We start from the raw sequence: 144,179 nt of genomic DNA, 5'->3' as shown, positions 1-144,179 counted from the left end.
CACGGGCTACTGCGCGTTTCCAGAACCTGACTACTACCGACGCGATAGTACGCTACAGATACACAGAGGTAGCCACAACACAGGCTCTCAACCAGACCATGCTGGACGCTCGCAGAATTCCTTCTACTCACAACACAAATGCGTGGATGCCGTTCAGAAGACAGATTGTTCGAGTTAATAGTTCTTGGCGTTTGAGCTCCTTTGCGCTATCTTCTGCGCGTTCTGCCGGCGCAAGCAACACACTCCAGTATTAGCACTTGCTCGTCGCGTTTTCTACAAGCGTGAGTACCGAAAGAAGGCTTATTGTTGGTGGGAGGGGGGGGGCATAAAACTTGTCACAAACTTATCAGTAAGATTCAGTACATGCCAAACTAACTTTGTCACCACGGCCGAGCTGCTTTTCGCTGCGTCATGACAGGCGCGGCGAGCGTACCTCATAAGTATAAAAAAGTACCGATAATATTTTTCAACAATGTTGGCCGTCAGAGAAAGTGCCACGACCTTGCCTTGTCAGTGCATTAAAGCACGAAACCTAGCTGCACACCACGGCCGTGTTGCCAGTCGCGCCCACTGCTCTTGAAAATTACCCCAAAAAGTAACCAAATTAGTTACAATAATGTTAGCGGTCAGAGAAAGCGCCAAAACTTGTCGCAGTCACAGTCAGTAAGTGCGAAACTGCGTCACAGCACCCTGTGCGAGTAGCGTGCCCAAAAACTACCGAAATAAGTTAAAGTAGTGTTGGGGCTGCTACAAAGTGTTGCAAACATCCCCCAATACGATTCATTAATTCAAATTACCTGCGCCACGACGGCCGCGCTGTTTTTCGTTAACTGAGTCACAAGTCTAGCCTAGGTGCCGTGCCGTATGCATGAGATGTGTCTCAGACTGTCGAACAAAATTTCTCACCTTGCCGTAGTCCAATGGTGCAGCGGTGCCATGTCAAAGTTCAAAAGGAACGCAAGAATTGGCCGCGAGCCTACCAAACCAGGCTAAATCTAAAAATAGACAAACAGGCAGAGGGGTGACCGAACAGGCCAACGCTCAGATGCACGCGGCCAGTCTCTCTCGCTTCGGCAGTATGTCTGACGAATGACGCATGTACCTTGCTCGTCATTCGCCTGTCGCTAGGCAACGGAAGTAAGCCACAAAGTTTAATTTATTTGTACGCATATATGTTTACTTTTGCCAGGAAAGAAATACAAAATAAAACAATTTCTGTTAATCTCATTTCACATTCTTTTTTATCGATGCTCGCGGCAGCAAACGGTTGGCGTTAATACTGTAGCGTGACGTACTTCGTGTTGCCACTTTTCGTCGAGTGTCCCATCTTGTTATATGTCTTTCTCAATGGCAATACCATAGAGAAAGTAATTTCAACAAGAGTGGGCACTCCCATAGAGCCCAGCGGCCGAATTGACTGTAGCGCGCCAAGCGGATGGTATTAACATGTTCCGGTTTCGGTTTTCGGCGCGCGCGTTTCGAACGCCAGTTGGTACACGCCACGCCGGTTCTGCTGATAGGCGGGGCATTTTGTTTCCGCTTCTATGCTGAACCACGCGCCGCCTTGGCGCAGAATCGTTTTTATTATTTAGCAAAAATTATTGCGAACGATTTTTACAAGCCTCCACCGAATCTGTGTCACGTGCAATTTCATAAAACAATAACGCAAGACGTTTTCTGAAACAATGAAATCTTTATTGTGCTCTATATGAATGCTCGATCCGGGCTTCTTGTGCATTCGTCCAAAGTTGTGGAACCAGGTAAGCAGCAGTCGTTGCCGTACAAAGCTCCACCGGATGCCATCAGCTGAAAAAGAATGATAAGCTAGTATCATTTTGGTATATTACCTAACAGGAATATTGCGTGTAGAGACGAAACGTGCGTAAGTGGTGAATCAGCTGCATTACAGATAAATTCAGTTTTACATACATTTCGTAGCAAATAGACTCCTACCAAACAATGTCATAAAATCTGAAGACAATATCCGATTTTCAAGCATCCCTCCCTTCCCGAGTGCTTAAGAGCACAAATACATCGGTGACTGCGCGTTTCCAAAACAACTTGGCCTCAGTCGACGCGATGGTACGCCAAGTACATAGAGGTGGCTACAACACAGGCTCCCAGCCAGACCATGTTACACGCTCGCAGAATGCCTTCTAGCCACACTCAAGACAGATTCGTGGGTGCAAAGCCTGTTTTCAGTCGCTTAGAGACAAATGTCAAGTTCTTGAGCTCCTCTGCGTTATCTTTTACGCGTTCTGCCGGTCCAAGCAACACACTCCCGTGTTATCACTCTCGGCGATCGCTCGTCGCGTTTTCGACATGCGTGAGTACGGAAATAAGGTATATGTTGCAGGGACATAAGAGCGTCACAAACATGTCCCACTCAAATTCAGTACACCCAAACTTAACTCACCACAGCCGGCTTGCTTTTATGCTAACAGCTTCACAGCCCTAGGCCCGGAGAGCCTGCCTCAATAGTATCCCAAAAAGTTATGAAATTAATTACAATAATTTTTCCGGTGAGAGAATGCGTCACGAACTTCTCCTAGTAAGTTTCAGTACACGCGAAATTAACTGTGGCACACAGCTGAGCTGCTTTTCGCTAAGTGCGCCCCTACGCCGAGCGCGGCCATTGTGCTTAAAAAGTACCCTAAAAAGTAGAAAAAATTTGTTACAATAATGTCTTGGGTCAGAGAAAGCGCCAAAACTTGTCCCGGTAAGGTTCAGTGCATGCGAAACTGCGTCACACGGCCGAGGTGCTTTGCATCAAAAAGCCAGCTGCGGCGAGCGTGCCCAAACACTAGCGAAATAAGTTATAATAATGCTTGCGCTCATAGAAAGCGTCGCAAACATCTCCCAGTACGAGTAATTAATTTAACTAGGCCTGGACGCGGAACTATTTTTTGATAACTGCGTCACTATATAGGTTCCGTTTTGTGCAGTAGGCCTAAATGTGCTTGAAATACGTCACAGGCTTTCAAACGAAATTCGTCACCCTGCTGTAGTCCGGTAGTGCAACGGTGCCGTGTCAAAATGCAGACGAAACGCAAGAAAACGCTCGGAGCCCGACAAACGGGCTACATCCAAAAGAGACGGGTCACCGACCAGGCGAGCTTCACATGCACAGCCGGCCTCGCTTGCTTCGGTGGCATGTCTGCCGAATGACGCTTAATACGGTGCGTCCGGTGCAAGGTAAATATACCTGGTAGCGAAACTTGCATAGGAGCTCACACGTTCAAAACATGGCGGTTCATCAGCGGTTCATGGGGCTTAGCGCCATATGTATGTGGAGGGAACACTTCCGGCAGAAGAAAAAATATTGTGACGCCATATCCGTTAAAAGCAGAAGTGACGTAATTTTGGTTTCGAAGGCGCGAAATTTGTTTTGTTGGCTTGCCGTCACAGCTATATATTCAAATGCCCCGCCATTTGATTTGATGGGCGTTTCGAGCTCCCAGCGCGGAAAGCAATGCAGGAAAAGACCAGCCGTACGGATGTCGAAATCGCACCGCTGCACAGAACATACTTTCTTTGGACGCCGACGAGAGGTTTAGGCGTAGTGTGCTGCAGCGGTGTAGCCAGAAATTTGTTTGGGGGGGGGGGGGGCTCACGTTGCAGCTTGGCCTCCTCCTTAAGAGGAAGCTTTATCTCGGATGCTCCTATCCAAATACATGTAGAAGGTGAATTAGTTTTTCTCGGCAACCACTGCACAAAATTTGATGAGGTTTGTTGCATTTGAAAGAAAAACTTAAATTCTACTGTCTTCTGGTTTGGAATTTTTCATTTAGAATGCTCCTTTTGTATTAAAAATTGGCCCAAATCTGAAATTTTCAGAAACCGAAACTATCACGTTTAAAACTCCGTAACTCAACAATGAAAAATAATATCACAATTCTGTGAATCGCATCTAATAGTACATCTACAGCGGACGAAATTGATATGTTACAAATGGATCTCAAAGAATTTTGCATTATTGAAATACTGCTTTTGCAGAACCCTTATGCACCACCTAACTAATTCATGTAAGTTACAAATTGACATAAGGGATTTGTCCGCTTTGACACTTACAATAGATGCCGTTTGAAGAACCGCGATATCTGTTTTTGATGAAGAGCTTTTAGTTTGTAAACGTCGTCCTTCTAGTTCTCTCGCACTTTCAAATTTTTCAAAATATTTTAAACAAAATTCAGGCCTTAAATCGAACTTCCGCTTCCAACACATACATGAAGTTAAGTTTCTCAATTTCAACAAATTCCATTAAAAGTGATCCAGGGGTTATCCCAGAAAAGCGTTTCTGCGTTTACATTTATTTCAATAGGCCGCGTCGGAGTTGGGCCCGAGCTAAAGCTTCGTCTTAAACAATTTGTCGAGAGATCAAATACATGAATAATAACTGCATTGCCATTGCCAAAGATGCTGCAAACGAATTCTTGAACGCTACGCACTGTGCAAACAAGTATTATATGTATTTTTATTTAAAAAATATATTCGTATGTGCCAGAAATTGTGCTCAAAATAACTGATATCAATGCTTCCATGTTTTTGTCTATTTAATCAGTAAACAAAGTATCACACGATCCTTAGAACTATATAAGTTCGAAGCCAGCAAAGCAGTGCATGCCACTGATATTAAAAATGTAAAGGCATAAATGAACAAGTTGAGGACAAATATGTTAATTGAACTGTCATTCAACAACGTTGTTTACATTTTTGTACATATGCAACGGCCAGTGAAAAATCTCAATGACGCTGTCATTTATTCCAATGCATTACGCACGGACAGCTGTCAACGGTCGTGTATCGCTATATAAAGCCGTTCTGCAAAATATACGAAGGCGAGTCAAATGAAAGTGAGCCAAAGCAAATATATGACAAATGGGGTACTTAATTTAAAAGCAGTCTCCATTAGCATTTAGACATTTATCCCATTGACTAACGAGTCGGGTGATTCCCGCCTCATAAAGCTCCTTAGGTTGCTGCTTCAACAAATCTGCAACTGATGCTTTCACGTGATCGTCCGACACGAATTTGTTTCCCTTAAGCTGTTTTTTTTTTCATTTGCCCCAAAAGGTGGAAGTCGCAAGGCGACAGGTCTTAGCTGTACGGCGGATGTTGCAACGTTTCCCACTTGAACTTTGCCAGTTTTGTATTAACCACATCAGCGACGTGGGGGCGGGCATTGTGAAAAAATTGAAAATTAAATTATGGGGTTTTACGTGTCAAAACCACTTTCTGATTATGAGGCACACCGTAGTGGAGGACTCCGGAAAATTCGACCGCCTGGGTTGTTTAACTTGCACCGAAATCTAAGTAAACGGGTGTTTTCGCATTTCGCCCCCATCGAAATGCGGCCGCCGTGGCCGGGATTGGATTCCGCGACCTCTTGCTCAGCAGCCCAACACCATAGCCAGGTCGTGGAACGAGATGGCCCCATTCGTCAATTTTCCACGTCGTTTGTTCTTGATTGCGACACGCAGCCGCTCTGGCGTTTCACAATATCGGAAACGATTGATAGTCTCTCCGGCTTTAGAAAATTCTATCAGTAATGGCCCCTAATGATCGAAAAAAAGTAGTATACAACGCCTTTCCGGCGAAAATGACGCCCTTTGCTTTCTTTGGGGGCGGTGAATTCGAATGTTTCCACTGTAAGCTTTGCCGTCGTGTTTCAGGCTCGAAGTAGTGGCACCATGGTTCGTCCCCGATCACAATTGCAGACAAGAAGTCGTCACCCTCATTGTGATACCGGATCAGATGAGTCAAGGCAGCGCAGAACCTTCTTCTGGCGGTGGTTCAAAATCTTGGGCATCCATTGCGCACACAAGAGCCGATGACCGAGATGTTCACGAATTATCGTGTGAACCGAACCGCGACTGATGTTCACACGCTCTGCCAGTTCATCGATGCTTATCCTTCGTTCTTGTCTGATCAGCTCATCAACTTTTGCACTTGTATTGGGGGTGATTGCACGATAGCTTTGGTCCAGTCTTCGATCGTCTTTGCAACTTTCACGTCCTTTTTCAACCGTTTGCTCCAATGCTTCACAGTGGCCAATGAAATACAATGTTCAACGTACACGGCAGCCATACGGCGAATAATTTCCTTTTGGGAAACACCTTCAGCTGTCAAAACATTCACGGCATCCCGCTGCTTAACTTCTGAAGTGTCCATTACGTCACGCAACCATGTTCAATACAGTGTATGAGAGCATTAAAGAACATTTGCCCTCACATCTGCGTGTCACTTTTGTAAATGATAGATGCTTGTGTGCTACGCGCATGCCTCGCAGATAATGAACCGAGCCATTGCGCAGGGTGGGTAGGCTCACTTTCATTTAACTCGCCCCCGTTCATTAGAAATGCAAAGATACAATAGAATATACAAATGCTTGATGAAGGGCAAAAAGTGTCACTGGAAAGAAAGTTCACTTCACGTATACACAAAACCTCGCAACAAGTTATTTAAATATACGTATAAGTATCCAATAAATCTACGTATCTAAGAAAAAGTCACTGCATATAATGCGACAAACAAGGCAAATAAACATGTAGCGCAATCAGAGATGCACAGAATCCCAGATCCCGCACCCATTCCAATCCACTCCATCCACGCTTTTCTCCTTTGCGCTCGCAAGACTGAGCCACCATCGTCGGCTCACCCATTCCACCCCCCCCCCCCTACTCTTTCACTCGCACATGCAGCATGCGGCGCGCGGTCACGACGTTATTGCCCTGAGACTTCATACGAAACATGAGGGCGACGGCGACAGCAGGAATGCGCCTGGAGTCTTCATATAATTGCTATCACAATAATATAATAATAGTATCCGGCAACTGAAGCGTACCGTGGCCGATTACTTTCCGATAAAGAAGTAACAAAGTGTCACCATGCGACAATTCGCTGAGCATGGTATTTTTTTTTTGCTTTTGTGGGGCGGGGGCACCGAAATGAAAAAGAAAGCAAAGGACAGTATGTTGGCCACAATCCAATGCCTACATTGGGCACCGAATGTGGCTACTGAATGAATATCGAAGAAAATGTGAGATGCTTGGTCCACCGAGAACCATACGCATAGTGCTCGGTATTTCACACCGGCGAGACAAGACTTTCCGAAGAGGTTGCGCTCAAGCGAACACGGTGTAATCCGTCAAGTCTTCACAGTGATGGCGGTGAGCGACCATTGTTTCTTTTTCTCGTCTCCTAGCCAGAAGGCGTCCGAAACTCTGCCAGGCGAAAAATCACTCGGCCGGAGAAAATCACACGCGCACTGAAGTACGGCGCGCGGTGGTTTCGGGGCAACACAAGAAAGACGCATGCGCTCTGGCTGGCTCTGGCAGCCCGGGGGTATGGTAGCGAGAATAAAAAAAAATTTAAGAGGCTCAATGTGTCCTCACGAATAAAAGTCAAAGTAGAAAAATAAATAAGAACGTAGTTACCCTGGCTGGCTTTAGTGTCTTGACATGAATGCTTTGGCATAGGTTAAAAAAAAACATTGATATATTTTATGCGATATGACGGCACAAATGAACCACCACAACGCTTTGTCTCATCGTATCTCGCTGCGTCTTTTGTCAACTTGTTTGATAGTGTGTTGATTTGGCTTGTCTCGTTGTATGTTCCGATCTAAGACTTTAGAAAATTCAATGCACATTTGGCGTAAAACGTTTATAACAACATTAAGCCCACAAAGTTCCAGAGCTGAAAATCTAAAGCACGGCTTTGGAAATATTAATGCCCTTTCGCAGCAAATGTTTATTAAAACTTTATACCCATACAGTCTAAGAATTGAAATCCAAGCGCTCCCAATTCCGCGGCCTCAGCGAGATGCCACGACGAGCCCGCCCGCCACGCCTTTGGAACTTTGTGCTTGGATGGAGCTCCTTGCGTTACGATATGTGACTCCAGATGCATGGGCGTCGCCGCGAAATCCAGCCCGATTTTGCATTGTTCGCGCTAAGATGTTTTTTTTTCTTTTTTTTTTGGAGCGTGAGAAGGGCAGTATAGACAAAATCGAGCATGATTTCCGGCGCCGGGGGTTGTTTTGTCCGGCGGCGCATGGATAGCAGGAAAAAATTTCGGGAAGGGGCTGAAGCCCCATAAGCCCCCCCTGGCTAAGCCCCTGGTGTGCTGATCATATCGTCGGATGCCAAGACCGTCGGCCAGTCGCACGAAAACAACTACACAATTATCTAACTGACTACTTTTGACTGAATAAGTTAAGAAGCGATGAGGCTACCCGCGTCACAAAATTCAGACAAACTTCGACAAGCAAAAAAGCACAACTTGTGAGGGGGGCGTTTTTCAACAGGTGAACTTTACGAGCGCGCCTTTCTGCACATTTCAAGAGGTGCATTGCGTTGCGAATGATAGCAGTGTCAACGCCGCCTGTAACGATGGGCGCTGAAAAGAAATATATGTTTGTTGCTAATAAATTTAAATAAACTTGTATTTCCTTAACTCGTCACAAACAATAAAATTGACCAGGAATTTTATTTTCGTTAAATGAATCTGTGTCTCGCTTGAATAAAAAAAAAACACTTTTTTCTTTTTCAATGTTTGTTCCCTCCAAACAAAGTCGCGCTTCAAACGCTGCTCCCATAACCACCTTTGCTGATGTCGGTTATAATTTGTACTGAACCACTTTCGCCCGAAGCTTCGCGACCTGTTTGGATCGACCTTGTCTGGTGTGCCGCTAGCTTGTTGCTAGCCTACGCAAGAAAAGCAAGCCGACAAGTATAAGTTCATTTCAACGCAAAACATTTTAGCTTTAGCGGGAAAGAACAAAAATAAATAAAATATTGTCTAAGTTCATTTCACATTCTTTTTTTCCGATGCTCGCGTCAACTAACGGACGGCGTTGACAGTAGGCATGACGTGTTTCCTGTTGCCAGTTTTTGGCCACTGTCCCCTCTTGTTGAATTTCTTTCTCTGGCAATACTTTCAAGCACCGCCGCGCCGGATCGCACAAGCCGGAGAGGAGGAAAAGCTCGCCGCGCACGCTTTCCTTCTCTACCAATCAAAAGGTCTATATACACGCTCTGAACCATCCCCCGATGCGGTGTGCGCGACAGCAGCCCACAGCAGCAGCAGCAGCAGCAGCAGTGGGAAAGACGAAGGAAGAGGTAAAAAAGCTTCGGTTTAAAAAACAACGTGAAATCAACTTACACACGTTTTTTTTTTCTTTATTCTTTCCCGCTAAAACTAAAGGGGCTTTGCATATAGATGACCTTATACTTTGCGACTCATTTTTCTTGCGCTACCTAGCAAAAAAGCTAACAGGCCACCGAAGCCAGCGAGGCCGGTTTCGCATGTGAAGTTCGCCTGCTCGGCGACCCGTCACTTTTGTATGTAGCGTGTTTGCTGGGCTCCCAGAGTATTCATGCGTTCCGTCTGCACTTCGGCACGGCACCACTGCGCTGTTGGACTACGGCAAGTGGCGAAACCTTTTCGAGAGTCTGCGACGCATTTCAAGCAATTTTCGCTTTTACGGCAGGGAACCGACACTTGCGACGCAGTTAGCGAAAAATAGCTCGGCCGTCCTGGCGTACTTGGTTTTACTTAATGAACCGTGCTAGGAAATGTTTGCGACGCTTCTTATGATTGATTGATGATTGATGTTTAATGGCGCAAGGGAATCTAAGGCCAAAGAGCGCCAGGACATGTGTTATGGTTTAGCAAAATTGTGAGAATAGGACTATGATTTAAAATAAAGGCTGTATAAAGGCCCACACGTAAGATATATCTTTAAATACTAGTGGATGGTTCATATAGGATGGTTCGCTAACCCTGGCATCATACAACATGTGGACGTGCTCAGCAAGGTGCGCTGTAGTGACCATAGGATGGTAAGAACTCGAATTAGCCTAGACCTGAGGAGGGATCGGAAGAAACTGGTATATAAGAAGCCGATCAATGAGTTAGCGGTAAGAGGGAAAATAGAGGAATTCCAGATCAAGCTACAGAACAGGTTTCGGCTTTAACTCAGGAAGAGGACCTTAGTGTTGAAGCAATGAACGACAATCTTGTTGGCATAATTAAGGAGTGTGCAATAGAAGTCAGTGGTAAATCCGTTAGACAGGAAACCAGTAAGCTATCGCAGGAGACGAAAGATCTGATCAAGAAATGCCAATGTATGAAAGCCTCTAACCCTACAGCTAGAATAGAACTCGCAGAACTTTCTAAGCTAATCAACAAGCGTAAGACTGCGGACATCAGGAACTATTATATGGATAGAATTGAACAGGCTCTCAGGAACGGAGGAAGCCTAAAACAGTGAAGAAGAAACTAGGAATAGGCAAGAATCAGATGTGTGCGTTAAGAGACAAAGCCGGCAATATCGTTGCTAATATGGATGCGATAGTTCAAGTGGCTGAGGCGTTCTATAGAGATTTATACAGTACCAGTGGCACCCACGACGATAGTGGAAGAGAGAATAGCCTAGAGGAATTCGAAATCCCACAGGTTACGCCAGAAGAAGTAAAGAAAGCCTTAGGAGCTATGCAAAGGGGGAAGGCAGCCGGGGAGGATCAGGTAACAGCAGATTTGTTGAAGGATGGTGGTCAGATTGTTCTAGAGAAACTGGCCACCCTGTATAAGCAATGCCTCCTAACCTCGAGCGTACCGGAATCTTGGAAGAACGCTAACATAATCCTAATCCATAAGAAAGGGGACGCCAAAGACTTGAAAAATTATAGACCGATCAGCTTACTGTCCGTTGCCTACAAAGTATTTACTAAGGTAATCGCAAATAGAATCAGGAACACCTTAGACTTCCGTCAACCAAAGGACCAGGCAGGATTCCCTAAAGGCTACTCAACAATAGAACATATTCACACTATGAATCAGGTGATAGAAAAATGTGCGGAATATAACCAACGCTTATATATAGCTTTCATTGATTACGAGAAAGCGTTTGATTCAGTCGAAACCTCAGCAGTCATGGAGGCATTGCGGAATCAGGGTGTAGACGAGCCGAATGTAAATATACTGAAAGATATCTATAGCGGCTCCACAGCCACCGTAGTCCTCCATAAAGAAAGCAACAAAATCCCAATAAAGAAAGGTGTCAGGCAGGGAGATACGATCTCTCCAATGCTCTTCACTGCGTGTTTACAGGAGGTATTCAGAGACCTGGATTGGGCAGAATTGGGGAGAAGAGTTAATGGAGAATACCTTAGTAACTTGCGATTCGCTGATGATATTGCCTTGCTTAGTAACTCAGGGGACCAACTGCAATGCATGCTCACTGACCTGGAGAGGCAAAGCCGAAGAGTGGGTCTAAAAATTAGTCTGCAGAAAACTAAAGTAATGTTTAACAGTCTCGGAAGAGAACAGCAGTTTACAATAGGTAGTGAGGCACTGGAAGTGGTAAGGGAATACATCTACTTGGGACAGGTAGTGACTGCGGATCCGGTTCATGAGGCTGAAATAATCAGAAGAATAAGAATGGGCTGGGGTGCGTTTTGCAGGCATTCCCAGATCATGACCAGCAGGTTGCCATTATCCCTCAAGAGAACAGCTTATAACAGCTGTGTCTTACCAGTACTCACGTACGGGGCAGAAACCTGGAGGCTTACGAAAAGGGTTCTACTTAAATTGAGGACGACGCAACGAGCTATGGAAAGAAGAATGATAGGTGTAACGTTAAGGGATAAGAAAAGAACAGATTAGGTGAGGGAACAAACGCGAGTTAATGATGTCTTAGTTGAAATCAAGAAAAAGAAATGGGGGGCATGGGCAGGACACGTAATGAGGAGGGAAGACAACCGATGGTCATTAAGAGTTACGGAATGGATCCCAAGGGAAGGGAAGCGTAGCAGAGGGCGGCAGAAAGTTAGGAGGGCGGGTGAGATTAAGAAGTTTGCAGGGACAACATGGCCACAATTAGTACATGACCGGGGTAGTTGGAGAAGTATGGGAGAGGCCTTTGCCCTGCAGTGGGCATAACCAGGCTGATGATGATGATGATGACTAGTGGATGGATTCTAAGGTAATTACTAAGATAAATATAGGGCTTTAAATGCATTTGCTACAGTCACACATGTTAAATTATTCTGGATTGTCCAAGTCCCTTGGCGTACAATTCTTGCTTACACAAGTAGCGCAAGAGCTCAGACATACTTTTGTGCATCAGACTGTGCTTCACCTGTGAGGCGCAGTCTGAAGGTCGGGATGGTATGAGATGATGTCGAGAAAGTTAACTTGCGCAAGATAATTAAGCACCCTTTTATAGTTAAAAAGTGCATCCTCTGATAAGAACATCGAGGGATGGGGTGGTATATGGTGTGAATAGAGTTTTCCAAAATGAGTCAATCGGTGTCGATGAAGTTCAGGACATTGAATGAGGACATGTAGGACGGTTAGGTTCTCACCGCAGCGTGTGCACGTCGGTGGGTCAGTTGCTGTCAAGAGGTATTTGTGTGCGCCATAAGTGTGTCCTATTCTGAGTCGTGCCAGGGTGACTTCGGTGTGTCTATTAAGCTGCAGTGGAAAGGATTTGGTTAACTGCGGTTTGAGCAGGTGCAGCTTATTTTTAACTTCCTTGTCCCATTCAGTTTGCCAATTAATACGGAGCGCCTTTCGTACCACAGGTTTCATATCCACACCAGGTACCCAACTTACATCAATTGTACCCCCATGAGCCGCTTCTCCAGCATTTTTGTCCGCCATTTCATTGCCTGCGATCCCAGAGGGGCCTGGCACCCAGCATACAACAAGAGCAAGGTTTTGTTTATGCGCTACGTGAATCTGTTTAAGGAGCTGGTTAATTAAAGGGTTTCGGCTTGCTTTGCCACAGGACAGGGGTGTGACAACGCTGAAGGAATCTGTGTATATTATAGACTTTTCTATCTTGTGCTGAACTATATACTCAATAGTGATCAGGACACCATACGCTTCCGCTGTAACGATACTGCTATGTTTATGTAAGGTTTTAGAGTTGGAGAAAATTGGGCCGTGGGCTGCACATGATACCGAATTTGCAGACTTTGAAACATCAGTGAAAAATGCAATAGATCTGTACTTGTCTTCAACAGCCATGAAATATTGCTGGATGAGGGCACTTGGACAACTCTTTTTCTTAAGCTCTCTAAAGGACAAGTCACAAGTGACAGGACATTGCTCCCAAAGTGGGATGGGTTCAGCATAGTCACTTTCCTGCAGATCTGTGAAAATAATTGCAAGTTTTTCGGCAACAGATTTTACACCCGCCAGACAAAGGCCAGGTATTGGGCTGACGCTGCTTTGACCGTGCGGCGCTCGTAGCAGTGCAGGAAGGCCTGCCCTTGGTGACACGGTGACTCCGCACCGCTCCCGCAAGAACTGCGCCAGGAGGAGGTCCAACCTTTCCCTAACGCTCCGAACGTTCCGCACCATTTGGGTGAAGTCGCAGAGTCTTTCTGTAACCTTCATACACATCGCGGCATCGTCGAAGGGGTTAAGCGACAATACTTCCTCTAATATAACAACCTCGTCACTCGACATGAATCGCCTGCGCGAACGGGCGATGGGCGGGGCAGGCAGTTTGTAGTTCTGTAGTTCTGTTATTTGTTGGCTTGTCTTGACTCGGCTTATTCGTCCGTCAATGTAGACGCGGTAATCTGGCGATTTGGTCGGAGCGGACGGTACCGGGTGGATCCAGCGAAGGCATGCACATGCGCAGTTAGCACCCGGTAAATGGCGCGGCTTTCCGGACAAGCTAAAGTTGCCCGCACTATTGCGCGCTCGACCTAAGCGGCCACGGTGTGCGCCGCTCCCGAGATAGAGCTGCACTATGGCAGGCCGGCCTAAATAAACCGTGGTTACGGCGGTTAACTCTCCGCGCCGCATCCTACAAATTGGTGACCCGGACATGATGAGTCCAGCCATGTCGCCATCTCCCACAAATTGCCGACCCATACGACCGAACCCAGCCTTCCCAGATATTGGTCACACCGGACGACCGAACCCATTTATGCCAGCGTTAGGGCACCCACTCTATGAAGGCGAGTGAGCTGGCCTCACGCAGTCAGGCAGAGGTCCCGCTGTTGTAGGTTGGCCAGGAATTATACATCGACATGCCAGACATCTGGTTCATCGAGCTGGGCCGCCACTTCGTTCTGAACTTCCAAGCTCCGGCTGCGTTCCACCCTCTGGCTGCCAGGCCCGGGCCCCGACATCTTCAATGTCTTGCAGACAGCCGTCCTTGGCCGCTACGTTACTTCGAGCACTCAGTCACAACAGCCCTCGCCATTTGAACCGTTGTGTCATACCGCGTTTTGTCGGCGCCCATCGTTTGCACTCATCCTTGCCGATCGTCAGAACCCGCCGGCGCCAGCATCAAACCAGTACTCGGTTCCTGAGCCTCCTCCCCAGCTCGAAGGTAGCTGTGCGACGACTGTTAGGAGTTTACTGTGCCAAACGCGAACGCTTTCAGCTAATCTATGACCCGTAACTCTGCTTCCGTGGACGTTATCGCATGCTGTCCGCTTTCTGTGTGCTACCACACATTTATCAAACAATTGTTATACGAATAAATGTTGCGAGATCGGCTAGTTGCTCCTACTTGCAAAGGACGCCGACATAGATCCTGCTGGCAACGACCCGGAGAATACAGCACAACTGGGAGGTAATTAATTTGCTAGCATGTAGATATTTCCCTTGCTAGGTAAAACGTAGCCACGCCATCTCTGTCGCTAGCGTGAATACCGTAATCATGAGGTAGCTAATAACTGAGAAGTACCGGTCGCTTCATATTTTGTGAACAACAGCGATAGCTTTCTTTATATTTAATATTCAATCGGCGGTTCAGCCTTTCCTTTCGTAAAGCTCGTATTTGTCATTTCTAAAAAGAAATCCTTAAGTTGCACGGAATCCTACGCGGAATGTTTTCATAATGGCGGGTTATCAGCACGATGGCGTAGACTACCGGTTTGTCACAGATGTCACTACTTACATTAATTATCAAACCGCAAAGAACAGAACGCCAAGCAAGAATACAGGCATCAAATCGACGGGGTTCAAACCTAATAAATATGTTCTTAGTGCTTTGGCGAAATCTTTCTTGCTTTATTTTGGATGCTATGTTCTTCCATGTCTTGCTCCAAGAAATTCAAGTAGTCTTTTGCCATATAATTGCCAGCGCAAGTCCTTCTGGTAGAACATGATGATGACAGAAATATCGATACAGGGAAAGGAAGATTGCGCTTCATAACAGCTGTTTTATGCTCGCGCATAAACTCGCAAGGCAATATATTTAGTTTAGTGGAACATAAGATAATAGACAGTTTTAGTGTAGCGTACGCTAAAAATAGCGGGTCGTCACTGCGCATGCGCTGAACGCTAAAGGAAGTAGCGGGTATAGCGGGCGTACGCAACGCAAGCGAGTTAGCGTTCTCGGTTTTGCGGGGTTAGCGGAGTGGTCTCGTGAAGTCTCGCCAAGGTGAGAGCGTGCATTTCAAGATGGCGCCTCACAGTGCAAGCAACGTTTTGATTATGAGCGCAGCGGCCAAAGGCAATCCTCGCGTGCGCTTTTCGTCTACTGACGACATCGAGCTGCTGCGCGAGGTAAGGGAGGCCTGTCCTTTCGGGGATCAGAGCGGATGGGCCCTGTTCGCAGCTGTTTTGAATGCAGCAACCGGCAAAACATTCACAGCACGCAACGTCCGCGAACGTGCGGAACTGTTGCTTTGGCGCAACTCGTCGAACGACCGAAAAAGCCTCCGCACGTGAGTTGATTCGTTCATTAGATGAAGTATACTAATATGAATCTTAAACTGCAAGTGTAAAAATGTCGTTCATCACCTTACAGATCCGGCACAGAGGAAGAATACAGTGAGAAGGAGTAGCTTCTGGATGAGATCATTGAAAAAAGTGTCAGTTTCCTCATGTTTTTACTCAACGCAACCGTGAAAATACAGTAAACTCTCGGTAACTGGAACCTCAAGGGTCCAGAGAAGTATGTTCCGATAAAAAGGGATTCCATTTACTAAAAGAGGTGTGCAGAAGTGCAGCACTATGTCATACACACTCTTAATAATGTTAGACATTATAAGAATAAAGAAATGAATGTAGCAGCTAGCTTGTCCCATGGTTTAAGCCCAGCAAGAGACTTCTGGATTGTCCAGGGTTCACTCATTTTCATTTAAAGGAGATATCGGCGACGTATCAAAGCAAAAACATGGCTCTTACTGCTTGAGTCGTTAGCTGAATTAGCGTGAAGTCACGCTGTTGAAGTGTAAATTATCGAACAGTGCGCTGTAAGGTGGCCGAATTTTCAGTTCTTACTCTGGCCATCTATGGGGCGTGTGGCTGTATCACCAAGCTGTCTGGAATGCACATGCTATGCACTATCTATTATATTTTTGTTTGTTTGAGTCTTAAGGATGGCCCTCTATGTAGAAGATAGGTGTCACAAAATAAAAACCAAATTATGGCTTTTCCTGACAAATTTACTTTAAACCTTGCTTCTGTTCCGTTAACTGAAAGTTGCACAAATGTTGGTTCCAATTTACGCGTGTTCTCGCATTGTCCAAATAAAAACTAACCAATATAAAGGCTGCTGCTCTGTGTAAGCGGCAATTGCGTTTAAGCGATTTCCATTTCACGAGATTCCACTGTAATTGTATACTTTATTATTATTCAGATATTATGATTACACATTATAAAATATAGTCACAACAGCATATGAAGTTCTTGACTGTCAGAAAAGACAGATGTGCTAATAATTATAGATGTAACGGTATTTTAATATACCTCAGTCATTTTCTGCTATCCTGTATGCATGGAGGCTGATCTTCTGCGCTACATAATTTAGGCTTTGAAACATTTATTTCAACTGCCTTGATGGACCCAACTTTGGACTATGTCTAAGGCTTTCTATCTTTCTGCTCGGTAACCTAATGCTTGTGTGTAGCCTAGCACAATCACGATAACTCACACAAAAGAATCATTACACATTTAAATCATGTGATAAAGTGTTTTCTTGATTGTGCTAGAATGATGGCATAGTTGTTGCAAGCTTAACTCTTTGTGACTACTTTTGTTTGCAGGAATGAGGAAGCAAGAACCAAGAGATGATGATTTCCTTGAAAAGCGTATGAAACATGAAATGGAAATGAAAGACAAAGACTTTGTGCTCGAGACGAAGCGCATCGCCCTGGAAGAAAGCCGCGTATCGTGGGAGAAGGAAGGGGCACTGCTAGATGCCCGTTTAAAAGAAGCTGAGCTGGAGCAGAGGAAGGAGCAATTGCTACAGTTCAATCTAATGCAAGAAGAGATGAGGAAGGAGTGAGCAGAAGAACGCCGCCTTAATGCAGCACAACAGCAAGCTGTACTTGGCATACTTGAAAATATTGTGACAAAGTTAAATAACATAGGCTAAACATAGCAAAGCATCTACTATCGCGCTCAGTACGATGCGAGTTACAATGCAAAAGCTTATAAGAAGCCAACCAACAAAAACACCAAGGACAACACAGGGGAAATTGTAAATTTCCCGTGTTGTCCTTGGTGTCTTTGTTTGTTGGCTTCTTATGATACGATTAATAGAAATTGCGCCCCTGCGTTAACCCACTTCGTTCAACGCAAAAGCCTTGTAGCTTATACTGAACTGTAATTTCTGGTAATAAAAATGTTTTGATTTTTCTAACACCGCACCACTGTCCGTGTTTTGGGCACATTTGCTGGCTAGGTTTGAAAGCAGCACACACGCATAGACATGTGGAAATGTGAATGGTGCTCCGAATGCCGAAACTGTCATTGCACTTTGACATATTTTATTTCCATATTGCACATAGTACACCTTCGGGCATATCTAAAGAAGAGATCGGGGTAGAGGTACAACAATCATTCTCATCATGTGTAGACAAACATTAGCTGCAGTTGTAACAATGCACCAGGCACACATAACAAATACATGTATGTACCTCTATTTAACATTTTATGAAACACAAGAAAATTAACAGTAATATGGACTCTGATAACGGAAATCGTATGTTAAGAAAACTTCTACAGTGTAACTTCGTGTGCTAAAACAAGGACAATGTACAAAGTTTCAAACATGGCACCACTGCAAGAAAATATATGGCAAGAACAAGGATTTGCCATACAGAGGTTATAAGGTTTGTCACTTTCACATGACTTCCATGGGACAAAGACCTATGTTTGTACAAGGAGACATGGGACAAAACAAACATGGTATGGATTGAGCGCAGATCACAAAGGAATCTTGTGCGTATTCTTCTTGACAGCGGCAGGCAGTGCACCTTTATTCAGGCAGATCTCTCGAAGGACCTCACGTGCCCAGTTATCGGAAAAAAGGAACTATCTCTTATTACGTTCGGGCACTCGAAGCCCTGCCAGGTCATGCGCAGTCGTCGGGTAGCTTTAGCTCTTCAAGGCCAACACAGTGACGTTGCGGTACCCGTTGAGGCTCTGGAAGTAAATAGTCTTGCAGCTTCTGTGCGAGAATAAATATGACGTTGCGGACAACTTTCACCCTGACACATGGCAGCCGCATGAAATAAGCATTTTACTTGGTTCCGATGTTTACTGCAAGGTAGCCACTGGAAAGATCGATAATTTGACTAGCGATTTAACAGCCGTGGAAACCAAGTTCGGAGGGACCATGCAGCGAATCGTAAAACTCAAAGGAGGTTCAACAACGAGTGCTCTGTTTCTGCAAAACTTCTATTCCTGACTGCGACCTGTCCGTGATGTTGTGTCTTGACATCATTGTAATTGACACGCCTACTGTGGAAAATGGCAAGGTTCACCCAGAACAAGATATCTGAAGACAGCATCACAAGGTTTGATGTGCTCTACCGGGTACCGCTAGGAATGACACAAGCTCCAGGTATAGTTAAGCTGCAGGCAGCGATAACCGAAGGTTAGCCGAGCGCCGTCTGCAAGCCCAACCCAATAAATTTCGACAACAGTGAACTCAAGCAGTACCACATGGCAATCAGAGCATATTGTTACGTGTGGAAAAACACAGATGAAAGAGGCTATATACAGGGTATTTACACTGGAGCCAGGCCCACACTCGCCCGCGCCAAGGGCACAGACCCACTTCGTCGCCGTTCTCGCGGCGGCTCGTCCCTTGACCATCGCTCGATGATATCGTAATACTACCCCCCGGCAGCAAAAGCACCGCCAAGGTGCTGTTAAATATCCAAGGCGCCTGGAGAGTTGTAGGGTTTGAGTCGGGTGACGTGTGTCACTGGTTGTCACAGCGGAGGACGTAGTGCGCATGGCTAGAGCGATTCCGTAGGTGACATCGGTTATTTGGCGAAGCACGTGACATAGGCCTGTGTAGCAGGAAAGCAGTTTTTCACAAAGGCCAACGTTACGCGATGGTGACCAAAGCAACACGAGGGCGCCGGGCATAAAATGGACATCACAGTGACGGAGGTCGTAGCGGTGCTTTTTTTTGCCTTGAGAGACTTTTGGATGAGTGTGCGCAAGTTGGCGAGCATGGTCAGCATGGGCGATAGCATCACGGGCATAAGCGCTAGTTGAAGCTGTGGTGGACGGAAGCACAGTGTCCAGTGGTAGCATTGGTTCATGGCCATACAAGAGGTAAAAAGGCGAAAAGCCAGCAGTTTCGAGACAGGAAGAGTTATACGCAAATGTAATGTAAGGTACAGCCTGGTCCCAGTCACGGTGGTCGTCTGACACGTATTTAGATAGCATGTCTGTAAAGGTGTGGTGTAAAGGTAAACGCTCAGTGAGGTCGTTCGTTTGAGGGTGGTAGGAAGTGGTAAATTTATGCTGTAATAAGCAGGCACGCATGATGTCGTCAATGACTTTAGCCACGGTCCGTTAGCAATTGACGCGGAGCACCATGAATCATAATGATATCATGCAGGAGGAAGTCCGCAACATCAGTTGCGCAACTGGTCGGAAGAGTGCAGGTTACAGCGTAGCGGGTCGCGTAGTACGCCGCGACTGCAACCCACTTGTTTCCTGATGTGGATTCTGAAAATGGGCCGAGAAGGTCTAAGCCGACACGATGGAAGGGCTCGGCAGGGATGTCGAGCGGCTGCAGGTAACCAGCGGGGGGCTGGGAAGGCTTCTTGCGTCGTTGGCAAAGTTCACAAGTGGCGACATAACGTCGTACGGAACGGGCAAGGCCCAGCCAGAAAAAACGGCGACGTACACAGTCATAGGTTCGAGATACGCCGAGGTGTCCTGCCGTTGGTGCGTCGTGGAACTCTTCTAGAATGGTTGAGCGGAGGTGTTTAGGTATGACAAGTAGGAACTCAGAGCCGTCCAGATGAAGGTTACGACGGTACAGAGTACCGTCGCAGAGGACGAAGAGGCGTAGAGTGGCGTTGGCTGGAGAGTGTTCAAAAGAGTCGATGAGTGCTCTGATGTAGGCGTCACGACGTTGCTCGTCGGCGAAATGAAGCAGCTGCGACACAGAATACACAAGCAGCACTGGTAATATTGGAGGAGTCAGGGTCGTCAACAGGGTAACGCGACGAGCTATCGGCGTTTTGGTGCAGGCGGCCAGACTTGTAGACCACGGAATATGCAAATTCTTGTAGCCTCAAAGCCCATCAACCAAGCCGGCCTGTAGGATCTTTTAGCGATGAGAGCCAGCAGAGAGCATCATGGTCAGTGACTACGGAAAAAGGGTGACCGTAAAGGTAAGGACGGAACTCCGCAACCGCCCAGACTACAGCAAGGCATTCTCGTTCCGTATTGGAATAGTTGCCCTCCGATGGTGTGAGCAGGCGGCTCGCATAAGCAATAACGCGATCCTGGCCACACTGAGACTGGGCTCAGACGGCACCTATGCCATGACCGCTCGCATCTGTACGAAATTCTGTAAGGGCATCAGCGTCGAAGTGGGCGAGAATGGGTGGTGAGGAGAGAAGAGTGACGAGACGAGAGAATGCGGCGGCTTCTGCAGTACCCCACGAGAATTGTACGCCTTTCTTCAAAAGATTAGTGAGGGGTCTAGCAACTGTCGCAAAATCTTGAACAAAAATACGAAAGTACGAGCATAGCCCGACAAAACTTCGAACGCCTGCGGCTGTCTCCGGAACCGGAAAGTCTCGGACAGCACGAGTTTTGTCAGGATCAGGCTGCACTCCGGAAGCGTCAACGATGTGGCCCAGAACATTAATTTGGCGGCGGCCGAGACGACATTTGGACGAGCTAAGTTGCAGCTTTGCCTTTCAAGATACATCAAGTATAGTTGTGAGACGCTCAAGGTGAGTGTCGAACGTGGGCGAGAATACGATGACGTCGTCGAGGTAGCAGAGACATGTGGACGATTTGAAACTACAGAGCAAGGAGTCCATCATACGCTCATAGGTGGCAGGGGCGTTGCATAATCCAAACGGCATTACTTTAAATTGGTATAGGCCATCACGTGTGATGAACGCGGTTTTTTCTCTGTCCATATCGTCAACAGCAAACTGCCAGTATCCAGAACGAAGATCAATAGACGAGAAATAGCTGGAACCGTGCAGGCAGTCAAGGGCGTCGTCTATACGTGGGAGCGGGTAGACGTCCTTCTTAGTAATGTTGTTCAGATGGCGGTAGTCTACACAGAAGTGTCATCCTTCTTAACCAACACTACAGGTGACGCCCAGGGACTCGAAGAAGGCTCAATGATATTTTTGTCTAGCATTTTGTTGACTTCACCTTGATTTACTCGGCGTTCCGACGCAGAAACTCGATACGGTCGTCGGTGAATAGGAGTAGCATCGACAGTAAGAATTCAATGCTTGACCGCGAGCGTCTGGCCTAAAGGGCGATCGTCGAAGTCGAAAGTATCTCTGTAGGACAATAATACTGGTAAAGGTCTTCAGCCTGCGCAGAAGACAGGTCCGTCGCAACCATTTTCTGTATCTTGGTATCGGCGGCCGAGGCTGGCACGATGGGCCTGCTAAGCTCGCAAGAAGCATCGGTCGATAAAGTTGCCACGTGATGGTCGCCGAGAGAATCAATGTTGGCAAGGCAATTACCTTGCGGTAGAATTTGCTTTGCCAATCCAAAGTTAAAGATAGGCATGAAGGTGCGGTTCGCAGTAATAGTAAGTATACTGTGAGGCACGGTAACATTATACTGTAGTGGAATGTCGGGCAGAGGAGTGACGAGGTACTCGGCATCAGGGACTGGTGGGGAAGACGAGTTCAATATAGGCTAGTGATTTTGGCGCCAGGCGAATAAAGCCGGTGGGGCATAGGCGGCACTGGGGTGTGTCAGAAGGTTCTGCGAGAATCGGCCACTCAAGGCGAAGGATACTGAAGAGCAGTCAATAAGAGCAGAATGCGCGGAGAGAAAATCGAGGCCGAGAATGAGGTCATGGGGGCAATGAGCAATCGCGGTGAAGAGGACAGGAGTGTGGCGGCCGGCGATGCTAACACGTGCCGTACACATGCCGATGATAGGCACAGTACCGCCATCCGCAACGCGGACGACGCGTGCCCACGCTGGCGTGAGGAGCTTGTTCAGTCGTCGTCGAAAGACAGCACTCATAATAGAAAGATGTGCACCTGTATCGATGAGTGCGGTGACAGGATAGCCATCAACGTCAAGAAAGTTTTGGTTCGTGTTTAACCTGAGCAGAGGATTTGAGGGCAGGGTGGACAAAGCAGGTTCACCTACAGAAGCTGCAGTGCCTAGTTTTCCGGCTGGATCCGGGAGGCGACGGAGAGAAGCGACGGGGTTAGGGCGAACGAGACTGATGCCGTCGAGGTGAGGGAGAGCGGCTGTAGCCAAGGTTCGGGGCAGGAGCATCAGCGGCAATGGGTTCACGGCGGATGGCATAGGGAACAGAAGGTCCAAAGGGGCGGGAATGAGCAGCGGTGTATATCCGAGGAGGTGGTGGCCATCGGTTGCGGCAGTGACGAGCGACGTGGCCGATGCGACAGCAGTGGAAGCAGATCGGTCTGTCATCATGGGTACGCCATTCGGAAGGGTTGCGGTGAGATGTGGCAGAAAAGGACTTCTGGGGACGAGGAGGGCTGCCAGAGAACTGGGGAACCGAGGGTGGAGACGACGAACACACGGAGTTGAGACCCATGTTCTCGAATTCCTGCCTGACAACGGCCTGAATGAGCGCAATTGTGGTTGTTGGTGGATCGGGAGGCATCGCGGAGAAAGCTGGCAAACAAACGGCCTCGAGCTCGCGGCGAACAATACGGGTTACGTCGTCACGGGGTGGTCTGACGCGGTCGACCCTCACATGTCGACGTAGCAGCAGTGTTGGGTAGCCGCGTGATGTGATGTGTGATACGGTGGCTCTTAGCTTGTTCAAGGTGACGGCATTCTTTGATGATGGCGTCGATAGTCGAAACGTGGCCGAAAACAAGCAAATTGAAAGCATCGTCGGCGATGCCTTTTAGCACATGCGACACTTTATCTGCTTCAGACATCGTATCGTCAGCTTTGCGGCAGAGAGCCAAGACTTCGAGGATGTGTGAAACGTACGGCTCTGCAGATGTCTGAACACGAGACGCAAGAGCCTTTCTCGCGGCAGCCTTGCGCCCAATGGGGTCGCCAAACAGTTCCCTGAGCTTTTCTTTGAAACTGTTCCAACTGTTTATCTCGTAATGGGGTGCCGCCGAGATAAAAGATGACATTGGCGAGCATGATTGTGGAGATCATTGCAGAAAGACAGCGACGGTGAGAAGAGAAGAGAAAGAAAAAAAGAAATGGTACGAGCGATAAAATAAAAAGATAGTGTTTGGACTAGGGCTCAGGTCTTTATGACGCGACAGCTATTGCACTGAACTGAACCATGCACATGTTCAAGGAATAAAGAAATAAATGCAAAGTAATACACTGCAGTACAGACAAAGCAAACTTGAGGCGCCTATAAAATACAGTAAAGGTAAAACAGGGAAGCAAAAACCTAGTAGTAATATAAAAAAGCACTGCAGTATGGAATGAAAGGCACTGAACGCAACAAATGGTCTTCACTTAAAAGCAAGAATTAAACAGAACAATATGTTGCCATTGCACTACATTGAACCATGCACATGTTCAAAGAATAAAGAAATAAATGCAAAATAACACACTGCAGTAGACACAAAGCAAACATGACACTTCTATAGAATGTAGGAAGGGGAAAACAGTTGAGCAATGGCCTAGTACTACCGCATTTACTGAAATATAGGTCTAGCATGGACTATAAGTTGACCCCTGTATATGGAAGTCAATATGATACCCCATACTTTTAGCTAAAGCAAAACCTTAGAATGAACATACCCTTATTTACTGTAAGCTCAGCTACTGAATCTTGCTAGTCGACACCACAAACTAAATACTCGTCAGAACTGCCAGTAAAGCAAGTCAAGATATTCTGCAGACCCACTTAACAGCATACACGAAGAAAATTCGCTAGCTTGGTACTATTGCTTTTGTTCATGAATGAAGGTCAAGATTTTTTGTTCATGAATATAGGTTGAAAGGTCATATTGCATAACATTACCGAGAAAAAAAACCGCTGACCTGTGTTCGAATAAATACGGTAATTAGAATTGAAATTCTGCTAGGAAAGAACTAGGCGGTGCTCACAGTTCATGCAGGCAGCCTTAGGTATGACACCAGGTCAGGAGGGTGCAAACCAAAATAAGATGAAACCTGACTGCCGTACATGCAAGTGTGGCAGTTAGTAAGGATTGTTGCTTCCTTGTACATCTGTGAAACTTCCTGTTTGAGGAGTTTCTGGTTTTTATTGTAGTCAAGGAAGGCAAACTGAGAAACAATTTTTACCGAATCCCCATTCGACTGCCTGTCGGACCTGGCTCATTCCATAATTGAAAGCCCGTTCGGAAGCTGTGGGGAAGGCACCAGCATAAGGTTTCATCAAAAGTGGCCTCAATGGATACGCAGGGTCACCATACACCACGAAAGTCTCCCTGCCGACAAGCCTCTCAAGCTTTTCGTACGCTTCACTTTCCTGAAGTAAGCCTGTAAGAAAGAGTAGCTATGGTATAAATAAGGAACAACTGAACTCCAATGCACAGTTGTGATTTCATCTGTACGTCATTAATCACAATGTAGAACAAATTGTGAAGAAAGCAGTCATTAAAAGAGCACTGGCACAAAAAATGTCTCATCTTTTCTGGTACAATAAGTAGCCAAGAACCCTGTTATCACGACACAAGACTTCATTTGCTTCAGCGTGCGGCCGTTAATTACTTAGAGCCTTGCTTATAATGGACTAGTCCAAGTATGCAGCTGACATTGTGCTTCAATTCTTGCATTTTTTTCGTGGTCAGTGCAGCAAACCTCAGCAGGCACTACAAGAACTGTTGCAGCGACAGTGAGAGCATACAAGCATGACTAATAACTGAGGATGACTGGGAGAGCAACAATGAAGGGCTAGGTCGTGGGACGAGCAAGAGCTTGTACAAGGAGCATAGTGGCCAACACAAACCTGTGATGTAGTGCTGTTGTGATGCCCTGGGATGTTTACAAACCCAATTTCTTGATGAGTATGTTGTGAGGTGCTGCACATTGCGTTTTTTTGTGTGCACATAATTTAAAACTGCTTTTTTACATATGCTTTAAGCTACATTCGCTGTTAATATTCTGTAGATGTGTGTGTTTCAACAGGAATCAACATCACAAGTTATTTTGACTTCGAAATTTTGTGTCAGTACTGCTTTAAGGCATTCTCTGTAACGATGCCCAAGAACCTATGCAAAATAAACCTATACATGTACCAGCTGAGAACAAGGGCTTGCATTGTCTCATTCGTTCTTCCTTGTGTCTGTGTTTGCATGCTTGCATTTCAGTAACACAAATCCCTACCCAATTGTTGTACTTACAATCGTTGGTGTCATAGCATGCACTGCTGGTAATATAACTGTCGCAGTACATAACGTGTACGGTTCGGCTAAATAATGTTTCCCAAAATAGGCCTGCTGTATGTAAAATAGACAAGGAAGTGTGTGACCCTCATGAAAGCAACATAAACAAACCCACATGTGTTAGCCTGGGTGCTTCTACTGCTAAGTACTGCAGCGTCTTAGAAAGGTATCCATAAGAATAAGCTAGTCAAATACATGAGGCATACACCATTCATACAAGGGCATACATCTGTGCGAGCACTCCATCCATTTTACATTATAGGTATGAGGTATATATACATTATCGTGTTTCTTTTTTTGTCTAATAATCGCTGCTTGGGAAGTCAGTGTATCGTTTATAACAGGTGATGTACCAAAACAACATTGTTGCACCTATGCAAGAAGACGACGACTGGTGGCCGTGTTGAAAGGACAGAGGCAGAGGACGATGTGAACAGCAACTCCTTTTGCCACTCTTGAGCTCACCATTGCGACTAAAATAAATGTCCCCGGTACTCGTAACCATATACGAAATTCTTTCTAACTAGTGAGTAATTATGTCATTCCCTTTGCATTCCTCGTTGGATGCTGATTTAATTAATTTCGCCTGTGAAAAAACAGTCCTCTATTCTGGTCTCTCGGCCATCATTGTCACTGAAATATATCTGCACTGATACTTTCAGGCACATCTAAGCATCAAGGACTGTGAAGTACAGGAAGAACAAAGTGTGTTTGAAATGGCTATGTAGGAGCACCATCTTGCTGATTTCAATGTGCATTGACTAGAGCACATTCTAAATTGTTTGTTGACATTTACTGAGTCAAAATAAGAGTGCACAGCCTCACGGTAGCATCCAAGAAGGCAACTTACCTGCATCATGCCGCCTGCCAGGGTATGGCCCATCCAGTTGGCATATAATTCCATTAGGGCACATAAATGACTGATATTTTAAACAGTGCACCCTCTTGTGCCCCGAAAAGTATGCCTGTTGATTTCTCTTTGGGCGACATATGGGCCAAGCAGTACCATCCACAAATGCCCAGCAGTTATTGAGTGGTGCCCCTTTACTTCTGACGGCCTGCAGCAAGGGAAAAGAAATATATAAGCAAGCTACTCTACTGAAGGTACACAAATATAAATCTTGAAGTATGGCTGCTCCTATTGCATCAGAAACTACAAATGGTCATCAATGAACAAATGCAATGTATACCACACACAGTTATTTACAAAGAAATGCAAGGCACACCACATGACGATGGTATTCTCAGCTGACTCTTAGTATAATTAGATTATTTGTTGAATTTCTTTGTATGCAATTGAATACAAAAATACTTCTTGGTTGTCCATCTTGGGACATTTCTTTAGCACGTCACAGGTGCATGTAAACATTCATGTGATCACTTTAAATCTGCTCTCAGAGTCCCTGATCGATAAGCTTACTCCCCTAATAAAACAGAAAGCACATTTAGAGTATCTAATTTGTGGCTGTTTAGTTAGTTGCTGCTGCTATTTTACCCCATAATCATCTGCAGCTATTAGTACTGGCATGAAGCACCACAGTGCGTGTACCAGGAAATTTATTCTCGGGGTTTTGCTGACAGATAACCTTGTACACAACTTCCTATGCAGATACGCTTGCTCAGTATCGCCGCTCAGTGAAAGAACGACGTACCGGCACAATAACTAGTCACTTCCAATAAGAGAACAGATTCTACGTATCCTCTACATCAAAGACCTTGTTCTCGCCAATCTTAGCACGACAAACTCTAATGTACTAAAGAATATGCATGCTGTGCTCACTTGCACGATAATCTAAAGTGCCCAAGAAATATCCTATGTAACCCAGCAATTATAACATTTCAGCGCTCCTTTCAACACTCAAATGCGTTTCTGCAATAATTAATACAATTACACATGAATCCTTGCACTTGTTGCTAAGTATGCAAATTATTAAATGTGTTTTAATTAAATGTCCGCAAACGCTCTTTGTCTGTTGTTGAAAATAACGAAAATAATGCAATCACACTTCAATTTTAGCGCTTCATTAGATAAGCTTCAGCGCTACTTTATGTTGTGATGGGTAGAGGCACAAAAATCAACACTGCTTGAATAAGAACTTGAGCTGCGTGGTACTTACATTCGAAAAATCCTTGAGCGAAGCACGAGAAAGCCAGTGGTGATTGTTGCAATCGCTCAACAGGTAGCCAAAGGTTGCTGTAATGTGACTGATCACCTGTGACCTTACACTAGACATTACAGATAAATGCCGCCCAAAAATAGCCTCCAAATCGCACCATCGGATGGGATACGACAGCCGGCGCAATGTGATGCACAAGGCTTCAAAGCCAGATACCTTAACATTCTGAGCGCTGACGATCTCTTCAGGCACTCTCAGCGCAGATAGCAGTTCCGGAATATCGTCCTTGTCAAATCGAAACTGCTGTCGAAACAAAGATTGTTCGACTTTTCTAATATCCAGCAGCCCATGACGCGAACGGTACCTCAGCAGCTCTGACTCGCGGCTGCGCCTAATTTCATTTTCCAGCTCGTCTATGGAGTGGTCCCCTTTCAGATGCCGTTGCTGAACACGCGCCATCCTTAGGTCGTCGATCTCCGTCCACGTTAGCGCAGACAGGAGGCGATGATCACTAAGAATACTTCTCGGCATACCTAGAGCTATTCGTAGTGCAGAGCACAGAGATCGCAATACAAGAAGCCGCACGCTGCGAACAAGGCCAGTAAACTCGCGAACGTGCTGCTTTCGGCTATGGTATCGCTTGGCTTGGCTCGATTAAAAAAACGTAATTGTTTTTGGCGACGTCAGATGGCACTGCAAACCACGCTCAAACACGCCATTCGCGCATTATGCGCCTCTATTCAGCCGACTTTGCGGAACGTCCAACTAAAGCTGTCATGAGCGTTCGCTGCTTAGCGTACGCTATAAGATAGCGTATAGCGTACGCTATAGTTGCGTACGCTAAACTAAAACTGTCTAATGTAGCTTCATTACAGCCAGGCCCCGTCACTGCAGTCCAGATGTGAAAGTGCTGGGCCCTCTCCCTCTAATCACTGCTTTTTCCGCTTGACATATCTGCACTGCGTTTATTTTCAGAAATAGTTCTACATGCTCTACCGCACCTTGAACGTGAGTTTATTCAATTTCGCCGAAAGCACCGTCGTTTTGCTTTCTCAAGTCACCCCCCCCCCTTACAATTGTATAGGAACTGCGTCTTCTCCTCCCACCTTCCTACAGTTCTACCTAGGTCCCCTCTGGACTCGCGCCTTAGTAGAAAGGGAAGCGCTGCTGTTTCTGCAATGTTCCTGAGGAGAGTCACGGATAATTATAGCTGTCAAGAGGCTACTGTGGCGACGGCCAAGGAGCTCCAAAGGGCATTGTGCACATTCGATTCGGTGGGGTGAAAACGACATTTAGCGTCGCCTTTCCTCTCTGACTCATTCCTGTCATGTATGCACGTGCAAGGAGAATCTCCCTGCCCGACGCGGCGTGCCTGACACCAGCAGAGGGTAAGACGAAGGAAGAGGCAAAGAAAGTTTCGCATTAAAAACGAGGTGCGAGTTTTCCCCTCAACTCATTGCCCTTTCTCATTGGGTAAGGGGGTCAGTACGCACCGATCCCAGCGCTAGTTTTTTTCATTCCGTGGCTGCCCATGGTGCTCTTCGGTTATTTGCTTTGGAGTACCACTGAAAGTGCTCGTGTGCTTTTTATCGCAGGTACTGTCTTGGCTACCATGGCGCTGAACGTCAACGATGTCGAGCGGCTGGCTGTGGAGAAGCTTCGAGCTCTCGCGCGTCACAGCTTCGATCTTCGGAAGTGGCTGCTTCTCACGATCCTGCTGGCAAGGACTAGAAGAATTCCTCACAACTGGGAGGTATGAGCTTTCTAACGTGTATAATTTTCTTGTCCTAGGTCAAACGTAGACTATCCATCTCCGTGGCTACTATGAATGCTGTTATCACGATGTCGATAATAACTCAGAAATTACTGTCGCTTCACAGTTTCACAACAAGCGCGATATTTTTTTAATTACTGTGAAATTAGCGATTCAGCTTTCCCTTTCGTAAAGCTCCTGTTTATTCATTTCTAGAAAGAAATTCTTAATTTGCACGGAAGCGTACGCGAAATGTTTTCACAATGGTGGTGCTGAAAGTGGTGGCGGGTTATCAGCACCCTGGTGTATACTAGCGATTTGCCACAGATGTGTGCTACAACACATTCATCAAACCATTGTTATACACATATATGTTGCGAGGTCGGCTAGTTGCTGCTACTTCCAAAGGACGCGGACAAAGATCCTGCTGGCAACGACCCGGGGAATCCGGCACCACTGGGAGCTAATTAATTTGCTAGCATGTAGATATTTCCCTTGCAAGGTAAAACGTAGCCACGATATCTCTCTGGCTAGCGTGAATACCGTAATCGTGACGTATCTAATAAGTGAGAAGTACCGGTCGCTTCATGTTTTGTGAACAACCGCGATAGCTTTCTTGTTTGTTTGTTTTTTTTACTATTGCAATCGCCGGTTCAGCCTTTCCTTTCGTGAAGCTCGTATTTATGCATTTCTAAAAAGAAATCCTTAAGTTGCACGGAAGCCTACGCGGAATGTTTTCATAATGGCGGGTTATCAGCTCGATGGCGTAGACTGGCGATTTGTCACAGATGTCACTACTTACATTATGAAACCGCAAGGAACAGAACGCCAAGGAAGAATACAGTAATCAAATCGATGGGGTTCACACCTACTAAATATGATCTTAGTGCTTTGGCGAAATTTTGCTTCCTTTATTTTGGATGCTATGTTCTTCCATGTCTTACTCGAAATTATTCAAGTGGTCTTTTGCCATATAATTTCCAGCGGAAGTCCTTCTGGTAGAACATGATGATGACAGAAATATGGATACAGGGAAAGGAAGATTGCGCTATAATAACAGCTGTTTTATGCTCGCGCATAAACCCGCATGGTAATATGTTTAGTTTATTGGAGCATAAGATAATGAAGCTTAATACAGCCGGGGCCCCGTCACTGCAGTCCAGATGTTAAAGTGCTGGGCCCTGTCACTGTAATCACTGCCTTTTCCGCTTGACATGTCTGCACTGCGTTTCTTTTCAGGAATAGTTGCAACATACCCTACTGCACTATGAACGTGAGCTTATTCAATTTCCCTGAAACCACCGTTGTTTTACCTTCTCATGTCACCCCCCCCCCCGACTATTGTATAGGAACTGCGTCTTCTCCTCCCACCTTCCTACAGTTCTACCTAGGTCTTCTCTGGACTCGCGCCTTTCTAGAAAGGGAAGCGCTGCTCTTTCTGCAATGTTCCTGAGGACAGTCACGGACAATTATAGCTGTCAAGAGGCTAATGTGGCGACGGCCAAGGAGCTCCAAAGGGCGTTGTGCACATTAGATTCAGTGGGGTGAAAGCGACTTTCTAGCGTAGCCTTTCCTCTCTGACTCATTCCTGTCATGTATGCACACGCATGGGCAATCCCGCTCCCTTCTCTCGAAGAGGCGAGCCTGACAGCAGCAGAGGGAAAGACGAAGGAAGAGGCAAAGAAAGTTTCGCATTGAAAACGTGGGGCGAGTTTTTCCCTCAACTCATTGCCCTTTCTCATTGGGTAAGGGGGTGAGTACGCACCGATCCCAGCGCTAGTTTTTTTTCATTCCGTGGATGCCCATGGTGCTCTTCGTTTGTTTGCTTTGTGTGTACCACTGAAAGTGCTCGTGTGCTTTTTATCGCAGGTACTGTCTTGGCTACCATGGCGCTGAACGTCAACGATGTCGAGCGGCTGGCCGTGGAGAAGCTTCGAGCTCTAAAGCGTCGTAGCTTCGATCTTCGGAAGTGGCTGCTTCTGAAGATCCTGCTGGCAAGGACCAGAAGAATTCGGCACCACTGGGAGGTATGAGCTTTCTAAAGTGTATATTTTTCCTGTCCTAGGACAAACGTAGCCTATCCATCTTCGTGGCTACTATGAATGCTGTTATCACGATGTAGTTATTAACTGAGAAATTCCGGTCGCTTCACAGTTTCACAACAACCGCGATATTTCTTTTTATTTACTGTGAAATTAGCGATACAGCTTTCCCTTTCGTAAAGATCGTGTTATTCATTTCTAGAAAGAAAGTCTGAAGTTTTACGGAAGCATCTGCGGAATCTTTTCATAATGGCGGTGCTGGTGGTGGTGCAGGGTTATCAGCACGCAGTTGTACACTAGCGATTTGCCACAGATGTGTGCTAAAACACATTCATCAAACCATTCTTATACGAAATTATGCTGTGAGATCGGCTAGTTGCTCCTAACTGCAAAGGTCGCGCACAAAGATCCTGCTGGCAACGACCCGGAGAATCCAGCACCACTGGGAGGTAATTAATTTTCTAGCATGTAGATATTTCCCTTGCTAGGTAAAACGTAGCCACGCCATCCCTGTGGCTAGCGTGAATACCATAATCCCGGTGTAGCTAATAACTAAGAAGTACTGGTCGCTTCATATTTTATGAAAAAGCGCGATAGCATTTTTTTTTTACTATGCTATCGGCGGTTCAGCCTTTCCTTTCGTAAAGCTCGTATGTAGCCCCGTTTACATGAATGGGACAGTGGCGCACCGCATTTCCAAGCGCATTTTGGGAAGGCGATGCGACGCCGTTTACATGTAGCGCATTAACTCTCGCGAGAACGTAGCGCCACATGGTGTTGTATAAGGGAAGTGCAGCCGACTTCCGGTGTAACTGGTTTCCGGTTGTGTGCCGAGCGCACGTTGGTGGCTGAGTGCCGACTCTACCGACTACCGAGAGCTTGACGCTTGTGCAAAATGCTTGCGAATGCAGCGTTCCGTCTCCACCTTATGCTACTTTTGTCGGCATGGGCCAACTTTCACGTCATCTTGTACGCTGTCGCCTGCATGCAGCATCAGCAGCGACGCCGTCGGATACGGTCGGCCTACATGAAAGCACTTTTGCGCGCAAGAGGGTTGGCGACGTGCTCTGCCGTCAACGATTTGGTTGTCATGCAAGGTGAGAACATCTCTAAAGGATCCTTTTAGACAGACACTGTGCTATACTTGTTAATGAGAGCATTTAAGCCCGCTAGTACTGCCAAAACGAAGCAGCATACGAAGGCGAGTGGCGTTTGTTACGAAGTAGTTTTGATAGCAGTCGCGTCTTGATCGGCAACAATTGCCGCCACACGGTCCAGAAATTACGATCGAGTGAGTGAGCTTTAGTGCCTCACTCGAGCCTTTGAAGCGCTATGTAGAACACTAATGCGCGTGATAGCCGAAACAAGACAAACGTAATTGCTTTGCTTTGCATCTAGTGCGAAAAGTACTGGATGCTTTCTTTCGCGGCGCACCATCACGATGTTTGCATTTGTGTGGCCTGTACATGTATTCGAACTGACCAAAATAAATGCGTCCATTCTAGAAGTTAGCGGTTAACATCAAGATTTCTTTATTCATATCACAACAGCTTCTGCAGTGGGAGCAGCACGTTTTTCAGGCTTCAAACGTTCTTAATTTCACTGCTATCTCACATCGTCCCACAGCACACACATTCCCCAATGCTGTCTTCTGTTGCATTTGGTTGCACTACTCTTGCAAGCAACATTTGGCACTTCATGTGGCATTTGTGTACATTTTAATAATTATATTGTTTATGTGCCCCCTTGCATTAGCAGCTATTTTCGAAATATTTCATGGTTTCTCTCCTCTATTATGGTATCTTTGCTGGGAAAAAAACGGAAGCAGAGAAGTGTCTGGATGAAGACTCGTTCTAATGACTGGTGGGACCGCATTGTGACAACAGACTTCACCGACGAGGACTGGAATGATAATTTTAGAATAAGCCGAGCTTCATTCAACGAACTTGTTCTACTTTTGGAACCATTCATGTCGCCAAAGGCATATTGCGTGCGACAACCATTACCAGTGCAAAAGAGAGTGGCTATTGCCCTTTTCAAAATGGTCAGCTGCAGTGAATACAGGGTGGTAGCGAATCAATTTCGTGTTCACAAAAGCAGCGTCAAAAATTGTGTATACATGTTCTGCCAATCGCTTGTACAGCATTACCTGAAGAAGTACATGAGCATACCTATGGCCACAGAAGCTGAAGCTATTGCCAGGAACATTGAAGCAAGGTACGACCTCCCACAAAAACTTGGGACAATCGACAGTACCCACATCCCTTTCATGGCACCAAAGAAAGGATATCGTGACTTTGTGAACAGAAAAATGTGGACATCGTACAATGTGCAGGCTGTAGTAGACGACCGAGGGCTGTAAGTTTCATTTCAGAAAATATTCAGCTTTCTTATTCTCTTGGGAGTTTTCTCTTGGTAAACATGGGAGCCAGTGGCCTTTCCTCCCACAAGCTCGTTTGATTGCACCATAGTTCGTTCTTCTGTAGCAAGGACTGTATTAGAGCTGGCCAATTAATCAAAGTGAATGGATTGCACACGGACAGTTCATTTGTAAGTTGTCGTAGAAGTGTCCTTGTTGCTGGAAACCATATTCTTACCATGAGCATAATTATAGTGCGCATGTATGTTTCAGATTACGCAGTGTTACCTGCAATGTCCCAGGAAGTGCACATGATGTATCTGTGTTGAGGCTGTTGTCACTGTTCCAAAGGAGTGAGGAGCTGTTGCCAAGACAAGAAATCATGTTGAATGGCAGTTCAATATCACTCATGCTATTGGGGGATCCTGCATATCCTGGTTTGCCTTGGACACTGAAGCGATACACCTCGTCACATGGAAGGCTCTCAAAGGAGCAGGAATCATTTAATGTGTACCACAGTAGCGGCCGCAATGTTGTGTAGCATGCCCTTGGAAGGCTAAAGGGGCGATGGAGAGTGCTACTGAAGCGAGCTGACATAAATTACAAATTTATGCCGACGGTCATAGTAGCTGCATGCATTTTGCACAATTCTTGTGCAGAGAGAGGAGAGACATTAAGTGATGCGTGGATTAGTGATGTTAGGTCATCTGAGGATGAGCTTTACCAGCAGCCTTCAACCAGACCTCTGCACACAAGCTCTGTTTGTGAAGTGCGGGATTTCCTCTGCGATTTCTTGGCTGAGAACTTTCCACTTCGGTCAGCATCGTGGTGAATTGTTTCTTGTGAAGTTCCGAAGACAGTGAAACGAAACAGTTTGAAGCACGGTTTTTAAAAGCAGTGTTTATTTGCAAAAAGTAGACCTTGCTCGCTTCACTGTTGGTTAGCAGCATTACTTGGGCTACTGCCTTGACCTTGAGGCTGTGTAGAAAATACATAAAGTCCCTCTTGCTGATTAAGTCAAAATGGATATGACATCTGCCCAAATGGTGCTGCAGGCTGGCCAAATGCTGGCACAGGCTGTCTGGCCAATTGTGCCATCATCGCTTGAGTTCCTTGAAGAAATGATGCTGTGATTCCAGCCATAACATCCTTGAAATTGTCATTTTCCTGTTGCAGCAGCTCTTTCTGCTGCTTAAACAGAACTTCGTTCTGCTGTTGAAGTAGTGCAGCTGTTCTTTGATGCTGCCGCTCTAGTAATTCGGGCAGTGCCAAGGTGCTGGTCCTGGCCCGCTTTGCCGGTGGCATGGTAGAGCCAGTGGTTGCTGCAAGAAACGGGGCACAATTGTTATCACCATAAACATAGAAAAACCTTTGTTTTTGGTCGCAGTCTTACATCACATGGGAAAGCCATTTCGAATAGTTGCATCCAAAACAATACATGAAGTAGATCTGACGCATTGATGTTACGAAAACCATTATGCTGGTAGCTGCCTACATAGCATTGTTTGGGATTATGCAAAATACATTCGGGGGAACCAATGTGTTTATGCAAGAAGAACCGCTATGTGCCTTACGCAAATGTGTGGGTGTGTAAATACAGCAGCAGTATGACGCCGCTGACGTCATTTCTACTTTCGCCGTTGGACGCGAGCTTACGAAATGTTTGTTTGGTTCTGCACGAGTACTGGACTAGCGTAGAAAAAGAAAACGCGGAGTGCCGCATGATCAGCGGCTCCATGTTATGCCTTCACATGTACATATACAAACATTCCATGTGGTATGCGCACATGTATAAACACTCATTTGTCCTCTCTTCCCTTTGTGCCTGTAGGAACTGCACTACTCCATTGCTAAGAAAAGACTGTAGCATTAAGAAAACACCACTTACGGCTTGGGCTCATCTCAGAGGTTTGGCTGCCACCAGGCGAGTCGAGGCTTTCAAAGTGAGAACCCCTCTCGTCATCACTCTGACCTGAATTGAAAAAGATGGTGATGTCACTGCATAACTCACTGTTAAACATACATCTGCTCATTTCATTTATGTGTAAAACGACTCCTTTGCTCACAACATTTTATTTTCTCAATTTCTTGCTATGCGTTGCCACAAGCATAGTTAATTGCTTCTTGTCCTGTTTCTGTTTCCATGTACATAAATATTGTATGCATGCACACATTGCTTTTGCTGCTTGACCGTTAGCTGCTGTTTTTTAACATGTGGCCCCTTTTAAGTTGCATAATAAAACACCAGTTTGCCAGTGATGAAAATGTCTTCAGTGTTTGCCATAAATGAAATCATGAAACTCTGGTTGCTTGTCTGAATGTTCAAGTGCCAAAAGATCGGAGATTACAATTTCATCAGGAGAATTTGTTTCATCCGGAAAATGCAGCTTTACTAGTAGTTGGTACTGGTTCACAGCACAGATTTGCACACTCGGTGCGCTTATATGCCCACACTCGCTTCTAAACTGGAAGTAGGTCGTGCGCTCACCATCGCTATATATATATATATATATATATATATATATATATATATATATATATATATATATATATATATATATATATATATATATATATATATATATGTATATATATATAGCGTGTGTCTAGGAATTTTGCCTTTGCAGCCTTCATCGACTGGTCTTGCATTAGCTTCAAATAGGGTGCTGCTTCGAACACGACGTCAGAGTACCGAGCTGGGAAAATGGACACTGGAGAAAAAAAAAAAGCCGTTCCACTTGTTTTACCTGTGTTGTCTTCGTCGGCGACACTGACAGCGTGTGATGACCCAAATGTGGGGTGCAAAGGTTCGTGTTCTCAATGTTTTAGCGGTTCTCTTAGGCGGAGCCTCCGAGAACCCAATTGAGGACGAAGCCGTTGGTTTGGACACACACACAAAGACTTTTAATCACACACAAAAGAAGCATAAAGCAAATAAAAAGAAACAGAAAACATGCTTAAATTACACTCAAGAAAACAAGAACACACTTAGGGCTTTAACGAGGTTAACGAGGGCGCGAGTCTGGGCGTGCCCACAAGGGCGGGGACGCGTCGCAGTCTCGACACGGCAACGCGGCGACAAGCTGGCAGAAGGGGTGGCGCCGGTCTCACCAAAGGTTGCGGCGTAGGCTGACCGACCGGGCGCCGGGAGCGCGCCAGCTCTCGCGAGGCGAGGTAACGCTGGCGGCTTTGTGGCAGGAGTGGACGGCGGCGGCGTTCTGGCCGGGCAGAGAGCTCGGGCCCGTAGCCCGACTGCTCCCCTCTCGCCCACGGGCACGGAAGCTCGAACGCCGGCCTCGGGCAGCAGGCGGCACGGCAGACGGGGGTGGCGTTCTGGCCGGGCAGCTGGCGTAGAACTCGGGCCCGAGGCCCGACTGTTCCCGTCCTGCCCACTGGCGCAGAAGCTCACCGGTCTTGAGGAGCCGACGGCACGCTCAGGTAGACGGGCGACGCACAGGAACAGGTTGGCAGGAGGCCCCGGGCGGGTGAAGTCCTGGTGGGCTCGGGACCGGAACCCGACGGCCCATCTTCAACGCCCGCTCCGGTGGTTGACCTCCTCCTGCCGTCGTTTCCTGGGACGATCCTGGCGTCTCCCCGGCGTCTCCCTGCGTGTCCTCTTGCGTGTCGCCCCCCGTTCTGCCAGCGCACTATGCTTTTTTCGTGGTCTGGCCGATTTAGCATTTACTGATTGGCTGCCCGACGCCCCGTGGTTTTTTCTCATTGGTTGCTTTTTTCCTTTTGTTGTCTTTCCTGCGCCGCGCGTTCACGTGCCGGGCGCTCTTCGGCGTCGTCGTTTTTCCTCCTTCCAGCTCGGCGCGCGTGCCCTCCGCGTCGTCTGCTCTCGACCGTCCCGAACCCCGCACCGTGTCGCGCACCACACATCACATAAGCCCCTTTTTTTAACAAGTTTTTCTGAGGAAAAACTGCCGCTCAGTGCGCGACATAGTTCACAACACTACAGTCATTGTCCGTTGACAAGAACGCACTGTAATGTTTCAATGCACTGTTCACAGAGTGGCACAGTTCACTGAGCACACAGATAAAAGACATTACAGGAAAACACAATTCAAAGAATGCACAACAAGTGAAAAATAAATGGTAGCGTCAAAGGCTATCATAATACCCTTTTGAAGAAAAAACCCAATAATGTCCAAGGTCACCATGTCCGGGGTCAAAAATCCGTGAAAAGCCATAAGCGAAGCATAGGCTCCTTCAGGTGACCCTTTCCCACATGAGGCGGACCAGACATCTAACTTCTCGGTCAGAGAACCCTGGCCAGTCCGTGACCATATCGCTCCAGGCATTAATGTATGTGCATGCTGCCGACCGAGTCACTGTCGGCGCTCTAAGGTAGTCAACAATGTAATGTGTGGTTGCAGCATCAGTGCCAGCGGTCGAACCACACACGAGTACATGAGAACAGAAAGGATGTTCTGACTCCTTAAAGCCATAATCTGGTGGGGTACACTTGCCTGAGCCCTCCCAAGTGCATATAGGGTCACAAGCAGTTGCCTTTATTGAATTCAAAGGACGCAGTAAGGACAACTCAATACTTTTTACTGAAACCAAACCTGGTTCCTCAGGGGCCCTGATATCTTCAGGTACATTTTGACCCTGGCGCAAACACTCCGACGTACTATATTTAGCCTGTGGGAGGTTCTCAGTTCTAACTTCATTCTCAACCATGCTTATGCATGGTAGCTTTGAACCTTGCACAAACCAGTCATCGCCTACGCCACGCCCACGCAGCACTGGTTTATATACGGAAGCAATCTGCTTCTTGTCTTGTGACCTAACAGTATCTTTGCCTACAATGGCGTGGTCAGAAGTCGTCTCTTCTTGAGAGACTGTCTCTCCTTGAGACCGTTTTCTCTCGCCAAGGCCTGAGGCCATGTCGGAGGGAACCCTAGGGTCGCTGCTGCACTGCTGTGCTGCATCCTCAACCGCGGATCTTGGCCCCTCGGAGCAAGCATCCGCGAGTGCCTTGATGCGAACGCGTACCCTGCGAAGTTCCTCCTCCAGGCGTGCCCTCTCAGCCGCCTGTTCTGCCACTCGGCTTTCGCACTCCCTCTGAGCTTTCTCGCATATTAACAGCCACCTGTCTTGCACCCACCTGTGCCAGTCTTCCCCCTGCAAACCCAATCGCTGGGCTACGGTGGCTAAGTCAGAAAGACTGATTTCCGGCTGTTTCTTGCCTACATGTGCGCCTTCTGCCTCTGCGACTTTAAGCCGTAATTGTAAATTTTTTTCCTCAAGCGCAAGTTCTTGCTTTTTAGCCTCGCGCTCCGCTACCCGTTCTTCTCGCGCACGCGCTTCCTGCTCATTCAGCCATGCCCTCAACTCCGCACCTTCTAGGCCCATGCGTTCGGCTAGGGCTAACAGATCTCGTGTGCTAGCAGCCATAGTTCCTAGCCTTTAGAACAACATCCAAACGAACGGCTTTGTCCTGTCGCGCGGACGCCAATTTGGGATGACCCAAATGTGGGGTGCAAAGGTTCGTGTTCTCAATGTTTTAGCGGTTCTCTTAGGCGGAGCCTCCGAGAACCCAATTGAGGACGAAGCCGTTGGTTTGGACACACACACAAAGACTTTTAATCACACACAAAAGAAGCATAAAGCAAATAAAAAGAAACAGAAAACATGCTTAAATTACACTCAAGAAAACAAGAACACACTTAGGGCTTTAACGAGGTTAACGAGGGCGCGAGTCTGGGCGTGCCCACAAGGGCGGGGACGCGTCGCAGTCTCGACACGGCAACGCGGCGACAAGCTGGCAGAAGGGGTGGCGCCGGTCTCACCAAAGGTTGCGGCGTAGGCTGACCGACCGGGCGCCGGGAGCGCGCCAGCTCTCGCGAGGCGAGGTAACGCTGGCGGCTGGGTAGCAGGAGTGGACGGCGGCGGCGTTCTGGCCGGGCAGAGAGCTCGGGCCCGTAGCCCGACTGCTCCCCTCTCGCCCACGGGCACGGAAGCTCGAACGCCGGCCTCGGGCAGCAGGCGGCACGGCAGACGGGGGTGGCGTTCTGGCCGGGCAGCTGGCGTAGAACTCGGGCCCGAGGCCCGACTGTTCCCGTCCTGCCCACTGGCGCAGAAGCTCACCGGTCTTGAGGAGCCGACGGCACGCTCAGGTAGACGGGCGACGCACAGGAACAGGTTGGCAGGAGGCCCCGGGCGGGTGAAGTCCTGGTGGGCTCGGGACCGGAACCCGACGGCCCATCTTCAACGCCCGCTCCGGTGGTTGACCTCCTCCTGCCGTCGTTTCCTGGGACGATCCTGGCGTCTCCCCGGCGTCTCCCTGCGTGTCCTCTTGCGTGTCGCCCCCCGTTCTGCCAGCGCACTATGCTTTTTTCGTGGTCTGGCCGATTTAGCATTTACTGATTGGCTGCCCGACGCCCCGTGGTTTTTTCTCATTGGTTGCTTTTTTCCTTTTGTTGTCTTTCCTGCGCCGCGCGTTCACGTGCCGGGCGCTCTTCGGCGTCGTCGTTTTTCCTCCTCCCAGCTCGGCGCGCGTGCCCTCCGCGTCGTCTGCTCTCGACCGTCCCGAACCCCGCACCGTGTCGCGCACCACACATCACACAGCGTCACTGTCGAAGCCATAGTGATGGGCCTCCACTGTGGGACGGTGGCACAGAATGGCGCTTAATTCTTTGTACCACCTCCATTTCGATGGCGCCGCGCCGCTCAACATTTGTAGCTATCTTTCCTAGCGAGAAAAGAAATATTTTTCGAAACATGAGTGTGAGTCTGGCAAAGCCTTTCAGAACATCAGTGACCTCAGCAAGACAACTTACCTTGTTGTATTTCCCCTTTAGATTCTTCCAATGGGTACGCAGTTGCCAAGTCCGACAATATCCAATTAAAGCCATTTCTTGTTGCAACTTTGCGAAGTGGACTTGATTTAATTCGAAGTGACCAATATTTAATTCTGATATAATGGCAAGGAAAGCAGCGCTTTCCTCTGCACAGAAATAAGTTCGCGTAGAGCACGCTGCGGCGAGCGAAGTTGCCGTGGCGGACGCCACTTTGCTTCTGAATCGGGCGTTGCTGCTTTTTTTTTTTCACCAGCGCGGCAGTCCCGCAGCTAATTCCTTCCCATAATTCCTAATGCGACGATGCTGCGTTTACATGCTCCGCGAGAGTCGACTGGCGTCCGTAAATCTACACTCGCCTGGCGCATTAATGCGATGCGCCTTCCTAGCGCATTATGCGATGCGCTGGAAATGCGACGCGATGCGACACTGTCGCATTCATGTAAACGCGGCTTGTATGCATTTCTAGAAAGAACTCCTTAAGTTACACGGAAGCCTACGTGAAATGTTTTCATCATGGCGGGTTATCAGCATGATGGCGTAGACTACCGATTTGTCACAGATGTCACTACTTATATTAATTATCAAACCGCAAAGAACAGAAAGCCAAGCAACAATACCGGCATCAAATCGATGGGGTTCACACTTAATAAATATGATCTTATTGCTTTGGCGCAAATATTGCTTCCTTTATTTTGGATGTTATGTTGTTCCATGTCTTACTCCAAGAAATTCAAGTACTCTTTTGCCATATAATTGCCAGCGCAAGTCCTTCTGGTAGAACATGATGATGACAGAAATATCGATACAGGGAAACGAAGATTGCGCTTCATAACAGCTGTTTTACGCTTGCGCATAAACTCGCATGGCAATATGTTTAGTTTAGTGGAGCATAAGATATTGAAGCTTCAATACAGCCAGGCCCCGTCACTGCAGTCCAGATGTGAATGTGCTGGGCCCTATCACTGTAATCACTGCCTTTTCCGCTTAACATGTCTGCACTGCGTTTATTTTCAGAAATAGTGGCAACATACCCTACTGCACTTTGAACGTGAGCTTATTCAATTTCCTAGAAACCACCGTCGTTTTGCCTTCTCATGTCACCCCCCCCCCTACTATTGTATAGGAACTGCATCTTCTCCTCCCACCTTCCTACAGTTCTACATAGGTCTCCTCTGGACTCGCGCCTTAGTAGAAAGGGAAGCGCTGCTGTTTCTGCAATGTTCCTGAGGACAGTCACGGATAATTATAGCTGTCAAGAGGCTAATGTGGCGACGGCCAAGGAGCTCCAAAGGGCATTGTGCACATTAGATTCGGTGGGGTGAAAACGACTTTCTAGCGTCGCCTTTCCTCTCTGACTCATTCCTGCCATGTATGCACATGCAAGGACAACCTCCCTCCCCAATGCGGCGTGTCTGACAGCAGCAGAGGGAAAGTCAAAGGAGGACGCAGATAAAGTTTCGCATTAAAAACGTGGGGCGAGTTTTCCCCTCAACTCATTGCCCTTTCTCATTGGGTAAGCGGGTCAGTACGCACCGATCCCAGCGCTAGTTTTTTTTATTCCGTGGCTGCCCATGGTGCTCTTCGTTTGTTTACTTTGTGTGTACCACTGAAAGTGCTCGTGTGCTTTTTATCGCAGGTACTGTCTTGGCTACCATGGCGCTGAACGTCAACGATGTCGAGCGGCTGGCCGTGGAGAAGCTTCGAGCTCTCAAGCGTCGTAGCTTCGATCTTCGGAAGTGGCTGCTTCTGAAGATCCTGCTGGCAAGGACCAGAAGAATTCGGCACAACTGGGAGGTATGAGCTTTCTAAAGTGCATATTTTTCCTGTCCTAGAACAAACGTAGCCTATCCATCTTCGTGGCTACTATGAACGCTGTTATCACGATGTAGTTAATAACTGAGAAATTCCGGTCGCTTCACAGTTTCACAACTACCGCGATGTTTCTTTTTATTTACTGTGAAATTAGCGATACTGGTTTTGCTTTCGTAAAGCTCTTATTTATTCATTTCTGGAAAGAAATTCTTCAGTTGCACGGAAGCGTCTGCGGAATCTTTTCATAATGGCGGTGCTGGTGGTGCTGGAGGGTTATCAGCACGCTGGTGTAGACTAGCGATTTGTCAAAGAGGTGTGCTACCACACATTCATCAAACCATTGTTATACGCATAAATGTTGCGAGGTCGGCTAGTTGCTGCTACTTGCAAAGGACGCGGACAAAGATCCTGCTGGCAACGGCCCGGAGAATCCCGCAAAACTGGGAGGTAAATAATTTTCTAGCATGTCGATATTTTCCTTGCTAGGTAAAACGTAGCCACGCCATCTCTGAGGCTAGCGTGAATACGGTAATCGTGAGGTAGCTAATAATTGAGAAGTACCGGTCGCTTCATATTTTGTGAACAATCGCGATAGCTTTTTTTTTACTATGCAATCGGTGGTTGAACCTTTCCTTTCGTAAAGCTTGTATTTACTCATTTCTAGAAACAAATCCTTAAGTTGCACGGAAGACTGCGCGGAATGTTTTCATAATGGCGGGTTATCAGCAGGAAGGCGTAGACTAGCGATTTGTGACAGATATCACTACACACATTAATTATCAAACCGCAAAGAACAGAACGCCAAGCAAGAATACAGGCATCAAATCGATGGGGTTCACACCTAATAAATATGATCTTAGTGCTTTGGCGAAATTTTGCTTCCTTTATTTTGGATGCTATGTTCTTCCATGTCTTACTCCAAATTATTCAAGTAGTCTTTTGCCGTATAATTGCCAGCGGAAGTCCTTCTGGTAGAACATGACGATGACAGAAACGTGGATACAGGGAAAGGAAGGTTGCGCTTGATAACAGCTGTTTTATGCTCGCGCATAAACTCGCATGGCAATAAGTTTAGTTTAGTGGAGCATAAGATAATGAAGCTTCAATACAGCCAGGCCCCGTCACTTCAGTCCAGATGTGGATGTGCTGGGCCCTATCACTGTAATCACTGCCTTTTCCGGTTAATATGTCTGCACTGCGTTTATTTTCAGAAATAGTTGCAACAGATCCTACTGCACTTTGAACGTGAGCTTATTTTATTTCCCTGAAACCACCGTCGTTTTGCCTTCTCATGTCACCCCCCCCCAGACTATTGTATAGGAACTGTGTCTTCTTCTCCCACCTTCCTACCGTACTACCTAGGTCCCCTCTGGACTCGCGCCTTAGTAGAAGGGGAAGCGCTGGTGTTTCTGCAATGTTCCTGAGGAGAGTCACGGATAATTATAGCTGACAAGAGGATAATGTGGCGACGGCCAAGGAGCTCCAAAGGGCATTGTGCACATTCGATTCGGTGTGGTGAAAACGACTTTCTAGCGTCGCGTTTCCTCCCTGACTCATTCCTGCCATGTGTGCACACACAAGGACAATCACCCTCCCTTCTCTCGACGCGGCGTGCCTGACAGCATCAGAGGGAAAGCCGTAGGAAGAGGCAAAGAAAGTTTCGCATTAAAAACGAGGGGTGAGTTTTCCCCTCAACTCATAGCCCTTTCTCATTGGGTAAGGTAGTCAGTACGCACCGATCCCAGCGCTAGTCTTTTTCACTCTGTGGCTGCAACGGTGCTCTTCGTTTGTTTGCTTTGTGAGTAGCACTGAAAGTGCTTGTGTGCTTTTTATCGCAGGTACTGTTTTGGCTACCATGGCGCTGAACGTCAACGATGTCGAGCGGCTGGCTGTGGAGAAGCTTCGAGCTCTCAAGCGTCGCAGCTTCGATCGGCGGAAGTGGCTGCTTCTGAAGGTCCTGCTGGCAAGGACCAGAAGAATTCGGCACAACTAGGAGGTATGAGATTTCTAACGTGTATAATTTTCTTGTCATAGGTCAAACGTAGCCTATACATCTCCGTGGCTACTATGAATGCTGTTATCACGATGTAGTTAATAACTGAGAAATTCCGGTCGCTTCACAATTTCACAACAACCGCGATATTTCTTTTTATTTACTGTGAAATTAGCGATTCAGCTTTCCCTTTCGTAAAGCTCGTGTTTATTCATTGCTAGAAAGTCTTAAGTTTTACGGAAGCGTCAACGGAATCTTTTCATAATGGCGGTGCTGGAGGGTTATCAGCACGCTGGTGTAGACCAGCGATTTGTCAAAGACGTGTGCTACCACACATTCGTCAAACCATTGTTATACGCATAAATGTTGCGAGGTCGGCTAGTTGCTGTTACTTGCAAAGGACGCGGACAAAGATCCTGCTGGCAACGACCCGGAGAATCCCGCAAAACTGGGAGGTAAATAATTTTCTAGCATGTAGATATTTCCCTTGATAGGTAAAACGTAGCCACGCCATCTCTGTGGCTAGCGTGAATACTGTAATCATGATGTAGCTAATAACTGAGAAGCACCGGTCGCTTCATATTTTTTTAACAACCGGGATAGCTTTTTTTTTTTGCTATGCAATTAGCGATACAGCCTTTCCTTTCGTAAAGCTCGTATGTATGCATTTCTAGAAAGAAATCCTTAAGTTGCACGGAAGCCTACGCGGAATGTTTTCATAATGGCGGGTTATCAGCACGATGGCGTAGACTAGTGATTTGTCACAGATGTCACTACTTACATTATTATCAAACCGCAAAGAACAGAAAGGCAAGCAACAATACAGGCATCAAATCGATAGGGTTCACACCTAATAAATATGATCTCAGTTCTTTGGCGAAATTTCGCTTCCTTTATTTGGGATGTTATGTTCTTCCATGTCTTACTCCAACAAATTCAAGTAGTCTTTTGCCATATAATTGCCAGCGGAAGTCCTTCTGGTAGAACATGATGATGACAGAAATATCGATACAGGGAAACGAAGATTGCGCTTCATAACAGCTGTTTTATGCTTGCGCATAAACTCGCATGGCAATATGTTTAGTTTAGTGGAGCATAAGATATTGAAGCTTCAATACAGCCAGGCCCCGTCACTGCAGTCCAGATGTTAAAGTGCTGGGCCCTGTCACTCTAATCACTGCCTTTTCCGCTTGACACGTCTGCACTGCGTTTATCTTCAGAAATAGTTGTAACATACCCTGCTGCACTTTGAACGTGAGCTTATTCGATTTCCCCCAAAACCGCCGTCCTTTTGCCTTATCATGTCACCCCCCCCCTCCCGACTATTGTATAGAAACTGCGTCTTCTCCTCCCACCTTCCTACAGTTCTACCTAGGTCCCCTCTGCACTCGCGCCTTAGTAGAAAGGGAAGCGCTGCTGTTTCTGCAATGTTCCTGAGGACAGTCACGCATAATTATGGCTATCAAGAGGCTAATGTGGCGACGGCCAAGGAGCTCCAAAGGGCGTTGTGCACATTAGATTCGGTGGGGTGAAAACGACTTTCTAGCGTCGCCTTTCCTCTCTGACTCATTCCTGCCGTGTATGCACATGCAAGCACAACCTCCCTCCCCGACGCGGCGTGCCTGACAGCAGCAGAGGGAAAGTCGACACAGATAAAGTTTCGCATTAAAAACCAGGGGCGAGTTTTCGCCTCAAATCATTGCCCTTTCTCATTGGGTAAGGGGGTCAGTACGCACCGATCGGAGTGCTAGTTTTTTTTCATTCTGTGGATGCCCACGGTGCTCTTCGGTTGTTTGCTTTGGAGTACCACTGAAAGTGCTCGTGTGCTTTTTATCGCAGGTACTGTCTTGGCCACCATGGCGCTGAACGTCAGCGATGACGAGAGGCTGGCCGTGGAGAAGCTTCGAGCTCTCAAGCGTCGTAGCTTCGACCTTCGGAAGTGGCTGCTTCTGATGATCCTGCTGGCAAGGACCAGAAGAATTCGGCACAACTGGGAGGTATAAGCTTTCTAACGTGTATATTTTTCCTATCCTAGGTCAAACGTAGCCTATCCTTCTCCGTGGCTACTATGAATGCTGTTATCATGATGTAGTTATTAACTGAGAAATTCCGGTCGCTTTACAGTTTCACAACAACCGCGATATTTCTTTTTATTTACTGTGAAATTAGCGATTCAGATTTCCCTTTCGTAAAGCTCCTATTTATTCATTTCTAGAGTGAGTGAGTAAAGACTTTATTTGAAAACAAGGTGTTGACGGATGACCTTGTTGTTAGGCAGCCACGAGCCCCTGGGCCCGGGCGGCTTCCTCAGCTCTCTCGATGACCTTGGCCTGCAGGTCAGGGTCGGAGCTGAGCAACACGGCCTCCCACTGCTCAGTACTACTTATTTCGTGATTTGTGTGATTTTCGGCTGGGCACGACCACATAATATGGAATAGATCCGCTTTTTGCTTACAATGCTTACATGTATTAGGGTATTGGTCCGGGTAGTAGTAGTGATAGGCTACGGGGTTGGGGTAGGTGTTCGTCTGAAGTCGTCTCCAAGCTACTTCTTGTCGCTTGTTAAGCGATTTGTGTGCTGGCGGGTACTCTGCCCTGGCTAACCTGTAGTGCTGAGTTATTTCCTGGTAACTGACCATGCGATCCCTCCCTGACCCTAGCGTGAGCCGTCCGGGTGCTCGGTAAGAAATTCCTAAGTTGCACGGAAGCGTACGCGGAATGTTTTCATAATGGCGGTGCTGGTGGTGTCGGAGGGTTATCAGAACGCTGGCATAAACTAGCGATTTGCCACAGACGTGTGTTACTACACATTCATCAAACCATTGTTATACGAATAAATGTTGCGAGATCGGCTAGTTGCTGCTACTTGCAAAGGACGCGGACAAAGATCCTGCTGGCAACGGCCCGGAGAATCCAGCACAACTGCGAGGTAATTAATTGTCTACCATGTAGATATTTCCTTTGCTACGTAAAACGCAGCCACGCGATCTCTGTGGCTAGCGTGAATACCGTAATCGTGACGTTGCTAATAACTAAGAGGTACCGGTCGCTTGATATTTTGTTAACAACCGCGATAACATTTTTTTTGTTACTGTGAAATTGGTGATTCAGCTTTTCCTTTCGTGAAGCTCTTATTTATTCATTTAGAACGAAATTCTCAAGTTGCACGAAAGCGTACGCGGACTTTTTTCATAATGGCGATGGTTTTGGTGGTGGGGGTTATCAGCTCTCTGGTGTAGACTAGCGATTTGCCATAGATGTGTGCTACCACACATCCATCATGCAATTTCTTTACGAAATAATGTTGCGAGATCGTCTATTTGATCCTGCATTCGTGAGTAGGTGAAGCTTGTGAGCTCTCCCTGGCTTTATAACAAAGACGGGCTGTGTTACAGGCACCGTGCCTTAGCCTAGGCGTAACAATTCGTCTAATTTAGTAGGACGCTTAAATTGTAAATTACGCGGTATAAGTCGGAAGTTGCACGAATTCCGCTCCGTCACAAGTCCGCTTCTAGTGGAGATGTACCTCCTCCGTTCCTGGTGCTGCTGTCGTATTTAACATGCAGCTAATGACTAAGATGAGCTGGCTGATTACCATTCGCATGTTGTTGTAAACATGCGCCTGTTTTTGTAAAAAAAAAAATACCACGTGATACGCCCGCATGCGCGTCGTGATTGCGGCGCTCCTAAACATTTTTCGTACAAACGAGCATGGTATCTAGAAGGGTGTGCTGCCGCTTAACCCTTTTTGTACCGTATCGATTGTGCATCTCTAGCCCGATAACGGTTGTTCGAAACGCCGCTTTCGACACTTTCCGCACCGTTCACGAACACATTGCGGTATCGGACGTGAAGAAGGAGAACTATAGTTTTATTTTGTGAGCAATTTGCTTTTTTTCCCACAGGCGGTGATTTTGACGGCGCTTCGAAGTTTCGCGATCGTCGAAGTAGAAATCAAAAATGGGCGCCCGCTATCGAAGGTTTTGAACCTCGCATTCGCGACCTTCCGCACCATTCAACGGACATACTTCGCCATCGGACGTGAAGGAGGAAAACTACATTTTTGTTTTCGAAACAGTTCGTGTTTTTGTTTTTTTTCTCAAGAGGCGGGAATTTGCGAACGCGCTCCGGAGTTTCGCGATCGTCAAAGTAGGAAGCAAGAATAGCTGCCTCCGGGAGCGGCGATGCGCGCTTCTAAAGATCGCTGATCTCGTGACTCCACTCCGTCTTCGGCTCATTCTAATGATGGATCGAGTAGGAGCTAATCTGAGGGTGACGCCTTTTTTGTCGGACTTAGCCTTTGAGAAGGAGAACGACGCAAAGTAGCCTGAAACATCGGCGGTCGCAGCCCGGCACGCCCAATCTTAGTGCTTGCAGTTAAATTTTTGTATAATGGAACATCTGTTCAATACGCAGTTTTCACCTTTTTTTTTCGGAGATGGTGCTTATTAGACGGCTGTACATTTTCTATATCTAGTAATTGTTGTTACATAATTCCTGAGTAAATACAAACGTGTCCTTACAAACGTTTTTTATTGTTATCCTACAGTTAAATTATGGGGTTCTATGTGCCAAAAGCATTTTCCGATTATGAGGCACGACCTAGTCCAGCACTCCAGAAATTTCAACCACCTGGGGTTCTTTAACATGCACCTAAATCTAAGTACACGGCTGCTTTAGCATTTCGCTCCATCAAAATCCCATCACAGACCTTGGCGGCGGATGTTTCACATCCGTGGCCAAGGTCTCTGAGTTATGGCGCTGGTTAACACTTCCAGGGTTCCACTGGGAAACATATGTACCCAAGAAAGTGGATAGGGAAAGGGCGCCGCGGTAGCTCTATTGCTACAGCATCGCACGCGAAATGCGAAGGTTGCGGGATCGTTACCTATACCTGCGTCAAGTATTTTTATCATCCACTTTCATTTCCATAATTTATCGTTTTTTATTTTGTTTATTAAGCGCAAGTTCTTCCCCCTATGTTGTCCTTGGTGTCGGTATTTGTTGGCTTCTTATGACATGGCTAATAAAAATCGGGCCTCTCGGTTAAGCCCCTTTCTTCTCGTTTATTACATTACGAGGGTCTCGAATCCGGCAACATTAATGCCTTCAAGTAGCATGTGCGGGTTTATTGACCACTTGACTTCACCCCTAAAAGAGACAGAGAGAGCAAATGATAAAGGAAAGATAGGGAGGTTAACCAAGACTGAGCCCGGTTGGCTACCCTACACTGTGGAAAGGGAAAAGGGGACGGAAAGATTAAAAGAAAGTCTACTGGTTATATCGTTCGGTCACTCAGTCCAGATCACAGACGCTGATTCAATCCAGTAGCCTTCAAATATCGCAGCAGAGCTTTTGTGGCCTTTTGTAGCTGCGATATGCGAGGCCATGGTCCCAAGATCTTCTTCAAGGTGAACGGTGTTCTATCTAGCTGATTGAGAGCTGTGCAGAGGTCATGTCTTTCGTTTTGAAAAGATGGGCAGTAACACAGTAGATCTTCTATAGTTTCCTCAGCACCGCAGGCATTACAGTCGGCGCTATCAGTCATTCCAATCAAAAACGTATATGCATTGGTGAATGCGACGCCCAAGCGTAAGCGGCACAGCATTGTTTCCTCATTTCGCAGAAGCCCTGGTAACAGCCGCAGTTGCATAGAGGGGTCGAGGGAATGCAGTCGTTCTTGGGTGAATTCAGGTGTGTGCCACTTCTCTAATGTCATGCGGTGTGCTACCTTGCTTAGGTGTTGGGCTGCGTTGGTCCGCGATAAAGGTACAGAAACAAGGGTTGCTCCTTCGTGTGCTTTCCTAGCAGCTTCGTCAGCGAGGTCGTTGCCGAAGATACCGCAATGGCCAGGCAGCCACCGAAACACGACGTCGTGTCCTTTCGCTATCATACGATGGTGCATTTCTCGTATCTCCGACACTAGTTGTTCACACGACCCGCGACGAAGAGATGACAGAAGACATTGTAAGGCCGCCTTCGAATCGCAGAATATTGCCCACCGATTAGCGGGTTGGTTGTTAATGTAATCAACGGCACCTCGGAGGGCAACAAGCTCCGATCCGGTCGATGTTGTCATGTGAGAAATCTTGTATTGGACGCTAATTGATCGTGATGGTATAACCACTGCGCCGGTGGAGCTGGTCTGGGTGGAAGAGCCATCCGTATATATGTGGACTCTGTCAAAGTAGAAAGTGTTCAAACAATCCAGAGCTGCTTGCTCAGGGCCAAGGTAGGCAGGGCGGTCTTCTTTCTTATCCCAGGAACCGTGAGACGCACTTGAGGTTGTTTTAAACACCACAAAGCTGAGGTTGAACGTGCTGAGGGTGTGAAGCCCGATGGTAGACAGGCACGATGGATGCTGACCTCGTTGGAGAAGGACGCCTGTGGTCGTCGTTCTGGCAGGCAGGCAAGAGAGCTTGATTGCATGCGTGAAACATGACGAACATGGGCACTAAGCGTGTCGATGCTAATGTAAGTCGTGATCGGATGGTATCGAGCCATTATAATGGTTCCTGCTGTTGAGGCGCTCCGCGGAAGTCCTAGGCAAACACGTAGTGCCTGTGCCCGATGGTTTCTCTTGTAAGAGATAGGCTGGCCATTAATGCATACTGGATAACGAGACGTTGGTTCTCGTGTAAAGGCGACTAACGCACATTTTTCTGTTGAGATGGTAAGGCCTCGTGTGTGAAGATAGTGAGATGCCTGTGTTGCTGCTTTCTGCAGCCTTGCGCGAACCTGCAGACGAGTGACCGCTGATGACCAGATGCAGATGTCGTCGGCGTAGATTGAGACACTCACTGTTTCTGGTAGGGATTCGGCCAGCCGAAGAAGTGCGAGGTTGAAAAGAATAGGGCTTAGAACCCCACCTTGGGGAACTCCTCGGCATATGTAGTGGTCGGTAGTCGGACCATCTTCCGTACGTACGAACAAGGACCTTTGTGCCAAGTAGTTTCTGATCCATCGATATACTCGCCCTCCTAGTTCAATTGTCAAAAGTGCGTCTAGAATGGGTTGATGGGAAACGTTGTCGTAAGCGCCTTTCACGTCCAGAAAGAGCGCTACTGATAATCGTTTCCAAGATTTTTGCTGTTCTACAGATGACACTAAATCGATGACACTGTCAATCGACGAACGGCCTCGTCGAAATCCCGCCATAGAATCAGGGAAGTCTTGTGGTATTCTAGGTACCATTCGAGACGCATGAGGATCATGCGTTCCATGAGTTTCCCGACGCAGCTGGCAAGTGCTATAGGCCGATACGATGCCAGTTCGAGCGGCGACTTTCCTGCTTTTAGTAGCGGTACCAGGTGGCTGCGTTTACACTCCTGTGGGACGACACCATCTTGCCATGAACTATTAAAAAGGCTGAGGAGTTCTCTTCGTGCTTCTCGGCCTAGGTGGCGCAAAGCGGTATATGTTATGCCATCGGGCCCTGGTGAAGACGAACACCTACAGAGCGCCATAGCAGCTTCGAACTCTTTCATAGAGAATGGAGCCTCCATACTGGTATCTCGTGGACCGGGGATGTCGCTTAAAGCCATGTCGGGGACTAAAACTGTGCCGCCGGCGATTTCCCCGCAAAATTCCTCTGCAACGTCTATCTCACGGCGGTTTTGATAGAGAGCGAGGGCGTTAAAAGGTGTCGTTGCTGGGGTCTTGAGCAAAGACCTCGTAGGGTAGGCCACACACGGGACAATGGCTTGCGGGGGTCTAGTGACTCGCAAAAGCATTTCCATGTTTGATCCGCTAGCTTATCCATTCGGCGTCTTATCTTCTTTTGCATGCGCCGAGCTTCTCTGAGGTCAAGAATCGACTTTGTGCGCCTGTACTTCCTTTCAGCACGGCGACGTATTGTACGAAGCCTTTCCAATTCAATATCATTCTCTGTACGCTTTTTCGAATGTGTGAAGCAACGCGTGCAATCTTGGATTGCGTCTGCAATTATGTCTTCTAATCTGCGTGTGATATGTTTCTTGCAGGTGTCTTCTACTCGATCTTGAAAGACTGACCAATCGATTTGGCGAGATACATCCGGTAATGCGGCGTCTAGACCATTGATTATCACATAGGTCGGAATGTGATCACTTCCATGGGTTTCAATATCTGTGAACCACTGCACGCTCGAAGTTAGGCAACGTGACACCAAAGTCAAGTCAAGGCAGCTACTGTACGTTGTTCCTCGCAGAAATGTCGTGCTTCCGTCATTTAGAAGACACAAGTTGTGGCCGGATGCAAAGGATATTAATGACCTGCCCCTCGAATTTATCCTGGAGCTTCCCCATATATGGTGGTGAGCGTTGAAGTCCCCTGTTATTATCCAAGGACCCCTAAAGATCACGCAGGTGATGCCTAGGGCAGAAAGGACGTTCCACATCCGCCGCCAAGGTTTTTGAGTGGTGGCGTTTGCTAACACTCTCAGGGTTCTAATAGGAGATACTAATACCCAAGAAAGTGGATGGGCAAACGGCGCCGCGGTAGCTCTATTAGTAGAGCATCGCACGCGTAACGAGATGGTTGTGGGATCGTTCCCCATCTGCGGCAATTTGTTTTTATGCACTTTCATTTCCATTAGTTTATCGTTTCCTAATTTCATTTATTAAGCACATGTAATTTCCCCTATGTTGTTCTTTGCGTCAGTGTTTGTTGGCTACTTATGATGTGGCATTATTTTGTATTTCGCGGGCATCTGCAGCAAGAGGCAAAACACTAATGCTTAATAGATAAAAAATTAGAAACTGTCTAATCGGAGAGTTTGCAAAGCGCTCTACAATTCCTAATTGGATTTTTCTGGCTTAATTTGTTGCTTCCGAAATTGGTTAATTCATCTTGACTGATTATGCAATTGAGTAGAATACAAAAGATAGCGTCACTTATTCCATACAGTAGTCAGCAACGTGCGTTTGGTCAGGTCGTCTTAGAGTGCATCGGCATACTTTTAAAGTCTGGCTAAGGTTAGCGGACACCCTGCATATGTAATTTAATAGGGCTGGAAGGCATTCTGAACGAATGAAACGAACTGAACGTTCTCACTCCCACTCTTATGTCATATTGCCTTTAGTGGTCAACCTATTCTTCCGATGAAAGTCATGACGATTTCAGTTTTACGCACAGGCGTCAGCACGAACTACACATTCAGCGACTCAGATAGGTTTTTCACATCCCTAACTGCTGTATAATTGAAGATAGATAAAGACGATAAATGTTTCGCAGAAATATAGCGTTTTTTATATAGAGCGGTATTTTTCTGTGCACGTTTCAGTGAGCATATTTCGAAAGTTTTATTGGCTTCTCTTATTCACAATTCGAAGAGCTTTATTATTCACTAACCGTTTATTGCACGCTGTAGACTAAAGTTCTCTAATCATTCTTGTCCCTGATGCGGTGTGTATGGACATGCGTTTACGCATGTCGTGTGAACAGTAACTTGTTGTAATATTCGGCAGTTCTGGCTGCAGGCGAAGCTTTAACCTAGCTCCTGAAGATAATTGTAAAGCGGGCATATTGAAAGACGATGGGCGCCGCTTTGTGTCCTTGTGCGGCGTCATTGCTCTTGTGTGCACTTTTGCAAACGACGTCAGCGTGGACCAGCATTACTACGGTTGACTGCTGCTTAGGCAGCTAGTCAACCTGCGCACAGGTAAACTTTTTTCAAATCCCCTCTATAATTTAAACGTAGACTTCTTAGGATGTAGTGCTTGATGCAAGTATGCACGGGCGATGTATCCGTTGGTAGACGGGTGTGATTACGGGGAATGGAAGGAGCTGATTGCTGACGACCGTTCCATAATTTCGTGTCGCGTCTGATCTTTGAGGGGCCGAGGCAAGGCAACACAAATTCTATTTACAGGGTCTTTTTTTTTTTCAGAACACCATTTTTTCTGATTTCGCTGGAGAAATTTACCCTACGTGGGTGAATGGGAGATCGCGGCATTACGCGGCTAGGCACGAGGTCGCCAGTTCGTCTCGTTAGAAATGTTATCTCAGAAAGATATTACAGGTTTGAACGGGCCAGAAATACACGAAAGGCTGTGGTGGCTACCGCTGTGGTTGTTCCAGATCATTCTGACCATCGGAGTTTCTTTGAATGGGAACCCAACGCCCAACTTATGGTTCTGTAGTTAGCACTAAATGTGTAAATGAAATCCTTTTTTATCGATCAAAAATTAGCAAAACTAGAGAAATCACTATGAAAATGCATGTCCTGGCTCGCTGAACTGCCTGCTTCAATATAGCATTGCCACCAATTCTCCTGATTTCGTGTACACCTCTTTCTAGCCTTCCGAAGCCGTCGAACGCTGAAACACAGCGTTTCAACATTCGGGAACGCTAGCCCACCAGTCAAACTTGCTATGTTTCTTTAGTGCTCCTTTGGAATGGACGCCACGTTTTCCCTGAAAAACCGCGCAAACCAAAGCCACTTCTGATGAAGCGACGCTTCGGCAACGATACACCAAATTAACAGTTTACTAAATTCGGAGCAGCCTCTAGCAGCAGAGTTGAAGACCTCGTGCCTCAGTGCTTCGTTCTAAAACAAGTCCTCCCAGCAGCCCCTGCACTATAAGCAACACCGAGACAGCTGGTGCGTTTACAGTCTGTATCCGCATCCTGTTTGACTTTTCACATTGCCGCAAATTGATCGAATTTCCTCCTATACAGACAACCTTCCGTCATGTCCGGTCCCTGCCTTAGTCCCTCCTTGCCCTCCTAGCCTTAGCCACTATCAGGCAGGAAACGCGAGGAGGAAGGCTTTCGGCGAATTACTCCGAAACTTTCCTGTCCTCATAATACCCCGAACCTGGCCATATCATAAGAAGACAACAAACAAAGACACCGAGGACAAGATAGGGAAAATAAGTTGCACTTACTAATTGAAATAAAAGAAGGATAAATGAATGGAAGTAAATTGGATGAAAAAACAACTCTCTGAAACCATGTGTGCTATCATTCCATATGTTCACGGCATATCTCACAATCTGAGAAAGAAAAAGTAGGTAAACGAGCTGGTGTTCGGGTTTTATTTTCCGCTCCGAAACGTCTTGGTTTCATGTGTGCCAAGGTGAACGCAGGACATCGGGAAAATAAACAGGTGTAAGCAAAAAAAAAAAACATGGGCAGAAACATGTCGGATGTGTAAAGAAAGTAGTTTATTCGGTTCCCTTGTCGTGTGGTTCATCATATGTAGGCCAAACGGGCAGATCTATGAATGACAGATTGCATGAGCATCGATATAAGATGGAAAACCAGCTCTCCAGTCATATAAGTGCGCTTTGTAAGGCTCACAAGTGCATTCCAGATTTTGATAGAACATGTGTTTTAAACAGAGATGATGATCAATGACAAGGGAGATACTGGAAGCGCTTGAGATCAAGAAGCGTGGTGGTGATTGTATCAGTGAAGGGTCAGTTTCTATTTCGACAAAGGAACTGGCGCATCTTGGGAGCGACAGAAGTTCTTCTGTATCGTGACTTCCTTGTGCGATGTAGATGACGGCCCTGTTTCTTCTTGTTGTTTGGTCCTTGACAGCAGGTATATCCTTGACAGCAGGTATAGGAATACCTGCTCGTTTGGTCCTTGACAGCAGGTATAGGAATGGTGAGAGTTTTCTTACTGGCATGTTGCTTTCGCTATGTACTACATAGTACTTGGGGAAGGATGGAGCGTTGCTCCGAAAGGAGAAATGGAATGGTACTTCGGTGCGGCATCTTTTCAGACGCCGATCATAGACGAGAGAGGTTTGTGCTGCCATAGAAAATGAGTATGTTCGGCAACAGCGCCGACCGCCCACCACGGAGCCCAATGAGGGGACGTGGCAGAGCTTGTGTACAAGCCTGCACGACGCCAGCCGTACGCCGTCTCTATAACCAAATATGGTGTACCCAAGGTAGGATATCCACACAAGGTTAACCCTTGCCACCGTGGAGAAAGGAAGTAAATGGAAGAGAGAAGAAGACAGGAAAGATCGAAAAGTGAGGGATAAAGGCGAAGGTTTGGGGAGAGAGAGACAGGAAGAGGCGACTGCCGATTTCCCCCGGGTGGGTCAGTCCGGGGGTGCCGTCTACGTGAAGCAGAGGCCAAAGAGGTGTGTTGCCTCCGCCGAGGGGCCTTAAAGGTCCGAACGCCCGGCATCGGCTCAACCTCCAGGATCCCCCTTTCCCCGGACACGGCTAAGCCGCGCACGGCTACACGCGGGAGGGTCCAACCCTCGTGTGCTCGGGTACGTGGTGTCGCAACACACCAAACGCCTGCTGACGCAGACGCCCCTGCGGGGCCATGCATTGTTATAAAAACTTTTTCACATGGACTCCATATCAAGGGTGTACTCCACATAAGCTGGTGGCTCTTTACTTAATTTTCAAAAACTGGCTTCTAATTCAGTTGAGATCTTCAAATTTTGCATTGTTTATTAGGTGTTCTGTTCGGTTTTCTTTTTCTACAGCTTCTTAGTTAAACATCTGAATAGTGAACACAACTTGACCTTTTCTTTGATTTTCTAGTTTGCACGCCCTTCCTGCAAAACAATTTGAGTTCAAAACTGCTGGCACCTTACTGAAAGAATCACTTGAAACAGCCATAGCCACCAATAACACGCATGGCATGATTATGAAAATTGTCCTACTGTTCTTCCATATGCAGAGTGTTCAAACTATCATGCACCAAGATTTAAAAAGATGTAAATTCCGTGTAACTAGACAGAACCAAGGCACGTATTTGCCATTGCTTGGAAATACTCAATAATGCTTTTGCATTCTGCCTAATTACATAATTATTCTTAATTATTGATAAATTTCTCCAATAATTAGATGAACAGTGTCAATGAGAAAATTGTACAGCAACATGAAACCCTCCCAATACAGCATTCTGTTGCTCATTGTGTGCTACATAAGAGTGATTTTTCAAGAATGAAGCCTCCGAATAGAAGCACAATGCCTTGAGTTGCCAGTCACGTGACAATATCATGTTGCAAAGATACGAGTACAACTTGAATGGGTTATTTTAAGAGGACTTAGCTCAGAAAATCATCATTTATTGTGCAGCGTATGTAGACAAGGTTTCTTGGACATGGCCATGGCCCTCAAGAAAGATGCCGAGGCCACAGCAGTTGACTGCAGAAGCCAAGACCACAAGCAGTTCCTCCAGTGACCGTGAAAAGGTCCCCCACAGCACAAGTTTAATTCGGCACCAACGCCTTTCTCCTGCAGCTTTTCTACCTTCTTAGCTAACCAGGTGGGTCAAAGATGGAAAAGGGAAAAAGAATCAACAGCTTCAAACATAGAACTTGCTTAATCTCAATGCAGTTTAAGTGTGAAATTCTTCCCTTATTATAAATAAACCAACTGGAAATACGTAGATGGTATGGTCTTCATAAGGACACCTCTTTCCCGCAGAGAATTCGCACTATAAAGGAAGCAGCTTATGAAGGCATGAATATCGGCCAGGATGAATCGGGGTAGATACGACAATGATTTTGAATGTTTCTGGTGAAGGTAAAGGTAGTAGACTGAATAATCAAAGTTTAGTTATAAATTGGAAGGCACATTTCATAGCACTGCCAGAATTTTAAATTATCCAAATAATTGTTATGTTTCATAGTCTATGCCTGTCGAGTGAGTGCTTCTTGCTGACATCATTCTAATGCTGCATTATTCATCTGTTTAAGTTCCCTGTTTTTCCTGTACAAGCAACTTTACACTCATCATAAGAAACCTTGTAGATGATTTCCGTAAACCTGTTGATGAGATTAGAGGACGGCATGCACCCCAGTCCTAGATATGCATTTAAGAGCTTCGTATCTTGCACATGTTAAAGATGTACTCCTGTATAAGCAAGTTCTTGGTATAACCTACATGGTTATTTGTGAGTACGAATGGGCGAAAATTGGGAAAACAGTCAATTTCAAACATGTCAAGCGATATAGCTGACAATGCACACACATTCTAACTGAAATAAATAAAAATAAATGTAGCACCAAATGCAAGAATCATTGACATGGTGGAATTCTTTCAGTGGAAATAAAATCTTTCATCCAATCTAATTCTGGAGCCCTTTATAGTTCAAACTACTAAATACTTCATGTGGATTGTGACGTGAAATATACATGTTGTATTTATTCTTTTTTTTTCAGTACAAGACCCTATTATGCTTAAACAGCAGTGAAAGAACTGCGATCACAGTACTTAACACTTTATATTGCTCCAGAAATCAGTTTCTCTGCCTACCACAGCATCCCACACTAGCAATTTTTAACAGCAAATGTGAGACAGAAGGCACGTAACACTTAAGGTGGTGCTATTCGCTTTGATTGTTTGGAATAGTGCGCATACACTCTAAGAACAATTTACACCCTTTGGCGTGCCCCTTCTGCCACACAACAATAATCGTCATCTGCCTTGATGCGTTTCGTTTCTTGAAAACGCCGCGCCCGCTACTTTCTTGTCGGGAAGGCTATCATGCTGATAACGCGCATGCCGTTCGTTACTGGAAAGTACCGGGTTCGCAGCGTTAAAGAAAGGAAACGCATGACGGCAGATGACGATTGTTGTGTGGCAGAAAGGGCACTCCGAAGGGTGTAAACTCTTCTTAGAGTGTGTTGTGGCCCTACGTGTAATTACGTTTAAACAACAAAAAGGAGGGTTTTGCATTTTGCAAAACTGCTTGGAGATTTTTCACTGCGTGCAGTTTAAGTTAAAAACCTTCACAACTGACATTAAATGCACTCTCCACAGCTTTAGGCTATACAGACGCACTAGTTTACGAAGAACACACTGTTCACCTCGTCATTGCCCAGGTGGCAACTCAGGTTCTTCAAAGGTGGTTCATTGTATGGAATGGCACATAGTACTTCACTTCTTTGCAAAATATTGCCTTCAAATTGTGTCATATGAGATAAATTCAATAGAGAGTTTTAACTTGCCCTAAATTTATTACAGCTGTGTACCGCTAAACTGGCAGCAGCTTGCAGTAACTACAACTTCTGGATAAACAATTGTGACTACCATAATATATGTAACTGCTAGTGCACAGGCATTGACAATAGCAATCGTTAGGGTACACTAGTTTTTTCCACTCTGGTATATCCATCATCCATCAGGAAATAATGTTTTTCCCTCCTCCTCCTCCTCTACTAGATTGGGATGTAAACTGTAAGGCATACTTTTGCATCATCTTCAGAAGCATTCGTCCTTGTCTGCGCCACAGATCATTGTTACTATGACTGTAAAAGCAGGGTGGCTGTTTACAGCACCCGTAGAGAAGTCTGCGAAACTTTAACGAACAATAAACATGAATAATCGGATGTTCTTTAGTAATTTTCAACAGATTTAGCACTCTGCCTTCGAATGTGGTGTTTTTCACACTCTAAGGTTTGCACATCTGCACAAGGTTTGACTGCAGGATGTCATTTTGCATGCGAGTGCACTTCTGCTCATAACACCTCATTGGTAAGGCTCTGCTGCACAGGATGTCATGAGATCACATATGCATCGGTCACCATCTCACAAACCGGCTGCTCCTTAGTTGGAATCGAACGTTAATGTAAAGCTCCTTTGATGTTCTAACAAAGAGAATTGTGCCCTCTGATCCCCTAATTGTCTTCACTTGATGCCTAGTGTTGATCATAGTGTTGTTGAGCCTAGTGTTGATCATAGCATGATGGGCATCATGAGAGTCAGTGTGATGTATAATTTTGTGTATGGTGTGGGTGGGGGTACAAAAATTTTAGCAACTTTTCCGGATGACTTGAATTAGTATTGTGGAATGCTGTTTTTTTCTTTCACTCATTATTACCAAACTTCACTTTGGTTGTGGCAACAAGTATAATGTAGTTTGCTAGCGCTACTGCCAACGTATATAAAATGTGTAGGCATCTATGTTAAAAAAAGCCCTACTAATGGTTTGCCGGGAGCTAAGCTCCATTTACACCAATAAATTTTGAGCTTACACCTTTGGCTATTACTGCTGAACAAATGCCCACCCAGGAGAACTGCGCATAACATTTTCTTCCAGTATAATAACGCTGAAGCTTTGAACAGTATTTGCACTTGGACATGTCTACAAAACGATCTATTTCCTTGTTCAAGTAAGACAAAAGTTACACAGGAAGACAAACTTGAAGCCATCAACAGCGGCATAAATATAAACAGCGCTCAAAGTTTCCTAATTTTGCACCTGGTTATCATATTGCCCATCCCATTTTCTTTCGCAGGCTGTTCATACTGTCTTATGGTCACACCCAGTTTAATTTTGACCTCCTTAATTTTTAATATTTGGTGAATATATTTTTCTTCATCGGCTCTTAACAAAATGTGTATTAATATTGTGCCTTCATTTACGATTTACACTGATCTTAACCAGATGCATCCTCATACAAAATTTATTTTGCTTAATTCTTCGTTGCCTTTCTTCAAATGGGCAAACCGTTTTTCTTAATTCCTATTTTGACTTCTGGGAAGAATAAGTCTACCGGAATAATGATTGCTTACATGTGTTCATCGTTTTCTGTTTTGGTCACCCTTGCTCTTTCCAAGAACTGACAGCAGTGCCTCTACCCACTCCATCACGGTTACACTGCTAAGCACACCCTTCCTGCCTTTATTTTAACACTGGCTTCTCTTGACCTACATTATTGAGAAGCTTCTGCTCCCCCGATGAAAGTAGGGGCCAGTGAGCTATGCACAAAAAAACGCTGAAAAGGAAAACGTTTGCTACCCTGATGACAACTACCTTTGTTGAAATGTCGGCTACAGCACCATCCCTTGTTGCAACGATGTTGGTCTACGTACATGTTTTCCTAACACAGAAGTCGCTATTTAGTCCAGAAGTTACTATTTAGTTCAGGAGTTACTATTTCGTTGTGTTCTGCAATTGTTCTTTTGTGCCGCTTTCTTTAGGTAGGGAAATTCACTAATACTATTTGTTTCTCCTAACAGCAGCAAGTTTATCGTTGCAAGGCATTTGTGGTCAAGAACAACTTTCACCAGCAAAAAGTGCAAGACAAGTGATTGAAGAAAATAAAGCTGCTTCTGTGATGTAAAGAAATTGAGAACTGAAATTTAGCACCTTTTCTCATATATACTATGCAATGCATTCATAAAACAAAGTGCAAAGTGTTTTATCTTTTCAGCGATGGCAGTGTGTTGGTAAGACAATTGTCTGCATGGTGACCTGCTGCTTCGGATATGAGCTGCCTATCGTGGACAAAAGTGCCCTGGAAGTGCAAGCGCCGAATAATTTGCATCTCTGCGTTCAAGACCGCTGGAAACAGTGGGTCACGTATGCACATACCGAACGCAGATGTTAGCGTGGCTGATCCCATCTGATGACGCACCAATAAAATTCGGTCGACGCTCGCGCATCCCGGGCAATTTTGTCCCCAATGGTAGGTCCTACAAAGAATGAATATGCCCTGTAAGGTGAAATACGGGAAGCCCCTGTACTTAAACGAATATAGTAAAGATTCATCATACAGAGTCTTCCGTTTTCTGAATACGGGAGGCACCTGTATTTTAACGGTTATAGTTCAGCATACAGTGTATTCCGTTTTCTGAATACGAGAAGCACTTGTACTTTAATGGTTATAGTACAGATTCAGCATATAGAGTCGTCCGTTTTCTAGATACGAAAGCACTCGTGTATTTTGTATTACGGTTTCTATTCTATAGCTGTCCATTCTATGGAAATGACTGTTCTTTTTTTATGGAAAAACGTATGGTCACACATTACCAGCAGATTTGCCGTAAAATGCGGCATTTTTTTCTTTTTTTTTTCAAGTGTAGTGTGTGGGGATGCGTAACTCTCACGCGTCCCCTGATATCTTGTTTTCCCGCATAGCTCCCGTCTCCTACAGTGCGGCTTCGCCGCGTGGCCTGGCGCCCGCGGCGGTCGGAGTGGTTGAAGCACGTGCGAGAGATGGCGCGAGTGTTGCGCTGCTAATAGGGTGCTTCCATTCCGTGGGGTGCCTCGATGCCAGCGGCGCCTTTCAAAGTGGAGACAACCCACGGAGGAAGGAAACTGAGGAGAGGCCCTACCCCGTGCGCGCGCTAGGAGAAAAGTGTGGAGGAAATGATGAAGTAGGTTTTTTTGCTGTTTTTTTTTATTTCTTCGCTGTAGCGGCCACGCCTTTCGGGCCAAAATGGCGGCTTTGTTACTGTTCTGTGCGCTCACAAGTGTTGCTCCGTAGGTTTCATACCGTGGCAAAGGCGCCGTGCGGGCAGGTTTGCGGTGGTCTCCGTGCTTTGTGGCGCTGCGTTATCTGGACCGTGCTCTACCGTATGTTGCTGTGGCCAGGTGGGTCAGGAGGAACTAGAGTTCGTGAAGTGAACGCGGATGCAACGCTGTACGCAATGTACCGCGCCACGGCAACGGCAATGGGCGAAGGAATATCCGCGGGAAATATTGCCCTATTTGGCGGAATCATGCTAATGTGCTAACGATTGTTTAGTATTTCTGCGGAGCGCGCGGGTCCGAGTAGCACGGTTGCGCTTAGCGCGGCGTGGTTTCGCGAGGAAATGTAAACAAAAGAGGAGAGCTGACCCGATAGGCGGAGCAACGCCATGAGCAACGCCAACTTCCGGTTTCACTTTCGCTTCACAAAGAGTGACGTCAAGGCCTCTCCTGAGTTTCCTTCCTCCGTGAGAGACAACCTCAACGGCGCCGCCATATTGAAGCACACAGGATCTGCTGCGCTATCGTTCGTAACGGCGCCGTTCATGCTCTCTGAGCGCTTCGAGTGCTTTGATTTGAACAATCTTTTTATCAATATTGCACTGTGCATCTTTTTACTCATAATAGCCATTTTAACATCCGAGGGTCGGAGACGTAATTGTACGAATTAATTTTAGGGCCCCGAGTGGTCCGGGTTGAACAATTAGTGTGCCGTCAGTTGGCTATCATTTTAAACAGGCTATCATCTTAAAGATCCGTTGCCCAGCAGGTGCTACCGTTCCGTGCGAGTGGAAGAAAGTGTTTTTTTTTCTTTTTCTACGTGGTTTTTGGTATTCCAATTCCCGCGCTTTGATAACAGCCGCGCGTCATCTGCCGCTGGCGTGCGGCGGTTGGTTTCGCTTCTGTCACGCGAGCTGTTTCCGTTTATTTTGCTCGCAAAGACAACCTGTCTGCTTTCGAATCTTTCAAAGTGAAACTGCGAGTTCCTCGCCTGTTTATTGCCCACAGGCGCGCAATTACATCTGTTTACAGGCTGGCGCTGGTACATAAAAACGATGCCGCGTATACCAACGTAGCCACTGCACCTGCGTTTTCTTTCACGAGGCCCACGAAAACTGATTGCACCTCATTGGCGGTAGGATAAACCACTACTGCAAGTTTTCCACTCGTTTAATTTTTCTGACAGGCGCACAACCACCGAGCGTTCTTGCGTGCGCTCATATGCAGACTTCGCTTGCGCTCTGGACATGCACACCGGTTGTTCTGCTACGATTCCTCCGTTTGTGAAGCGCATTTCTTCATATATTCTTCATTGTATTTATTTTATTCATGCCCACCTGTACTCATTTATAAACCATGCTTGTACACCTACACTAAAAAGGGTGAATTTGAGGTCATAAAGTAACTGCAGCAATTCTTTTCTAACACTTTTAAATCCGAAATAAAAGTAACAGTCTTTGACAATTTATGCTTTGTGAAAAAGACGACCAGAAAAGGTTTAGTAAAAAGCTACAGTTCTGACGATTCCTGTGCATGCAATTCCTATTTTGCCTGCAAAATTGGGTGGTGATGGGCTAGGCTGTTGAAAATAACTGCTCCCTAAAGGTTGAGCTTCATTAGTGCTGCAGAAAAATATGTAACCTAGCTTGTCAACCTCACCCCTTACAGACAGCAAAGGCAACAAAACAAAAAACAGTGCAAATTATTTAATATCAAGAGCAGTCGAACATAAAAAATGCAAACTACAATACAAGTAAGCAAGACAGAGTAACAGATAAGTGGGGCATGTACAGTGGGGTTTAACCTTAAAAGGAAAGCATAAAAGCAAAGCATGAAAAAAGATGCAAATCTCCACATAAGCAAGCAAGACATATTGGCAAAAAGTTGCTACGTGCACTGTGGTGTTACCTTTGCAACAAACATGAAAATAAAGCATGAAGAAACATGCGAACTACAAAATAAGCCAGCAAGTCAATGCTTTCGAGTGGCACCAGCACAACAGCCACACTCTCCGGACGAAGCAGCGTGTGCCTGCAGTAGCAAATAACGAGCACTTAACTTTTGGTTCGTCTATTTTCGCTCAACGTAAGCGTAACTCCGCGGTCTAAACAACAGCGACGCGAACTTTGCAAAAGAGACGTAAGTGCTTCCTGTGAAAATGTAAAACAGGCGTGCGACGTTACGATTTCTTGCTAGTGTTAAATATTCCGCGAATAAAAATCACCCTCGTCCGACTCTATAATCGGGGCACTACTCGCGTAGAAAAGCTAAGTTCGAAACGAAAAACACGCTCGCGCCCGTACGTATGCGCGTACCTATACGCTGCCTATGCAGCAGCGGCGTACACGAGTTTGCTTTAATTGCAAAATACGGATCAATAAGACTTAACTGTTTTGCAAGTCGCAGATATATGAGCTGTCAGTTGCGTTCCACCGATCCCGCTTTACTTGAGCTTCCCATTTCTTTCTTCGCTCCGAGTCCCGGGGGAAGCGAAAACAAGGCATGCCTTTACGTGTTGACCCGGAGCACATTGGCACGCAACAGCCCGTCATGATGGCTCAGTGGACTTGACAAGCTTGTCAGTCATGCAGTCGAACACTGTCAAACGAGTTCAACCACCAGCGAGTGCCTCGAAGCACCGATCAACTGCGACCACTCTGACTGGCCACCGTGATTCAACATGGCGTCGCAGCGAGAAAGAGGCGGCGTGGGGGTGGTCAAAGGATGGCACCACCCTGAACGGCGGCGCTGGAATCGAGACACCCTTAGAATCACTGGGAAAAAAATTAAGAGTACCGCATTCGTTTTCCCCGCGCCGCCGACGCGTTCATTGGCCCAACCGTACCACGTGACTTTGGGGTGCCATATACCTTTCAAGCGCCGGGCGGGCCGGCTGAGTTATAGCGCAGGCAGCGCAGGTTCCCTACGTTTTTTTTTTTATGTCGCTATTGTCGCGCTCTTGTTTGACTGCAAGGAAATCGTGCCTGGCTGCTGCGCCTTCGCATGCAGCAACCGAACTGAGTCTGGAAAGACTTTTCCCTAGATTCCGACCGGGCAAAATGACCGAGAGCGTCGTTCTGCGTGGTTACACAGAATCGGCCGGGAGAACTTCAAGCCTACAAAAAACACGCGCGTGTGCGAGGTATAAGTACACCTTGCTTGTGCTTTTCGGCACTGTTTTAGAAGATATGTAAGCGAAGTGCACGCGGTGTTAGCGATGCTACGAAAATAGGAGTTCATTACAGGGATCTTTCGCGTCTTGCACGCTTGACGTGGGTACACGTGCACGCGTTTGTTGCTCAACACACGCAGTTATTCCGTGCTCGTGGCACGCGAAGGCACACTTGTCGCGCGAGAATTCCGCGTCCTCACGTGCACCAGGTACTCGTATGATTTCTTGGCGCACGTGAGCGCGCTCTCGCCTCGAGTCACTCGACCCATATAGTACTGGTTTTTCGCAGATTGTGATCGTCGCAGTCAATAAAAACATGGCCAATGCGAGGCCCATGATACTTCCTTTTTTCCACTTATCCTTTGCTCATTTATACATACGCATTTCGAGCTTGAAACCAATGGCCAGGTGATATTCACAACACATGCTTTAAATTTTGAGCTTGTAAGTCGAGCACATGCAATGAACTGAAATCAGCATACTGACACGTGTAATTATATTTATCGGGCGACCACGTTTCGCCGCCTAACAAATGTTATCGCACAGCCCAGGTAGCACAAAAGAGATACGTAACGTTTTCGTAGCGTTTATCCAAGACGATAAAAACGGGTTAAAGAAGACACGAGTGAGAGAACTTCGGCGGGAAAACGTCGGATATCTCTGCTAATGTCCGGCTTAATTACTTTCTTGAGCCGATCTAGAACAGGTCTGCAAGACGTATTCGAAAAGCTGGTCTAGAAATAGGATTGGGAAAGACACAAGTAATCCTTTTGCCAAAACTATTCGTAGCCAATTTCTAAACGTTTTTAGGACGTTATCAAAAAGCTGGTCTAGAAGCGGTCTTGAAAGGTTTACGATCATCTGAAGCTAATTTTCGCGGGTGACGGGCGCGATCACACATCGTTGTTCAAAACACGCGTTTAGTTTCGCCTCACGCGACTGGCCTATGCCGCGCAGACGTCGTCAGCCGCACCCATTGGCACGGCCTAGGCCAATCGCGTGAGGTGAAACTGATCGGGCGTTTCGAACAACGATCTCCAATCGCGCCCCAGATGAGTAGAAGCGTCGGTGTTGACTGTAAGAACCATGGCGCAGTGCCAAGCACTGTTCCCCGCATGGCCGGCGCATCCTCTACCAAGTCGCACGAAAATGAGCCTGTTAGGAATAATAAATCCTTAATACCGCCTTTAGTAAGCTACGATGCTTACAACCACAATGGGAACGACCTCCTGCAAAGAACAAATGGCCACGTCTTGGCAGGTGGCCAGACCAAGCCCTTCATGCCAAGAGTGCATGAAATGAGAACATTGTGACAAAGCAAGAACACTTTATTAAAATGTAATGCTTATGCAAGGTTCGAACAAACTGTGTGAGAAATGCAAATAGAAATAAAAGTACATCAACAATGACAAAAGTCGCAGAAAGGATTCGTAATGAACTCGAAAGTGAACATTCACTAGCACATAAACAAAATTCCAAGTACACATACAAAAATGAACAGAAAAACCTGCAGTGTACTAAAGTGTCTAATTTATCATAGTAAAGTGCGCGTGCTATTAGATGGACTAGAGTTACGCAGAAGTGACATCGGAGCGAATGGAAGGAGTAGACTGAAAAATGCAAGAGTATGAATTGGATGGTAACTGCCTCCAAGCAATGTTACCAGTCATCTAGAAGCTTGAAAAGAGCACAAAAAGAAATACCACCGCATACCATCATAAAACAATCCTGTGACAGAAATAAAAAAATGGGAACAATGCAAAATTGGAAATATTGCCTTTAGGATATATCGAAGAAGGTAAGGGCGAGAAAAAATAACCATACAACAAAAAAGCAATAAAGTGAAATTAGTACAGAATACTTAAACGGGGGATTCAGTGTAACAAGTGAACACTACTGTAGTACAGCGAACGATGAGACAGTAATGCTGCATCTTGCCACTCCAGAACGTGAGAAATGAATATGCAAGCCTCATATTAGAAACTTACATAAACATGGAAATAAAATGGAATGCACTGGAAGGTGCATTTGTGTAACAAAGGAAGCAATGGTCATAATAAATAGTAAGTGTTTTATCTAAAAAGCCCTTTACAAGAGGCAAAGTTGTACCTCTCTGGCAAAAATAAAGTTGCAACGAATAATTTGCAAACCAGCAAATACATTAATTAGGACACTGACATGTCACACTTTGCGCACATCTCCAGTCTCCTAAAGTAAATAAAGCACTCTGAATGAGAAAAACGTTTAACACATGTAGCCCAGAGCAAATTCTTTGCCAGTTCACTCACACTTTCACATCCAAAAACATTTGCCACAAAGTCCAGGCACAGTTCCACTGATGTTTACCAATTCACCCCCACTTTCACGTCCAAAAATATTTGGCACACAGTCCAGGCAGAGTTTCATAGATAAACAGCTTGAGAGCACCCTACTGATTATTGTGCAGTCCCGCTGCTGGAAATAGAACTGCCGCACATGCTGGTAGTGGTTTCAATCTAGACACAATTGCTGCCCTGGACAGGTATGTTCAGATATCTGCACTGGTGCTCCATTTTGTCGAAGTAGACACATTGATGCACTACGCTGGTAATTGAAATGTTTTGAATGCACAAGTATTGGCTTCACCAGAGAGACTTGCCCACATACCACCACTGGCATATATACGCACTTGCTCTTCACTCAGTAGCATTGAACTTAAAGTGTTCCCTATGTGGGAGCCATGTGTAAAACCGGTGTCACACGACCACTCTCGATCGCGATCAAGCCCGATCCGGATCGAAATTATCGATGCGACTGGCTCACTCTCGTAGCTTGCGCAGAGGAGCCATCACGACCGAGAAATTCGATTTGTAACGGACTGGATAGCGGCTAAAAGAGCCCCGTGTGAAACCGGTATCAAATAATGCAAAGACGTACGCTAGGAAAATATGTTGCACAAGGACAAAGAACTGCGACATGCCCTGTTGTGCGAAGCGCGCGAACAGAACACATGTGTGTATATATATATATATATATATATATATATATATATATATATATATATATATATATATATATATATATATATATATATATATATATATATGTATATAAACTGCGAGAGCGCTTCGCGAACTCTATGCGCACACATGGCACCCGCACGAACTCGGCAGGCCGCCGTAAAGCGCGAAGGGCGCACAGCGTACATTCCGACACATGTCCCAAACTGCAAACGATCGTACTACCTAAAGCATACAAGTTATTTTATACCAAGGGCATACTCGACTCACGTATGCAGTATGCACAAGCGAGTTATGCAGCGTACATGCTGTATCCATTCGCCAAATAGTAAAATTGATAACAAGCACAAAGCTACAAGGGACTCAATACATTACTACCATTTGAGGCGTCAAATAAAATCGAATTTGGCCGTTTCATATATTGGACAGAATATGTGGACACATGTGGTACCCGGTAATACCATGAAATACCCATCACGTGGGTAAAGGGGGCGAAAACACAATCGAGAACCTGAAGCGCAAACGATAAAAGCACGGTATGGTGCACGCAAAATTCTGTCAGTGCGCTGTAGTGCGAGGGAAGAAAATAGGGCGAGCACTTGACCTCACCTTTTGGGATACCGCACTAGTAGTGAATCATTAAAAAAAAGCCTGTTTGAACCAGTTCCCTTGTCTGCAACACTCTTGCTAAACGGGAGACTAAAATGCCACGATGATGGCTCTATTGCGGAGATCGGCAAGGTGCGCACAGACAGAAATTTTGCCGCCTTTCTTCGCATTCTGCAAAATGCTTTCTTGTTAGGATCACGCATAGCGGCCGACCCCGACGCTAGGGACACACAGGCACGATTTCGTCCCTCTAACTTTCGTCCTTATACTGCCCTTAACGCCTTAATTACAGCGTCAGTGAAAAGGCGCCTCACATAACATGACAATGAACTTGAAGAGCTGATTAGTGCCCTCCACTCCGCGCCCTCCAATTGAAAACACTACTGATTTCCAAATTAAACTACACAAACAGATCGCACAACCCAAACTAATCACAGAACGTCGTTTTCTTGACGGCAAAACCCTGCAACACTTACATGACAAAGGGCAGCGGCAGCACATTCAGAACAGCCGCTATCATACCACAGCGCAATGCAAGTGCGATAACGTTATTATGCCCGGCTCAAACAGATCGCACAACCCAAACTAATCACAGAATGTCGTTTTCTTGACAGCAAAGCACTGCAACACTTACATGACAAAGGGCAGCGGCAGCACATTCAGAACAGTCGCAAACAGACCATAGTGCCATGCGAGTGCGATAACGTAACTATGCCCGGCTTCACGAATAACGTGGCCGCCTTGATCACATAACAATTGAAAACACTACTGATTTCCAAATTAAAACCACACAAACATATCGCACAACCCAAACTGATCACAGAATATCGTTTTCTTGACAGCAAAACACTGCAACACTTACATAGCAAAGGGCAGCGGCAGCACGTTCAGAACAGCCGCAAACACACCACAGCGCAATGCGAGTGCGGTGACGCGACGACGCCATGACGACGCGACTATGCCCCGGCTCGCCCGGCTGCCCGGCATCACGAATCACGTGGCCACCTTGGTCACATGATTTGACGACGGTATCGCCACCTTGCGCAAGGTTGGATCGCGTTGATGGGTTGTTGAATATTGTAGAAGCCGCTAAAGAGGCTGACGCGCCGTGGCGTGGCGGTGGCGTTTTGAGTCGTTTGCAAAACGTATTCACCCCTCGTTTTTAAGCTGTCTGGCTTCCAACGTTATCAAAACGTATTCACCCCTCGTTTTTAAGCTATCTTGTTTGGAACGTCTTTGATGCGTCGATTTTGGTCAAAAATCCGTTTCAGACGTTGAATCCCTTAATACGACGTTTTCAAGACTTTGTGTGCTACCTGGGAGCGCGGGACGCGCCTGCATGTATCCGAAGTTTCTGGAAAGTTCTCGATGCTTCTATCCGCTGTCTGTTGTCGCCGAACCTTGTGTTATCTGATTTCATCGCGTGACTCGAATGGTGTAGAACTTTGTGAAAGGCATGCGGGTCCCAACAATTAGCCTCGAACATTCGATGACTGCTGTATAAAAGCCGACGCGCATGACCCGCTGATCAGATTTTCGACGATCGCCGACCGTGTTCGCCGCTATCGTTGTGCGATAAGTGTAGCCTGTTTTTGTGGGCACACGTTCGCCCAATAAAAGTTAGCTTTGTCTTTCACAGTATTGCTGCTGTGTTCTTCAACGTCACCACCGCGTGACATATGGTGGAGGTGCTTTTCGTTCACGTACGGGACGCCCCCGACAAGCCGTGATCCCAGCCCGGACCGCAAAGAGAACACCAACGTAGTCCCGGACCATCGAGCAAGCCGTCGTCTTCAACAGCTGCCCCCGGAGCACGGACTTCTACCTGAGAAGACCAAGAAGATTGTGGCCAAGGCAACCACAATGGCAGCCCCAGCGTCCCCCGTCGTGCTGCAGCAGCCCAGGGAACCTCCGACGTTCCGCGGTTCAACATTCGAGGACCCGGAAACCTGGCTTGAGACGTATGAGAGGGTCGCTGCATTTAACAGCTGGAACAGTGACGACAAACTGCGACATGTCTTCTTCGCATTGGAAGACGCTGCCAGGACGTGGTTCGAGAACCGAGAGGCCACCTTAACGACGTGGGACCTGTTCCGAAGCGGCTTACTGCAGACCTTCACAAGCGTCGTACGCCGAGAACAAGCCCAAGCACTACTAGAAACCCGAGTGCAGCTGCCTAATGAAACCACCGCGATTTTTACATAAGAAATTAGCCGCCTATTCCGCCACGCCGACCCAGAAATGTCCGAGAAGAAGAAAGTCCGCTTACTGATGCGTGGTGTAAAGGAGGAACTTTTCGCCGGAATGGTATGAAGGCCACCGAAGACCGTCGACGAGTTTCTTCGCGAGGCCACTAGCATCGAGAAGACCCTGGAAATGCGGAACCGGCAATTCAACCGCCGCACGAACTCGACATAGTACGCCGGAGTTGCGTCACTGGCCACCGACGACCTGCGCAAGACTGCGGGTCCCAAGGATTAGTCTCGAACATTCGATGACTGGTGTATAAAAAGCCGACGCGCTTGTCTTCCACAAAGTTTTACACCATTCGAGTCACGCGATGAAATCAGATAACACAAGGTTCGGCGACAACAGACAGCGGATAGAAGCATCGATAACTTTCCAGAAACTTCGGATACATGCAGGCGCGTCCCGCCCTGTGCGATAAGACTTGTTAGGCGGCAAAACGTGGTCGCCCGATAAATATAAGTGCACGTGTCAATACAACGTCAACGTCACCACCACGTGACAATACATATTATGTTTTATGTTGAAATGCTACGGGTGCATACCCAAATAATGTTGTGCTTGATGCATAACAAGAAATACAAACAACAGAACACCCAGCAGCTTAGTTCGACTCTGTCACTATGCATGTTGCATAAAGCACAAGAATTTTATACATCGCCTATGTAACTTAGAAAAAGAAAGCACTGCGTCACCAGCGGGCGTTCCTGCAGTCTAAGAAAACAGTCATAAATAAGTTGAGAAGAGTAGCCGCTTATGGGCGGGGGGGCGGGGGGGAACGCACTAGACAGCCGCGTTCGTAAATCGCAACGTAGCAAACTCTCGCTCATTATCAGTGTACAGAACTACACATACGTAGCTGTAATCACGCAAATGTCTCGTATTGGGTCTTCCACAAGATTTAGTGCTCAAAATGGTCATCAAAGTTGGTTTTTACGCCTGCTGTGCACAGATCGTCTTACGATCACGGCCAAACACCGGTGCGCACACGGAAGTCGCAGTGTGTCGTGCGTATACGGCGGACGAAGTCGCCCGGCAGAATCGAGAACGCGCGGTACCGTTTACAAACTAAATGTATCCGATTTACCTTGTGAAATTACACAATGAACGTATGTGCCTGTGACACTTACAGGTGTTAGTTTCGTCCTACTTGGAAACATTCAATAGAAGCCGATGGGGCGGTCCACGATGTTCATGCCCAAAAGCACAAGCCTGCCGCATTCCGGCTCGAAGTGACGAAATGTTTCTTCCGTAGCCAGCTCCGCGGAAGGAAAAAAAAAAACGCGTGCATAAGCTCCCGATAGCAGCGCTAAGCTGCTGCCCACAATCGTAGCACAGTTCCAGCAGTAAACACGATAGGCGTGCAAAAGAACCACCTGCTGCATTACTTCGCACAAAATAACGTTTTATTTTCGTTCTTAGCAACCATTATCTCCAGGCACAAAGTAGTTGTACTTCAGTAAACACTCAATCCGATGTGTCACCGAATATAAAGCTCTTCCAACACGGCGGCCTTCCCGCGACGCAGTCGGCTTGGAAGGTACATGGCGGTGGCCGCTCAGTGTTGCCAGTCAAATCCCTACATTTGCGGTACTCTGAATTTTTTTCCAGTGACTCTAGACACCCTAGCTGTTAACGCCGCCTGACGGCGGGGTTACTTGGGTGCGGGAAAGACAAGACGCTCCCTCTTTGGTTCGGGCCGGCAGCAGCGCGGACGTGCCGCGCGTGCGCCGATCCATGCTTCTGTGAAACCGTCTCGTGAGGCCTCGTGCGAAAGAGCCACCGTTCACGTGACCGTACGCGCGAACGACCAGGCGTTGGGATCCAGCAAGGGGCGAACGTATTCACTCGCTATCCGTTCGCGGTGAGTCGGACTTCCGCGATTTGTCGCGCGCCCATCGGCATGTTTTGTAGATAGCAACTCGGCTAGCAGGCACTGATCTATGAAAAGTGCAATAAATGCCCTTGTGATTGTTTGCACTACCGTGTCGTCGTTCCTTTGTCCCAAGTGTACGGGTGAGAACCCCACATCTGGCTGCCCAACGTGGACCTCTTGGGGCATCCGACGATACTTTTAACAGTTTTGCTTCGTTCGAGACCTTTGTTTGAACCGAAGCGTAGGTTCGATTTTGATCGCTAGCGTTGGCGGCGTGCTTTCTTGAGCGAGGCGACGGTGGCTGTAGTGTGTTTGAACTTGTCAACATGCTAAGCCTTTTCGCAAGTGTTTTTTTAATGACATTCGTCAGCACAAGAGCCACGTGGTCTGCATCCTGGGAGAACGCGGCTTAGCGCCCGCGGAGCATTGGCAAGCCTGAAGCGAGTGAGTACGGAAGCCTCGTGGGTGGTCCGAATTTCTTATGTAAATAGCTTTTTCTGTCTCTTTGACTCTGATGAAGTCGCGGCTCTTGGAGCCGAGTGGCCGCGGGCCACGGTTGCCGCTGCGGGCTGACTGGTATTGCGGCCTGGCACAGGGCGCTCCGATACCGTCTGCAACGGTGGGCGCCGTCAACTCGTATGCTGTGTGCACCGAGCGGGGTAGGACCAGCTAACAGAGCTGACGTATCCTCGCGGCTGCCTGTATTGCGCCCATTTTGGGTGTTGTTTTTTTTATTCAGGTTGTTGTCAGGGTTGCGACGCTTTATGCCTAAGGCTTTACGAAGCTGCCTATCGAACGTGGAGGGACACAACCTGATGGACCGTGGCGTTGAGGTGTTGCACTTTGCTTTCCTCATTCTAGTTAGCCTCGCACGAATTGAAATTACTCGTTCGACTCAAGGAAGCGAGCTTCGTTCACGTGAACTTAGCATCTGAGTAGCCGCCCGATCTTTTGCTAGCCGAGTCGAACATCGTACCACGTGGGCGATGTGCATGCAGAATTCCTCTCCCTTGCACTACTTTAGTGTTTGCCGAGTGTGTTGAGTGTACGCAGCGTGATTGGAGTCACCCCTGTTTTGCCGTCACCTGCACATCGTCTGCGCTGCTGCCCCGGACTACGATAGAGCCACCGGGCAATGGTGATGCTGTGGCGAGTTCGGCGCAGTGACTTCGGCGGCCGCCTGTATCCAGCTCGCAACCCTCGGCGGCGGAGACAAGAGCCGGCGATCACCGACAGCTACCGCGGCTCGCCAGCAGGGCGCGTCGGCGCGAGCGACGCTTGCTCGTGCCGACTATTGGGTCGCCGTTTCCGGTGTCCTGGCCTGGAATTGTGCCGTCGAGTCTGCAGAGCTGCTGCTGTGACCAGCGGACGCCAGCGGTGTACCCCAAGGACAATGTCTGCTCGCATGTTATTGACAGCGTGGGGACATTTCCTCGGCGCAGCCACTGTTGCATGTACTATCTTGTTCGCGAAGCACGCGTTGATGTTTGACCGTGTGACATGTTTCGCCGGAATATGTAGTGATTTAAGGTTGGGGGGATGTGGGGATGCGTGACTCTCACACGTCCCCTGATATTTTGTTTTCCCGCATAGCTCCCGTCTCCTGCAGTGCGGCTTCGCCGCTTGGCCTGGCGCCCGCGGCGGTCGGAGGGGTTGAAGTGCAGTGCGAGAGATGGCGCGAGTGTTGCACTGCTAACGCCGCCTCACAGCGGGGTTACTTGGGTTCGGGAAAGGCAAGACTCTTTGGTTCGGGACGGCTAACAGCGCGAACGTGCCGCGCGTGCGCCGATCCATGCTTCTGTGAGACCGTCTCTTGAGGCCTCGTGCGAAAGAGCCACCGTTCGCGTGACCGTACGCGCGAACGACCAGGCGTTGGGATCCAGCAAGGGGCGAACATATTCGCTCGCTATCCGGTCGCGGTGAGTCGGACTTCCGCGATTTGTCGCGCGCCCATCGGCATGTTTTGTGGATAGCAACTCGGCTAGCAGGCATTGATCTTTGAAAGGTGCAATAAATGACCTGATGATTGTCTGCACTACTGTGTCGTCGTTCCTTTGTCCCAAAAGTACGGGTGAGAACCCCACAAGTGTACTAAGAATAGATAAAAGATTCTGAGTCTCAGACACATTTTAGCAGTCGCCAAGTACCCGCGCCAAGATCGGTCTCCTCCACCGAAGCGTAGGCCTAGCGTATCCGACCAGTCCGTCTACACGCTATCGGCCCGTCTAAACTCAGGAATGAAGAATCCGGCAATATTGATGCCTTCAGGTAGCATGTGTGGCTGTATTGACCAGTTGCCTTCACCCAATAAAGATCACGCAGGTTACGCCTGGGGGCAGAAAGCATGTTCCACATCCGCCGCCAAGGTTTTTGAGTAGTGGCGCTGGCTAACACGCCCAAGGCTAGTTCTAGTGGAAAGAAACATGAATGTCCAAAAGAGTAGGCGTGGTAACGGGGCCGCGGTGGTTGACTTTGTCAGAGCATCGCACGCGTAATGCGAAGACGGTTCGTTCCCCACCTGCGGCAAGTAGTTTTTTTATAAATTTTATTTGCGAATAATTTATTATTTCTTTAATTAAATTAGGTACACGGCATTTGCCCTTTGCTATCCTTTGTTAGTTGGCTTCTTATGATATGAATAATGAAAATCGGGCCCCCACGGTTAACCCCCCTTCTCGTCCCCCACCTGGCAAGTTCCACAGCCAGTGTTACTTTAGAGGTCCGGGAGGTCCAGGCACTGTATTTCCATAGAGTGGAGAGGCAAGCCAGTATTGACACAGTTCGTTTTGTGCCACACATCTTGATAAGCAATATTGTGGGGGACGGTGAGACAGGGACATATCTCCTATTGACCCCTTGCCTTCCAGCCCCGCTGCCTACCCTGGCTACGCAGTTGGACTGGGCCACGAAAAGGGAATGCGTTGTTGTGAACAGGTATTGTTCAAATGTATTGTTTAATAGGCCTTACCACCACTTAACCCATTCAGAGAAGTTTATGCAGCGTTCTGGGATGGTAAGGGGCGCCAGCTGTTGAATGGCAGAAATACGTCTTACTACTAGCCCATGGTGGAGAGTATTTGGCGTGCAAATACCTTTCTCGCACCTTTCTAATTTCTAAATCAACACCTTTCTAATTTGGCGGCAGTACTGTGTGTACTGAGTTCACCGAGCAAAACAGCCGACATCGCCCGGAAAATATGACATGAAATGTGAGCATACTTAACGGTGCTCAGTGCAATTCTTTTAATGTCAAGTGCGCAGCCACGTTCTTATGCTTAACAAAGGGGCCCACGTGGCGTCTCGTTGCGAAGTGTCCAGTTGTCGCTGCGTGCGCGATTGCCAACACAGACAAACTTTTAAGTAGCCTCCCAGTCAGCAAATATTTTCTGATAAAAGGTAATTATATTCAACGCTATAAAAAAACTCAGTGCCCTTCCACTCTGTGAAGACGTAGGACCAGAGAAGCTGCTTATGTGGGCACCTTAATGGCGACCTGCACCTCTTTCGCGGGTCGGCCTGCCATTGCACTATCTCCGGAATCGGCCCACGTATGGGGAGTTTTTGCTCACCACGCTAACGACACGAAAATTTCCTAGGAGGGTAGAGGTATAGCGCTTCACTATAAAAATGAAGCTGCACCTATAAAGGAAGTAAAATTTTTTGCATGATCACCGTGCTGCTGAAGATAAGACGTTCCATATCACGAGCGGCATTTCACCGTTCTGGCTGTACCACAAATGGCGGCATCGACGACGTCAGGGCAGGTTTGCTATCGGGTGTATGCAAGGTCGACACAAATAGGTCACGAAGCTTTCGGCGAAAAGCGCTCCAGAACCAACAGTCGCTGACACCAATAGCGATTGTTATGGAGCAGCGATTGAAGTGCGAGTAAGGAAGGAAGGAACAAACATTGAGAACAAGACGTTGTTTTACCTAAAACGAGACAGAATTTCATTTCTTCGGCAAAACTAAAATTTATGATCAATGTAACATACGCGCGGCGAGCAAAGAAAAGACAACTCTATTTTCCTTATGGTAAAAGCCTCTTTTTCATCATCCGCTGTAAAAGAGGGGGGGGGGCGCGCTGACGCGGCTATCCCTTGCAATGCAGTCTGCTCTTGAAGGATGAAGAAAACGTGAAAGATCCTTTTGTTACATGCACTCGCAATGTTGTGTATAAGATCCCACTCTCGTGCGGGAAGTACTACGTGGGCCAGACGGGCAGATGTTTAAACGTGCGTCTGGCGGAACATAGTGCCAAAGTCGAGAGCATCGCAATAGATGGGCATCTGGCTGCCCATTGTACAAAATCTGCCGCGAAGGCACCATGCTTCCCGCTATTAAAACTGTTGTTGTCTATCGCCACAGGAATAAGATTACGAGGGAAATTGTGGAAGCAGCCGAGATAGCCAGAGCAGGTGACGAGTGCGTTAGCACGCCGTCTATATTTTTATCAAGGAAAGAGCTTGAATTTTTGGCCATAATGGTCACATGACTGTCTTTTCCTCCTTCCCTTCAGTGTGTTCTATTGCAGTGGCGTCCCAGTGAGTATATATGTACTCACCAGCTGCAATAAATCAATTGTTGAAAGTTAGCGCTCATCCTGTGTTCTGCTTGTCCCTGTGTCAAAATTTTTGCGCTATGTATCCCAGTCTCTCCTTATTCGCCGGCTTTGGTGGCGATAATCGTGCCGCTACAATAGCATTGGTGGAAGGAAGCAGGGAAGATATATATAGAACCGTAGTCATTGCAAGCGTACGTAATAGTGCAATATCGTGACAGATATTTTAAATACGAAAATTAAGATCGATATCAGATAAACAAAAGGCTACAGACAGCGATAGATGTAGTGTAACGAATAAAACAAGCAGGCTAGGTTAATATCTGTCGCCACCCCTTTTCACAGGGGCGACCAAAAAAGATCATCATCAGGCGGACGTTGAGAAAATCGCGACGCAGCCGGAACCTATACGTTAAGAAAAGAACTTCATTCTTTGAGCGGCAGTTCTCGATCGTCACATGAATACATATAGCAAATGTAGGCAAGCTTCAAGATTTTATCGTAACTGAAAAAATCTTGTGTACTCGACCGCGCCCGTAATAAACAGTCAAATGCGTGAACTAAATACTGCGATAGCAGCAATCTTTCGATATTCTAGGGTGAAAGTATTGAACGGGTTTCGTCGCAAACACTGACGTATACAGCCCAGTAAACAGCCATATATTGTTGAGTGTTGTGCTTAGCATTTTAACTAAATTTGATGTAGGTCAAGGGCGCTCAAACTGAATACTTCTCCGCAGCGCACTGCATGTACGAAAGCGAATGTCAGAAGGACAAAATGGAGACTGCACTGGCGTAAGAAAACATTGCAGTCAAACCATTCAGCTTTAAACTTTGGGACAGACGAAGACGAGGCACTCTGGAGGCGTATCCGATTCCTCGTGATGGCCTTTATTGGGCTTTATTCATCAAGAACAAGCAGAATACTGAGACAAGAAGTCTACCAGCACCGAACACAAGCAGCGAAAGGTCAACATGTCCTATTTAAGAAATGTGGTCTTCCTTACGCTTCAACATCTTTTATCTCTCGGGAATACAAAGAAAGGAATACAATGGCTGATGAGGAGAAATATACAGCGACTGGGGAGGATTTGAAGGTTGGGAATTGCAGGGAAGGCACTTCGCCGGTACTTTATTCCCTGAATAATGGGAGAGGAATATTCAATGTGGACCTTTCTTCGTCGATAGTATTGCTAGGTGCGGTGTATTATGTCTGACTCGGTCTTTGAGCACGTATTTCTGCTTCAACGATTGAGTTTTATAGAAGCCAATATTATTTTCTTGGGATTTCCCTCACTTCCACCGTTAAACAGCGCTGACAGCCACGTAGCCCGCGCTTACTTCTGTGGTACAAAATAATAAACCACACACCAGTCCTCCAAGCGGACGTTATGGCGTCGCTGCTTCACGAAAAAACCAAGAAGCCTCTTCTGGCGTCTTTATTTTTCAGAAATGCAGCAGTGAATTTGTGGCTGTAGTCCTCCCAGCATAAAGAATTGCCGATGTCAGCCTTGCTATGTACGTGAAACCTTTTCGCGATGTCGAACTTCCTGTCAGGAATGCAATGTCTTGTTGACACGCATGTGCTGTTAATGGACTGAAAATACGGAGAGCGCGGAATTTTAGAAAGAAATTGTAGGCATTATTGTGTGGCACTATAGGTGAGTTTGTCGAAGAATTGACAGTTTGTAGAAATGCTGTTGCGCACGCGCGAACACAGCGGTTACGAGTGCCCACAGCATGGTTAGATACGAGAAACGGGTGAACAAGGAACGCTGCCTTAGCGCGCTTTGAGACGCCGATTTGTGGCGGTTTTGATCGCGCTATTTTCGTGAAAACGCCATCTGCTTCTGTTGTCTATGGGTCCAGGAATAGCCTCGCTGATAAATAGAGTACGAATTTATTTCGGCTTCCGTCCGAGCAGAGCTATCCGGGGAGGAAAGCAGCCTGGATAAGTGACGTCTGGAGATGCCTTCACAACACGCAACTTGCGCTGTACCTCGCTATTCGCAGGGCCGGGTCTCATCACGCTGATTGCGGCTACTGAATCGACACATGCCAGCGCGCGAGGTTATTTCGGCCTGCAAGCTTCGACACGCTCTTAAAGCCAGCCGCATTATGCCGGAAATTTGGAAAGCTCGAGATATAGGAGGATGGATAGATATTGCGAAAGCGCAGTGGTGTCACTAACGTTGTCTTTTTTGCGCTGTTCTCCCCATGCAGCTCTTGAAAGCGTCCATATTGGTGCATTTGCTCTCTGTGCAGGACTACCAAATGTCCATGTAACCCTTGGTAGGCTTACGCTAACACTAGATACGTAGACCTTCCAAAAGCTACACGTGGCGTAGACAATCACCGCATTTTATTTTAAAGCGAAGCTCTCTTTGCCTATTCCTTCGACGTTCCCACAGCTGCTGCTGCTCTGGGCTGCTGCGGGCTGCTGTCGTGCAGACCGCGTCGGGGGGGGGGGGGGGGGCGTAGTTCAGAGCGTGTATGTAAATGACAGGCGCGATTAACAGTAAAAGCAACGAGGGAAACTCGTTTTGACCACTCCGCGTCGAATGTGCACAATGCCCTCTGGAGGTCAGAGGGCGTCGCCACATTAGCCGCTTGACTGCTGTAATTATCCTTGACGCCCCTCAGAAGAACTGCAGCACTTAGGTTTCTTCTAAGGTGCGTGTCGAGAGGGGACGTAGATAGAACTGTGGAGAGCAGGGAGGAGAAGAGGCACCACCCATATAAGGGAGTGGGGGAGGTGATATGCGAAGGCAAGGAAATCCCACTACTATACGACAGCGGTTGCGGGGAAACAGGATGAGCTGAAGTTCAAAGTACACTACAATACGTCGCTGATATTTCTGAAACATAAACGCCGTGCCAATGCATAAAGTGGGTAACTGACGCAGGGGGTGGAGAAGCAGAGCCGCACTAATTAAAGCGCACCGCACGTTCTAGGAGACACTACAGAAGCGGTCGATCGTTAAATCAACACTTCTTTGCCCGCCGCGTTAACTTCGCGGTTATGGAATTGGCAGAGGTCGTGCATTTAATCCCAGTCGCGACAGCCGCATTTCGACGGGGCTGAAATAGAAAACGCACGCGCAATTAGATTTTGGCACACGGCATAGAACATCACGGTGTCAAAATTATTCCGGAGTCCGCCATTACGGCTTGCCTCATAATCCTAGTGTGGTTTAGGCACGTCCAGCACCATTATGAAATTCAAGTTTAATACTTCATCCACAACGCGACGTGCTATGTGAGGCAATAACGATGTTCAACCCTCGCAGGGGTTATAAAATATGGCACACAACAACGCCTCATGCAAACATCTCACCCTCTGTGTACTACGCAGACAAACAGTAGTGGTGCACGCAAAGTAAACCTTTAACATAATCTTTCCCGTATTGAACTACGCAATGAAGAAATTAAGCTTTCGCCGTTACATCACCGCTAATTATTGTCAATCAATGCATCCTCCACGGAAAGCTTCGCTTACATCAATTCGCACAAGGCGTGGGATATGCATAATTTTTATAAGCTGTGGTCAATGCTCTACTTCTGTCGGTGCCGACGGTGCCGAAATCTCTGCAGCAAGTTGTCGCTCACATGTAATTGTAATGAATATTATAAAATGATGACGAAACTGCGCCTCATACGTAAATCATCGCCTAGCCCTACACCACGGAAGCGATTGAAACACACAATGCGAAGGCAGTTGGTTTTAAGATGGGTTCGCACATGGGCAGCGTTCAGGGACCACCGTGCGAGGTAGTTCGCCTGGATTGCTCTTTGCTGCAAGCGGTGTAGAGATATGCAAAAGTATTTTCATTTAACCCCTTATTACCATTGCGTTCGTTAGAGACTTTACGAGAACTAAGCGTTCAATCGCTAGCACCGGCTTGTTCGTCACCAGTGGCCCCCACGGCCAGCGAGCAAGGCCTATAGCGTCTTCATCGGTGGCAGTTACTGCGTGCAGTCGAGAGAATGGCGCGTTGTTTGAGACTTTCCCGTATTTAGCTTGCGCAAAAAAAGCACTATCGTAATAAGACAAACAAGTCTCTGAAACTTTCCTTTTGTACCAGATGGGCCATATTAGTACGGTAGTCTTTCCAAAGTGGTGCATCCCGCTCAGTCCACTGACTTTGTCGGTAGCCGCCGATCGCTCGAGTGATAGGTCTAGCTCTCGCTTGTCCAAGCAGCAGCCGACGGCGCTTGCCATGAAAACGCCGCTAGTCATAAAGCGCTTATTTTCGTTAGCATTTTGGCGTCTTGTCAGGTGTGTCGCGGTTAATTGAACATGGATTTGGTTCAATGTCGGCTGCGAAAAGCGAACCAAGCGAGCCACGATGCACGGTGATCGCTGCGCGCGCGGTCATTCTGCGACACCTAGTGTGGTCACTCGGCGACACACCGGCAGCGCGTTTCGACAACGAACACTCCACTCAATGACGAAGCAGACCATGTCGCTCGCTCCAGGTCCGTGCTGGCATTAGCACTCTCAAAACATGTGATATCTTTAACGTAATCTTTTTGCTTCTGTGCAGAGCCACGATGGGAGCCTGAGGCGAACAGTGACAGTTTTAGAAAGAAGATGCTGTCAAGCACGATTAGTTTGCTAGAAGTCGGAGGACAATGGTCATGTGCGAAAACTGGACGGGAATGACGGTGTCTTCAATTATTTTTGTGTTAGCAGCCAGGCAGATCAGAGAAACGAAACTCACTTCGGTGGCGCTCACTATTTTGCAAACCATCAATTACGTGTGCAGCCAGAAAATCCTCTCTCGACGCAAGATAATACGCATTTCAGGCCAAGTTTAGGCGCACTCTGTAGCTGCCATCCAGAGTACTCTGACAAACGACCCATTGCCCGCGATAAAAACAGACGTGCCCGCGCAGAGCATTCTGCTAGCCCGTCCACTTTCGACATTGCCGATACGTTTTACGTAGAAAAAGAAGCATTAAGCACAGCGAAGAAATGCATAAGCGCACACTAAACGGGCGGTAGCCTGCAGCATAGGACGCCCTGGTACGCACCAGACCTGCAGTGAGAATGGATTGTGAATAAAAAGGACACAAAATCTGAGGCCGAGCCACCAGCAAGAGTAATCTATAGGGAAACGTATGGGGGGAGCTCTACCTGTTTCGCATGTTTATCAGGACCATGCTTGGCATTGTTGGATACTTGTTCTTTATTCAGAAGGATGCTGCGTTGTGTGAAGTATGGCTTAATACCCACAATATGTATGCACTTTCCGCTCCATTCTCAGTTTTTTTTTTTCCGCGAAGAAGCTGCCGCGGAAGATCCCTACCAACCAGAAACTAAAAGCTTCGCTGTAAAAAAAAAAGGCATTCATAAAGTTTCTACTAGTTATTCAATGTCGCTGTCGTAAAGGGCACAAAGAGTTCAACCAGATTATTTCGTGCCATGAAGTTCGCGCAATATTGATGTTTAGCCTCAACTGCGGAAAAGATCACTTGTTCAAAACCATGTCAGACACAAAGAAAGCCGCAGCTACCCATGGGTGCGTCAAGGAACTAGAAAAGTTGTTCTTTTTTTCTTGAAGTTGACCCAATCCCATTAGCAGCGTCGCCGGACTTTAGGAAAGCGTTTCGCACTCTCTCCGAAAGGGCTCTCTCTCTCTCATATGCCCGTTTTGTTAGCTACTGCCCGCTGCGTGGGTGCCTCTAATTTCTGGCATCGCGCTTCTGCGTAATTTGTCCGCAGGCCCGCTCTCATAGAACACGAGAAGTGACAAGCGCACAGGCAATCACAAAGCACTCCGTCAAAGCCGCGTTTATGTGAAATGCTACGCTGTCGCTACACTGGCGCCTAAAAGCTTTAAACAACTGGGCTGTTCCACATTTAAAGGATTGTGGACATCGTCTCCGTACAGGCGCCTGTCATAACGTGTCCTTTGACCTGACAAAAGCGCGTCCGACATCATCGCCCCAACTTTGGCGACGGTGTCAACGCTCTTGCATTGAAGGGTTGCATTCGAGCGCGTCATGCACGGTCAGTTCCCGTGCAGAGAAAGAGCCGGGAAATTGATTGCATATTTAGCACGCTACGCCACCTATTCTGCATGTTTGAGAGATAAGCAACTTAGCAGAAGTTGCAGGTTGAAAATCCCTGCCCCATTATTGCGAGTTTCAACCGTCTGTAGAGTGCCTTATTTTTAATTACAGATTTTGCGAAGTTACCGCAAGGAAAACAGCAGACTTAAAGAAAGGGACAGTACGCAGCGGTTCATGTTGTTGGATTATGTGGTTGTACGTGAAGAAAGCACAATCGCATTATGAGGCACGTCGTAGTGGCGGACTCCGGATTAATTCCGACACCATGATGTTCTTTAACGTGTGCCAAAATCTAAGCTTTCTATTTCGCCCCCGTCGAAATGCGGCTGTCGCGGTTGGGACCAAATACCCGTAAAGCTAACGCCGCGGGCACGAAGTGTTGATATGGCGGCAGACCGCTACCGTAGTGTCGTCTCTACCCTAGGGTGCGCTTTAATTAATGCGGCTCTGCTTTTGCACCCCCTGCGTAGTTTTTCCGCTGGTAATCACTACAGTGACGGGGCCCGTCACTTTAACAACAACATTGGAGCCACGGGGCCGTCGCTATAACGATGTCGGTATTGGGGGCGAGGACTTACGGAGTCGCCATCGGTCGGAAGCGCCTCAATTGCGTCTTCTCATGTATAACGCGGCGCGCTCCGCAATGTTTTGGCTATCGCCGATAAATAAGGATACCACGCGCGAGCCTTCCCGGAAATTTTTGCAAGTACACAGGATGAATGCAACACATCAGCACATAAAAAACAGAAAAGAAGAATTTTTTTGCATTATGCATGAAAATCATCAGCAATTACATAAATTATCACACCGCAAAGAACAGAACGCCAAGCAAGAATACAGGCACCAAACCAGTGGTGCATGCGTAATAAATATCATTTTAGTGCTTTGCGGAAATTTTGTGTTTACTTTATTTTGGATGGTATGTTGTTCCATGTCATAACTCCAACAAATTCACACCCATTATGTGCAGCAGGCAGGCTAAAATTTCCGGTGGCAGTACTTCCGGTAGCGTGTGACGATGACAGAAATATGGACACAGGGAAAGCACGATTGCGTTTCACAACAGCTGTTTACGTAGATAGCTGTTTTATGCTCAGACATTAACTCCAATGGAATTATGTTTAGTTGATTTGAGCATAACAGAATGAAGCTTCAGTGCAGCCGGGCCCCGTCACTGTAGTGTAGGTGTTAAAGAGCCAGGCCTCGTCACTGCATTGCAGATGTGAGAGGGCCGGGCCCAATCACTGCATTCACTGCCTTTTCCGCTTGACATATCTGCACGGTGTTTATTTCACAGAAATAGTTGGAACGTACTTTACTGTACCTTGAACTTGAGCTTATTCAGTTTCCCCGAAACTGCCTTCGTTTTGCCTTCTCACGTCACCTCCCCCCACCTCGTCCTTTCTATAGGAACTGCCTCTTCTCCCTACAGTTCTACTTACGTCCCCTCTGGACTCACACCTTAGTAGAAAGGGAAACGCTGGTGTTTGTGGAATGCTGCTGAGGAAAGCCCCGGCAATTATAGCTGGCAAGAGGTTAATGTGGTGCCGCCCAAGGAGCGAAGGGGGCATTGTGCAGATTCGACGTGGTGGGGTGAAAACGATTTTCTAGCGTAGCCTTTCTTCTCTGTCTCTGTCCTTCTCGTATGTATACATACGCAAGGACAATCCCCCTCCTCTCACGCCGACGCGGCCTCCCTGACAGCAGCAGAAGGAACATCGAAGGAAGACACAAAGAAAGTTTCGCTTTAAAAGCGAGGGACGAGTTTTCCACTCAAATCATTGCCCTCTCCCATTGGGTAAGGGGGGGCAGTACGCACCGATCGCAGCTCTAGTCTTTTTCATTCTGTGGCTGCCCACGGTGCTGTTCTGTTCTTTGCTGTGTGAACCACTGAAAGTGATCGTGTGCTTTTTGTCGCAGGTGCTCTCTTGACTGCCATGGCGCTGAACGTGAACGATGTGGAGCGGCTCGCCATGGACAAGCTTCGAGCTCTCAAGCGTCGTAGCTTCGACCTTCGGAAGTGGCTACTTCTCAAGATCCTGCTGGCAAAGACCAGGAGAATTCGGCACAACTGGGAAGTATGAGTTTTCTACAGCGTGTAACTTTCCCTTCCTAGGTCAAGCGTAGCCGAACCATATCTGCGGCTAATATGAATGATATTATCATCATGTAGTTTATAACTGACAAATTCTGGTCGCTTCGCAGTTTCTTAACAGCCGCGATATTAATTTTTACTATGAAATTAGGGATTCAGCTTTTCATTTCGTGAAGCACTCATTTATTCATTCCTAAAAAGAAATTCTTAAATAGCACGGAAGCGTACGCGGAATGTTTTCATAATGGCGGTGGTGGTGGCGTGTTATCAGCACGCCGGTGGTGGCTAGCGATTTGTCACACATGTGTGCTACCACACATTCAATAAATCATTCTTATTCGAATTAATCTTGCGGGATTGGCTAGTTGCTCCATACATGCAAAGGGCGCAGACAAAGATACTGCTGGCAAAGACCGTGAGAATCCGGCACAACTTGGACGCATGAGTTTATATCATGTAGATATTTCCCTTGTTAGGTAAGAGGTAGCCAAGCCATCTCTGTGGCTAGCGTGAATACTGCAATCACGATGTAGCTAATAGCTGAGAAGTATCCGTCGCTACATATTTTGTTAGCAACTGCAATAGCTTTTTTTTACACCTGAAGTTTATTCTGAAAACATTTCACAAATCTCCGCCACGCATGCGTATACACCCAAGATCAGTAATAAGATTTGTAGTCAATTATCAACAAAGTTATACACGCACACAAACGCGAAGTCACACCTCTTCCCGACAAAGGCAACAACACTTGGATTAACATGATAAATTTAGAAATTGAAGTTCTTTATCATTGATAGGAAGTGGGAGAGAGCGCAGTATTCTGGAAAAAGAAATTGCCGAAGCGTTCCACATGAAAAAGTTGGGCGCGCATACATGTGTGAGTCAGCCTTCGGTTCATATCAATGATAAAGAAATTCAATTTCTAAATTTATCATGTTAAGCCACGTGTTGTTGCCTTTGTCGGGAAGGGGTGTGACATCGCTTTTGTGTACGTGGATAACTTCGTTGATTATAGACTAAAAACCTTGTTAATCTTCTTGGGTGTATACGCATGCGTGGCGGAGATTTGTGGAATCTTTTCAGAAAAAAACTTCAGTTGTAAATCCAGCGTTGTTCTGTCCGTTTCTACTTGTGCTCGCGTCCGTACTTGCTGGAAACCATTATACGTTCACCATGCACCAACTGGCCCAGCAAACTACTCTACGAAAAAGGCTTATTTTTTTTACTATGCAATTAGCGATACAGCTTTCCCTTTCGTAAGGCTCTTATTTATTCATTTCTAGAAAGAAAATTTTAAGTTGCGCAGTAGCATCAGCGGAATTTTATTGTAATGGCGGTTCTGGTGGTTGTGGAGGGTTATCGCCACGCTGGTGTATACTAAAGATTCGTCACAGATTGAAGTAGTAAAGGCAAGGCGCAGAAGACCAGGACACAAGAAGAAGAACACAAACGACAGGACCGACACCACCCACAACTAACTTTATTTCCGCAACAAGCCTGCCTTATGTAGGTTATTCACGCTGAGTCACGCACTAAACTTTAGAAGTAAAAAACAGCAATTTATCGACCACTCAGGAATCATATCTGGTACATAATATCGAATGAGCAAAGAAGAACCATACGTGGATCAGCACAGGAGGCAATTGATCTAGTATAGTCTTTTCCAAGCCAACGGCGACAAAAACGAGACATAAAAAGTACCCTCTGCGCTTCACTATCGAATTATCCACAACATAACACACATCAAACGCCTAAGGACCAGTCAGTAATAAAACTCGTGCGACTATGGGAATAATGACCAACGAATAACACGCAAAAAACATAAAAAAGGCGTCAAACCTAAAGTCTCTAACAGTCACTCACCCAAAATATTGATAAAACATGTAACAGCGCGAAAAATGAACCACATGACAAACAATGAAATGGGGACATGAGTTGAACCATAAAGGTCTAAACAACAACGTCTGCGTCAAAAAAATGCAACAAAAGCTTAAGAGGTACTAGAAAATCGTCAACAAAATAACAACTAGGTAAATAAAAGGACGACAGACGGAAAAACCAAATGGAATCACTCTAACATGAGGCCTGAATGAAACCTTCTAAAAAAAGTCGTCTCCTTGTCACTAAGCACAACGGACGGCCTGCTGACGTATGCGTTTCCCTCTTTCTTGATAAAAAACGCTTCCACAATTTCCCGCTCGAACCTGTCTTTTCCAAACTTCAATAATTTAGTTCTGTCAAACTGAGGGCGGCAATTAGTGCAGTCTCTACAATGCTCGGCAAGAAAACTCAATTCATTGTTGCACAGATTACGACAATGTTGCATTGCACGCTCATAGAAACATCGACCTGTGTGGCCGACATAGCTGCGACCACAGCTAAGAGGGATTTGGCAGCCGACACGCGTCCTGCATTCAGAGAACTTCTTCTGATGCTGAATTGAACAAGCCGGGCGTTTCTCTCGGTTTTGGAAGGTTTCATTCAGGCATCTTGTTCGATAGATTCCATTCGGTTTTTCCGTCTGTCTTCCTTTTATTTAACTAGTTTTTATTTTGTTGACGATTTTCTAGTGGCTCTTAAGCTTTTGTTGCATTTTTTTTTTTGACGCAGACGTTGCTCATTAGACCTTCATCGTTCAACTCTTGTGTCCATTTCATTGTTTGTCAAGTGGTTCATTTATCGCGTGGTCACATGTTTTATCAATTTTTTAGGTGAGTGACAATTAGAGATTTTAGTTTTCACGCAGACTCTGTACTTAGACGCCTTTTTTATGTTTTTTCCGTGTTATTCGTTGATCATTATTCCCATAGTCGTGCGGGTTTCAACACTGACTGGGCCTTAGGCGTTTCAAGTGTGTTATGTTGTGGATAGTATAATAGTGAAGCGTAGATGGTATTTTTTATGTCTTGTTTTTTTGTCCCCGGTGGCTTGGAAAAGACTATACAAGATCAATTGCCTTCCGTTAAGATCTACGTGGTTCTTGTTTACTCCTTCAATATTATGTGCCATATATGATTCCTGAGTGGTCGAGAGATTGTTGTTTTTTTACTTCTTAAGTTTAGTGCGTGACTCGGCGTGAATAACCTATATAAGGCAGGCTTGTTGCGCAAATAAACTTAGTTGTGAGTGGCGACGGACTTGTCGTTTGTGTTCTTCTTCTTGAGTCCTGGTCTTCTGCGCCTTGCCCTTACTACTTCAAGCATGAACCAACTAGCCCAAGCATGACTTTTACTTGTCACAGATGTGTGCTACCACACATCCATCAAACCATTCTTATACGAAATAATGTTGCGAAATCGATTAGTTGCTCCTATATGCAAAGGGCGCGGACAAACATACTGTGACCCGTTGAATCCGGCACAACTGGGGCGTGTGAGTTTTCTACAACGCAGATATTCCCCTTTGCTAGTTAAAAGGTTAAAAGGTTAGGCAAACCATCTCTGTGGCTAGCGTGATTACTGTAATCATGATGTAGCTAATAACTGAGAAGTACCGGTGCCTTCATATTTCGTTATAACAAACTCAACAGGTTTTTTTTTTAGTATGAAATTAGCGATACAGCTTTCCCTTTCGTAAAGCTCTTATTTATTCATTGCTACAAAGAAATTCTTAAGATGCACGGAAGCGTACGCGGAATTATTTCATAATGGCGGTGCTGGTGGTGGTGGCGGGATAACAGCACGCTGTTGTAGACTAGCCATTTGTCACAGATGTTTGCTACCACACACCCATCAAACCATTCTGATACGAAATAATGTTGCGAGATCGGCTAGTGTCTCCAACATGCAAAGGACGCGGAATGAGACCCTGCTGGCAACAACCCGGACAATACTGCGCAACTGAGAGGTGTTGCGTTTCGCCTGCGACACGTGGTTTTGCCGGCGCGACTGCGGCGGGGCGGCAGACATTTTGGCCCGATCGTCGTCGCCGCAACGCTCATCGCCAGGTGTTTCCAGGCGCGACTGCGGCGATGCGACCGCAAAGGATCACCCTCTCCTTCCAGTCATTGTGCCCGAACCAGGCGATGCGAAAGCAGGGATCATCCTCTCATTACAGTCATTGTGCCCGACCGGCAGCGCTACGACAGTGTGCTACGACATTGTGCTACGACATTGTGCTACGACATTGTGCTACGGCAGCGCTACGACAGTGTGCGTCACCATTAGCCCATTGTACATTCACGTGCTCGTCTATTGAGGGGTTCCTTCTTGCCCTCAACTGCGAGAGTATAAACACAGCTGCCCCCGGACGCCAAAAGGAGGGCTCCGATTTCTTCTGTTGAGTAAAGTGCTCTCCCGTCTCTCTACTTCGGTCAACCTGACCGCCAACTCTTTGCAATGTTAAAATAAACAAGTTGTTTTGTTGTTACCAGTCGACTCATGCTTTGCCGGGACCTTCGGATGCTTCCAGTTGTACCCCAGGCCGCCAGGCCAACGCTACCCTTGGGGCTTGCGACCCAGGTAAAACCACGGGCGTCAGCGCCGAGTTCCCAACAGATCGTACCAGCGGTGCGATCAAAACATCTGGTGGCAGCGGTGGGATCGCCTCCGACTTCAAACAACTGTCTGCCAGCGGTGAGATCGCGACAACGGAGGCCAGCAGCGAAGAGATGCAGTTGACTGTATGCTGAGCAGCTCAGCGACGATCCGGGAGCAGTGCAACGAGCCCTGTGTGACGACTGGTTGCCTGCAGCGGAACGACTGCGCGGAATTCCTGCCTGCGAGGTTTGGTGAGTGCGGGACTTTCTTCTTCTGAGCTTTGCCAGGCTTTTGTTAGTGTCAGAAACAGAGCTGGTAATTGTGGTTGTCGTTGCTGCCGGGTTAGTTTGCGGCAAGACAATAATAGGCAGTAGAGAAAGCAGCATTCAGAGCAGCCATGGATTTGAAGTCGTTGCGCAAACCGAAATTGTTGGAGCTTGCAAGAGAGTTGGGTCTGGATGTCTCGGACAAACTCAGAAAACCTGAACTGCTAAAGGCTATTCTTGAGTTAGAGGCTGAGGATGACGAGCTGTCGGAATGCCTTGAGACTATTGAGGAGAGGTCAAAAAGACAGGAGCGCGAACTTAAAAAGCAAAAAGAGAGACAGGAGCGCGAACTTAAAGAACAGAAAGAAAAAGAAGAGCGTGAACGTAAAGAACAGAAAGAGCGAGAGCAACAAGAGAAAAAAGAAGAGCGCGAACACGCTTTGGAAATGAAGCGTCTCGAGGTAGAGATGGAACGCGCTCGTAATGGAAGTCAGGCACACGGTGCAGGAGAACGAGTATTGTTCAAAATGACTGACCTGATGCGGCCGTTTAAGCTTGGAGAGGACATTGGTTTGTTCCTGGTTAACTTTGAGCGAACGTGCGAGAAGCAGGGGTTCTCTCGGGAAACGTGGCCACAGCGCTTGCTCACTTTGTTACCCGGCGAGGCGGCCGACGTAGTCGCTCGCTTGGATAGAGAGGAGGCAGAGGATTTCGACAAAGTAAAATCGAGTCTGCTAAAAAAGTACCGGCTGTCTGCGGAGGCGTTCCGTCGGAAGTTTCGGGAAAATGAGAAAGGCAGAAGTGAGTCATATACAGAGTTTGCGTATAGGCTTATGTCAAACATGCAGGAGTGGCTCAAAGAAGAGAAAGCGTTTGGTGACCACGATAAAGTTCTGCAGTGTTTCGGGCTAGAACAGTTTTATAGTCGGTTACCGGAGAACGTGCGATACTGGGTCTTGGATAGGCCAGACGTTTGTACGGTGGCTAAAGCCGCTGAGCTAGCCGAGGAGTTTGTGACGCGTCGGGCTCGCGGAGCTAAGGACGGTCAAAAGGGTGAATTTGGCTCGAAGTTCGAGAGGCCGAAGTTCACACCCATGAGAGCAAAGGGGAACACGCGTAGTGCGGATGCGAGTGGAAGCAGTGCGACCGAACCTAAGGAGACGGCGGCAGCCGAAGCCGAACGCAGAAAGCGGTTCGAGATGAGGCAAGCGCGCGTTTGTTATACGTGCCAGAAGCCGGGTCACTTTTCGGCGCAGTGTCCGGAAACAACACCAAAAGTTGTGTTTTTTTCAATAGGCAGCACTGACGAGAACATGAAGCTTCTCGAGCCTTACATGCGAGACCTCCTCGTGAACGGGAAAGAGTGCCGAGTGCTTCGCGATTCCGCAGCTACGATGGATGTAGTTCACCCGTCTTACGTAGAACCCCATATGTTCACGGGCGAGTGCGCGTGGATCAAGCAAGCCGTGGAAGCTCATAGCGTGTGTCTGCCAGTAGCAAGGGTGCTTATTGAAGGACCTTTCGGAGCGCTTGAGACAGAGGCGGCAGTGTCATCTATGCTGCCACCCCAGTACCCGTACCTATTTTCAAACAGGTCCGAGCACCTCCTGCGCGAGAAGGGGCTTTTGTTTGGTGAAGCTAGTGTTCAGGCCTTAACCAGATCGAAGGTTCGGGAGCTCGCTGCAAAGGCGGTAGTTGCGGGGCCGACGTTATCAAACAACGAAAAAGGGTCAGAGGCGCAGCAAGCTGATATTCAGAGCACGCCCGAACTGAATAAACTTGATTCTGTAACGTTAAAGGCACCAGATACCGGAGAGGAAAATCCCGATGCGGGAAAGTTAAAAGAGCTATCTACTGATTTGCTCATCGCGCCTACGTCAGACGGACTTGATAGGTTGCTAAAAGTCAGCCGGTCGGCTTTGATAGCCGAGCAAAAAAAGGATGGCAGCCTGGAAAACGTGCGCTGCAATGTCAAAGAAGGTATCGCCAGGAAAACTGCGCGTTTTGTGGAAAGAGGTGGAGTCCTGTACCGGAAGTATCTAGACCGCCGTGGAGTGGAGTTCGATCAGCTGATCGTGCCTCAATGCTATCGTCAGGATCTGTTGCGCTTGTCACACGGGGGTTCGTGGTCCGGACACCCAGGAGTTAAGAAAACTAAGGACCGTCTCTTGCAAGAGTACTATTGGCCAGGGTGTTTTCGGGACGCAGACCATTTCGTGAGGACATGTGACACTTGTCAGCGGGTGGGCAAACCAGGGGACAAATCAAGGGCGCCGTTGAAATTGGTACCTATCATAACGGAGCCTTTTAGACGGCTCGTTATTGATACAGTGGGACCTCTGCCGGTAACAGCCACGGGGTACAGACACATTTTGACTGTGATCTGCCCAGCGACAAAGTTCCCTGAAGCAGTGCCGCTTAAAGAACTCAGCTCAGTTGAGATAGTCAATGCACTACTGTCCATATTTGCGCGAGTTGGTTTTCCTGCAGAAATCCAATCAGATCAGGGCACAGTGTTTACTAGCGCTTTGACGACAACTTTTCTCGAAAGGTGTGGGGTAAAGCTGCTACACAGCTCAGTGTACCACCCACAGTCGAATGCCGTTGAGAAGCTCCACTCCGTCATGAAGCGCGTGTTGAGAGCGTTGTGTTTTGAACATCGAACTGACTGGGAGCTGTGTCTGCCTGGGGTGATGTTTGCTTTAAGGACCGCGCCGCATGCGGCTACGGGGTTTTCGCCAGCTGAACTGGTGTACGGGCGCTCGCTTCGATCTCCGCTTCGCATGCTTCGAGAATCGTGGGAAGGTAGGGGCGACGACCCAGTCGTGGTGGAGTACGTACTTAAGCTCCTCGAACGCTTAAGAAGGGCACAGGAGTTGTCAGGTGAAGCAATGACAAAGGCCCAGCAGAGGGCCAAGGTTTATTATGATCGGACAGCCAGGGCCCGTCGTTTTGAGGTGGCCGATGAGGTCATGATATTGCGCACATCGCTAAACAACAAACTAGACGTGCAGTGGGAGGGCCCAGCACGAATTGTTCAGAAACTGTTGGACGTTAACTACGTGGTAAGTCTGCCAGGAAAGCGGAAAGCACAGCAAGTTTACCACTGTAATCTGCTCAAACCTTATAGACAAAGGGAAGCAGTGGTGTGCATGATGGTAAACGTTCCTGAAGAGCTTCCGGTCGAGCTTCCGGGACTAGGCTCAGTGACGAACAGGGAAGACACCGGTCAAGTCATTAGTGACTTAGTCAGTGGAGCATCGCTGTCGCCTGAACAGAAAACCGAACTACACCAGCTCTTACAAGAGTTTCAAGGTCTGTTCTCTGAGAGGCCTGGTAGGACTTCTGTACTTACTCATAACATAGAACTTACCTCCCCAGAGCCAGTACGATCCAAGGCGTATCGGGTGTCACCCGGCCAGAGCGATATTATGGAGGCTGAGGTAAAGAAAATGCTACAGCTCGGTGTTATTGAGGCAGGTGAGAGTGATTATACCTCCCCTTTGATTTTAGTTGAGGTACCGGGCAAGGAACCTCGTCCTTGCGTCGACTACCGCAGGCTTAATTCCATCACTAAGGATCAAATTTATCCGATCCCTAACATCGAGGAGCGCCTTGAGAAAGTTAGTAGCGCTCAGTTTATTTCCACCCTAGATCTTGTCAGGGGTTATTGGCAGGTTCCACTTACAGAAGAGACTAGTAGGTATGCGGCGTTCATTTCACCAATGGGAACATTCCGTCCTAAAGTGTTGAGTTTTGGTTTGAAGAACGCGCCATACTGTTTTTCAAGCCTCATGGATAAAGTGCTGCGGGGACAGCAAGAATTCGCTTTACCGTATCTAGACGACGTAGCGATATTCTCCGCATCCTGGTCTGAGCATATGACACACTTGCGGGCAGTGCTAACCCGCCTGCGCGAAGCGGGCTTGACAGTCAAGGCTCCTAAGTGCCAGTTAGCATAGGCCGAGGTTGTCTACCTCGGTCACGTGATTGGTCAGGGTCGTCGCCGCCCCTCTGAAATAAAAGTGGCCGCTGTGCGAGACTTTCCGCAACCGCGCACCAAGACCGATATTCGGTCGTTCTTGGGTGTCGCCGGCTACTATCAGAGGTACATCCCTAGGTACTCTGATATCGCGGCTCCCCTGACGGATGCTCTAAGAAAGACAGAGCCTCAAACAGTCGTCTGGGACGGGACAAAGGAAAGAGCTTTTAGCGCCCTAAAGAGTGCCCTAACAAACCAGCCTGTGCTACGATCGCCAGACTATTCAAAAGGGTTCATTGTTCAGCGCGATGCTAGTGAGCGAGGCATGGGCGTTGTACTGTGCCAACGGGAAAATGGAGAAGTAGAACACCCCGTCCTGTATGCTAGTCGTAAGCTGACCAGTCGTGAGCAGGCGTATAGCGCCACCGAGAAAGAGTGTGCGTGTCTCGTGTGGGCCGTTCAGAAATTGTCATGCTATCTAGCCGGCTCGAGGTTTATCATTGAGACGGATCACTGCCCTCTCCAATGGCTGCAGACCATCTCTCCCAAAAATGGCCGCCTCCTGCGCTGGAGCCTCGCTTTACAACAATATTCCTTTGAGGTGCGTTACAAAAAGGGGAGTCTCAACGGTAACGCCGATGGCTTAAGTCGAAGCCCCTAACGTAGGAATCAGCCTCAAAATTGTTTGTTACTGATGTTTTTCTTCCTGAGGCAGGATTTTTTTTTTTACATATTGCTTTTGTTTAGTGTTTTAAAGTGATGATATGCTTTCTAGTGCAATTTTTCAATTTGTGGACGCGTTCTGAGTGATGCTAGACTACTGTAAGGAACTAGGCAGTGGTATAAAAAGGGGAAAGAGCCTGGCAGGGCTTAGTGAGGGTTGTGCCGTGCTTGCTGACTGAGCGGTTGAGTTTCAGCGTAGTTCTAACGCTTGCCGGGAACGAGAACAAAAATGTGAACTCTCCCGAAGTCACTTTGCAGTGTCCCGTGCGAACCTGAACAAGAGAACGAGGCCTTCTCTGTGCGCTGCGCTCAAGAAACGTCGAGGGACGCCCGACTTCGGTTATGAGCATCATCGAGCGACATCCCTCCGGACAGCGGATGCAGTCCCCTGTCCATCGGTATCTCCTTTCCCCGGCGGGGCGGTCTGTTGCGTTTCGCCTGCGACACGTGGTTTTGCCGGCGCGACTGCGGCGGGGCGGCAGACATTTTGGCCCGATCGTCGTCGCCGCAACGCTCATCGCCAGGTGTTTCCAGGCGCGACTGCGGCGATGCGACCGCAAAGGATCACCCTCTCCTTCCAGTCATTGTGCCCGAACCAGGCGATGCGAAAGCAGGGATCATCCTCTCATTACAGTCATTGTGCCCGACCGGCAGCGCTACGACAGTGTGCTACGACATTGTGCTACGACATTGTGCTACGACATTGTGCTACGGCAGCGCTACGACAGTGTGCGTCACCATTAGCCCATTGTACATTCACGTGCTCGTCTATTGAGGGGTTCCTTCTTGCCCTCAACTGCGAGAGTATAAACACAGCTGCCCCCGGACGCCAAAAGGAGGGCTCCGATTTCTTCTGTTGAGTAAAGTGCTCTCCCGTCTCTCTACTTCGGTCAACCTGACCGCCAACTCTTTGCAATGTTAAAATAAACAAGTTGTTTTGTTGTTACCAGTCGACTCATGCTTTGCCGGGACCTTCGGATGCTTCCAGTTGTACCCCAGGCCGCCAGGCCAACGCTACCCTTGGGGCTTGCGACCCAGGTACAACCACGGGCGTCAGCGCCGAGTTCCCAACAGATCGTACCAGCGGTGCGATCAAAACAGAGGTATAAGTTTTCTACCATGTAGATATTTCCCTTGCTATGTAAAAGGTTAGGCAAACTATCTCTGCGGCTAGCGTGAATAGTTTAATCATGGTGTAACTAATAACTGAGAAGTATCGATCACTTCACATTGCCTTAACAACCACAATAGGTGTTTTTTTTTTTACTGTGCAACTAGCGATACATCTTTCCCTTTCGTAAAGCTCTTATTTATTCGTTTCTAGGAAAAAATTCTTAAGTTGCACGGAAGCGTACGCGGAATTGTATCATAATGGCGGTACTGATGGTGGTGGCGGGTAAACAGCACGCTGGCTCGGACTAGCAATTTGTCACAGATGTGTGCTACCACACATCCATCAAACCATTCTGATACGAAATAATGTTGCGAGATCGGCTAGTTGTTTCAACAAGCAAACGACGCGGAATGAAACCCTGCTGCCAACAACCCGGAGAATCCAGCACAACTGAGAGGTATAAGTTTTCTACCATGTAGATATTTCCCTTGCTAGGTAAAATGTTATGCGAACCATGTCTGTGGCTCGCGTGGATACTGTAATCGTGATGTAGCTAATAATTTAGCAGTACCGGTCACTTCATAATTCATTAACAAGCACAACAGGTTTTTTTTTTTTTACTATGCAACTAGCGATACAGCTTTCCCTTTTGTAAAGCTCTTATTTATTCGTTTCTAGAAAAAAATTCTTAGGTTGCACGGAAGCGTACGCGGAATTATATCATAATGGCGGTGCTGGTAGTGGTGGCGGGTTAACAGCACGCTGGTGTAGACTAGCGATTTGTTTCAGATGTGTGCTACCACACATCCATCAAACCATTCTGCTACGAAATAATGTTGCGAGATCAGCTAGTTGCTCCAACATGCAAAGGACGCGGAATGAGACCGTGCTGGGAACAACCCGGACAATCGAGCACAACTGAGAAGCATAAGTTTTCTACCATGTAGATATTTCCCTTGCTAGGTAAAAGTTAAGGCAAACTATCTCTTTGGCTAGCCTGAATACTGTAATCATGATGTAACTAATAACTGAGAAGTACCGATCACTTCACATTTCATTAACAACCACAATAGGTGTTTTTTTACTATGCGACTAGCGATACAGCTTTCCCTTTCGTAAAGCTCTTATTTATTCGTTTCTAGGAAAAAATTCTTAAGTTGCACGGAAGCGTACGCGGACTTATATCATAATGGCGGTGCTGGTAGCGGTGACGGGTTAACAGCACGCTGGTGTAGACTAGCGATATCTTTCAGATGTGTGCTACCACACATCCATCAAACCATTCTGACACGAAACAATGTTGCGAGATCGGCTAGTTGCTCCACCATGCAAATGACGCGGAATGAGACCCTGCTGGCAACAACCCGGACAATCCAGCACAACTGAGAGGTATAAGTTTTCTACAATGTAGATATTTCCCTTGCTAGGTAAAAGGCTAGGCAAACTATCTCTGTGGCTAGCGTGAATATTGTAATCGTGATGTAGCTAATAATTGAGAAGTACCTGTCACTTCATATTTCATTAACAAGCACAACAGGTTTTTTTTTTTTACTATGAAATTAGCGATACAGATTTCCCTTTCGTAAGGCTCTTATTTATTCATTCCTACAAGGATTTTCTTAAGATGCACGGAAGCGTACACGTAATTATTTCATAATGGCGGTGCTGGTGGTGGTGGCGCGATAACTGCACGCTGGTGTAGACTAGCCATTTGTCACAGAGGTTTGCTACCACACATCCATGAAACCATTCTGATACGAAATAATGTTGCGAGATCGGCTAGTTGCTCCAACATGCAAAGGACGCGGAATGAGACCCTGCTGGCAACAACCGGGACAATACTGCACAACTGAGAGGTATAAGTTTTCTACCAAGTAGATATTTCCCTGGCTAGGTAAAAGTTTAGGCAAACTATCTCTGTGGCCAGCGTGAATACTGTAATCATGATGTAACTAATAACTGAGAAGTACCGATCACTTCATATTTCATTAACAAGCACAACAGGTTTTTTTTTTTTTACTATGAAATTAGCGATACAGATTTCCCTTTCGTAAGGCTCTTATTTATTCATTCCTACAAGGATTTTCTTAAGATGCACGGAAGCGTACGCGGAATTATATCATAATGGCGGTGCTGGTAGTGGTGGCGGGTTAACAGCACGCTGGTGTAGACTAGCGATTTGTTTCAGATTTGTGCTACCGCACATCCATCGAACCATTCTTATACGAAATAATGTTGCGAGATCGGCGAGTTGTTTCAACAAGCAAAGACGCGGAATGAAACCCTGCTGCCAACAACCCGGAGAATCCAGCACAACTGAGAGGTATAAGTTTTCTACTATGTAGTTATTTCACTTGCTAGGTAAAATATTAGGCAAACCATCTCTGTGGCTAGCGTGAATACTGTAATCGTGATGTAGCTAATAATTGAGAAGTACCTGTCACATCATATTTCATTAACAAGCACAACAGGTTTTTTTTTTTACTATGAAATTATCGATACAGATTTCCCTTTCGCAAGTCTCGTATTTATTCATTCCTACAAGGATTTTCTTAAGATGCACGGAAGCGTACACGTAATTATTTCATAATGGCGGTGCTGGTGGTGGTGGCGGGATAACAGCACGCTGGTGTAGACTAGCCATTTGTCACAGATGTTTGCTACCACACATCCATCAATCCATTCTGATACGAAATAATGTTGCGAGATCGGCTAGTTGCTCCAACATGCAAAGGACGCGGAATGAGACCCTGCTGTCAACAACCCGGACAATACTGCACAACTGAGAAGTATAGGTTTTCTACCAAGTAGATATTTCCCTTGCTAGGTAAAAGTCTAGGCAAACTATCTCTGTGGCTAGCCTGAATACTGTAATCATGATGTAACTAATAACTGAGAAGTACCGATCACTTCATATTTCATTAACAACCACAATAGGTGTTTTTTTTTTTACTATGCAACTAGCGATACAGCTTTGCCTTTCTTAAAGCTCTTATTTATTCGTTTCTAGAAAAAAATTCTTAAGTTGCACGGAAGCGTACGCGGAATTATATCATAATGGCGGTGCTGGTAGTGGTGGCGGGTTAACAGCACGCTGGTGTAGACTAGCGATTTGTCACAGATGCGTGCTACCACACATCCATCAAACCATTCTGACACGAAATAATGTTGCGAGATCGGCTAGTTGCTCCACCATGCAAATGACGCGGAATGAGACCCTGCTGGCAACAACCCGGACAATCCAGCACAACTGGGAGGTATAAGTTTTCTACAATGTAGATATTTCCCTTGCTAGGTAAAAGGTTAGGCAAACTATCTCTGTGACTAGCGTGAATACTGTAATCATGATGTAACTAATGAATGAGAAGTACCGATCACTTCATATTTCATTAACAACCACAATAGGTGTTTTTTTTTGCTATGCAACTAGTGATACAGCTTTCCCTTTCGTAAGGCTCTTATTCATTCATTCCTACAAGGATTTTCTTAAGATGCACGGAAGCGTACACGTAATTATTTCATAAGGGCTGTGCTGGTGGTGGTGGCGGGATAACAACACGCTGGTGTAGGCTAGCATTGTGTCACAGATGTTTGCTACCAGACCTCCATCAAATCATTCTGATACGAAATAATGTTGCGAGATCGGCTAGTTGCTCCAACATGCAAAAGACGCGGAATGAGACCCTGCTGGCAACAACCCGGACAATACTGCACAACTGAGAGGTATAAGTTTTCTACCATGTAGATATTTCCCTTGCTAGGTAAAAGTTTAGGCAAACTATCTCTGTGGCTAGCGTGAATACTGTAATCATGATGTAACAAATAACTGAGAAGTACCGATCACTCATATTTCATTAACAACCACAATAGGTGTTTTTTTTTACTATGCAACTAGCGATACAGCTTTCACTTTCGTAAAGCTCTTACTTATTCGTTTCTAGAAAAAAATTCTTAGGTTGCACGGAAGCGTACGCGGAATTATATCATAATGGCGGTGCTGGTAGTGGCGACGGGTTAACAGCACGCTGGTGTAGACTACCGATTTGTTTCAGATGTTTGGTACCACACATCCATCAAACCATTTTGATACGAAATAATGTTGCGAGATCGGCTAGTTGCTCCAACATGCCAAGGACGCGGAATGAGACCCTGCTTGCAACAACCCGGACAATCCTGCACAACTGAGTGGTATAAGTTTTCTACCATCTAGATATTTCCCTTGCTAGGTAAAATGTTAGGCAAACCATCTCTGTGGCTAGCGTGAATACGTTAATCGTGATGTAACTAATAACTGAGAAGTACAGATCACTTCATATTTCATAAACAACCACAATAGGTGTTTCTTTTACTATGCAACTAGCGATGCAGCTTTCCCTTTCGCAAAGCTCTTATTTATTCGTTTCTTAAAAAAAAACTTAAGTTGCACGGAAGCGTACGCGGAATTATGTCATACTGGCGGTGCTGGTAGTGGTGGCAGGTTAACAGCACGCTGGTTTAGACTAGCGATTTGTCACAGATGTGTGCTACCACACATCCATCAAACCATTCTTACACGAAATAATATGGCGAGATCGGCTAGTTGCAACAACATGCAAAGGACGCGGAATGAGACCCTGCTGGCAACAACCCGGAGAATCCAGCACAACTGAGAGGTAGAAGTTTTCTACCATGTAGATATTTCCCTTGCTAGGTAAAAGTTTAGGCAAACTATCTCTGTGGCTAGCGTGAATACTGTAATCATGATGTAACTAATAACTGAGAGGTACCGCTCACTTCATATTTCATTAACAACCACAATAGGTGTTTTTTTTTTTACTATGCAACTAGCGATACAGCTTTCCCTTTCGTAAAGGTCTTATTTATTTGTTTCTAGAAAAAAATTCTTAAGTTGCACGGAAGCGTATACACGTAATTATTTCATAATGGCGGTGCTGGTAGTGGTGGCGGGTTAACAGCACGCTGGTGTAGACTAGCGATTTGTTTCAGATGTGTGCTACGCCACATCCATCAAAACATTCTTATACGAAATAATGTTGCGAGATCGGCTAGTTGCTCCAACATGCAAAGGACGCGGAATGAGATCCTGCTGGCAACAACCCGGAGAATCCAGCAAAAATGAGAGGTATAAGTTTTCTACCATCTAGATATTTCCCTTGCTAGGTAAAATGTTAGGCAAACCATCTCTGTGGCTAGCGTGAATACTGTAATCGTGATGTAACTAATAACTGAGAAGTACAGACCACTTCATATTTCATAAACAACCACAATAGGTGTTTCTTTTACTATGCAACTAGCGATACAGCTTTCCCTTTCGTAAAGCTCTTATTTCTTTGTTTCTAGAAAAAAATTCTTAAGTTGCACGGAAGCGTACACGTAATTATTTCATAATGGCGGTGCTGGTAGTGGTGGCGGGTTAACAGCACGCTGGTGTAGACTAGCGATTTGTTTGAGATGTGTGCTGCGCCACATCCATCAAAACATTCTTATACGAAATAATGTTGCGAGATCGGCTAGTTGTTTCAACAAGCAAACGACGGGGAATGAAACCCTGCTGCCAACAACCCGGAGAATCCAGCACAACTGAGAGGTAAAAGTTTTCTATCATGTAGATATTTCCCTTGCTATGTAAAAGGTTAGGCAAACTATCTCTGTGGCTAGCGTGAATACTGTAATCATGATGTAACTAATAACTGAGAAGTACCGGTCACTTCATATTTCATAACAAGCACAACATGTTTTTTTTCCAACGAAATTAGCGATACAGCTTTCCCTTTCGTAAAGCTCTTATTTATTCATTGCTACAAGGATTTTCTTAAGATGCACGGAAGCGTACGCGGAATTATTTCATAATGGCGGTGCTGGTGGTGGTGGCGGGTTAACAGCACGCTGGTGTAGACTAGCGATTTGTTTCAGATGTGTGCTACCACACATCCATCAAACCATTCTGCTACGAAATAATGTTGCGAGATCACCTAGTTGCTCCAACATGCAAAGGACGCGGAATGAGACCATGCTGGGAACAACCCGGAGAATCCAGCACAACTGAGAGGTATAAGTTTTCTACTATGTAGTTATTTCACTTGCTAGGTAAAATATTAGGCAAACCATCTCTGTGGCTAGCGTGAATACTGTAATCGTGATGTAGCTAATAATTGAGAAGTACCTGTCACATCATATTTCATTAACAAGCACAACAGGTTTTTTTTTTTACTATGAAATTATCGATACAGATTTCCCTTTCGCAAGTCTCGTATTTATTCATTCCTACAAGGATTTTCTTAAGATGCACGGAAGCGTACACGTAATTATTTCATAATGGCGGTGCTGGTGGTGGTGGCGGGATAACAGCACGCTGGTGTAGACTAGCCATTTGTCACAGATGTTTGCTACCACACATCCATCAATCCATTCTGATACGAAATAATGTTGCGAGATCGGCTAGTTGCTCCAACATGCAAAGGACGCGGAATGAGACCCTGCTGTCAACAACCCGGACAATACTGCACAACTGAGAAGTATAGGTTTTCTACCAAGTAGATATTTCCCTTGCTAGGTAAAAGTCTAGGCAAACTATCTCTGTGGCTAGCCTGAATACTGTAATCATGATGTAACTAATAACTGAGAAGTACCGATCACTTCATATTTCATTAACAACCACAATAGGTGTTTTTTTTTTTACTATGCAACTAGCGATACAGCTTTGCCTTTCTTAAAGCTCTTATTTATTCGTTTCTAGAAAAAAATTCTTAAGTTGCACGGAAGCGTACGCGGAATTATATCATAATGGCGGTGCTGGTAGTGGTGGCGGGTTAACAGCACGCTGGTGTAGACTAGCGATTTGTCACAGATGCGTGCTACCACACATCCATCAAACCATTCTGACACGAAATAATGTTGCGAGATCGGCTAGTTGCTCCACCATGCAAATGACGCGGAATGAGACCCTGCTGGCAACAACCCGGACAATCCAGCACAACTGGGAGGTATAAGTTTTCTACAATGTAGATATTTCCCTTGCTAGGTAAAAGGTTAGGCAAACTATCTCTGTGACTAGCGTGAATACTGTAATCATGATGTAACTAATGAATGAGAAGTACCGATCACTTCATATTTCATTAACAACCACAATAGGTGTTTTTTTTTGCTATGCAACTAGTGATACAGCTTTCCCTTTCGTAAGGCTCTTATTCATTCATTCCTACAAGGATTTTCTTAAGATGCACGGAAGCGTACACGTAATTATTTCATAAGGGCTGTGCTGGTGGTGGTGGCGGGATAACAACACGCTGGTGTAGGCTAGCATTGTGTCACAGATGTTTGCTACCAGACCTCCATCAAATCATTCTGATACGAAATAATGTTGCGAGATCGGCTAGTTGCTCCAACATGCAAAAGACGCGGAATGAGACCCTGCTGGCAACAACCCGGACAATACTGCACAACTGAGAGGTATAAGTTTTCTACCATGTAGATATTTCCCTTGCTAGGTAAAAGTTTAGGCAAACTATCTCTGTGGCTAGCGTGAATACTGTAATCATGATGTAACAAATAACTGAGAAGTACCGATCACTCATATTTCATTAACAACCACAATAGGTGTTTTTTTTTACTATGCAACTAGCGATACAGCTTTCACTTTCGTAAAGCTCTTACTTATTCGTTTCTAGAAAAAAATTCTTAGGTTGCACGGAAGCGTACGCGGAATTATATCATAATGGCGGTGCTGGTAGTGGCGACGGGTTAACAGCACGCTGGTGTAGACTACCGATTTGTTTCAGATGTGTGCTACCGCACATCCATCAAACCATTCTGATACGAAATAATGTTGCGAAATCGGCTAGTTGCTCTAACATGCAAAGGACGCGGAATGAGACCCTCCTGGCAACAACCCGGAGAATCCAGCACAACTTAGAGGTATAAGTTTTCTACAATGCAGATATTTCACTTGCTAGGTAAAAGGTTAGGCAAACCATCTCTCTGGCTAGCGTGAACACTGTAATCATGATGTAGCTAATAACTGAGAAGTACCGGTCGATTCATATTTCGTTATAACAGCCTCAATAGGTTTTTTTTTACTATGCAACTAGCGATACAGCTTTCCTTTTCGCAAAGCTCTTATTTATTCGTTTCTAGGAAAAAATTCTTAAGTTGCACGGAAGCGTACGCGGAATTATATCATAATGGCGGTGCTGGTAGTGGTGGCGGGTTAGCAGCACGCTGGTGTAGACTAGCCATTTGTCAAAGATGTTTGGTACCACACATCCATCAAACCATTTTGATACGAAATAATGTTGCGAGATCGGCTAGTTGCTCCAACATGCCAAGGACGCGGAATGAGACCCTGCTTGCAACAACCCGGACAATCCTGCACAACTGAGTGGTATAAGTTTTCTACCATCTAGATATTTCCCTTGCTAGGTAAAATGTTAGGCAAACCATCTCTGTGGCTAGCGTGAATACTGTAATCGTGATGTAACTAATAACTGAGAAGTACAGATCACTTCATATTTCATAAACAACCACAATAGGTATTTCTTTTACTATGCAACTAGCGATACAGCTTTCCCTTTCGTAAAGCTCTTATTTATTTGTTTCTAGAAAAAAATTCTTAAGTTGCACGGAAGCGTACGCGGAATTATATCATAATGGCGGTGCTGGTAGTGGTGGCGGGTTAGCAGCACGCTGGTGTAGACTAGCCATTTGTCAAAGATGTTTGGTACCACACATCCATCAAACCATTTTGATACGAAATAATGTTGCGAGATCGGCTAGTTGCTCCAACATGCCAAGGACGCGGAATGAGACCCTGCTTGCAACAACCCGGACAATCCTGCACAACTGAGATGTATAAGTTTTCTACCATCTAGATATTTCCCTTACTAGGTAAAATGTTAGGCAAACCATCTCTGTGGCTAGCGTGAATACTGTAATCGTGATGTAACTAATAACTGAGAAGTACAGATCACTTCATATTTCATAAACAACCACAATAGGTGTTTTTTTTTACTATGCGACTAGCGATGCAGCTTTCCCTTTCGCAAAGCTCTTATTTATTCGTTTCTTAAAAAAAAACTTAAGTTGCACGGAAGCGTACGCGGAATTATGTCATACTGGCGGTGCTGGTAGTGGTGGCAGGTTAACAGCACGCTGGTTTAGACTAGCGATTTGTCACAGATGTGTGCTACCACACATCCATCAAACCATTCTTACACGAAATAATATGGCGAGATCGGCTAGTTGCAACAACATGCAAAGGACGCGGAATGAGACCCTGCTGGCAACAACCCGGAGAATCCAGCACATTTGAGAGGTAGAAGTTTTCTACCATGTAGATATTTCCCTTGCTAGGTAAAAGTTTAGGCAAACTATCTCTGTGGCTAGCGTGAATACTGTAATCATGATGTAACTAATAACTGAGAGGTACCGCTCACTTCATATTTCATTAACAACCACAATAGGTGTTTTTTTTTTACTATGCAACTAGCGATACAGCTTTCCCTTTCGTAAAGGTCTTATTTATTTGTTTCTAGAAAAAAATTCTTAAGTTGCACGGAAGCGTATACACGTAATTATTTCATAATGGCGGTGCTGGTAGTGGTGGCGGGTTAACAGCAGGCTGGTGTAGACTAGCGATTTGTTTCAGATGTGTGCTACGCCACATCCATCAAAACATTCTTATACGAAATAATGTTGCGAGATCGGCTAGTTGCTCCAACATGCAAAGGACGCGGAATGAGATCCTGCTGGCAACAACCCGGAGAATCCAGCAAAAATGAGAGGTATAAGTTTTCTACCATCTAGATATTTCCCTTGCTAGGTAAAATGTTAGGCAAACCATCTCTGTGGCTAGCGTGAATACTGTAATCGTGATGTAACTAATAACTGAGAAGTACAGACCACTTAATATTTCATAAACAACCACAATAGGTGTTTCTTTTACTATGCAACTAGCGATACAGCTTTCCCTTTCGTAAAGCTCTTATTTCTTTGTTTCTAGAAAAAAATTCTTAAGTTGCACGGAAGCGTACACGTAATTATTTCATAATGGCGGTGCTGGTAGTGGTGGCGGGTTAACAGCACGCTGGTGTAGACTAGCGATTTGTTTGAGATGTGTGCTGCGCCACATCCATCAAAACATTCTGATACGAAATAATGTTGCGAGATCGGCTAGTTGTTTCAACAAGCAAACGACGGGGAATGAAACCCTGCTGCCAACAACCCGGAGAATCCAGCACAACTGAGAGGTAAAAGTTTTCTATCATGTAGATATTTCCCTTGCTATGTAAAAGGTTAGGCAAACTATCTCTGTGGCTAGCGTGAATACTGTAATCATGATGTAACTAATAACTGAGAAGTACCGGTCACTTCATATTTCATAACAAGCACATGTTTTTTTTTCCTACGAAATTAGCGATACAGCTTTCCCTTTCGTAAAGCTATAATTTATTCATTCCTAAAAGGATTTTCTTAAGATGCACGGAAGCGTATCGGATTTATTTCATAATGGCGGTGCTGGTGGTTGTGGCGGGTTAACAGCACGCTGGTGTAGACTAGCCATTTGTCAAAGATGTTTGGTACCACACATCCATCAAACCATTTTGATGCGAAATAATGTTGCGAGATCGGCTAGTTGCGCCAACATGCCAAGGACGCGGAATGAGACCCTGCTGGCAACAACCCGGACAATCCAGCACAACTGAGAGGTATAAGTTTTCTACCATGTAGATATTTCCCTTGCTAGGTAAAATGTTAGGCAGACCATCTCTGTGGCTAGCGTGAATACTGTAATCGTGATGTAGCTAATAATTGAGAAGTACCGGTCACTTCATATTTCATTGACAAGCACAACAGGTTTTTTTTTTTTTTTTACTATGAAATTAGCGATACAGCTTTCCCTTTCGTAAGGCTCTTATTCATTCATTCCTACAAGGATTTTCTTAAGATGCACGGAAGCGTACACGTAATTATTTCATAATGGCGGTGCTGGTGGTGGTGGCGGGATAACAGCACGCTTGTGTAGACTAGCCATTTGGCACAGATGTTTGCTACCACACATCCATCAAACCATTCTGCTACGAAATAATGTTGCGAGATCAGCTAGTTGCTCCAACATGCAAAGGACGCGGAATGAGACCGTGCTGGCAACAAGCCGGACAATCGAGCACAACTGAGAGGTATAAGTTTTCTACCATGTAGATATTTCCCTTGCTAGGTAAAAGGTTAGGCAAACTATCTCTGTGGCTAGCGTGAATACTGTAATCATGATGCAACTAATAACTGAGAAGTACCGATCACTTCACGTTTCCTTAACAACCACAATAGGTGTTTTTTTTTACTATGCAACTAGCGATGCAGCCTTCCCTTTCGTAAAGCTCTTATTTATTCGTTTCTAGAATAAAATTCTTAAGTTGCACGGAAGCGTACGCGGAATTATATCATAATGGCGGTGCTGGTAGTGGTGACGGGTTAACAGCACGCTGGTGTAGACTAGCGATTTGTTTCAGATGTGTGCTACCACACATCCATCAAACCATTCTGATACGAAATAATGTTGCGCGATCGGCTAGTTGCTCCAACATGCAAAGGACGCGGAATGAGACCCTGCTGGCAACAACCCGGAGAATCCAGCACAACTGAGAGGTATAAGTTTTCTACAATGCAGATATTTCACTTGCTAGGTAAAAGGTTAGGCAAACCATCTCTCTGGCTAGCGTGAACACTGTAATCATGATGTAGCTAATAACTGAGAAGTACCGGTCGATTCATATTTCGTTATAACAACCTCAATAGGTTTTTTGTTTACTATGCAACTAGCGATACAGCTTTCCCTTTCGCAAAGCTCTTATTTATTCGTTTCTAGGAAAAAATTCTTAAGTTGCACGGAAGCGTACGCGGAATTATATCATAATGGCGGTGCTAGTAGTGGTGGCGGGTTAACAGCACGCTGGTGTAGACTAGCGATTTGTCACAGATGTGTGCTACCACACACCCATCAAACCAATCTGATACGAAATACTGTTGCGAGATCGGCTAGTTGCTCCAACATGCAAAGAACGCGGAATGACACCGTGCTGGGAACAACCCGGACAATCGAGCACAACTGAGAAGTATAAGTTTTCTACAATGTAGATATTTCCCTTGCTATGTAAAAGGTTAGGCAAACTCTCTCTGTGGCTAGCGTGAATACTGTAATCATGATGTAACTAATAACTGAGAAGTACCGGTCACTTCATATTTCATAACAAGCACAACATGTTTTTTTTCCAACGAAATTAGCGATACAGCTTTCCCTTTCGTAAAGCTCTTATTTATTCATTGCTACAAGGATTTTCTTAAGATGCACGGAAGCGTACGCGGAATTATTTCATAATGGCGGTGCTGGTGGTGGTGGCGGGTTAACAGCACGCTGGTGTAGACTAGCGATTTGTTTCAGATGTGTGCTACCACACATCCATCAAACCATTCTGCTACGAAATAATGTTGCGAGATCACCTAGTTGCTCCAACATGCAAAGGACGCGGAATGAGACCGTGCTGGGAACAACCCGGACAATCGAGCACAACTGAGAAGTATAAGTTTTCTACCATGTAGATATTTCCCTTGCTAGGTAAAAGTTAAGGCAAACTATCTCTTTGGCTAGCGTGAATACTGTAATCGTGATGTAACTAATAACTGAGAAGTACCGGTCACTTCATATTTCATAACAAGCACATGTTTCTTTTTTTCCTACGAAATTAGCGATACAGCTTTCCCTTTCGTAAAGCTCTCATTTATTCATTGCTACAAGGATTTTCTTAAGATGCACGGCAGCGTACACGGAATTATTTCATAATGGCGGTGCTGGTGGTTGTGGCGGGTTAACATCACGCTGGTGTAGACTAGCCATTTGTCAAAGATGTTTGGTACCACACATCCATCAAACCATTTTGATACGAAATAATGTTGCGAGATCGGCTAGTTGCTCCAACATGCAAAGGACGCGGAATGAGACCCTGCTGGCAACTACTCGGACAATCCAGCACAACTGAGAGGTATAAGTTTTCTACCATGTAGATATTTCCCTTGCTAGGTAAAATGTTAGGCAAACCATCTCTGTGGCTAGCGTGAATACTGTAATCGTGATGTAGCTAATAACTGAGAAGTACCGGTCACTTCATATTTCATAACAAGCACAACATGTTTTTTTTCCTACGAAATTAGCGATACAGCTTTCCCTTTCGTAAAGCTCTTATTTATTCATTGCTACAAGGATTTTCTTAAGATGCACGGAAGCGTACGCGGAATTATTTCATAATGGCGGTGCTGGTGGTGGTGGCGGGTTAACAGCACGCTGGTGTAGACTAGCGATTTGTTTCAGATGTGTGCTACCACACATCCATCAAACCATTCTGATACGAAATAATCTTGCGAGATCGGCTAGTTGCTCCAACATGCAAAGGACGCGGAATTAGACCCTGCTGGCAACAACCCGGAGAATCCAGCACAACTGAGAGGTATATGTTTTCTACAATGTAGATATTTCACTTGCTAGGTAAAAGGTTAGGCAAACCATCTCTGTGGCTAGCGTGAACACTGTAATCATGATGTAGCTAATAACTCAGAAGTACCGGTCGCTTCATATTTCGTTGTAACAACTTCAATAGTTTTTTTTTTACTATGCAACTAGCGATACAGCTTTTCTTTTCGTAAAGCTCATATTTATTCGTTTCTATAAAAAATTATTAAGTTGCACGGAAGCGTACGCGGAATTATATCATAATGGCGGTGCTGGTAGTCATGGCAGGTTAACAGCACGCTGGTGTAGACTAGCGATTCGTTTCAGATGTGTTGCTACCACACATCCATCAAACCATTCTGATGCGAAATAATGTTGCGAGATCCGCTAGTTGCTCCTGTTGTAGATATTCGTTTTCTTTATATGTTCTCAGCAGTATAGGGAAGTGGTCGCTTCCGTAAGGATTGTTTATAACTTCCCATTCGATTTCAGGCAGTATAGACGGGGAGACTATGCTGAGATCAATTGAGGAAAAAGTTCTGTTTGCAAGACAGTAATATGTGAGTTTCTTCTTATTCAGAAGGCACGCACCAGAAGAAAAAAGGAACTGTTCAAGAAGACGGCCTCGCGCATCTATACGAGAGTTGCCCCACAGGGAGCTGTGCGCATTGAAATCGCCAAGAACAACATAAGTTTCTGGTAATTGATCTATATAGGATTGAAATTCATGTTTCGTTAATTTGTAATGTGGGGGTATGTAAAGAGAGCTAATGGTGATGAGTTTGTTTAGGATAACAGCTCGAACCGCCACTGCTTCGAGAGGCGTTTGTAGCTGTAAAAGTTGACACGCAATGCTCTTATGGATAACAATGGCGACACCGCCCGATGATGCGACAGCATCATCGCGATCTTTGCGAAGAGTTATATACTGTCGGAGAAAGTTTGTGTGTTTGGATTTTAAGTGTGTTTCCTGTAAACACAGCATTTTTGGATTGTGTTTTTGGATGAGTACCTGCACATCATCAAGGTTTCTTAGAAGACCTATGACGTAACACTGAATTATTTGTGTATCCTTATTGGAAGTCAATAGGTGCTGTGTGTACAGAAACAGAAGTTTTAATTAGAGATTTCAGAGATTAGATTGCAGAGCTGTTTCGAGGCCCCATAATCGGGATTTCGCCCTTTCTGGAGCGTTCGAGGGAGCCTCGCCGTTCCTGAGGCGCTTGGCGCGCCCTGAGGATAGGTGTAGTGTCCATTGGTTCTTGTGAGGCGCCGGACACGTGCTCTTGCGAGCGAGAAGTTACCAGGGAGTTCTCCGCCTTGGAGGGCAATACCCCTGCGCCCACCAGCCCGGAGGTCGATGGGGCTCTTTGGGGGATTTGGCTGCGCCGGCCGTTGCCAGCGCTGGAAGGGACCTGGGAGGTTGAGGCAGCCTCGGCTGCGCCCACCTTTGGGGTCGATGGTCCCTTCTCCTCGGTTGACGGAGCAGCGCTAGCTGCAACCACCGTGGTGGCAGATGGCGTAACTGCCGACTCACTGCCTGTGGGTCGGACAGCCGCCGGGGGCCATTGTGACGCTGCCCCTGAAGCGCCACTTCGGCAAAGCTTTTCTTTGGCAGGTATGCTACCCGCCTGCGTGCCTCTTTGAACGATATGTTTTCCTTAACTTTAATTGTGACAATTTCTTTCTCCTTCTTCCAGGATGGGCACGACCGCGAATATACGGCGTGCTCCCCTTCACAGTTTACACAATGCGGAGTGTTCACGCAAGCTTCAGAAGTATGTTCGTGGGCACTGCACTTCGCACAGGTTTGACGGCCTCGGCAGCTTTGCGAACTGTGTTCGAAACGTTGGCATTTGAAACATCTGAGGGGATTTGGCATATATGGCCTAACACGGAACTTGATGTACCCGGCCTCTACAGACTCGGGCAGAATACTTGAGCCGAAAGTCAATATAAGATATTTGGTCTTGATTTCTTTGCTGTCACACCTGATCTTAATTCCTTTGACATCGATAACATTCTGGTCCCTGAAGCCCTCCAAGAGTGCATCCTTAGTGAGCTCCAGCAAGTCATCGTCCGATATAACACCGCGGCTTGTGTTCATCGTACGGTGCGGGTTTACAATTACTTGGGTTTCCCCAAATGATACTAGTTTTGTCAATATCTCATAATGTTTCTGATAGCGCAGTTCCAAGAGGAGATCGCCGCTTGCCATCCTCGACGCCTTATAACCTGGACCAAAGACTTCGGTCAATGTCTTAGAAACAAGGAATGGTGAGATTGTTCGAACTGGTTTAGCTGGTTTTTCAGAGTGTATCACGTGAGAACGAGGGAAGGATTCTTTTTGCCGTCCAAAAAACTGGAGTACTTCATCGGTGCGCCCTCTTTTCTGAGGGCGATCAGAAAGCGGAGGGAACGAGTTTGCCCTAAAGGAATTGAATTTTCGGCAGTAACGCCAGCCACCCACCGTGGAGTCCTACAATGGGACGCTACAGGGACTGTAAGAACAGGTCCTGTAAACGCCAGCTGTACGTCACCACTGTAACCAAATATGAAATAACCTAGGTTGGCTATTCACACAAGGTTAACCCTTGCTGCCTGTAAAAAATAAAATTAAAAGGAAGCCAGGAGAAGACAGGTAAGAAGGAAAGTCTGAGAAAGACGAAGGCTGGAGGGAGGGAGAGAGACAGGAAGAGGCAACTACCATTTTGCCCCGGGTGGTTCAGTCCGGGGGTGCCGTCTATTTGAAGCAGAGGCCAAAGGGGTGTGTTGGCTCCGCCGGGGGGCCTTAAAGGTCCGAACACCCAGCATCAGCTCAACCCCCTGGATCCCCCTTTCCCCAGACACGGCTAAGCCGCGCACGGCTTCACGCGGGATGGTCCAACCTCGTGTACTCGGATACGTGGTGTCGCAACACACCAAACGCCTGCTGACGGAGACGCCCCTGCGGGTCATAATAAAGGGAAAATCGTAGAAATTGCCAAAAAAGAAACCCATACGGGTTCCTCAAAGAAAAGCCTCGGAATTTGAAAAACAAACAAAATTTCTTCAACTTCGAGGGTTTTCATTCGAGGAAACCGTGTTGGTTTCCTTTGTAGCAGCTGCTACGATTTGGTGAATGTCTCACTTTGTCTTAATAAATTACTTCTGTCCACCTTGCGGGTTTTCGCAGTACAATTACGTATGAGCTTCTATTGAAGCTTCGCTGTCAGGTATACTTAGTGTATGCTCTGAAGCTCGTCCACGACAAGGCGCTGTTATGCCTGGTCGAATAAAAACTGTCGACCTCTCTCGAGTGACGCTGAATGCAACAAACGTGCTCGTTAGAATTGCCTTCTCAGCGCAGCAGGAGCATCGCGCCAAATCAATGGGCTTTTATTTGAACTTTCTGTCATTCGGTTGTTAGGAGTGCTAGTTAAAAGAAGCAATAGACGCATATTATTAATGCGAAAGCATTATCTGTCTCAATATCTTCACCGTCGCTACTTCGTGACATATAGCAAAACTGGGAATGATGAAGTTAGCGTTTTACTGGGCGAACCTGTGCTTTAATAAGCAGGCTACATTCAAAGAACGGCGTTAGCGGCGAACACAGTCGACGATTTTCGAAAATCTGATCTGCGGGTCACGCCCATCCGCTTTCATACATCAGTCATCGAAGGCGGCAGAGTAATCGTTGGTGCCCGTGTGTCTTCCAGAAAGATCTACAGCATTTGCGTCGCGCATACATCGTCGAGCCCTCTGATTATTCGCCGGCTTTGGTGGCGATAATCGTGCCGCTACAATAGTATTGGTGGAAGAAAGCAGGGAAGATATGTATAGAACCGTAGTCATTGCAAGCGTACGTAATAGTGCAATATCGTGACAGATATTTTAAATACGAAAATTAAGATCGAAATCAGATAAACAAAAGGCTATAGATAGCGATAGATGCAGTGTAACGAATAAAACAAGCAGGCTAGGTAAATATCTGTCGCCACCCCTTTTCACAGGGGCGACCAAAAAAGATCATCATCAGGCGGACGTTGAGAAAATCTCGACGCAGTCGGAACCTATACGTTAAGAAAAGAACTTCATTCTTTGAGCGGTAGTTCTGGATCGTCACATGAATACATATAGCAAATGTAGGCAAGCGTCAAGATTTTATCGTAACTGAAAAAATGTTGTGTACTCGACCGCGCCCGTAATAAACAGTCACATGCGTGAACTAAATACTGCGATAGCAGCAATCGTTCGATACTCTTGGGTGAAAGTATTGAACGGGTTTCGTCGCAAACACTGACGTATACAGCCCAGTAAACAGCCATATATTGTTGAGCGTTGTACTTAGCATTTTAACTAAATTTGATGTAGGTCAAGGGCGCTCAAACTGAATGCTTCTCCGCAGCGCATTGCATGTACGAAAGCGAATGTCAGAAGGACAAAATCTAGACTGCACTGGCGTAAGAAAACATTGCAGTCAAACCATTCAGCTTTAAACTTTGGGACAGACGAAGACGAGGCACTCTGGGGGCGTATCCAATTCCTCGTGACGGCCTTTAGTGGGCTTTAATCAACAAGAACGAGCAGAATACTGAGACAAGAAGTCTACCAGCACCGAACACAAGCAGCGAAAGGTCAACATGTCCTATTTAAGAAATGTGGTCTTCCTTACGCTTCAACTTCTTTTATCTCTCGGGAATACAAAGAGAGAAATACCATGGCTGACGAGGAGAAATATACAGCGACTGGGGAGGATTTGAAGGTAGGGAATTGCAGGGAAGGCACTTCGCCGGTACTTTATTCCCTGAATAATGGGAGAGGAATATTCAATGTGGACCTTTCTTCGTCGATAGTATTGCTAGGTGCGGCGTATTATGTCTGACTCGGTCTTTCAGCACGTATTTCTGCTTCAACGATTGAGTTTTATAGAAGCCAATATTATTTTCTTTGGATTTCCCTCACTTCCACCGTTAAACAGCGCTGACAGGCACGTAGCCCGCACTTACTTCTGTGGTACAAAATAAACCACACACCCGTCCTCCAAACGGACGTTATGGCGTCGCTGCTTCACGAATAAACCAAGAAGCCTCTTCTGGCATCTTTATTTTTCAGAAATGCAGCAGTGAATTTGTGGCTGTAGTCCTCCCAGCATAAAAAATTGCCTATGCCAGCCTTGATATGTACGTGAAACCTTTTCGCGATGTCGAACTTCCTGTCAGGAATGCAATTTCTTGTTGACACGCATGTGCTGTTAATGGACTGAAAATACGGAGAGCGCGGAATTTTAGAAATTGTAGGCATTATTGTGTGGCACTATAGGCGAGTTTGTCGAAGAATTGACAGTTTGTAGAAATGCTGTTGCGCACGCGCGAACACAGCAGTTACGAGTGCCCACAGCATGGTTAGATACGAGAAACGGGTGAACAAGGAACGCTGCCTTAGCGCGCCTTGAGACGCCGATTTTTGGCGGATTTGATCGTGCTATTTTCGTGAAAACGCCACCTACTTCTGTTGTGTATGGGTGCAAGAATAGCCTCGCTGACAAATAGAGTACGAATTTATTTCGGCTTCCGTCCGAGCAGAGCTATCCGGCGAGGAAAGCAGCCTGGATAAGTGACGTCAGGAGATGCCTTCACAGCACGCAACTTGCGCTGTACCTCGCTATTCGCAGGGCCGGGTCTCACCACGCTGATTGCGGCTACTGAATCGACACATGCCAGCGCGCGAGGTTATTTCGGCCTGCAAGCTTCGAGACGCTCGTAAAGCCAGCCGCATTATGCCGGAAATTTGGAAAGCTCGAGATATAGGAGGATGGATAGATATTGCGAAAGCGCAGTGGTGTCACTAACGTTGTCTTTTTTGCGCTGTTCTCCCCATCCAGCTCTTGAAAGTGTCCATATTGGTGCATTTGCTCTCTGTGCAGGACTACCAAATGTCCATGTAACCCTTGGTAAGCTTACGCTAACACTACATACGTAGACCTTCCAAAAGCTACACGTGGCGTAGACTACCACCGCATTTTATTTTAAAGGGAAGCTCTCTTTGCCTATTCCTTCGACGTTCCCACAGCTGCTGCTGCTCTGGGCTGCTGCGGGCTGCTGTCGTGCACACCGCGTCGGGGGGGGGTTCAGAGCGTGCATATAAATGACAGGCGCGATTAACAGCAAAGGCGACGAGGGAAACTCGTTTTGACCCCTACGCGTCGAATGTGCACAATGCCCTCAGGAGGTCCCAGGGCGTCGCCACATTAGCCGCTTGGCTGCTGTAATTATCCGTGACTCCCCTCAGAAGAACTGCAGCACTTACCTTTCTACTAAGGTGCATGTCGAGAGGGGACATAGATAGAACTGTGGAGAGAAGGGAGGAGGAGAGGCAACTCCCATATATGGGAGTGGGGGAGGTGACGTGCGAAGGCAAGGAAATCCCGCTACTATACGACAGTGGTTGCGGGGAAACAGGATGAGCTGAAGTTCAAAGTACACTACAGTACGTCGCTGATATTTCTGAAAAATAAACGCCATGCAAGTATGTAAAGCGGGTAACTTAAGCAGGGGGTGGAGAAGCACAGCCGCACTAATTAAAGCGCACCGCACGTTCTAGGAGACACTACAGAAGCGGTCGATCGTCAAATCAACACTTCTCTGCCCGCCGCGTTAACTTCGCGCTTATGGCATTTCTAGAGGTCGTGGATTTAATCCCAGTCGCGACAGCCGCATTTCGATGGGGCCGAAATAGAAAACGCATGTGCACTTAGATTTTGGTACACGGCAGAGAACATCACGGTGTCAAAATTATTCCGGAGTCCGTCATTACGGCTTGCCTCATAATCCGAGTGTGGTTTAGGCACGTCCAGCCCCATTCTCAAATTCAAGTTTAATGCTTCATCCACAACGCGACGTGCTATATGAGGCAATGACGATGCTCAACCCTCGCAGGGGTAATAAAATATGGCACACAACAACGCCTCAAGCAAACACCTCTCCCTCTGTGTACTACGCAGACAAACAGTAGTGGTGCACGCAAAGTAAACTTTAACGTCATCTTTCCCGTATTGAACTACGCAATGAAGCAATTAAGCTTTCGACGTTACATCACCGCTAATTATTGTCAATCAATGCATCCTCCACGGAAAGCTTCGCTTACATCAATTCGCACAATGCGTGGGATATGCATATTTTTTATAAGCTGTGGTCAATGCGCTACTTCTGTCGGTGCCGACGGTGCACAAATCTCTACAGCAAGTTGTCGCTCACATGTAATTGTAATGAATATTATAAAATGATGACGAAACTGCGCCTGATACGTAAATCAGCGCCTATAGCCCTACACCACGGAAGCGATTGAAACACACAATCCGAACGCAGTTGGTTTTAAGATGGGTTCGCACACGGGCAGTGTTCAGGGACCACCGTGCGAGGTAGTTCGCCTGGATTGCAATTTGCTGCAGGCGGTGTAGAGATATGCAAAAGTATTTTCATTTAACCCCTTATTATCATTGCGTTCGTTAGAGACTTTACGAGAACTAAGCGTTCAATCGCTAGCACCGGCTTGTTCCTCACCAGTGGCCCCACGGCAGGCCAGCAAGGCCTAGCGTCTTCATCGGTGGCAGTTAGTGCGTGCAGTCGAGGGAATGGCGCGTTGTTTGACACTTTCCCGTATTTAGCTTGCGCAAGAGCGTAATAAGACAAACAAGTCTGTGAAACTTTCCTTTGTGCCAGATGGGCCATATTAGTACGGTAGCCTTTCCAAAGTGGTGCATCGCGCTCGGTCCACTGACTTTGTCGGTAGCCGCCGATCGCTCGAGTGATAGGTCTAGCTCTCGCTTGTCGAAGCAGCAGCCGACGGCGCTTGCCATGAAAACGCCGCTAGTCATAAAGCGTTTGTTTTCCTTAGCATTTTAGCGTCTTGTCAGATGTGCCGCGGTTAATTGAACATGGATTTGGTTCAATGTCGGTTGCGAAACGCGAACCAAGCGAGCCACGATGCACGGTGGTCGCTGCGCGCGCGGTCGTTCTGCGACACCCAGTGTGGTCACTCAGCGACACATCGGCAGCGCGTTTCGACAACGAACACTCCACTCAATGACGAAGCAGCCCATGTCGCTCGCACCAGGCCCGTGCTGACATCAGCACTCTCAAAACATGTGATATCTTTAACGCAACCTTTTTGCTTCTGTGCGGAGCCTCGATGGAGCCTGAGGCGAACAGTGACAGTTTTAGAAAGCAGATGCTGTCAAGCACGATTAATTTGAATTCTTCTAGAACTAGGAGGACCATGTCACGTGCGAAAACTGGACGGGAATGACGGTGTCTTCAATTATTTTTGCGTTTGAAGCCAGGCAGATCAGAGAAACGAAACTCACTTCGGCGGCGCTCACTATTTTGCAAACCATCAATTACGTGTGCAGCCAGAAAATCCTCTCTCGACGCAAGAAGATAATACCCATTTCAGACCAACTTTAGGCGCACTCTGTAGCTGCCATCCACAGTACTCTGACAAACCACCCATTGTGCGCGGTAAAAACAGACGTGCCCACGCAGAGCATTCTACTAGCCCGTCCACTTTCGACATTGCCGATACATTTTACGTAGAAAAAGAAGCATTAAGCACAGGGAAGAACTGCACAAGCGCACACTAAACGGGCGGTAGCATGCAGCATGGGACGTCCTGGTACGCACCAGACCTGCAGTGAGAATGGATTGTGAATAAAGGGGACACAAAATCTGAGGACAAGCCACCAGCAAGAGTAATCTATAGGGAAACGTATGAGGGGAGCTCTACCTGTTTCGCATGTTTATCAGGACCATGCTTGGCATTGTTGGATACGTGTTCTTTATTCAGAAGAATGCTGCGTTGTGTGTTGTATGGCTTAATACCCACAAAATGTATGCACTTTCCGCTTCAGTCGCAGTTTTTTTTTTCCGCTAGGAAGCTGCCGCGAAAGATCCCGACCAACTAGAAACCAAAAGATTCGCTGTAAAAAAAGAAAAAGGCATTCGTAAGGTTTCTACAAGTTAATCAATGTCGCTGTCGTAAAGGGCACGAAGAGTTAAACCAGATTATTTCGTGCAATGAAGTTCGCGCAATATTGATGTTTAGCCTGAACTGTGGAAAAGATCACTTGTTCAAAACTATGTCAGACACAAAGAAAGCCGCAGCTACCCATGGGTGCGTCAACGAAGTAGAAAAGTTGTTCTTTTTTTCTTGAAGTTGATCCAATCCCATTAGCAACGTCGCCGGACTTTCGGAAAGCGTTTCACAATCTTTCCCAAAGGGCTCTCTCTCTCTCTCTCATATTCCCGCTCTGCTAGCTACTCCCCGCTGCGTGGGTGCCTCTAATTTCTGGCATCCCGCTTCTGCGTAATTTGTCCGCAGGCCCGCTCTCATAGAACACGAGAAGTGACAAGCGCACTGGCAACCACAAAGCACTCCGTCAAAGCCGCGTTTGTGTGAAATGCTACGCTGTCGCTACACTGGCGCCTAAAAGCTTTAAACAACTGGGCTGTTCCACATTTAAAGGATTGTGGACATCGTCTCCGTAGAGACGCCTGTCACAACGTGTCCTTTGACCTGACAAAAGCGCGTCCGACATCATCGCCCCCAACTTTGGCGACGGTGTCAACGCTCCTCCATTGAAGGGTTGCATTAGTGCGCGTCATGCACGGTCAGTTCCCGTGCAGAGAGAGAGCCGGGAAATCGATTGCATATTTAGCGCGCTACGCCACCTATTCTGCATGTTTGAGAGATAAGCAGCTTAGCAGAAGTTGCAGGTTGAAAATCCCTGCCCCATTATTTCGAGTTTCATGCATCTGTAAGGTCCCTTATTTTTAATTACAGATTTTGGGAAGTTACCGCAAAGAAAACAGGAGACTTAAAAAAAGGGACAGTACGAAGCGGTTCCTGTTGTCCATTTGTTCAAGTCTCGTGATTTGCTTGCGCTAACTTCCCAAAATAATGAATCACAAATAGATCTAAACCCACACTCTGCTATGTTTAGTTTTATTATTTACTTATACAACATACCCCAAAGGCTCTCACACCTGAGGGCATTGCATACGGGTCTGTGGGCAGGTACAGGCAATTCATGAAAAATAGAATACACAGCAAAATCATTGTACACATGATGTGACGTTATAACGCAAGTATACCGAATAATGTTAATTCTGACAAGCACAAAGAAAAAGGAAAGAACCAATAAGAGGGCTGTAGTAAAAAATTATACCGATAATACATCTTCCAAAGAACAGGTTAAAATGAAATGAAAAGACAAGGTCTACATTATTAGAAACATTAACTAACGAAAAAGGGTTCGAACGTGACATAATAATATACGAATCATATAATTGCAAACATTTAAATATGCGGCAGTAGTTCTATACCTGTCAATCTCGTGTCGTTCCCCATTGCATTCTTGTCGGAATCCCCGATTCCTGACAGAAAAAAAAAATTAATCCCAAAAAGAGGCAGCGTTTGTCAAAAAGACTTGACATTCGCACATCCATTGGTTTTGTCCAGTGGTGGTGAACGGCTCGAGCCTACCGTTTTTTCGTGATCAACGGTACAAGACAAAGCGCCGTCACTTGCATCGAATATGCCTTCAATGTTGTTTCTCCAGTTGGGTTGTAAACTTCGAAGAACAATTTATTCGCTGCTTCGTTTGGCTACACGAACGGGAACACCGCTTAGGCCTTTTCACGTTCACTTCATAAACGTAATACGCTGCGACAAGCCATGGCGAGTTTGGCCGCCCTCGCTAAACAATGGACTGAGCTTACCGATACGCCGTCGAGTACATGGCGGGAAATGCGGATTGAAATGCGTCTGCAAGAATTGTTTGCTATTTACTGGGCGGCATGAATGCTCATCTTTTGCATTTCCACAACATCCAATCAATGTTTCAGAGGTAAACAAACAACAGGTTGCTGCGTTTCCTGCCATTGAGAGGCTGCTGTATATAGAATTTTACGCATTTATTTGTTTATCGCAGCTATGGTCATGTACTCAACATTTCCTCAATAGTACTGCAACTGAAACAAATTCGTGCTTCTCGAAACCTATGCACTCAACCAGCGTAGCGCCTATAAGTATGTCCACCACCATACTGTATGCACAGGTGGGCCACCTGCAGGTCGTTAAAGTTTCGATTTCGCGTTATCTGCGATCTGTAGGTGGGGCCCACGGTAAACCAATATGGCTGACCGGAGGGCGATCGCAATTGAAGCTGAGAGCACGGAAAAGTGCTATATGGCGGGTTGTGACAATTTTTTCGAGCCCTGACACTTCTAATGTTTCTCGTATTGAGCCGCGTGGAAGTGGAACTTACATTCCATAGCTAATTAAAGTTCAATAAGCACAAATTAAATCTATGCTAGTTCCTTTTTCTGCGGCGTTATACACCTCGTTCCAGTCGTGTACATATGAGCGCCACGGGAGAACTTTAAATGGAGGGTATGCAACGCTCGACTACCTGCCCTACCCAATGCTTTATCACTCTAACACCAAGAAAGCGAAGAAAGCTTACTAGTAATGCTATTTCATATGCTCGGCTTAATTAACATTACATATGCAGGTCAGAAAATGAATTCGCCGATGTTCAATACACGACACATATATATCTCCCATTATTGCACATTTCCCTTCGCGCAAATATATTGCAATGGACCTACGACATGAATATTCTTAATAAATACACCGGACTGTATTGGAAGACATAAAATAGTGTCTCTCTGACATATTGCTCCGACTTCTTGCAAGCTTACTAGGAAAAACATGTTTTTCAGCCTAATTTATGCAACGTATCTTATGACGCGTAACCTTGAACGCGTTGAGGACGTAGTAACACATTAAAGAGTACTAAGCATACCACAAAATTTGATTTGCTTATTATGACTGCCGAAAATCATGTAGCCGGTACGCTGAAGATAAGAATCTAGATCAAGTGTATTCAAGTATGGACCTAACCCACACGTGCGGGTGTCTTTTTAGATTTCCTCTCCAGATCGCAAATTTTCTTCTTCATAAAAGAAGTGGCCGCCAAACTTTCTGTAATTGCACATTATCCTCTTCATCGGTGAGGTCAGGACCTTACATCTCCATAGCCTGACCACCATTGTTTCTCGGCCGATCTTGCCGGAATGAAGAAAACTGATCTCGTTGTGGTAAATACGGTTTCTCCACCGGGAAACGCAGCACCTGCGCTTATTATTGTTGTTCTTGACCAACGCACGAGCGAGACGGGTAAAGAAAAGGTTGTGCCTGCATGGCAGGTTCTGGCACATCCCGGACAACCCGTGTGAAAACGTGGCCATGCCGGGTTGTCATCTGTGCGACAGTCGACGGGCACTGCGAGGCGGGTTGGTCAATTTTTGGAAATCATGCGCGCACCCACCGTGCACGACATCCAAATCTCGACCTTGACTAATTGCCTGCCTCGCTCTCAGCAAAGCTTTACTTCGAATTCCAAAGTCCACCTCGAATTGCCACGCGTTAACAAAATTATGCAGGCTCCACGCGCAGTGGGAATCGATGTAAGCGAAGCTTTTTGTGCTGCTTGCTTTCAATGACAATAATTAGCGGTGATGTTCACGGTGAAAGCTCAATTTCTTGGACGGTTAGTCTAACACGAGAGCGGTGAGTTCATTTTAAACGTTCCTTCGCATGCGCCACTGCTGTTTGTCTGCGTAGACCAAAGAACACAGACAGGGAGAGACGCTTGGTTTACGCGTTGTGCGCCATATTTAATAATCTCCGAGAGGGTTGAGCATTGTCATTGCCTCACATGGCACATCGCATCGTGGCAGAAGTATCAAAGTTAAATTCGATTATGGGGCTGTAGGTTCCAAAACCACAATGGAATTATGAGGCATGCCCTAGTGGCTGCCTACGGATTAATTTTGAAACCGTGATGTCATATAACGCGTCCCAATACGTGTAAAATGTGTGCAAGTGCACGTGGTTTTTCTATTTCGGCCCCGTCGAAATGCGGCTGCCGCGGTTGGGATTAAATCCGTGACACCTAGCAAGGCCATAGCCGCAGGTCTAACGCAGCCGGCACACAATTGTTGATTTGAAGCTCGACCGCTTCCTTAGTGTCGCCTGGACCCTGCAGTGCGCTTTAATTATTGCAACTCTGCTTCTGCAAGCCCTGCCTAATTTGTCTGCTGACATATTTTGCTTGGGCCTTATTTTTCAGAACTAGTAAGAACGTACTGCACCATACCTTGAACTTCAGATTATCCAGAATCGCTGCCACCGCAGTTGCATAGCAGTAGGATTTCCTAGCCTTATCCCGTCACCTCCCCACCCTACTTGTATTCGAACTGTATCTTTACTTCCCCCTCACTACAGTTCTAAGTATCCTCTGGAGTAGAAAAGGAAGCACTGCAGTTTCTACAATGCTTGTGAGGACGGTCACGGATAATTACAGCTGTCAAGAGGATAATGCGGCGACGCCCAAGGAGCTCCATAAGGCACTGCGCACTTTCGATGCGGTTGGGACCAAACGCTTTTTCTTACTTCGCCTTATTTCTGATTCGCTATTGTCATGTATAAACATGTTCTAAACAAGCCTGCAGCAGCGCCAGCAGCTGCAGTGGGAAAGTCGAAGGAAGAGACATAGAAAGCTTCGCCTTAAATATTATGCAGATCCCACGCACTCTGGGTATCATTGTAAGCGAAGCATTCCCTGCTGGATGCTTTGATTGACGATAATTAGCGGTGGTGTTGACGGCTAAAGCCTAATTTCTTCAACGTTTAGTCTAAGACTAGAGCGATGAGTTGATCTTCAACGTTACCTTGCGGGCACCACTGCCGTTTGTGTAGTACACAGAGCATACAGGGAGAGGTGTTTGCGTGAGGCGTTGTTGTGCGCCATTTTTTATACCCTCTCAGAGGGTTGAGCATAGTCATTGCATCATAAGACACATCGCAATGTGGCAGAAGTACTAAACTCAAATTGGATTATGGGGTTGTACGTGAAAAAAGGACAATCGCATTATGAGGCACGTCGTAGTGGCGGACTCCGGATTAATTCCGACACCATGATATTCTTTAACGTGTGCCAAAATCTAAGCTTTCTATTTCGCCCCCGTCGAAATGCGGCTGTCGCGGTTGGGATCAAGTAGCCGTAAAGCTAACGCGGGGGGCACGAAGTGTTGATATGGCGGCAAACCGCTTCCGTAGTGTCGTCTCTACCCTAGGGTGCGCTTTAATTAATGCGGCTCTGCTTTTGCACCCCCTGCGTAGTTTTTCCGCTGGTAATCACTACAGTGACGGTGCCCGTCACTTTAACAACAACATTGGAGCCACGGGGCCGTCGCTATAACGAAGTCGGTATTGGGGGCGAGCACTTACGGAGTCGCCATCGGTCGGATGCGCCTCAATTGCGTCGTCTCATGGACAACGCGGCGCGCTCCGCAATGTTTTGGCTATCGCCGATAAATAAGGATACCACGCGGGAGCCTTCCCGGAAAATTTTGCAAGTACACAGGATGAATGCAACACATTAGCATATAAAAAACAGAAAAGAAGAATTTTTTTTTTGCATTATGCATGAAAATTATCAGCAATTACATAAATTATCACACCGCAAAGAACAGAACGCCAAGCAAGAATACAGGCACCAAACCAGGGGTGCATACGTAATAAATATCATTTTAGTGCTTTGCCGAAATTTTGTGTTTATTTTGGATGGTATGTTGTTCCATGTCATAACTCCAACAAATTCACACCCATTATGTGCAGGAGGCAGGCTAAAATTTCCGGTGGCAGTACTTCCGGTAGCATGTGACGATGAGAGAAATATGGACACAGGGAAAGCATGATTGCGTTTCACAACAGCTGTTTACGTAGATAGCTGTTTTATGCTCAGACATTAACTCCAATGGCAATATGTTTAGTTGATTTGAGCATAACAGAATGAAGCTTCAGTGCAGCCGGGCCCCGTCACTACAGGGCAGATGTTAGAGGGCCGGGCCCAATGACTGTATTCACTGATTTTTCGCTTCACATATCTGCACTGTGTTTATTTCACAGAAATGGTTGGAACGCACTGTAGTGTACCTTGAACTTGAGCTTATTCAGTTTCCCCGAAACCACCTTCGTTTCGACTTCTCACGTTACCCCCCCCCCCTCCTCGTCCCTTCTATAGGAACTGCCTCTTCTCCCTACAGTTCTACATACGTCCCCTCCGGACTCACACCTCAGTTGAAAGGGAAGCGCTGGTGTTTGTGGAATGCTGCTGAGGAAAGCCACGGGCAATTATAGCTGGCAAGAGGTTAATGTGGTGCCGCCCAAGGAGCTACAGGGGGCATTGTGCAGAATCGACGCGGTGGGGTGAAAACGATTTTCTAGCGTAGCCTTTCCTCTCTAACTCATTCCTGTCAAGTATACACACGCAAGGACAATCCCCCTCCCCTCACACCGACGAGGCGTCCCTGACAGCAGCAGAGGGAACATCGAAGGAAGACACAAAGAATGTTTCGCTTTAAAAACGAGGGGCGAGTTTCCCCTCAACTCATTGCCCTCTCCCATTGGGTAAGGGGGGCGCAGTATGCACCGATCGCATGTCTACTTTTTTTCATTCTGTGGCTGCCCGCGGTGCTCTTCGGTTCTTTCCTGTGTGTACCACTGAAAGTGATCGTGTGCTTTTTGTCGCAGGTGCTCTCTTGACTGCCATGGCGCTGAACGTGAACGATGTGGAGCGGCTCGCCATGGACAAGCTTCGAGCTCTCAAGCGTCGTAGCTTCGACCTTCGGAAGTGGCTACTTCTCAAGATCCTGCTGGCAAAGACCAGGAGAATTCGGCACAACTGGGAGGTATGAGTTTTCTACAGCGTGTAACTCTCCCTTCCTAGGTCAAGCGTAGCCGAACCATATCTGCGGCTACTATAAATGATATTATCATCATGTAGTTTATAACTGACAAATTCTGGTCGCTTCGCAGTTTCTTAACAGCCGCGATATTTCTTTTTACTATGAAATTAGGGATTCAGCTTTTCATTTCGTGAAGCACTCATTTATTCATTCCTAAAAAGAAATTCTTAAATAGCACGGAAGCGTACGCGGAATGTTTTCATAATAGCGGTGCTGGTGATTGTGGCGGGTTATCAGCACGCTGGTGTAGGCTAGCGATTTGTCACACATGTGTGCTACCACACATTCAATAAATCATTCTTATTCGAATTAATGTTTCGGGATTGGCTAGTTGCTCCATACATGCAAAGGGCGCAGACAAAATTACTGCTGGCAAAGACCGTGAGAATCCGGCACAACTTGGTCGCATGAGTTTATATCATGTAGATATTTCCCTTGTTAGGTAAGACGTAGCCAAGCCATCTCTGTGGCTAGCGTGAATACTGCAATCACGATGTAGCTAATAACTGAGAAGTATCTGTCGCTACATATTTTGTTAGCAACTGCGATAGCTTTTTTTTACACCTGAAGTTTATTCTGAAAACATTTCACAAATCTCCGCCACGCATGCGTATACACCCAAGATCAATAACAAGATTTGTAGTCCATTATCAACAAAGTTATACACGCACACAAAGGCGAAGTCACACCTCTTCCCGACAAAGGCAACAACACATGGAATAACATGATAAATTCAGAAATTGAATTTCTTTATCATTGATATGAAGTGGGAGAGAGCGCAGTAAACTGAAAAAAGAAATTACCGAAGCGTTCCACATGAAAAAGTTGGGCGCGCATACATGTGTGAGTTAGCCTTCGGTTCATATCAATGATAAAGAAATTCCATTTCTAAATTTATCATGTTAAGCCACGTGTTGTTGCCTTTGTCGGGAAGTGGTGTGGCTTCCATTTTGTGTACGTGCATAACTTCGTTGATTATTGACTAAAAACCTTGTTAATCTTCTTGGGTGTATGCGCATGCGTGGCGGAGATTTGTGAAATCTCTTGAGAAAAAAACTTCAGTTGTAAATCCAGCGTTGTCCTGTCCGTTTCAACTTGTACTCGCGTCCGTACTTGCTGGAAACCATTACACGTTCACCATGCACCAATTGGCCCAGCAAACTACTCTACGAAAAAAGCTTACTTTTTTTACTATGCAATTGCCGATACAGCTTCCCCTTTCGTAAAGCTCTTATTTATTCCTTTCTAGAAAGAAAATTTTAAGTTGCGCGGTAGCATCAGCGGAATTTTTTTGTAATGGGGGTTCTGGTGGTTGTGGAGGGTTATCGCCACGCTGGTGTATACTAACGATTCGTCACAGATTGAAGTAGTAAAGGCAAGGCGCAGAAGACCAGGACTCAAGAAGAAGAACACAAACGACAGGACCGACACCACTCACAACTAAGATTATTTACGCAACAAGCCTGCCTTATGTAGGTTATTCACGCGGAGTCACGCACTAAACTTTAGAAGTAAAAAACAACAATCTCTCGACAACTCTGGAATCATATATGGCACATAATATTGAAGGAGTAAACAAGAACCACACGTAGATCATAACGGAAGGCAACTGATCTTGTATAGTCTTTTCCAAGCCACTGGGGACAAAAAAACAAGACATAAAAAGTGCCATCTGCGCTTCACTATTAAACTATCCACAACATAACACACTTCAAACGCCTAAGGCCCAGTCATTAATAAAAGTAGCGCGACTATGGGAATAATGACCTACGAATAACACGTAAAAAACATAAAAAAGGCGTCAAACCTAAAATCTCTAACAGTCACTCACCTTAAAAACTGACAAAACATGTAACAGCGCGAAAAATGAACCACATGACAAACAATGAAATGAAACAACGTCTGCGTCAAAAAAATGCAACAAGAGCTTAAGGGATACTAGAAAATCGTCAACGAAATAACAACTAGGTAAATAAAAGGAAGACAGACGGAAAAACCAAATGGAATCACTCTAACATGAGGCCTGAATGAAACCTTCTAAAAAACGTCGTCTCCTTGTCACTAAGCACAACGGACGGCCTGCTGACGCATGCGTTTCCCCCTTTCTTGATGAAAAACGCTTCCACAATTTCCCGCTCGAATCTGTCTTTTCCAAACTTCAAAAATTTAGTTTTGTCAAACTGAGGGCGGCAATTAGTGCAGCCTCTACAATGCTCGACAAGGAAACTCAATTCATTGTTGCGCAGATTACGACAATGTTCCATTGCACGCTCATAGAAACATCGACTTATGTGGCCGATATAGCTGCGACCATAGCTTAGAGGGACTTAGAGTGTCCTGCATTCAGTGAACTTCTTCTGATGCTGAATTGAACAAGCCGCGCGTTTCTCTCGGTTTTAGAAGGTTACATTCAGGCATCTTGTTAGATAGATTCCATTTGGTTTTTCCGTCTGTCTTCCTTTTATTTAACTAGTTTTTATTTTGTTGACGATTTTCTAGTGGCTCTTAAGCTTTTGTTGCATTTTTTTGACGCAGACATTGTTCTTTAGACTTTTATAGTTCAACTCTTCTGTGCATTTCATTGTTTGTCACGTGGTTCATTTCTCGCGCGGTCACATGTTTTATTAATTTTTTGGGTGAGTGACGATTAGAGATTTTAGTTTTGACGCAGACGCTCTACTCCATAGTCGTGCGGGTTTGACCACTGACTGTGCCTTAGGCGTTTGACGTGTGTTATGTTGTGGATAGTTTAATATGGAAGCGTAGATGGTACTTTTTATGTCTTGTTTTTGTGTCCCCGGTGGCTTGGAAAAGACTATACAAGATCAATTGCCTTCCGTTATGATGTACGTGTGGTTCTTGTTTACTCCTTCAATATTATGTGCCATATATGATTCCTGAGTGGTCGAGAGATTGTTGTTTTTTACTTCTAAAGTTTAGTGCGTGACTCGGCGTGAATAACCTATATAAGGCAGGCTTGTTGCGGAAATAAACTTAGTTGTAAGTGGCGACGGTCCTGTCGTTTGTGTTCTTCTTCTTCAGTCCTGGTCTTTCGCGCCTTGCCCTTACTACTTCAAGCATGAACCAACTAGCCCAAGCATGACTTTTACTTGTCAAAGATCTGTGCTACCACACATCCAACAAACCATTCTTATACGAAATAATGTTGCGAAACCGGTTAGTTAGGTTAGACAAACATAGTGTGACCCGTTGAATCCGGCACAACAGGGACGTGTAAGTTTTCTACAACGTAGATATTCCCCTTTGCTAGTTAAAAGGTTAGGCAAACCATCTCTGTGGCTAGCGTGAATACTGTAATCGTGATGTAGCTAATAACTGAGAAGTACCGGTGCCTTCATATTTCGTTATAACAAACTCTACAGGTTTTTTTTTTTTTGACTATGCAACTAGCGATACAGCTTTCCCTTTCGTAAAGCTCTTATTTATTCGTTTCTAGAAAGAAATTCTTAAGTTGCACGGAAGCGTACGCGGACTTATCATAATGGCGGTGCTGGTGGTGGTGGCGGGTTAACAGCACGCTGGTGTAGACTAACGATTTCTTTCAGATGTGTGCTACCACACATCCATCAAACCATTCTTATACGAAATAATGTTGCGAGATCGGCTAGTTGTTCCAACAAGCAAAAGACGCGGAATGAAACCCTGCTGCCAACAACCCGGAGAATCCAGCACAACTGAGAGGTATAAGTTTTCTACCATGTAGATATTTCCCTTGCTAGGTAAAAGGTTAGGCAAACTATCTCTGTGGCTAGCGTGAATACCGTAATCATGATGTAACTAATAACTGAGAAGTACTGATCACTTCATATTTCATTAACAACCACAATAGGTGTGTTTTTTTTTTACCATACAACTAGCGATACAGCTTTCCCTTTCGAAAAGCTCTTATTTATTCGTTTCTAGAAAAAAATTCTTAAGTTGGACGGAAGCGTACACGGAATTATTTCATAATGGCGGTGCTGGTGGTGGTGGCGGGTTAACAGCACGCTGGTGTAGACTAGCCATTTGTCACAGATGTTTGCGACCACACATCCATCAAACCATTCTGATACGAAATAATGTTGCGAGATCGGCTAGTTGCTCCAACATGCAAAGGACGCGGAATGATACCCTGCTGGCAACAACCCGAACAATCCAGCACTACTGAGAGGTATAAGTTTTCTACCATGTAGGTATTTTACTTGCTAGGTAAAAGGTTAGGCAAACTATCTCTGTAGCTAGCGTGAATACTGTAATCATGATGTAACTAATAACTGAGAAGTACTGATCACTTCATATTTCATTAACAAGCACAATAGGTGTTTTTTTTACTATGCAATTAGCGATACAGCTTTCCCTAGCGTAAAGCTCTTATTTATTCATTGCTACAAAGAAATTCTTAAGATGCACGGAAGCGTACGCGGAATTATTTCATAATGGCGGTGCTGATGGTGGTGGCGGGTTAACAGCACGCTGGTGTAGACTAGCCATTTGTCACAGATGTTTGCTACCACACATTCATCAAACCATTCTTAAACGAAATAATGTTGCGAGATCGTCTAGTTGTGCCAACAAGCAAAAGACGCGGAATGAAACCCTGCTGCCAACAACCCGGAGAATCCAGCACAACTGAGAGGTATAAGTTTTCTACCATGCAGATATTTCCAATGAAATGTAAAAGGTAGCCAAACCATCTCTGCGGCTACACTCTTAGCACGGTAACGTTAAAGTTTGCCTTTATTCGCAAGTTACCTATAACATAAAGGTTACGAGGTTACTAAACCAACTTGATACTTGTATTTTTCTTAATTTCAGTCGCGGCTAGAAGTTACATGTGTCGAAGTATGCTATTTTCAATCTTACTTCGACGCCTAATGTCTCGTAACCTTTGGTTTGTAACTTATATAGGAAAGTTGCAATTCGTTAGTTAGTTAAATGGGGTTTAATGGCGCAAAAGCGGCTGCAGCTATGCTACGCCAAACACGAGATGTTTTAAAATCCAGTTTATGAAGAAAAATGCTTTGTTAATCTATATTTTATGTAAAAAGCCAGTGTCGTCTAGGAATTTACGGACGTCACATAATGGGACTAGCGGATCATCACATAAAATTAGAGCAGGGTGTAAAGGTAAGTGTAGTCGATATAATTTGTGCAAAATGTTCGTCTGCGTGTTTCAGTCTGCGTACATGTGAGTAATATCTGCATAACTGTTAGTGGCTGTTGACATTTCTCGCATGTTCGTATGTCTTATTTCTTAAGTAATTGTGTTTGAGGTGTGTGTGCTCAATGCGTAGTCGGCATAAAACTACTTCGATGAACCGCTCCTGATGATAGCATGACTTCCACTCGCCAACTATGGGTTTCGTGAGATGTAGCTTGTTGTCGGCTCAACGGTCCCATTCGCGTTGCCATTTTGCCGTTAAGGCTTTTCTAATTGCACGGATGCTATCTTTATATGGGAGTGTTGTATTTGTAATGTCTTCGTGCGCTGCCATCAATGCATATCTATCAGCTGCTTCGTTACCCAGTATACCAACATGCCTTGGGACCCAGCAGAAACGAATTGACCTCCCGTATTCGTTAAAAGCCACCATGTTTAAAATGCCTCCAATCAGGGGTTCGCATTCAGATTTCAGCTGTAGAGCCTTCAGTGTGCTTAAAGAGTCAGTGTATATGAGTGCATTTTTGTGTTTATCAGCTATAATCTTTATAACAACAACCCATATAGCGTAAACTTCGGCCGCGATAACAGAGGCATGTTGCAATTCGTGGCTCAGGGGACCGATTGTATGGATTGCAAGTTTGCTGATTATTGTGTCGCATTGGCGATCCTGATAGGATATTTTCAACCAGGTCTAACGTGTAAAATATGGTGTGCGGCCGCGGGATGGAGGCAGGTTAGGCTAAATTAAGATCTTATTGGTGCCAGTCGGAATGTTTGTTTTCGCAATATACAAAAAAGCTTAAGTGTTGCCCGAGCGCATGCTCAAGTCAACCAGCAGCAATTCATTGATCAATTTTATATACTGCATGCGGGCCATTATAATGTAAAAGCAAGCCACAGAAACATTAAACATACATCGGAGATGGCGAACGATGCTGTGCCATAAATTGTAACTCGTGTTCAGTGTGGTCGAAAGCCTACCGCTACCACTGCAGACATCTTATACTGTGGTATAAAACCGGCCTTCAGAAAAACTAAACGCAGATGCTATAATTAGGGTGTTTGAATACACATTTGTACCCAATGGGATTTTTTTTTTTTTGAGAATCAACGCTTCCTTTAGTCGCGTTTGTAATCTTCTCCTGAAACACGACACCCTTTGACAGGAGGGCGATCATTCAAGGGTGCACGCGGGCGCACGCTGGAATACTGTAAAAGGTCGACGACCGACAGAATGAAAGCGTCGAGCAGGCCCAATAACTATTCCGTAGGGGAGAGAACTGTTTTGTACACTGCAACAGAATGTAATATGCCACTGTGTCTTTTTTAAATTTTTTCCTTTCTAACGCATAATAGGAGGTGGTTCTTAACCTGCAGCGAATGTCGGGTTCCCTATAGAGAACGTCAGACACGCACCGCTTTTGCTAACACGCGATAATGACGCCGGTACATTCACATGACAGAGGGCGACAGCCGCTCCAGTAAGGTCTCGTAGAGAGTTGAACGGGCACTCACGGCATGAGGCCGCAATGGCGGCCGGCGAAATGAGCTGAAAGAAAATATACAAATACAAACGAACAGCAACATCTTTAAACTATAGAATATTAGAATCTTCATATAGTGTTATGTGACACTTTGACGGAACTGTAGCTTGATTACTGCTTTTATTTGCGCTCTGTAGATGGACGCCATAATCAAACGGGCTTCAGCTTCAGCCAAACGCGTGCGCAGTCAAATCTCCTCTGCGTTGTGTAGCTCTCAAGAAGCATGCCGGGAAGAGTATCGTCGATGCGGTCTTTTTGTAACGGTCGTTTCGCGCTTTGTTTCATCGCTTTATCCACGGTTAAACGCTCTCCGATTTCGTGGTGTGCGATTACCACGCGTGTTGTCTGTCTGAGTCGCTCATGACGCGTGGTCCAGTCACCAAAAAGACGCCTAAAGCTGCGCGAGCCGCTGAAAAGAAGCACTGCCGCCGCAGATCAGCGACATATTGGCGCGCTGCGTGGCACTGGCTGCTGCAAGGAGCCGCGTTGCCGATGGAATATGGTAAAAGTCCTTTGCTTAAGCGAGAGTGGTGAGCATCGCTTATGTTGTCAGTGCTGTAACGAATGCTGAAGACATCCATAAATGTGACTCAGGTAAACAATTCTTCTTTTTCAATTATTTATTTGCTGGTGTGCGTGTGTGTGTGTCGTATATTTCACCGTCAATTCATGCTCATGATTACGCTACTGAGTTTTATTGAAGCGCACAACTCTCTCGCTTCATAAACACGTCTTTTTCCAACACGAGTAAATAACCAACACGAGTCACCGTGTTGGTTATTCATAAAGCTCGAGTGCATGTTGCACTTTTGTGCGTACACGCAGCGATAGACATCATGCACGGAACTGGTGTTTTGTGCTGATATGGTCATATGTTTACAATTGAATTGTAAACCATCCTTAATTAAAGAATCATAATTGCAGTAATTCGTTTCGTAATCACATGATATCTCGTTTCCTCTGTTAAACTGTCACGTTCTTCCGGTTTTGTTTTTTGTACTGAAGAGGAGTACGAACTGAATTGGAAATTAATTTACATGATTTGTTTGAATTGATTACTTTTCTTTAATATTTAACCTTGAATTTTTATTGTTACCAAAAAGTCCTTGATAGAACATACTTAAATTTTGCGTTGTAAATATAAGTTCTGTGGTAACATTTTATCTGTTCGTGGTTAATTTATGCCTCTTTCATTACATGTTGATAGCGGTTTGCAGTGCGACTTAAACAAGTAACTATAACAGTTTAAGATTACTATTCTGTTCTTGTAGGCTCCACTGGAGATCGGAGAATTAGCAGCTGATATACTGGCCGCAAAGAGACATGACTGTGCTCTCAACAGAGCTGAGATCGTCTTCCTTTTGATGGTATAAAACTTATATGTATTTCTATTTAGATATATTTTACACGAACCTTCAACGTTTATGTCTATGTCCATCATTCCTGGTGCTGCTGTAGCAATATATGTGTTCTGCCACGCAGCGCTGTGCTCGAAGGTTTCTTTCATTATTGCGTCATGGCCGTAAAGAAAAAAAAACAAAGCAACCTTGAGCTCACAAAGTGTCGGCGTACAAACGAACATAGCATCTATAGATGCCATAGGTGTCCTATTAGTGTCACATGGTTTTCTGTGATGCTGATACATTATCGCAGTAAAACACAGCGAAAAGCTTCTATGATGCTTACACGATAGCCTGTTTAACAAGATCAGCGTGCTTTAAAGGAGACTTCGAAGTGAATACTTGTGATGCCAGCAATAGAAATGTATATTACAACGTGATCAATGTCAGTAGTCTTGATTTTCTATTTGCAATATGAGCATTTACTTTAAATACCCAGAAATGTTCACTAGTGAGCTATACTTTATTTAAGGTGATTCTTGATATTTGTGGTGGTGTGTGTTCTATCACTCAAATGCCACAATTGAAGTGTGATGATCTTACAATTTTACATTGCTACACATTAGTCAGCATGTTTGAAATATTTGTCTGCTATATTTGCTAAGATTTTAATATTAGCTCACGTGTATGCAAGTACTGCTTCTACTACTTGCATGAACATGTATAGACGTTTAATTTCAGCATACGTTCTTAATTTTATTCATGCTCAATTACAGCATCAAAGGCTGCTTTTTTTCTCCCTCCCGCTTTCCCTATAATATTTATTTGGAAGCGCTGTACTTGGCTCTATGGTAGTGTTTCTTTTTCAGATGTTACCCGTAATCAAACATTTTTGCATTTGCTTTTGCATTTGCTATATTGCACTTGGAGTGTTGATGATGTATGGGGTTTTATGGCGCAAGGGCCAGGAATGGCCAAAGAGCGCCATGTCTGTGGTAGTGGGTGTGCAGTGTAACTATGATTACTATGAAATTGGTGTGACGTGGCTGTAAAGGGGCCTTAAAATATACGCTCTACAGTGCGTAAAATCTGTGCAATAAAATTATGGCGATGACATATGACCTGTACTATGAACATTTCGATGCATTTAAAAACAATGATACAATAGGTAAAATATATCAGATTATAATAAATGCTAGAGCACTACTGCCTCCTTAGAGCCCTTGAAACACAAGGGTCTGGAGGCATGTGCTATACCGTACAACTATCCCAGCGGCATCCTCGCCCATGCATTCCCAGCGGAATGCATGGGCCTAATAACATGTAGGACCACATCTCTCAGAAAACCTAGGACTGTGCATGTGTTTAAAAGCGGTTCTGGGCCGAGGAACATCACTGGATGAAGAGGGATGTGATGTCTGTAAGCTAAGGAAAAATGTTTCATTCTTTCAGATTCGGCTTCCCGACACTCCAGAAGGACGTGGAGCACGGTCAGCCTCTCCCCGCATCTACCACAGGTTGGAGGTTCACTTCCAGTAAGCAGATAATTATGGGTGCCAAACGTGTGTCCTATTCTGAGCCGACAGAATAGGACATCTGTTCGGCGCGATTTTGTAGTAGAGGGCCAGAATCCTAACTGTGGTTTTATCAGGTGGAGCTTATTATTCGTTTCCGCGTCCCACATGCGTTGCCAGTGGTCCCGCAATCTCCTTCGCAAGAAAGGCCTCAGATCTGTGACAGGCACCGCAGCGGTAGGGTTAACAGTTTGCGATGCGATTGACGTGGCCATCTCGTCCGCCAGAACGTTACCCTCAATGCTCCTGTGGCCAGGCACCCAGCATATAATGATACGCTGGTTAGATATGTACGCTTTACACAAGACGGTGTAGAGTTCACTAAGTACAGGATTTTTGTGTGTATAGACTGACAGCAAGGCCTTCACGACGCTTAGGGAGTCTGTATAGATCGCTGCTTTTGGAAGTTTTGATTTTCTTATATGCTTCACAGCAGAGAGTAATGCGTAGGCCTCAGCCGTAAATATGCTTGTTTCCGGATGCAGTGCGTCGGATTCCGAGAAGGATGGGCCGACGGCTGCATAGGATACCCCGGCATTTGACTTCGAAGCGTCTGTGTAGAACTCTGCACAGGAATGCTTGTGCTGGAGTTCTAGGAAATGCATCCTGATTTCGGCCTCAGGGGCGTGCTTTGTAACTTTTATAAAGGATATGTCACATTGTATCACCTTCCACTCCCAAGGAGGTAAGAGCTTGATTGTGTGCATTAAGCAATGCTCGAGGAGTGGGACATGCATATCATTGCTAAGCTCCTTCACACGCAGCGAAAAAGGCTGTCTTATGGAGGGACGGTTGCTGAAAAGTGTAGCGCACGTCATATCGGTAACGGTATCAAAACATGGATGTTCAGGATTAGAGCGTACTTTAAGGAAATATGTAAAGCTGTTGTATGATCTCTGTAGGTGGAGAGACCATTCATTCGATTCGGCATATAAGCTTTCAATTGGGCTTGTTCTGAAAGCGCCCGTGGCTAAACGGATGCCTAGATGGTGAACCGGGTCTAGCATCTTTAGCGCGCTTGGGGCGGCAGAGTTATATACCACGGCACCATAATCTAATCGTGACCGGATGAGGCTCTTATACAGATTCATTAGGCACTTCCTGTCACTACCCCACGTAGTCTGGGATAGAAGTTTCATTAGGTTCATTGTTTTCAGACACTTTTCTTTGAGTTGTTTAATGTGTGGGACGAAAGTGAGTCTATTGTCGAGTATAATACCTAGAAATTTGTGCTCTTTGTTTACAGGAATCTGTTGTCCACACATTTGTAAGCAAGGATCCGGAACTAGGCCTCTCTTCCTTGTAAACAGCACACAAGAACTTTTTTGAGGATTGATTTTGAAACCATTTTTCTCTGCCCACCCTGACACCTCGTTCAAGCCATGCTGTACCTGTCTCTCGCATACTGCGAGGTTACAGGATTTGAAGCCTATTTGAATGTCGTCCACATAGACGGAATACAAGATGGCTGGCGGTAAGGACGCACGAAGCGTTGTCATTTTAACAATAAAAAGTGTGCACCTGAGCACGCCTCCCTGGGGTACACCAGTTTCTTGTGTAAAAGGACGTGACAGCACATTGCCGACTTTCACCCGGAAGGTACGACTGGACAAGTAGCTTTTTATTACGTTTAGAATATTACCATGAATGCCCATTTCTGACAAATCTCTCAAGATTCCGTAGCGCCAGGTCGTATCGTACGCCTTCTCCATATCGAGGAATATCGATACGAAGAACTGTTTGTGTACAAGCGCGTCACGAATATGTCCTTCAATACGTACAAGATGGTCGGTTGTGCAGCGCCCTTCTCGGAAGCCACACTGAAAGGGATCAAGCATTTTGTTTTGTTCAAGAAAATGGATGAGTCGCCGATTTATCATTTTTTCAAATACCTTACACATGCAGCTTGTGAGGGCTATCGGGCGGTAACTTGCCACTGAACAAGGGTCTTTTCCTTCTTTCAAAACAGGGACCACAATGGCTTCTTTCCATGCCATTGGAAGGTACCCTGCGTCCAAGATAGTGTTGAAAAGTGTAAGTAGTGTTACTTGCGTGTCATTGTGTAAGTTTTTGAGCATTTCATATATGATTCTATCGGATCCCGGTGCAGAGCTCTTGCATGCGCTCAAGGCAGCTTTCAACTCGGCAGCACTAAAAGGGCAATTGTACGGTTCATTCTGTCGGCATTTATTGACGAGTGGCTTGCATTCTTCTATTTGTTTATACTTTAGGAAGGATTGCGAATAATGTTTTGAGCTTGATACACTCTCAAAGTGCTCCCCAAGTGAGTCGGCCTGATCTTTCAGTGTACCGCCCTGTGTATTTACTAGAGGGAGTGAATAAGTTTGTCGTCCTTTTATCCTGTTAACCCTGTTCCAGACTTTCCCCTCCTCAGTATAAGAGTTGATACCCGATAAAAACTTCTGCCAGCTCTCTCTTCTGGCCTGTCGGCGCGTTCTCCTTCCTTCAGATCTTGTTTTTTTAAAGTTAATAAGATTCTCCGCAGTGGGAGAGGCGCGTAGCAACCCCCACGCTTTGTTTTGTTTCTTACGGGCGGTCCTACACTCGTCGTTCCACCACGGGACGCGCCGTTTGCATGCGAAACCACTTACTTCAGATATGCATTTAGACGCGGAATCTATAATGAAGGCTGTAAAATACTGAACGGCAGCATCAATTTCTAAAGAGGACATGTCATCCCATGAGATCCTGGTGAGAGTTCGGAATTTCTCCCAGTCGGCTGTATCGATTTTCCACCTGGGAGCCTGTGGTAGACATTCGTGTTCTTTATATGTTCTTAGTAGTATAGGGAAGTGGTCGCTTCCGTAAGGATTGTCGTTTACTTCCCATTCAAGTGCAGACAGTAGTGACGGGGCTAAGATCTATTGAAGAAAATGTTTTGTTTGCGAGAGAATAGTATGTCGCTTCCTTCTTATTCAGAAGACAAGCACCAGAAGAGAAAAGGAACTGTTCAACGAGACGACCTCGCGCGTCTGTACGAGAGTCGCCCCACAGGGAGCTGTGCGCATTGAAATCGCCGAGAACAACATAAGGTTCTGGCAATTGATCTATATAGGATTGAAATTCTTGTTTCGTTAATTTGTGATGTGGGGGTATGTAAAGAGAGCTAATGGTGATGAGTTTGTTTAGGAGAACAGCTCGAACCACCACTGCTTCGAGAGGCGTTTGTAGCGGGAAAAGTTGACACGCAATGCTCTTATGGATAACAATGGAGACACCGCCCGATGATGCGACAGCATCATCGCGATCTTTACGAAAAGTTATGTACTGTCGGAGAAAGTTTGTGTGTTTGGATTTTAAGTGTGTTTCCTGTAAACACAGCACTTTTGGATTGTGTTGGTAGATGAGTTCTTGTAGATCATCGAGATTCCTAAGAAGACCTCTGACATTCCATTGAATGATTTGTGTATCCATATTAAAGAAAAAATTGGTGCTGTGTTTACGGAAACGGTGGTGATGTCTTAGGTTACAGAGCTCTTTCGAGGCCCTGTAACGGGAGTTCTGCCCTTTTTGAAGCGTTCGAGGGAGCCTCGCCGCTCCTTAGGCGCTTGGTGCGCCTTGAGGATAGGTGTTGTGTCCATTGCCTCTTGTGAGGCGCCGGACACGTGCTTTTGCGAGCGAGAAGTTACAAGGGAGAGTCCTGCCTTGCAGGGCAAGACCCCTGCGCCCACCAGCCCAGAGGTCGATGGGGCACCCTGCGGGATTTGGCTGCGCCGGCTGTTGCCAGCGCTGGAAGGGGCCGGGGAGGTTGGGACAGCCTCGGCGGCGGCCACCTTCGCTGTCGATGGTCCCTCATTCTGGGTCGACGGAGCAGCGCTAGCTGCAACCGCCGCGGGGACAGATGGCGTAACTGCCGACTCACTGCCTGTGGGTCGGACAGTTGCCGAAGGCCGTTGTGGCGCTGCCCCCTGACGCGCCACTTCGGCAAAGGTTTTCTTGGGCAGGTACGATACCCGCCTGCGTGCCTCCTTGAAACTTATATTTTCCTTTACTTTAACTGTTACAATTTCCTTTTCTTTTTTCCAGGATGGGCACGCACGCGAGTACGCGGCGTGCTCCCCATCACAGTTTACACAGTGGAGAGCATTCTCACAAGCTTCAGATGTGTGTTCGTGGGCACTGCATTTTGCACATGTTTGGCGGCCGCGACAGCTCTGCGAACTGTGGCCGAAGCGCTGGCATTTGAAACATCGCAGTGGATTTGGCACGTACGGCCTGACACGGAGCTTCATGTACCCGGCCTCGATTGACTCGGGTAGGACACTTGAATTGAACGTGAGTATTATGTGTTTGGTCGCAATCTCTTTACCGTCGCGCCTCATCTTTATTCTTTTCACATTGACAACATTTTGCTCACTAAAGCCCTCCAAGAGCTCTGCGTCTGTTAGCTGAAGCAAATCATCGTCTGAGACAACGCCGCGGGTAGTGTTCATAGTGCGGTGCGGAGTCACTGTCACTTGAACGTCCCCAAATGACACGAGGCTGGGTAGCTTTTCAAATTGTTTCAGATTCTGGAGCTCCAAGGGGAGATCTCCACTTGCCATCCTTGTTGCCTTGTAACCTTGACCAAGAGCCTCAGTTAAAGACTTTGAAACTAGAAATGGGGAGATTGTGCGTACTTGTGTGTCTGACTTTTCGGAGTGAATCACGTGAAATCGTGGGAAGTTGGCTCTTTCACGACCAAAGAACTTGAATACATCTTCGGTGCGCCCTCTTTTCTGAGGGCGATCAAGGAGGGGTGGGAAGGAATTTGCCATAGGAGAACTTAATTTTCGGCAATAACGCCAGCCACCCACCGTGGAGCCCTACAGGGGGACGCTACAGGTACTGTAAAAACAGGTCCTGTAAACGCCAGCTGTACGTTATCACTATAACCAAATATGAGATAACCTAGGTTGGCTATTCACACAAGGTTAACCCTCGCTGCCTGGAAAAATTGGAAGTAAACGGAAGCTAGGAGAAGACAGGAAAGGTGGAAAGCGAGAGAAAGACGAAGGTTGGAGGGAGAGAGAGACAGGAAAAGGCAACTACCGATTTCCCCCGGGTGGGTCAGTCCGGGGGTGCCGTCTACGTGAAGCAGAGGCCAAAGAGGTGTGTTGCCTCCGCCGGGGGGCCTTAAAGGTCCAAACATCCAGCATCAGCTCAACCCCCAGGATCCCCCTTTCCCCAGACACGGCTAAGCCGCGCACAGCTACACGCGGGAGGGTCCAACCCTCGTGTGCTCGGGTACGTGGTGTCGCAACACACCAAACGCCTGCTGACGCAGACGCCCCTGCGGCGACACTTGGAGTGTCTTTCGAACCATATTATTATTGTACACAGGGTGTGCAGCAATACTTGTGCGATCTTGAAAGCTAATATAATAACAGTTGCCCCATTCTTCTTGTTGTGACTGTAACATCGTGGTGCAGTTCAAATTTTCCTGGTTTTCTTGTTTGCTAACCGCAGTGCAAACTTAGACAGACAGTCAACATCATTTCACTGATGTCATGTATAGCTTGTAGTGTATTACGATGCAAATGTTACTACATTTGAGAAATACTTATTGCTCACATGCATAGAAAAAATGCTGCCTCCAGTGCTTACATGGACATGTATAAAACTCTAATTTCAACACGTGTTTTTCATTTTCTCTTTGTTGAGACGCAGGTTCAAAGACTAGTTTTTGGTCTTGATGCCAATTTACATTTATATTGGCTTTGAAGCATGCATGGCCTTATGACCCGTCTTCTTTTTTAGGTGTCACCATAGCCGAAACTCTGTATATATTTTTGCATTTGCTACTTTGCATTGGGAACGTGTGTATTGTCCTGCTCTAAAGCTGCAAAGGATGTGTAAAGCTTTTCTTTTCGATGGGGTCCAAGGTGGATTTGAACACAAGTGTACATTCCTGCTTTAGTGCCTTGAATCTCATACACTTAACCTTTGCCTTGTTTTCTTGCTTCCTGACTGCAGTACGATCTTTTACATAGTCAGTTAACACGGATTTCTGATGACATGCATGGCACAAACACCGTGATAAGATACAAGTGATTTCGTGTGATATTATGCAAGTAATACTATTCTTTTGAAGTTTCCAATCTAGTCATCTGCCAGCAAGGCCTGCTGTATTTGTGGTGTATCCTATGTTGCAATTTTAAATAAAGATATTGCATTCTAAACAACCCTGTACTATAGTTGTGGAACGGTCAGTTTATACTCGAAATATTCATACAAGCTGACTGTGCCTTCTCTTCATATTGGGTTTTGAACTGTATTGTTTAGAACATTACCGTTACATATTTGCTCAAATGTTGAGCGATAGACCATCTCAAGGGCAGTGTCATTTCGTCAGAAATAAGAAAGGATACTAGCAGTAGCCCTTTGCTGGCTGGCATACAACGACTTAAGTGATTTAAATAAAAGCAACCTTTTGTTACCCCATTCAGCTGAGCGGTTTTTTTTTTACAGATAATGTCATGTGTGCCCCGCTCTTTATACGGTCCGCTGAGCCGGGTGCGGCTTAACTACGGGGACGCACCACCTCTCGGGTTTTGTACCAGAAAGGGCAAATCCGCGCATGGTACACCCAACCAGCTGTCGACAAACAACATAGGTGCGTCATTTCCTTCTTTCGTGCTTCTCTTTGCTTGTGCCTCTTCTTTCTTGCGCGCTTCTTTCCGTGGCAGGATTAAGCAGACTACACCCGTGCGCGGAGAAATGTGAGCCCTCGCGGAGGACGCCCCTCGGCCAGTCCTGCTAGGCACTGAGAGAGAGAGAACTTTATTTACAGAAAGGCAGAAAGGTCGGCCTGAGCTATAACTTGCTCTGGCCTGCTACTCTACTCTGGGGAAAAGGGACGGGGAGGGAAAGGGCTGATGAATGATGATGGTATAAGGAAGAGATGCGTATATACAAATTCACAAAGTTGTGGTGTCTCTAAAGGCGTGCGTCCAGCCCAGTGGCTTGGAGAAAAGCTACAGCGGCTCTTGTTACCAGGGCTGCGCTGGTTGCATTAGGCCGAGGACCTAAAAGAAACTCGTCCGATAGCGGTCTCTCATGGGTGTTTGCTATGGAAGGGACAAGTTGCTGTCGTTCTTGCGCGTACGCGGTACACACGCAAAATATATGTTCAAGTGTTTCTGGCACTTCTCAGCATTCACAGTTTGGGCTAGTATCACTGGCACCTATCATATTTCTATTTCTATCGGTCTGTAGGAGGAAAGCTCGTTAGGGCACTTTCCCGGTTTAAGCAGCGCTACAACGCGACTGCATTTCCAACAATCTGGAACATTTCCTGTCTCCCACGTCGTATTATAAAAAGATAGGAGAAGACATCGTGATTCGGTGCTAAGATGGCAGAGTGCAGCGTACGTGATTCCGTCTGGTCGTGGTGCCGATGAGCGTCGAGAAACTGAAAGCGCAGCGGCAAGCTCTTGCATCGTAAACGGTACTTCGAGTCGCTCATCAGGTGACGGGGTGCTATGGTGACAAGGGATGAAGTCACTGCATTAGATGCGTCCACAATCAGTTTACAGTAGTCCTCTGCTACCTCCAATTCGGTCCGGCGTTGATGTAGAGCCACCGCATGGGATGGGTGTCTTTGTTGTGGAGTTGCCTGGAGACTTCGTATGACCCGCCAGATCTTCGATAGAGGCTGTCTTGGATCTAGGGATCCACGGAAAGCCCTTCAACGCTGTCTGTCAAGCTTTTCCAGATGTCGAAGAACATGTCGTTGAGCTCGGCGACTGCTCGAAAGATCGGACGGTGACTTTGTTCTTCTGTATCGCCGTTCCGCGCGGCGACGGATCGCACGAAGGGCCTCATATTGTATGTCGACCGATGACCTGTGCCTCGGTATGCTGACTTCTCTAGTTTTGTCCCGCAGGGTAGAGGCAATGATGTCCTCTATTTCGGATGGAGATGTCATACTCTGGCTAGGCGGTGTCGACAGAGCTCTTAAATGCAATCCAGTCTGTTTGACGAATGCAACGTGAGGCGGAACGGCGAAACCAGCTAAAGTGAACGTAAGTGGGGAGGTGGTCACTACCATTAGTCTCTAGATCCGTCGACCAGGATGCTGAAGACAGAAGGCTCCTTGATACACACGTTAGGTCAAGACAACTGCTGTAGGACGTGCC

The 144,179-nt window shown here is 46.2% G+C and overlaps 1 pseudogene; it reads right to left on the bottom strand.

Annotated features, from left to right (window-relative positions):
• Positions 1-24,519: 24,519 nt before the first annotated feature.
• Positions 24,520-28,393, bottom strand: LOC142574726 (uncharacterized; annotated as a pseudogene).
• Between the last annotated feature and the right edge of the window lie 115,786 nt (positions 28,394-144,179).

Source organism: Dermacentor variabilis, chromosome 3 (assembly GCF_050947875.1).
Source record: "Dermacentor variabilis isolate Ectoservices chromosome 3, ASM5094787v1, whole genome shotgun sequence".
In the NCBI taxonomy this organism is placed as follows: Eukaryota; Metazoa; Arthropoda; class Arachnida; order Ixodida; family Ixodidae; genus Dermacentor; species Dermacentor variabilis.
This window is presented reverse-complemented; position numbering and strand designations above follow the sequence as displayed.